The sequence below is a fragment of the Spinacia oleracea genome, chromosome 6 (assembly GCF_020520425.1).
Source record: "Spinacia oleracea cultivar Varoflay chromosome 6, BTI_SOV_V1, whole genome shotgun sequence".
In the NCBI taxonomy this organism is placed as follows: Eukaryota; Viridiplantae; Streptophyta; class Magnoliopsida; order Caryophyllales; family Amaranthaceae; genus Spinacia; species Spinacia oleracea.
The window spans coordinates 123,628,960-123,744,799 of record NC_079492.1 but is presented as its reverse complement, the minus strand read 5'-3'; the positions used below and the strand labels follow the sequence as shown (position 1 = coordinate 123,744,799).

General features: G+C 37.2%; 7 protein-coding genes, 2 long non-coding RNA genes and 1 other non-coding gene across 19 annotated transcripts; 5 read left to right on the top strand and 5 right to left on the bottom strand.

The window, feature by feature from the left end:
* The first annotated feature begins 6,196 nt into the window (after positions 1 to 6,196).
* Positions 6,197 to 8,987, top strand: LOC130463567 (uncharacterized). Its single transcript, XM_056832733.1, has 5 exons — positions 6,197 to 6,544; positions 6,638 to 6,781; positions 7,469 to 8,353; positions 8,438 to 8,494; positions 8,859 to 8,987. Exons 1-5 carry the CDS (start codon positions 6,197 to 6,199, stop codon positions 8,985 to 8,987), a joined length of 1,563 nt encoding a protein of 520 aa, XP_056688711.1.
* Positions 8,988 to 11,528: 2,541 nt separating this feature from the next.
* Positions 11,529 to 16,691, top strand: LOC130462843 (uncharacterized). Of its 2 annotated transcripts, XR_008923669.1 has the most exons (5): positions 11,529 to 12,939; positions 13,200 to 13,340; positions 13,928 to 13,987; positions 14,087 to 14,155; positions 14,963 to 16,691. It is a non-coding gene; the product is annotated as an uncharacterized lncRNA (long non-coding RNA). The 2 variants fall into 2 exon arrangements; XR_008923668.1 differs by lacking the exon at positions 14,963 to 16,691 and having other exon boundaries at positions 14,087 to 14,375.
* Positions 16,692 to 42,796: 26,105 nt separating this feature from the next.
* Positions 42,797 to 42,903, bottom strand: LOC130464484 (small nucleolar RNA R71). Its single transcript, XR_008924893.1, has one exon. It is a non-coding gene; the product is annotated as a small nucleolar RNA R71 (small nucleolar RNA).
* Positions 42,904 to 55,014: 12,111 nt separating this feature from the next.
* Positions 55,015 to 55,666, bottom strand: LOC130463999 (uncharacterized). The gene is made up of 2 exons (XR_008924279.1): positions 55,491 to 55,666; positions 55,015 to 55,384 (listed from the first exon to the last, which is right to left on the bottom strand). It is a non-coding gene; the product is annotated as an uncharacterized lncRNA (long non-coding RNA).
* Positions 55,667 to 57,393: 1,727 nt separating this feature from the next.
* Positions 57,394 to 59,695, bottom strand: LOC130462740 (putative F-box protein At1g65770). Its single transcript, XM_056831592.1, has 2 exons — positions 59,441 to 59,695; positions 57,394 to 58,776 (listed from the first exon to the last, which is right to left on the bottom strand). The coding sequence occupies exon 2, from the start codon at positions 58,745 to 58,747 to the stop codon at positions 57,662 to 57,664; it is 1,086 nt and encodes a 361-aa protein (XP_056687570.1). The 5' UTR covers positions 58,748 to 58,776; positions 59,441 to 59,695; the 3' UTR covers positions 57,394 to 57,661.
* Positions 59,696 to 65,974: 6,279 nt separating this feature from the next.
* LOC130462785 (uncharacterized) lies at positions 65,975 to 70,829 on the top strand. Of its 3 annotated transcripts, XM_056831698.1 has the most exons (6): positions 65,975 to 66,342; positions 66,496 to 66,570; positions 66,692 to 66,840; positions 69,364 to 69,434; positions 70,388 to 70,450; positions 70,570 to 70,829. In XM_056831698.1, exons 3-6 carry the CDS (start codon positions 66,724 to 66,726, stop codon positions 70,715 to 70,717), a joined length of 399 nt encoding a protein of 132 aa, XP_056687676.1. In that variant the 5' UTR covers positions 65,975 to 66,342; positions 66,496 to 66,570; positions 66,692 to 66,723; the 3' UTR covers positions 70,718 to 70,829. The 3 variants fall into 3 exon arrangements, 2 of the variants coding, with proteins under 2 accessions (XP_056687676.1, XP_056687675.1); XM_056831697.1 differs by having other exon boundaries at positions 65,975 to 66,570; XR_008923570.1 differs by lacking the exon at positions 70,388 to 70,450 and having other exon boundaries at positions 65,975 to 66,570.
* Positions 70,830 to 83,734: 12,905 nt separating this feature from the next.
* LOC110788591 (stress-related protein-like) lies at positions 83,735 to 85,917 on the bottom strand. The gene is made up of 3 exons (XM_021993209.2): positions 85,647 to 85,917; positions 85,236 to 85,463; positions 83,735 to 84,332 (listed from the first exon to the last, which is right to left on the bottom strand). Exons 1-3 carry the CDS (start codon positions 85,698 to 85,700, stop codon positions 83,874 to 83,876), a joined length of 741 nt encoding a protein of 246 aa, XP_021848901.1. The 5' UTR covers positions 85,701 to 85,917; the 3' UTR covers positions 83,735 to 83,873.
* Positions 85,918 to 87,281: 1,364 nt separating this feature from the next.
* Positions 87,282 to 107,389, top strand: LOC110788614 (uncharacterized). 7 transcript variants are annotated; one of them, XR_008923938.1, is made up of 6 exons: positions 87,282 to 87,688; positions 95,760 to 95,887; positions 96,220 to 97,063; positions 97,160 to 97,347; positions 105,344 to 105,375; positions 106,204 to 106,304. XR_008923938.1 is itself a non-coding variant. In XM_056833026.1 (4 exons), the coding sequence occupies exons 1-4, from the start codon at positions 87,421 to 87,423 to the stop codon at positions 107,098 to 107,100; spliced, it is 795 nt and encodes a 264-aa protein (XP_056689004.1). In that variant the 5' UTR covers positions 87,288 to 87,420; the 3' UTR covers positions 107,101 to 107,389. The 7 variants fall into 7 exon arrangements, 3 of the variants coding, with proteins under 3 accessions (XP_056689005.1, XP_021848933.1, XP_056689004.1); XR_008923937.1 differs by having other exon boundaries at positions 106,199 to 106,303; XR_008923936.1 differs by lacking the exons at positions 105,344 to 105,375; positions 106,204 to 106,304 and adding an exon at positions 97,427 to 101,638 and having other exon boundaries at positions 97,163 to 97,347.
* Positions 107,390 to 109,197: 1,808 nt separating this feature from the next.
* On the top strand, positions 109,198 to 111,138 carry LOC110788616 (xyloglucan 6-xylosyltransferase 2). The gene has a single exon (XM_021993247.2). It carries the CDS (start codon positions 109,509 to 109,511, stop codon positions 110,844 to 110,846), a length of 1,338 nt encoding a protein of 445 aa, XP_021848939.1. The 5' UTR covers positions 109,198 to 109,508; the 3' UTR covers positions 110,847 to 111,138.
* A 1,141-nt stretch (positions 111,139 to 112,279) lies between these two features.
* On the bottom strand, positions 112,280 to 113,239 carry LOC110788592 (translocator protein homolog). Its single transcript, XM_021993210.2, has one exon. The coding sequence runs from the start codon at positions 113,073 to 113,075 to the stop codon at positions 112,458 to 112,460; it is 618 nt and encodes a 205-aa protein (XP_021848902.1). The 5' UTR covers positions 113,076 to 113,239; the 3' UTR covers positions 112,280 to 112,457.
* Between the last annotated feature and the right edge of the window lie 2,601 nt (positions 113,240 to 115,840).

Genomic DNA, 115,840 nt, shown 5'->3' with positions numbered 1-115,840 from the left:
TTAACAGTTTTATAAAAGGGCGAGGAAAGCGATTAAATCATGCGAAGGGACACATTACGACGCACCCTTGAGAGGTGCGTCATGGTTCTCAGAAAACTAACCACTTTGGCTTTGCTATTTCTCCTTTTATTTAACGAATCTCAAGTTTCCGGGCTTAATTCTTCAGCTACAAGGGACAGGATACGTTATGTTCGATTTTTGGATCGATTGCGACAGAACGCGGGATCAATTTCGCAGCGTGAGGCTTAGGCTTAGGGGTTGGAGTCAATACTCAGAATATGAATTGTGTGTGTTGGTTTCACGTCGAATTTGGGGCTGTATTTATAGAAAAGAGTTCGTGGAAAGATAGAATTTTAGAGTACTAATCCAAGAAGAATTAGGAGAGAACACGTACCCAGGTAATTTCAGCGCCCAGGGCTGAGCGCCGAAGATTTCGGCGCCCAGAGCCAGGCGTTGAAAATAGGGTCTGGGCCGTATTTCCTTGTCAGATTTGGACTCGTGGAATACGTAGTCTTTGAGACTTATCCGAGTCTTTTAGTGCGTATTAACTTTAGGACGGAATGCGTCTGGGCCCGTTACGAACTCTAGGCTCGTTAGGATTTTAATTAATACGTAACTCTTATTTTCGAATTATACTAGGAATAGGATTCCTCTTGCAAATTCTATCTCCTTTAGGATTTATGTTGGAGTGCAACACCTAATTCCGACAGGTTTCTATCTTTTATGACTTGCCACTTTTAGCAACTACCCGTTACGACAGTTACTATTTTTAGCAGGTTTCTATAAATAGCAGTTTTGGTTGAAATGAAAAGGGTGATTGAGATTCGTTATTTTATAGGAGATGCGTTGCCAAGTGGAGATTTTATGTTCTCATCATCGAACCTTCCCTTTCGGGAATGGGGACAAAAGTAGGTGTCTACAATGGGTTTATGATTGACTATTATTTGTTATTATGTATTGTTAATAAGTAGAAGAAAATCAGATTTTTGGGATAATTGAAATTACTATATTGCCCTCAATAAGAAACTCATTTTTCTTTCTCATCCTCCCCTATGTGTCATTTGAAGAGGCATCCCACCTCTTTGATTTGCTGTCATCTCCTCCATTATCCATTTTAGTGAGGAAAATTCTTACTTTGTGAACCCAATTAGAAGACCCAAAAACCCATCTCATCTTCTTCCTCCTCTAGCTTCCATTTTTCAAAGGTCGGTTCTGTTTGATCAAATTATTCCATGATACGCTCATTTTTAGCCAATTTTTCCTTCATGAAAGTTTTAGCCCTTGAAAAATTAACCAGTTTCGGTTCAAGAATCACTCAATTTGGAGCATTATTCTAGGAGATAAGCCTTCTGAAACCGAGTGTTGCTCCTGTTGTTGTGATGTCAGCACCAGATTCTTCGTCTCTTATTTCAACAACCTTATGATCATTTTGAGGTTATGTTATCTGAAAAGGAATTGTATATCTCTTTGACCTAATGAATTTAGGCTCAAGAATTACTAAAATCGGAACTCTGAGATAGGAGATACGACCTTCTGAAGCTAACAGTTGCTGATGTCAATGTGTTGTTGTTGCTCTTCTTCCCTGGTACTTCTCACTTCCCCAACTTCTTAATTGCGTTGTTGGCTTCTAAAGGGAAAGTTCAAGATAAAATCGATGGTCAAGATTATGGGTTATCGTTGGAGATTAAAGCACGGGGACGTGTTTGGGAAGATTGAATTCAGATCAAAGCGATTGATGATGATTGTGAAATGAGATTCTTGGAGGTTAGGTGTGACAATTGTAGGTACACATTGTCCATCCACTTTTATAAAATTTATGACTTGTGTTTCCTAGATTTTAAGAATTATGTGAATTATATGATTTACATTTAAGAATAAGACTTTTGAATTAATTTCAAGTGTTATGTTATTATGATTTGAAAATTGTGATTTCGTAAAAATATGTGTGATTTTTATATTATTAGCATTTCAATGAACTCAATGATTTGTGTTTTGAATCGAAATATTTTTATTGATTTGAACATGAGACTTGTGACCATGCGGTTGTGAGATTTGTGAGTTTGATGCTGAGACTTGTGAAAGTTGGCCGTGTGTTTGGATATACGATTGATGTTAGATTTTGTTAAAAATAGTTATCCTTACTGGAAAAGGGATATGGGTTGTAGCAATTTCAGACTCTTGCAACTTGGGCAAGCTTATGCTAGTGTAATTATATTCGTTGGTATGTTTTGAGAAATAGTGTTACGGAATTTTCTAAGTATTCAAGCTATAGGTATGACAAATTTTGAAATAAGGTACGGAGTACATGATTAGAGAACTATGAGTGTGAATCATAAATATTAACCTATGTTGGGATTAATAAGGTTTAGCAGGGACTATCGGTTGAATCATAAGCGATAGATATATTCCTCTGTATTCTTTTATTTTCTTTAACTATTATTTGAGCGATATAATTTTATAATAAGATCTATAAATTATTTTTATGAGATAATTATTTTCTTTATGTTATAGTTAACGTTATCACTAAACGGTAGTTTTGCCAACGTATTAGTTATTGTATAATTCTAACTCGAATTTTTACAATAAGGATTGGTTACAACGTAAATGGCTTTTTGAAATAAGTTTTATGAATTGGGTAACCATAAAAATAAACTAATTAATCTTCTAAAAATCAAGTTTCGAGCAACTCAATATATAATGTATTTTGATTTTCCGAATTATGATTTATGGTCTATATTTACCAAGTTATCTTTTATCGAGTTGTGAAGCTCGTCGTTTATTAAATTATTTCATTTGAGATCTTTATATGGTTTTCTGTAAAGAGTATGTTTGAATTTGAAGGACCAAGATTATTCTTTGAATAAGATGAAATAATATATTTATATTTCAACACGATTAAGTTGTGGATTTATATATATCCGCTTTATACTTTAACCCTAATGAGAATTAGTGATAAGATCTATGTGATAGAGTTTGTACGTAACCATGTGCGATTGAGCATGAAGTTAATTTTGATTAGTATGGATTGAGCTATTAGCTTGTTTGGGTATAGTATTTTATTGAGAAGTCAGATTTATTTAGGATTACTTATACGTGACCAGACTTTATGAAAATTACGCATTAAAAGGGTATGAGATTATTATGCTATTGTGATTATAAGCTAATGGTTTGGAGGTGTGATCTTTGTGTTATAAGCCAAATTGAATGTGCAATCGTGTAATTGAGCTTAAGGATTTCGATGGATTAATAGTGAGTTGAAAATTTGAACTGGAGAGTATGATTTGTGATAAGTTTAAGAAATATGATTTACCTTAAAATATAATTTATATTCGAGGGTTGTTAAGAATATTGGACTTTATATATATACCAAGTTCAATTTTTTTTTTCAAGAATTACGTATAAGAAATTTGTGGAAAGTTTTGAGTAATTCATTATGATATTTAAGCGAATATTTTGGACAAATTTATCACTTTGTATAAGTATGGTTTGTGCCAAGATTTTCAATTGTGTTTAAGATTTCAGATGAGGTTTTGTTGTGATACCAGAATTTGAGTAAGTGTGAGAATATATATTTTCTCAATTTATTGGATAAGTTTTCAAATGTGTTTTTAGTGGGGGAGAAGCCGTTAACAACGGTCATGAACAACACTTGTGTATTTGTGTGTGATTTGTGTAAATGCACAACTGTGCATCTGTGTAAATGTACATATGTACATCTGTGTTGGGACATGTCCTAAAGTCTTGCAAGCATGTGTGAAAAGGTGGGTGACGACCCCTAAAAGTTTGGAGACTATGGTTATTCAACCCGTCTCTATTCGTGTTCTCTTCCCCCGATTAGTATATACATTTGAAAAAATATAAGGTGTCTAATTTTGCTAGAAGTAGCAATTGTGAAGCTTGTCAATGTGTGTGTGATTTGAAATGTAAATAATTTGCTAGAAAAATCAAATATCTCTTAAATCATTGATTTTGTGCAAGCTTTGAATTCTAAAGGATTTCTAAGAAATACATGTTGATATTGTTATTTGATAGGATTTTTTGTAAATAACCACCTAAAAAAAAATCCAAATTTTTGATTTACCACCTAAAAAAATCAAAGTTTTAAATAACCACCTAAAAGTTTTTTTTTTTTTTCACCACCTGTTAACAGAATAGTTAACAGGCGTGAAGTATGGCCCACCAAGGATTTATCGCTCCAAATTCTGCCCTAATGTACGTTCGTTTTTTTCAGTTCTCACTGCCATTCTTGTTTATCTTTATTGCTTCTCCTTTATTGCTCTTCAATTCCTCACCACCAATTATGTACTTCTTGAAGAATTTGTCAGTTTGCTTTCTCTTTCTCTCATCCCTAGTCAGAATTTAGAGGATGTGGCACCACACAAACGCAAAAGCTTCATCACCATAATTGAAGGACATAATTGAAGGACAAAAGTTTGGATTTTTCACAGATAAGGACGAAAAAAGGTACGTAATTGCGAACTTATTGTGAAGTGGTCCATACTTTTTGCGAATTATGCAATTTAATTGTTAATTGGGGATAATCTTGGATAATCTGACATTGGGGTTTCTTGGGGATAATCTTGGATAATCTAACATTGTATAATCTGCAATTTAATCTAACAGTGTATTGGGGTTTATTTATAATTGTCTGACATTTGGGGTTGGTTTATCCTAATTAAACAATTCATGATTGAATATGCTAATTTGACTGCTCATGGGTTTTAGTATTGTATTTGTTTTTCCAGAATGCAGAGTGATAATATTGTGGTTATTAAAATTAGGTTGGGAGGTTGTTTTGTGCCGAAAAGTATTGGTAAAAATCGACATATAATTTGCTGGAATGGTGGGGTTGTTTTCTCGAAGAAAAAGGCTAGTATTTCTAAGATGTCAGTGCATTTTATTCGGGAAGCTGTCGTGCACGGTTTTATGTTTTATAATATGAAAGTACCTAGGAACTTTCATGTATTTTATAAACAGAAAGGGAGAACTTTTACAACCGGTAAAAGGGAAATACTAAATGTTGAAGAAGTGAAGGGACTTTTGGAAACAGTGAATAAGGAAGGTGTTGTTGAAGTTTTTGTTCCTAGTAAACAGATTGTGAATCCCCTAAACGAACATACATCATTATCTACCCTTGAACCCACACCACGGTTAAATGAGGGAGTAAGTACACTAGAAATAACTCCTAAGTTTAAGACGGTTGCAAGGAAAGAGAGTGCCAAGGGTAAAGGAAATCTACAAGCATAGGGTCTAGGGGAAGGGATTGCAGAGGTTAAGGGGAAAAGTAGAGCTAAAAAGAAATTGTTTGATGATGAGGAGAATGGATGTGGGTCGTCTTCAAGCAGTGAATTCAGTGACCTTGGCATAGAGTGGGAGGCAGGGGAAGAGGAGGGGTATGAAGATGGTGAAGAATGGTTTAGGCAAACTACGGGGGAGATTCTGAGTGATATCAATGGTAGCTTTGGGGAGGATGAAGAATCAGACGAAGATGGGAGGGTAGTGAAAGATCCTAGGGTACAGATTAATGATAACATAGATTGCAATGAAGTGAGGATCCAAGAAGAGATTGAGGGTGATTCGGATGAGCTTAGGAGTCTTGCAGGAGATTCTGATGGGGATCTAGACAACAGTCCATGGTTTAATGGAGAAACCGACTTCACAAAACCTATTAAGCTAGTGGAAAAATTGAAGTTCAACAATGTGTATGTACTTAGAAAGGCTTTGAGGGTTCATGCTATTGAGCATAGGTATGAGTTCTATTTCCTACATAATGACGGGACAAGAATTACTACTCGTTGCAAAAAGAGATGTAGTTGTCTTTATAATGAAAAAAGAAGTAGGTTGCCTAAGTGTTCTTGTGAGGAGGGTGTGAAGTGTTTCTTTAAGATTCATGCTACAAAGTTGGTGAAGCAAGAAACATGGCAAATTAAAAGTTTGAAATTGAAGCACTTGTGTATGAGGAGTATGGTGAATAATAACGTAACTTCAGAGTACATAGCAGAAAGGTACTTGGAGGAATTCAGAAGCGGTGCCTTTTTTAGGGTGAAGCAGTTACTGGAGAGAGTTTCGCATGAGTTGGGGATTAAAGTGGGCTACACTAAGGCTTGGATAGCTAAGTGCATAGCTAAGCTCATTATTTATGGCTCGGCATCCGAGCAGTACGCAAGGGTGTGGGATTACGGTAATTAAGGCTGTTATGCAAAACAGTAAAGGAAGTGATGTTCATATTGTTGTTAATGGGATTGAGCAGCCAGAACCACCCCTCTTTCTTAGGATGTTCATTGGTCTTGCTCCGCTAAAAGATGGGTTTGTAAGAGGTTGTCGACCTATTATCGGGGTGGATGGATGTCACTTAAAAGGAGCATACCCCGGGCAAATCCTTGTGGTAGTTTCAAAGGATGGAAATAATAACATTTTTCCATTAGCATGGGCCACAGTGGAGATTGAGAACACGGAGACATGGGAGTGGTTCTTGGAATATGTAAAGAGCATGTTGAGAAGTGATCAAGGGGATGGCTTCACCTTCATGTCTGACAGACAGAAGGTAACTTTCTGTAGTTTTATATTTTTCTGCATTTTGTGTACTTTTTTTGTTTGAACAAAATAGGAAACTAACAAAGTGGTAATGATGTGACAGGGTTTGTTGGAAGCCCTACAAACTGTTGTACCTCTAGCTGAGACAAGGTACTGTGTCAGGCACATTTGGGCCAATTTTAAGCTCAATTTCACCGGAACAACATTCAAGGAATTGTTTTGGGATGCGGCTAGGGCAACTACTGAAGTGAGTCAAGTATATGTTGTTGTTGTTCTTGTTTTATTTATGCTAATATGTTGTTGTTGTTGTTGTTGTTGTTGTTGTTATCTGTTGTGTTGTTGCTATTCTTTTAATTAGCGGGAAATGTGTGCTCCTATTCTGTTGTTGTTGCTCTTACTGTGTTGTTGCTGCTCTTACTATGTTGTTGATACTGTTGTGATTACCATCATGTAAGATCTTCTAGCTGAACTCGTAAGGCTGGCAGCTTTCCCTAAAAAAGAAATGATGAAATTTGTTATCAAACTAAAAGCAGGCTGCCTGGGAGTGGCAATATACAACATCTTATGTACTGAAACTGATTTGTTAACAAACTGATTTTCATAGACATAAAAATATCTCTAAGACTCTAACTCTAAGCGTGATTGCTGCAGAATTATAAAGTTACTGCATCCAACTAATGCAACTGTTTCTCTGAGTCCATCACAAATAAGTCTGCAGTATCTTTGTATTCAGTTAAAACAATAAAAAGCCATTTTCTCAAACAGATCAGTAAATTAAGCAAAAAAAAGAGAACTTAAAACTCAAACACCCGTAAATTCAGTTGTATATTTGTATCAACTGAAACATACCTAGTGAAAATTCAGTTGATATTCAAGTACCTTGTGTCTGTTGTATATTCAAGCTGATGTTTTGTGTTTTGTTTGGTATTATCAGTTAGACTTTGAGGTGGAAATGGAATGCATTCATTTCCTATCCGAAGATGCGCATGAGTACCTAGCTAAAATTCCCCCCCGTCATTGGTCTAGACATGCATTCACGCCAAACTGCAAGTCCAACATGCTTTTGAACAACTTGTGTGAGACTTTCAATGCAGTGATCAAAGATGCTAGAGACAAACCTATTCTCACTCAAATGGAGTGGTTAAGACGATACATGATGAAAAGGAACAATGACAAGTGGGAGGCAGCAAAGAAAGTTGAAGGGAAGTTCATGCCTTATGTGCAAACTGTGTTTGATGGACTAGAGAAGTTATCTAGGTCATGCATAGTGCAACAATCAAGAGATGATAATTATGAAGTTCAGTTAAAGGGTGATCAATGTGTGGTTGACTTAGAACAAAGGACTTGCAGTTGTTATCAGTGGGAACTAACCGGGATACCTTGTGTGCATGCTTTTGCTTGTATGCTAGACAAAAGAGTGGATCCAGAGTTGTATGTTTACCCTTATTACTCTAAGGAGACATACCTGTTAGCATATGAGTCTCTTATTAAGCCTATGCCTGGACCTAAACATTGGGAAAAGGTGAACATGAGACAACCACTCCCACCGGCATTCAAGGTTCAACCCGGAAGACCCAAAGGAAAGAAGAGAAAGCTTGAAAAGGGAGAAGGAAAATCTCAAGTTGCTGATGAGGCTAAGAAACCAAAGAGGAAGAACCAATGCAAGAATTGTGGTGGTTTTGGGCATTATGCCAAGACTTGTAAAATCCCGTCTACAACGGAATCAAGAACGACAATGACAAATGTCGGTAGACCACCACTGCAAACTCCATGGGTCAAAGAACAAAGGAAGAAAAATGAGGAAAGGATTGCAAGGAAGGTTAGTGCAGATTTCTTGTGTGCTTTTTGTGCCTTTTCTTGTTTATGATCATACTCTAATCATATATCTTTCTCACTTCCACAGGCTTCTTCTCAAGGGGCGGGGCCAAACAGCATCGCTAACAAGACTTTCCCCCAAGAAGTATCTAGGCAAGCATCAACAAGCACATCATCTCCCCCAAGAAACCGAACTACTTCTAAGCTTTCAGTAGTTAGGAGCACTCAATGATTAGAGCTAGGTTTCTAGGGTTTTAGTTGCGTATTAATATGTATTTTATTGGGAAAACTTAAGAGAAAAACTTAGATATGGTAGTTAATGTATGTGCCTATTTATGTCTAAAGACAAGAAGATTTATTTATGTTAAAAACAAAGCATGTGTGTGGATTATACAGGTTTTTGGTTGTCGTAGTTGTTTTTTTATTGTTAAAGACTGATCAGTTGCTGATTGCACTATCTGCTGACTGATCAGAGACTATACTGCTGCTGCTCCACACTGATCTGACAGACTATATTGCTGCTAATGACTGTACTGATGCTGACTAGGCCAGGAGTTGTTGCTGACTGGTCTGGAGATGCTGCTGACTGGTCAGGAGTTGCTGCTGACTGGTCTGGAGTTGCTGCTCAAGCTGAATAATCTGCTGTTGAAGCTGACTGGTCTGCTAACTGATCTGCTGCTGCTGACTAAACTGCATCCACATGGAACAACTAAACATGCTGAAGTTGACTATCTACTGCTGCTGACTAAATTGCCTAGAGTCTTTTCCCCCTGGGTGTAATTTACCTCTATTTATCAATTGTACTAATCAACATCTTTCAATTTGAAAGTTTTTCATTCTAGTGTGCCCAAACTGTACATTGATTCTGTACATTAAAAACTGAAATGAAAGCCTTGCATTTTTTTTGTTATATCGATTTTCTAATCAATAAGTCACGGTATGCTCTACTCTCACGAGCTCGAAATAAATTCCTGTTTGGTATACGTCGAGCGTTGGTGCCTGGTCTGGAGCTCAATGAGAGATTATTGTGTCCAGATGCTACTTTTTTCTTTTCTAAATGAAAAATTCAAAGAAGGGCCTATATCTTTCTACTTTTGCCACTATTTTAGTCTTTGTTTCTGATAGAATCACGAGTCATGTTTAATAAGAAACTAAGTTTTATTTCATTCAAACACCAAAAGATTACATTCAAACACCAAAAGCTTACATTTTTCAAGCCATTTCAACAACCTAAATGCTCTGTTTCATTTGAGCATGACTTATCTTACCTTAACCAACTGTATTAGCCTAACTTATTTACTAAAAACATTCCCAAGATCATGAAAAAACAACAAATTGCAACAATAATAACATATGTATTCACTTCCATGTTCATCTTCTTTCCATCAGAACTTAAAGCCCTGTTTTTCACCTTCAAACCATCAATTTCATTCAGCAAACACCTCCTTTGCCCACGCAAATCATCAATATCCCTCTTCATCAGTTTCTTATCCAACAACAGATTGTTGATAACTTGTGTTTGCCAAGTTGTCTCATCCGGTTCATCCACCCATTCAAAAGCTTTGCATCCCCGTTTTTCTGTGATTGGATCGTAGAATTTGCATGACCTGAATTTTCTCCCCGGATTCTCCCTAGTCCAACCAGTTAACATGGCAAGTGGAACTCAACAGGCACATTTTTTCTCTTTTGAAGGTGAAAATTTCGATGTAGACATCAGCTCGATTCTACAATTGACATCAAATAAATATTTGTATTAGTTTCTAATAATACGAATCAACATTCCCTAACCTCAATTTTTAAATACATTACACATTCAACAAATCCCCAATTTTTTCTTCATATGAACCCTAACTTTTTTTTGGAAATTTTGGGGTTACTTTCATTGATTGAATCGATAATTCACAAACCAAAATATAAAATTCGCATACCCAAATCATTCACACACAAATATTGGCTCAATTTCTGTCAAGATTATCATCGATTTCAACATGAAAATACCTACGAAATTTCAACAAATGATCTAAATTCATACCTTATTGTACCTTGATTCTTCTTCTTTCGCCCAAAAGATTACTCGAAAATAAAAAACTAATGAAATCCCTCAATCAATTTCAAGTTTTTTTATGGAAATTTGTGAATTTCATGAAAAATTCGAAGAAGCAGTTGAAGGGGAAGGAAGAAGTTAATGTAAATCTGATGAATAAGAAAGGCACGAGGAAGCTAGCCGTTGGGGGTGGGCCTCACTTAACGCCTATTAACTGTTCTGTTAACAGGTGGTGAAAAAAAAAAATTAGGTGGTTATTTAAAACTTTGAGATTTGTAGGTGGTAAATCAAAATTTGGTTTTTTTTTAGGTGGTTATTCACAAAAAATCCTTATTATTTCCAAAATAAATTATCGAGAGCAATCCGTATTTGAGTTCATTGTTTTCAAAAGGAATATATAGGTGCAAGCCTCAACATGAGATTTTGTTCATGTTGTATTAGGGAATGGAGAATTAGTCTTAGTTGAGTTGTGTTAGTTTCTTAAGCTCGGGTAGACTCCGAGATACAAGTTTGAGAATATGTGATGCATTCATTCTCAAAACAGATGAGATTAGTTATGCTAAAAAAATGGATTTGAAGACTTCTGAAAATATAAACCGTGCGATCTTTGAAAAAAACACCTCGTGACTGAGTGCAAATCTTTTCTTGATTTATTTATCAATTATAAACACCAAAGTTATGTTCAATGTTTCATGTGCTTTAAATTATTGCAATTTGATTACTGAGCTTAATTTGAATATGATTTGATTCGTATTGAATCAGTTTTATCTTTGAAATAAATAACTCACGAAATTATGTTTTCAGCCACTAAAATGAGTTTCAGGTTGGGCAATGTGTACTCAGTTTTCCTGACTTTGTTCTTTGAACCTGTCCTGGTGGGGGCAGATTCCTATTCGTGATTTTGCAGGTTTAGTTAATGCTCGAAGTTGAATAAGAGATCGCGAATGCGAAAAGGAATATGCTAGCTGAATTACGTATATAAGGTTGTAATAGTTTTTGTATGATTATTCTTTAGTTAAATATGAAGAGTTATTGAAGATTATGGATTAATTCCTTGTGGGTTAAGAGCTAAGTTTGATCAATGCTAATAAGTAATTCTAGTTAACAGCTCGTTAAGAATGGGCTGTTATACTGACTCTGAGTGAACAACAAAATTCTTCAAACTTTTCAAGAACCAGGAACTTTTTCCAAAATTCCATAAATCAATGACTACCTCTACAATTTATACAATAGGAGTATCATTTTTTAATTCATCATTTTCACCCCACACACAAAAAATATCTTTTGTATATACTAAAACAACCGTGTATTTTCTTCCCCCCTTGTTCCTGCTCACCTTCTACAAATTCGTACCGCAAATTTCTCAAATTTCCACTTTCCTCACGATTTTCCCAATTGGATTCCTGCAAATTTAATCCTTGGAATGGTCTTTAACAAACGGGTATCTCAATTTCAGCAAATCCTCCAAAAATGGTAAATTTTCTCATCTAGGTGACTGAATTTGTGGTTTTTTGGATGTAAATTTGCCTGTTTTGATCTGAATCCGTTGAAATTCGAATTGGGTTCAAGTTGTAGGGAGAGCAGCAAAATGTAGAGGAAAGGTTATTTATGCTTCATGTTTCATCGTTTGGTATTGGAGCTCCGGAAGCTTTTGGTGGTTAAGGTTAATAATTGCGAAAATTGGGATAATCTGGAGAATGGATAACAAACCCAAAGTTTTTTAAAGTCATTTTCAAATAGCGATGATTGTTGCATTGGTTGAAAGGATGCTGGAGAATGGAGAAGGAGGCTGGAGTGAAGGAATGGTTGGAGTAAAGGCTGTCTTTGTTGAAAAAGGAAAAGAATGTCTTTGAAAATGGAGGAGGATACCAAATTACGTTAACTGGTTTCTTTAAGCTTTTTGTTCAAAAAGAAAATTAAAGAAAAAATTGAAGAGTTGAGCTCCGATGACTTAAACTTGGGTTAAGTGGCCATATTCTTAACCTTAGGTCCCAATTGGTGACAAAAAAAAGTTGAGTTCCTGATTGGTGATTTTTGGCAAAACTCAGACCCCGATTATGGGGTTAACTCAATTATATTTAGGACTAATAATTTAATGATAAGGGTTCTTTAGAGGAATAGCGTAGGATACGAAGTACATTGTTTTTGGGTTGCGGATTTTACATAATCAAAATTTAAGGCCCTTTATAGTTCACCTTATTTTAGGACCTTGTTATTTATTTTAGATTTAATCAGATCAGAAAAAAATAAGTTCAAATCAGATCATATCAGAAAAAATAAGTTTAGATCAAATTATTATTATTATTATTATTATTATTATTATTATTATTATTATTATTATTATATAAAGTCAGCTCCTGAGGGCTTTTAAGTAAATTAACTTTTCGTGTCCCCTTTTGAAAAGACTAAAACACCCTCTCCCCTTTAACTTTCAAACCCTTCGCGTAAAACCCCATTCACCTGTACGCCGCTTCACTCTCATCTTTCTCTCTCCTCCCTTCGCTCAATGATCTTCGGTTCTCTCTCATCTTCGATCTCATCCTCAGGTAATTCATTCAATCAATTCCTTTTTTATTTTTTTTTATTTTGCATTAATTTTGTTGTTTCTTCGGATTTGGTCTGTTTTTGCGACTCCGACCTTACAATCTAGGGATTCTAATTGCTATTTTGTTTTCGTTTTTGCATTTTCACTAATTGAAAGTGTTTTTATAACGAGGTTTTGCTTTTGATTAGGTCTTAGAAATTTGATTTGGATTTCGCAATCGATTTTTTTGACATTGTGTGATTGAATATTGATTTTTTTTAGGCTTAACATGAAGACGGCCCATGATTTGTTGGAGGTAATGAAGAAATACACTAACTTGAATTTGGATTTCGCAATCCCTCTTCGTCGAAGGTGGCGTCTTGGGTGGCTTGGATTCCCCGCATTCTTCTACTCCTCGCCAAGGTTTCTTTCTTTACCCTCTTTTAATTTTTTGGTTGTTCATAATAATTGGGTTAATTTTTTTTTTTGGGAAATTAATCAATGAACATCAAATCCTCAAATGCCTAAAGAACCCTAAATTCCTAGCTCCGACCCAATTCTGGGGCTAAATTAAAAACCCTCCCAAAATCCGCTATCTAACGATTTCAATGGCATCGTCGGAGATTGTGGTCCCAGGTTCTAATTCTATATCAAAATTTAAGACCTGTTTTCCCTTTGAAATTTTTAGTGGGAAATTTAGGGATTGGATTTAAAGATGGAAGTGGGTTTTATAGGGTTTCTAGGAATTTTTTACATTGGAGGATATAGATTCAAATTTGGGGGGAAATTGAAATTTCCGTAATAATAATCGAATTTAGGGGTTTAGGAAAGGGGATTCGATTATAGAATTAATAATCAGAACATATTGAAGGTCTATAATGGAGGAGAGAGATAACAATGGTGGGTGGAGTTCAACATTTTTGTTCAAATTTTCATTTTTTTCCAATTGATTCTGGAGATTTTTGTTGATTGATGTGTTTTTTCCGATTTTTGTTTGAATTTCTTAACAGGCTCAAAGCATAAGGATTACAGGCGTATCAAAAGCTCCTTGACAATGTGGGCAAAGCTCTGTGAGTTTAATTATTTTTTTTCAATATTTCTAGGTTTTTTTTAATTTATTTTTGCTTGATTTCTGTAATTTTAAATTGGATATTTTCTATGTTTTACAGTGAGCATCCAGTTGTAGATTTTAATCAAGTGGAAAATCATGCTCATCAGTTTAAGGGGAGTAGTTCTAGGTATTTCCTGACTCTCAATCTTGAATTTCGTATTTCTAGGTTCCATATCTTTTTTTTTGAGCTTTGAATATGTATTTTGAAGAAAATATTATGTGACTTTGTTTGTTGTTGAATTAAAACCGATACAATTTGAATATGTGTGTCAAATTCTCGATTCCTTGCTTTAGAATATGTGTGTCAAATTCGCGATTCCTTATAGCTTGCTCTATGTTTTCTCTGGGTCTGAAGAGATGAATCAAGGTGGTAGTGATGGTGGGTGGTTTGGTGGTGATGGGAAGAAGGAAGGGAGTAGTTCAAGTAGCGGTGGGAGCGAAGCGAATTTAATTTTGTCTCTCAAAATTATGGATGTTTGGCCATTTTTTTCCCTGCTAAACTGGTAGGATTTTATGTTATCATCTCAATCTTATTTCTATACCTGATTCCTTTCTAGGTCTAATTCTGCCAAAATTTCTTGAGACATTATTCAGCTTTAGGGTTTCTTTTGTCTATTTTAATGTTTTTGTTTTGTTTTGTGTCTCTTGATATCAGATAATAATTTATCTCAAATTTGATTTTAAGTATGTTTTTCCTTAAGTTTTTTAAGAGAGAAATGCATACTTGGAATGGGGTTGATATTGATGCTGCTTAACTCCCATTTCTAATTTGATCTGGTCTTTTGGTTCTTGAAATTCTCCAGTGTTATGCTTGAACTCACATGTCTTTTTGTATTGTCTTATGTGAATTTTTCTTTCTGAAACTTTAGGTAATATTATTTCTCTGATATGCTCTACTGCTATACTCAGTCGAGATTGTATTTATCTTTTTTAGATGACCACGAGGCTGGTGGAAGTGAATTGGGTACCTGGCATGCTAGATTGACTTCTAATTCATCTCAATTGCCGATTTTGGCTATTCAAATGACATGTTTGAAAATATATATTATGTGGTATCTCACTGTGCTTCATAATTATGAGTCAAGAGTTAAGACAGTAACGGGAGAAAACTGCTTAATCCTGTTCATTCATGAGATGCTAATCGGATAAATTAATGTACTTATCCCTTTACAATCGGATAAATTAAAATCTAAATAATACCGATAGATGTTTGCTAAATAAAGGTAGACGTTTGCTGACTCTGAAGGAAATAATGCCCTTGGTCCAAGTATGCATTCAATGTTAAGTCTAATAAATGCGGTTCAGTATTAATTAACAAGTTAATAATTCAGTGAGATCAAGTGAGCTGAATGCCTAGCTAGAGGCCGCTTCAGTTCAAGTAGAATTAATGATATTAATCCACAGCTTACTCTTGATTGAACCCGTAGGGTCACACAAATAGTACGTAAACGGATCAAGTATTTAATGGCATTAAATACTCCATCTATGGATATTCGGAATCGACGGATCTTGGTTTCAGTGGGAGCTGAGATCGTCACAGGCAAGAAATGAATACTCCGGAAACGATGATATTGCCGGAAACGGAAATATGGATCGTATCGGAAATATAAATATTATCCAAGTCGTAGTTGTTGCCGGAAACGGAAACATGGTACGTATCGGAAAATATTATCGGAAATGGAAATATTGCCGGAATCGGAAATATTGCCGGAAACGGAAATATTGTCAGAATCGGAAATATTATCGGAATCGGAAAATAGTTCCGGAAACGGAAATATTAAATATTTTATCGAAACGGAAATTAATTCCGGAATCGGAAATATTAAATATTGTTCGTATCGGAAATGAATTCCGGAATCGAGAATTTAATCGGAAGCGCATCGTACGAATTAGCATCGGACGAGGCCTGCCAGACGAAGGCCCAGCACGAAGCCGGGCCATCGCCCAGCAAGCCAAGCGCAACAACCACACGCCAAGCATGCGACCAGGCCCAGCGCAAAAGCCAGGCCCAGCCGAAGCTTGGGCGCGCGCGCGGGGCTGCGATGAGTGGGCTGGCGCTGTGCGTGGGCCGCAAGGCCTGCGTGCGGTGCTAGCGTATTACTCGAAGTGTGTTACTCGAATCCTAAGGCTACCGGGATTCGTCATATGATTAAATCTAATCCTAAAAGATTTAGTTTATTTAATTAGAGTCCTAGTAGGATTATAATTAAATAAATTAGTATCCTAATAGGATTCCAAATCCTTTTCCATAACTCTATAAATAGGTGCCTAGGGTCACATATTTACAACGAGTTTTTAAGTATTCAAAGTGAGTTTTTGAGAGAAAAATTCAGTCACCCATTTGCCTAAAAGTGCCGAAAATAATAGTACCTTAAGGGCGATTCTAGTTGGTCAATCTTAAGGCGGATCCGGACGTGCTGTGGACTATCTACGGAGGGACGACACTTGGAGTCCTAAAGACTTGTTCTTGTTCGGTTCGGGCGCAGCTAGGGAAGGCACGCAACAAAGACTATGCATCTAAACTATGCTAAATGATTATGTGTAAATAATATGTATTCCTGACTTAATGGTTGTTTCCGCATGATTTATGAATTGTCATATGTATCATAACCTAACAGTGGTATCACGAGCCTCTTATTATTTTCATAATCTAAATTGCATGAACATGGTTAAATATTACAAATTTGCAAGAATTAAAAGGGGTGATTAATTTTCGTAATTGTTAATTAATTGCAAATTGCGTTTATTTAATTATACGTACGCAGTTTTTCGGCAGTTTCTTCGTTACTCATCCAAATCGAGTGATTTTTGTGTCAATTCCGCATGTAAAAGGCATTCTAAAATTTTGACAAAAATAATCTTTTTCTGTAGAACCCAGAATTCTCAAATTCGAAGCCTAACTATGACTTTTCGAAGGTTTTAGTTTTTCGAATGCAAAATTACGTAAATTTAAGATGTTAAATTAAATATTTGCGATTCTTGTTGATAAATCTTGAATTTTTGATTGACCTACTGTATATGTTTAACAAGTTTGAATGCCTAGCCTTGTTAATTATGCAATCTAATTTGTAATTATGATTAATTTGTTGAAAATTAGAATAATTTAGAATTAATTTGATTTTCATAATTAATTATAATTTAATTAGATACCTATGATTAAAAACCACCATAAAAATTGTAAATTTATGATAAATTTTAAATTTTTATGACCTAGACTTGAATCCATGTTAATCGGAAATCAATTGAATAATAAATTTTCGATTTTTTCGCCCTAAAATTATGAAATTAATATTATTTATTAATTTGTCATTAATTTTAAATATAAATTTTTTAAATTTTATGCGATTCGTTCATATAACTTGCACGCACAAAGCAATGGACGCTACGTGTTACCCTTAAGGGGTGTTGTATAGTGCGGGCATGTGACGACGAGCAAGGGAGCTCGTCGCCCATGCGGCACGAAAGCAATGAGCAAGGCCATGGTGCACGAGCACAAGGCAGCAGCCCTGCCTTGTGTCGTGGGCTATGAGCAATGGACGAATGGGCGAGGGCGAATGCAAGGCACAGCAGTCGCGTGTGGGAAGCAAGCGAGCTGCGCCACAACGCGCACTGCCTCGCGCAAGCGCGCGCAACCTCGCGCGCAGCGAGCGCAAGCTCGCGTGCCACGAGTGCTGCGCCCAGCGTCGATGCCTCGCGCAGCGAGCGCTGGCTCGCACAAAGCAACCGCTGGCCAGCGAGCGCTGGCTCGCATCAAGCGAGCGCTGGCGAGCGCGCACAGCGAGCGCTGGCGAGCGTGCGCAGCGAGCGCTGGCTCGCATCAAGCGAGCGCTGGCGAGCGAACGCAGCTAGCGATGGCTCGTGTGCATCGAGCGCTGGCGCGCGCGCAGCGAGCACCAGCTCGCGTGATGCATTGCGAAGGACAGCAGCAGCAGCTATGCGGCGCAGCGCATGGGCTGCGCGCATATGGCCAGCAAAGGCTGTTTGCGTGCGGCCCATGGGCGTGCAATGCGTAGGGTGTTTGCGTTACGATTAGATCGTTTTGAATGTTTAATTTGAAAATTTCAGTTCACGTAATTTTAATTAATTTTAAAATTAATAATTTAAATTATTTTCTTGGATTTTAATTTTGAATATTGTAATTATAATAAATGTTATTTATTCTAATTATTTTACTAAAATTAAAATCATGAATTAATTTAAATAACGACTGAAATTAAATTAAACTTTTTGGATTCAATTATAAATTTATATGAGCTTTAAATTTTAATTAAAATTGTATGTTTCCGGTTAGACTAGAAATACATTTTTATGTTTAAAATTAGTAAAGCATATGAATTTATTGGTTTAAGTGGGAGCGCTTTTTAATCATAAACTCTTGATTAGGTCTACAAATCCTTAAGGTTAAAACAACTTGATTAGAATTAATAAGGACTGAATAATTGGTAGATTATTGGTGCCCTTGATTAATTGCTGCAAATGTTTACGTGATGCATAATGTGTTTTACTAACCAGCTATGTGGGCCATTCATGATAATGAATGGGTGAATGGTATATATTGTATATGTACTGTTTTGCAGGTTATGAAGTGACTAGTATGGCCCAAATAGGATAGAAAATATGGTCTGCGTACCATTAATTTGAATGTAATTGGTCTAAAGTACCAAAGTTGTTTTTCAATTCAAATATGGTATGCGTACCATCAAATAGTTGTAATTAGTTTTAATTATAGCTTATCCTATTTGAAGAAAATGGTGCCTCCCACGGCGATTTTCAAGACGGACTTTGAAGTTAAAGCTTCAAGATGAAGTCGGGCCATACTAGATCACATTTATCTTATGCATGCTTTAAGTTATTTATTGCTTTAAATATGTCTTAATTATGCATGAGATTGTGGCTTGATTATGTTGCATGATTAAGGATTTTAGTTCACTTAAAATCTAACCAACATAGTAAGAGCCTCAAGTTCCAAACTTAAAAATTGAGTTATAAGGTGCCATGCCAGAATATACACTTGCTTGGATATCCTTTACATCAATCTAGTAATAGTTTTCGCTCAGCGAGGTGTTACTTATTGGTCCTAAAGGGGCAAGGTACACAAATAATTGTGAGTACATGTTAATTTTGGTGAAACTCAACGATATAAGTAAGGAGTCCTTTTATGTCGTGGCAAAATCGATAGGTTTACCTAATAAGTTCTTAGACGTACCTATCAACCAAGAATAGTTTCTAGACTATTAGCAAAAGGCTTTTGCTTACCTAAAATGTTTTAGAATTGAGTCGACAAACTGTGCTTAATTCTTCAATGGTTTTAGGGTCTTGGAATCATTTTATTCAAACCTGCCGGAACACATAATTCGAATAAAATGCTAATGACTTGTTTAAATTGCATGATTGCTTTCATTTTCAAGTTATTATTCATGATAAATGTTTAGACTTTGCATGCTTCAATGTATGTTTTAATTATTGTTTATAATTAAATATCTTGCACTGCAATAAATCCTTTTAGAAAGGTAACAGTAAATTTCCTCGATTGGTAGTGAATCAAAGAACGATTCACGGAAATGAGAGAAAGTGAGCAATTTAAAATGTACGTTTCTTATAGCGACTTTTATGGTTGTTTTCGAACATCAAAATCGAATGGCAAACTAATTGGTGCTTGTGAATTCAAAATACAATGTAGTTTTGAGATCATAAAGCATTGAGCTTAAAACGCTCAGCTTTACCAATGGTTAACAACCTAATATCTTTGTCCATTTAATTCTCGAATGAGTCTAGTCCCTAGACATTCGAATAGATCGATGCTTAGAGAACTTTAGAAGCTTCTGGTAAGATCATCTAGTTGAAACAGAATGTTCAACATAAATTAAATGGAAAGAACCTTGTTGGTGACATTGGACATGTCTAACAAAGTATAAAAGTCAACACTAAAGAATTCAATTCTTAAGACTATAAGAAAGGGTACAAGAAATAGGAAAACAAAGGAACAAATGAAAGGAATTTACGATTCCGGTTCTACCTATAAGTTTATGTTTAAAGAAAAGTGACCTAGCAATCAAACTTCCTAGGTATCATATACCGCTTGAGGTTCTTACTTCGGTAATAACTCAAACAATGGAAGCTAGGCTACACTAATGACCTACAAGTGGGAAATGAAGCATGGCAATGCTACATTAGTTGTAGGGTCATCCAGTTTGTTTTAAGACCTTTCAAAGGCTGGAACTAAATGGCTATTTTGTTCCATTAATCAGCATACCTAAATTTCTGCTTCAAACACAGAAAGACTCACATTCAGAAGAACAAAAACAATGCTTGTTTGTTTGTTTATTTGAATGAAATGGTCATTTACGGGATGAGTCAATATGCTTGATTAAAACAAACAAATCTTTAACAATGAAACTTTACTAGGTTCAAATCAATCTCTTGATTTGAGTTCCACTAATCTTTGGCATTGTTGCTTAGACCATATCAACAAGTTAACATTCATAAGCTCTATTTTGATGGACTTTTGAAAGTTGATTGATTTCTAGATCATTTTAAGACAGGCTAGTCTTACTTGTTAAAAGTAACAAAAGATATGAACTATTGTTAGAACGCCTAGACAATAGAGTTCAAAGCTAAAGAAAGGTTTTATGACTTTATTATTTCACACATATTTGAGTGAATATAGGTTTTTTTACTCAATGTGATATAAGTTTGAATCTGTTTGGCTAGTTCAAAGATTCAGAAGTATAAAATCCACTTGGCAAGAAATCATAAAGATCTAGGTTAGATCATGTTGATGATTACTTGAGACCAAATATGATCATCAATGATTATGTGTTGTAATTTCACAATCTAGGTCCATAAGATATAGCATATCTTAGTTGGAATAATCAAAGTCAATTAGTACTTGATTCGATTAATGATGAATCATAAGGACTTTTCCTATAATTTCTAAAACAAAATGCTCAACTACCACCAAACTAAACCAAATTCGTCAAAGCTATTGAAAAGTAATTTCAGAATAACTTTTCATAAAATATATCTAGAGAGTTGCAAAACTCAGTGGGAGCTTAGTGTTTGTCATTCGACAAACTAAGGCCCAAGTATAGATATATGTTTCATTGTGATTTATTCAAATGAGACACAAGGGTATTGTTTCTACCACGAATTTTTGAGAACATAATGTTTGTTTGCTCGAAATAATGTCCTTTTGGAGATTCGTTTCCAAAATGACAAGTGGGAGAAAATAGACCTCGAAAGTCTTCGAGGCGAACAACAAACATAAACGGACATTCCGGAGGCTTTTCGAAGTGCTTCAGAAAATCCGAACTTATTCTTTAAAGACTTTAGAAGTGGCTTTAAAGAATAGACATCTCTTAGAAGACTTTACAAGTGCTTCAAGGAGAACAGAATATTCAAAGGACTTTCAAGTGGCTATTGATATTCTATTGTTTGATGTTCTATACCCAAGTAGGCATAGAGTTCAAATCACTGAAACTATGAGATTCTTCTATTAGATAGTAAAGAAACATAGAGTTCTGGTCAATGAAACTATGAGATTCTTCTATTAGATAGTGAAGAAACCTACAACTTGCAGTTAAACTATTATCATGTAGATTAATGAGTCTGTGACTTGTAAGAAAGCTATGACGAAACCTAGATTCCCTAAAATGGTTAGAGGCCATATATAGACTCAAATGTTTTAAATGGTTAGAGGCCATAAAATATACTCAATGTTTTGATGACAAAATTGAAATTTTGTTGATTTGCAAGAATAGTTTCACACCTATTGGTTGCAAGTTTGTTTTAAGTATAAAAACCATCAAACATGGAATTGTGTTCACACACAAAGCTAGATTAGTTGCTAAAGGTTACAAGCAAATTCATGGCATGGATTGTGTTGAAACCTCATGCATAATCGTAATACTCAAGTCTATAAATCAAGCAATGATTGCATATTGGTACATATGGCAATTGGATGACAAAACTTATTCCTCAATCAAATGTTGGAATAACTATGTACATGGTATGTCATGGGATTTGTGGATCCAAATAAATGCTTGAAAAAGGAAAGCTAGCTCATGAAATCTAAGTACAGATTTAAGCAAGCAATTGGGAATTGGAAGTGTATTTTAGTGAAGCTAATAAGTATTTTAGTTTCATAAAATGTACATAATTCTTATAGATGTATAAGAAGTTTAGTGGGAGTACGTGAAACTTAATTGGTCCTATGTGTATCACACACATATCTCTCTATTGTGAAATAACATTCAAATGCTATTAACTTAGGTTTGAAATTATTCATCAATGATGGTCCAAGGCGAAACTTAGTACATACTGGGTATTAAGATCTATTTACAAAGATCTTATATTAATGTTTTGGATTAAGTAATGGCATTTACTAAATCAAACACGAAAGACTCCATTGGAGATATTCGACCCATATGAATAAATCTAAGTAAAGGATGTTTGAACTATGTATAAGCATTTACTAAGTTAAACATCAAAGAACCTGAGTAAGATTCTTAACCTATATTATATGTCAAAGAATTTAGCTGGATTTAGTATCTACCGAAACTAGATGAGCTAAAGTTACATGAATAGAATTCAATTGGGAATTATTCTGCAAAAGAATTTATCATGTATGATATAATATGAGGATCTCCAAAGATGTATCGTATGGCTTTAGGCATAACGAACAACATACCAGTCTCTATTGGTCTAAGTAAAGATCAACTAGATTGAGATCAAGAAAAACTTATGGTACTTGAAAAGGTACATAGGATTAGTTCTTGATTCAAGGAAATAAAGATATGCTAAAAATTGATGCTACACGCATAAACACTGGCAAAGGATCAAGCAAGATCCCTTTGGAGTTAACCATTGGCAAGGACGAGCTACAGAGCATCGTGTTTTGAAATGGCAACATGGATTGGAAACCATGAGTTGTTGCGTGGGAAATTAATTATTAATTTCTATGTTCTAAGATATAGCTGGAAAGACTTCCACATATATGTGAACTGCTTGGATAAGCAAATCCAAACAAAGCATCACTAGCAACCTAAACAGTTGAAGTAGAAAGACTAGATCACATAATAAACAAACTCAAAAGATCTTATCATCATATCTCGAAAATCATTCGATGAAAAGATATTAAGATTGGCAAAGCATGATAACTAAACCTATGCAACAAGTGAGAAACAACACTCACATTGTGGCACTGGAAATCAAGCATAGCTTTGAATTCCATGAACTGTTTTAAAGATGGGTTTGAGGCCCATGGTTATAAAACATTGGGGTTGAACATTTATCATATATGAAATGTGTTTTCATATTCCATTTAATCTTGGTTTAGTATTAAATGATGAGTCCCTTCAATTTGACAATATATTCAAGATAGACTGTCAGGACCAGTCCTGTGACTAAGAAATGTCTATCAAGTGAACTTGAATGTCAAAAGTTGAAAATGGTCCCTAGTCGGAGTTTTCTATAAAATTGGACGCATAGAAAACGTTAGACGACTAGAATGCAAGATGACTAGTAGTTCTGTTCCTTGAACTATGTGGACATGGCAATGTCATAATCATTTGCATAGATACTTACTTTGGGAAGACTAGTATCGGACAAGACCTATGAAACTTTACTGTAAGAGATGAAAATCTGTCATAAGTAAATTTCATTAAAATTATTAGACACTAAATCCTCAATACCTGAGTGATTTGAGATTACTTGTTTGAGAACTGGTTACTTTGACGTTGACCAACCGTCGCACCGTAAAAGGAGGCTATAAAGGCAACGCTCAGGTAATCACCTATCAAACGAAGTCTAATCTCAAGATCGCAAGATTGGGATTGTCCTCCCATAAATCGGGATGAGATGCTTAAAAGTTGTACAAGGCCACTCGGAGAGCTAGAAACTGTGAAATGCATGGCCGTGCTCGGATGAATCATAGGCTATGATTATCTGTTTATTTGATCAGTTGAACTCTGAAACCGAGGAACACCTCTGGACATAATAAGGATGACAACTCTTACCTTATGTTCAAGAGCAAGCATCGAGCGACAAAGGAATTAGGAAATGCACACTTGTCCCTAAGGACAAGTGGGAGACTGAAGGAAATAATGCCCTTGGTCCAAGTATGCATTCAATGTTAAGTCTAATAAATGCGGTTCAGTATTAATTAACAAGTTAATAATTCAGTGAGATCAAGTGAGCTGAATGCCTAGCTAGAGGCCGCTTCAGTTCAAGTGGAATTAATGATATTAATCCACAGCTTACTCTTGACTGAACCCGTAGGGTCACTCAAATAGTACGTAAACGGATCAAGTATTTAATGGCATTAAATACTCCATCTATGGATATTCGGAATCGACGGATCTTGGTTTCAGTGGGAGCTGAGATCGTCACAGGCAAGAAATGAATACTCCGGAAACGATGATATTGCCGGAAACGGAAATATGGATCGTATCGGAAATATAAATATTATCCAAGTCGTAGTTGTTGCCGGAAACGGAAACATGGTACGTATCGGAAAATATTATCGGAAATGGAAATATTGCCGGAATCGGAAATATTGCCGGAAACGGAAATATTGTCAGAATCGGAAATATTATCGGAATCGGAAAATAGTTCCGGAAACGGAAATATTAAATATTTGTTCGAAACGGAAATTAATTCCGGAATCGGAAATATTAAATATTGTTCGTATCGGAAATGAATTCCGGAATCGAGAATTTAATCGGAAGCGCATCGTACGAATTAGCATCGGACGAGGCCTGCCAGACGAAGGCCCAGCACGAAGCCGGGCCATCGCCCAGCAAGCCAAGCGCAACAACCACACGCCAAGCATGCGACCAGGCCCAGCGCAAAAGCCAGGCCCAGCCGAAGCTTGGGCGCGCGCGCGGGGCTGCGACGAGTGGGCTGGCGCTGTGCGTGGGCCGCAAGGCCTGCGTGCGGTGCTAGCGTATTACTCGAAGTGTGTTACTCGAATCCTAAGGCTACCGGGATTCGCATATGATTAAATCTAATCCTAAAAGATTTAGTTTATTTAACGGAAATTTCATGAAATGCCCTCGAGTTTTGCCATAATTCACCAAACGCCCATCAAGTTTCAATAATTCATAAAATACCCCTCACAATTCGTACAAATACCCAACATACCCTTATTAATAACGGGCCGTTAGTCCGCCGTTAGCCAAGTTTCCAATTCACCCAAATGCCCCTATTCTGAAACTTATTTCACCAAATGCCCCTATTAGGAAACTTATTTCACCAAATTCTCCAAATTTAGATATAGCTATTCTGATGTTCAGACGGCTAGTTTTTGTGTTTCAAAAGTGGTTCTTGGTCATGGTTGGCTATAAAAACCCCTTTGCTGAATGGTTCTTGTATTTTAGATGTTATTTTACTTTACTTTGCTAATTTCATAAGATTTGTGTCATGAGTTTTCTTTCAAAATCATCTTCCACACCCAATCATTCCACATATATTAGGGTACCTAACAAATTTTGTTATTGTGGTAGGAATGGAGGTTGAAGTGGTGTTCCACAAGCTCTTCTGGATAGCTGCTAATGCTTTTTGGGGTAGTTTTTTGCACATCTGTTTTGATCTTGCACATATTCGTTGAGTAGAAAATAACATTAAATGTAGTTGGTGCAAAGATGTTTTGTAAGTGAAGCTAAAAACAGAAATGCTTCCCACTTTGGTATTTTGTGCAGATTATGCAACATCAATTATTTATGAAATGTGAATTTGTTTCTCATTACTTGTGTTTACTTCATGATTACAAACAGTAAAATTACAAACATCAATATCCCCATTTGTATTACAACTTTGACTACTTTTTGTTGTTGTTTTAGCTTCTTCTTCATTTGCTTCAATTCTTCTTGCATCTTACTGTTTCGCCTGTTTTCAATACTTTCTCATTCGTCTACGCTTCCCCCGCATTTTCCTTCGTGTTGTTGCCCCTTGTTTTTTTGCTCAACTACTCCCTTTCACCATCTCAGATTGTTTCAAGGATCACACTTGTAGTACAACCTTTGTGGATTGAGTGTTGTATTAGAGCTTCGAATGACAAATTTCCTACCACAATAACAAAATTTGGTAGGTACTCTAATATATATGTGGACTCATTGGGTGTGGATGATGATTTTGAAAGAAAACTCATGACAAAAATCTTATGAAATTAAGCAAAGCAAATCAAAATAACATCTAACTTACAAGAACCATTCAGCAAAGGGGCTTTTATAGTCGACCGTGACCAACAACTACCTTTCAAACACAAAAACTAGTCGCTGAAACATCAAAATAGCTATATTTAAGTTTGGGGCATTTGGTGAAAAAAGTTTCACAATAGGGGCATTTGGTGAAATAAGTTTCAGAATAGGGGCATTTGGGTGAATTGAAAACTTGGCTAACGGCAGACTAACGGTCCGTTATTAGTAAGGGTATGTTGGGTATTTGTACGAATTGTGAGGGGTATTTTATGAATTATTGAAACTTGATGGGCGTTTGGTGAATTATGGAAAAACTCGAGGGCATTTCATGAAATATCCGTTTATTTAATTAGAGTCCTAGTAGGATTATAATTAAATAAATTAGTATCCTAATAGGATTCCAAATCCTTTTCCATAACTCTATAAATAGGTGCCTAGGGTCACATATTTACAACGAGTTTTTAAGTATTCAAAGTGAGTTTTTGAGAGAAAAATTCAGTCACACATTTGCCTAAAAGTGCCGAAAATAATAGTACCTTAAGGGCGATTCTAGTTGGTCAATCTTAAGGCGGATCCGGACGTGCTGTGGACTATCTACGGAGGGACGACACTTGGAGTCCTAAAGACTTGTACTTGTTCGGTTCGGGCGCAGCTAGGGAAGGCACGCAACAAAGAGTATGCATCTAAACTATGCTAAATGATTATGTGTAAATAATATGTATTCCTGGCTTAATGGTTGTTTCCGCATGATTTATGAATTGTCATATGTATCATAACCTAACAGAGTCAATGTTATTTAAATCTGAATAATGAACTCCAATTATGATTAATGACTTTTCATGTTCATATTTTGCTGATATGAATCATATGATGTTTGTTCTCTTTACAAATGTGGCTTTAGTTGTTGTTCAGTTGAAAAATTTTGATTTTTTGTGTGTACATATTGCTAAAATCTGGTAAAAAGGTTGGATTTCTGTTGTGACTTCTGGTTTGGATTCCTTGGTTGAATTCCCACAGTAGATTTTGGTGTGTTTTTTTTCTTTTTTAACATATTTGTGGGGGTTGTGCTGCATAATCTGAATATTATATTATCACCATATATATTTTTGTAGATGTTTGGATTTGATTGTAGCATTTTGTGCGACTTTGCATCTTCATATTCTGCTGGTTTTTGCTGGATATGATTGTTTTTTAGTTGAAAAAAGGATTATTTTGATGTTCATGTCGCTAAAGTTTCTTAACATTTGGGCTTACAGGTGATATAGACCCTCAAAGTATCCGGCCAGACAAAGGGAAACAGATCATGATAATAGTGAGTTTATTTGAAATCTGATTAATGATTCAAAATGATGTAATTTGAAACCTGTTATTTTGAGAGGATTGCATGTAATTTTCTGTGAGAAGTATAACATTATCTCGATGGGGCACATCGTCTTTCAATTGTGTGATGTGTATTAGCGGTAGGAAATAAATTTGTCCAAGGAGTTTATAATATTCCCAAGAAGAAGTAATACATCCATAAATGGCAAGATGTGTAGAAACTTGGGACTAGCTTCTGGATGTTGTGGTCTGTCTTACCATGGTTTATTGTAAAGGTGTTGATCTGGACTCTGTGAAATAGGGCATGAGGATGGGATTCTTTGGTCATTGTTTAACTATTTGTCGGGTTTTAAACTTTCAGAATATAGCTGGTGCTTTTTGGAGATGGGCCTTATTTGCTGTCTCTTGAATGGTGTTACATACCTGTAAAATTGAACAAGTGCTTAAATACCTTCCATTAAGAAGGAAATCTTCTATTTGACCTACGCATTACATTATTTTATCTCATATATTATGTCCCCCTTTGAACAGATGCTTCCGGAATGTCAGCTGAAGATCTTGGTTGCGTTGGAGATGATGACAACCATGAAAAGGTCACTGAGGTTTAAAGCTGCCAATAATAAGTTTCTTTTGCAGTCAATCATGTTAAAAAGGAAAAAAAATTCTCCATTGTTGGAAAAATGAGATACAGGAATCCGGTTTCATATAATGCAGACTATTCTGTTATTTAAAAAAACACATACACCAGCCACTTGCTGACCGCATGGCCATGAAGCTAGGAGGAAGCAGGGCTCACAGTGGTATCAATGTGTTGTACCAGCCAGAGGAGTCTCATAAGGAGCTACATCTGTTTTAGATGTCAATTTATCTAATTTTCATGAACATGTACCTTGATTTGCTGCTGTACTATTTTAATTTTAAAAAAAACACATACACAACTTTAGCCGAAACAACGCTTATGTGATTGTGTGTTGTATACTTGGTTGATCTACTTAACTGCGAATGTAGTTGCAAGGCATGCTTAAGTTCGACACTTAAGAAGGTTTTCTAGCGTATGCACTTTTGTTGCGAATGAGAGATTAACAAAATACCAGTTGAACTTGAAGCTTGCTTATTATTTGTGGTGATTAAATGTAATAATCACAAGTTAAAGATTTATATATATTCCTGTACGCATCGCGTGACTAGGGACTTTGCGAATAATTTTTAGTGCCTAATATTTTTAAAATTCCGCACGCATCGCGTGCATAAAATACTAGTATATATATAGGAGAGGGATCCGGTGAGAAGCGTGAGAAGCGTGAGAAGCGATCTCAACCGATTAATGAACTAGATCTAACGGCGCGAATTACCTCCGTGTTACTCTTGGTAGTTTTAAAAAATAAATTCAATCTTAGTTTACTAGGTGGACGCGTTTTATCCACTGATCTTCTTGTTCCTTTCTCTCTCCCCTTCTGTCCAATACTCCAATCAAAGCATAATTCAAGGCTTTAAAGCTACCATGGAGCTGAAAGCTTGCAATTTCATTTTTATGTCCCTTCGAAAAAATTATCTTCATTTCTTTACTCTTTCTTCTGATTTCTTTCGTTTAATGTTGGTTTTTCAATATTGGGCTTTAACTACACTAGAGAAATAGAGATTCATCATAGTTAATCTAATGATACATCAGTGACAAACTACAGATACATCGAAGTTGAAGTATAGATACATCAATAGAGAACTACATATACATCAAAAAATCTTACTCCCTCCGTCCTTTAATACTCGCACCGGTTTGACCGGTGCGGAGTTTAAGACATTTGAATTGACTTATAAATTAATGGAGGTTAGTTGATAGTGGGGTATTTTTTTTAATATAGTTAGTGGAAAATGTGTAAGGGTGGAGAGTGGTGAGTGGGGAGTGTGGATTTTTAAATAATTTTTTGTAGGGAGTAGGGGTGTAGGTGGAGTAGTAGGTAAGTGTGAGAAATAATATAATATTGGTAAAGGTTTCCATTTATAGAAGCGGTGCAAGTATTAAGGGACGGCCGAAAAGGAAAGCGGTGCAAGTATTAAGGGACGGAGGGAGTACTCTGTATCAATGTTGTATACGCAATTTAGGGATGCGTTGAACAACTTTTTCAAACATCCGGGCGCCATTAAAAAGCTCAATAGAGGTTTAAGGTAACAGAGACAAGATGAGGGGGGGAGATAAGTGACGGCACATGGGTCCAGCTTTCCAAAACTTACGATACACTGCGTTTAATTGCTTGATTTCAACGGCGACGAGGACACAAGTCATTAATCAAATCAAAGTCCTTCTCTTTCCTCCTACTCTATATTTTCAGCCCATTTTATCTCTCCTCTTGAACCTTTTTTCATCCATGGGTGCCATTTATCTTCCTGCAAATAGTGTAATGTGTCCGACAACATTTCCACCAATGCCGATCAATTCAACCATACTCCCTCTTTCTCTCTCCTCCATCTCCATGTCTCCATTCTTCTGATCCATGAAAAACAAAAAATACCTTAAAAGTACCATAAAGATACATTTAAAATTCATCAGAGATACATCAAAAGGTTATTGAAGATACATCAGAAATACCTTCAAGATACATCATAAGTACATTATAGGTACATTGTATAACCTTCGAAAATTAAGATTATTTTTTAACAACGGGTCACCTTCAAGCTTGAAATAAAAAAAAATGGTCATGGAATAGGAAATCCACAAGAACAAAAATTCATCTTTTTATGAGCATATGTGTATGATATTGTGGGATGTAAGAGAATTAAGAAATATTGGGTTGGGCGCCATTGATGAGCAGCTCCAGCAGTAGGTTGATAGAGATGAGATAAAGGGGGATAAAACACAAAAAAGGGACTTGAAAGCTTGAAATCACGTGGGAATCTTAGAGCTAAGTCAGCCAAATGTTGAAAGTCACACGCGGTTGGGAAATTGCTAAACAATTTCACGGGATCAATAACGTCCGCTAGATTTGGTTGATCGACGGTTGTAAATGTTTCTCACGCTTCTCATCTAATATGTACTTCTCATATGATCCTTCCTCTCTCTCTCCTATATATATATATATATATATATAGAGGCTCTCGTGAGAAGTGCATATAAGGTGAGAAGCGTGAGAAATGCTTCCAACCCTTGGATTAACAAAATCCTACGGTTTAAACACACCCGCGTCATTAATGACCTTGTTTGTAAATTTTGGAAAATGAATTCCCAGCAGGCCAACACACATCAACAATGATTCTCACTATTATAAATAAAAATTAAAAAAATGATGCTCACTCCCACGTGGCTATGTATTGTCAATTACTTCTCTTTATCCTTCCTCTGTCTTCCCTCTGTGAACTTCTTGCTACTGTAATGGAAAATTGGCATTGTGGCGCACCAAATGACTCGCACCAAAATGAGGTCCATCACCTCATTCCTCTCACCATTGTTGTTAGTTATTTCTCTTTTTCTCTCCTCTACTATAAATACACATAGAAGAAGAGATACATTCAATTTCTTTTGGAGATACATCAAGTTTTCATTCGAGATACATTGAGTAGTAATTACAGATACATCAATACTCTACTGTAGATACTTCCTCTAAATGATAGATTGACAGCCATGGATGAGTTCTGGATGAGTTCTTGCGGAAGAGAGAGAATATAAAGAGAAAAATAGTGGAGCTCACAACAGTTTAGGCTCACGTGAGAAGCATCCTTATATCGTTGGATTAAACAGATTTAACGGCTGTGATTGCTGTCGGTTCATTAATTACAAATCAAGGCAGTCCTCCCACGTGATTAGCAATCAGCTTCCCATTTCTTTTCTATCTCTTACCTCAATCTCCCCTTCTCATAGTTTTTTTTATTTCCAGATTCTCACTCCTCTAGCCCTCATATAACAGTAGAACACCATTGATTTGACTAAACTGAAGATGATTTTTGTTTGACGTATGATGTATCTCTAATTCACCATTAATGTATCTCTAATTAACCATTAATGTATCTTTAGCTAGTATAATGTCGATGTATCTCTTTTGGACTGAAAATATAGAGTAGGAGGAAAGAGAAAAGACTTCTATTCGTTTAGTGACTTGTGTCGATCTCGTCGCCATTGAAATCAAGTAATTAAACGCATTGAGGTTGGGAGGAAGAAGATGAAGGCAAAAAGGAAAAAAAAAAGGGAACCATGGAGATCTGGGAAGCTACAGTTGAGATAATTAGGGGGATTTAATTGGGTTTGTCGGTTACAAAGAGAGAGGAGAGAGAATGAGTGGGTTGAGTGGGTTAATGAGTTTTCTGAAAGTAATTCCTGCTTAGTTTTTTTATCGCTCACCGTTGGAAATCCTAGTGAGAATACAAAAGAAAATGAGTGGGAAGTGGGAAAATGTGGGAATATGAAAAGTTCCACATGGAAAAAACACAAATCATATTCAATGTTTATATTTGGGGACTTGAGGGAATAATTTGTTTAAGAAAGCATGTGAGTGGGATGGGTGGACACACAACTCACACACGCGCGGGGGCCGGGCCGTGGGCCTTGGTACTTGGCGAATGCGGTTCGCGGACGTGGGGTGGGTTTTGTGGTCCGGGTCTTTCTTTTTGGTCAGTGGTGGGCTTAATTAATTCTAACGGGCATAAAGAATTAATCAAACCCACTAATCCCGTAACTGCCCCATTAACTCCACTTAATAGCCATTTTAACTGCCCATTAATTACCCAGTAAATGTGGTAACCTCCCACTACTAGCCGTTTATGGTTGTTGCAGCTTCCCTATAAATACATCACTTCTGTTTTCCATTAACACGCAGTTACAGAAAAAGCATTCTCTACAATTCTCTCTCAAATTCTAAACACTGTTCTCGTTTTTCTGGGCAAATGTTCTGATCTCCAACCGAGGCTTGTGAGTGCACACAAACCTTGGTGTCGTGTTAACCCTGGAGGGCAACCGCAAGTGTTCTACTGCATCGGAGGTAGCGCGGAATTGTCTTTTAGAGCAGTGGTTCGGCCACGGCGCGACAAAGTGCTCAGTTCGTTCATACAATATTGAGATAAGTTTATTCTAATTATATTCCAATTATATTATTGTTGCAACATTATTCTTTTATGGTATTAATTCGCAACAATCTAAAAGACAATTTGTAATGTTGTGTATAATTTGAATGATGTTGATAGCATCTTGATTTCTTGAATTAATATTGCATTGTGTAAGTATATTCTTGTTTCTGAGAACGGTTGATTAATACGGAGTATATGTTGTTTGACGTACAAAACATAGTCTTGTTGTTACTGGATGTTTGTATTAAAATAGGGAAATTGGTCCATCGGCGGAATAAATTAGACAAATCAAATTATGAAGGTCTTAATTTGATGGAGACATTTTCCATAACTGGCAGTTGGCACTTTGTTTTCTAGTAATCTGTTATGCAAGATGGGATAGATCAAGCTTAGTTCCAATTTATTTTAATGGACTCAATGTAACAGAGATTAGCTTATATATGGCACATGTCTGTGATGATGAAGAACCTTAATTGCTAGTTTGTTCGTTGTTCCGTAATACTTTGAAACAATAGATTATATTAAAGGTCGGTGAGTTTAATTGGTTTTGCGGCTATTTAGCTTTGAGTATACATATTAGAGTTACACAACCAATTTGTTCCCTCATTTGTTAATATTTTCTACCAATAGTTTCTAGTTATTGATTAATATTGGGGGTTATCAATTTGGCAATTTCAGCGGTTACGTGTTTTGATTTGTGTCGAGTGGCTATGTGCTTTTATTACTCAGTCATTCATATGTCTAATCAGTCATGTGATTTGTCAATTGGATAAATTAAATTGAGCTAAAGGATTGCAATACCATATGGAAATCAAAGGGGAAATGATAAATCCAAGGAAGAATTTCACTCCTTCCAAGGAAATCAACTTTAAAAAAATATGGATTTCCTTGGAAGAAGTAAAATTTTCCTTGGATTTATCACTTGTTGTGCCATTATACATGTGAGCAACTTGATTTCCAATCATGATAAATACATGAGATCGTTGTATTTCTTGTTTTAATTGTTTGCCTATTTTTGTGTCTCTTGTTATTTTGTCGATGAATCTTTCTCCTTATGGACTTTGTTATCAAGTTGTTTGGAACTTACGATATTGTTGTTTCTTTCCTTTTGTTCATAACTTTCTGATAAGTTGCTAGTTCAATCTTATTATTTTGTTCTTGACTCTTAATTATGAATGAGTTGGACTTGAAATTAAATTCGAGTTCGTTCTATAGGAAATTAGTTATAATTTGCGGCATGTGCGGATGTGTCCCATTAAGTTTTTACGGAAGTACAATTTCCTATTTGCTCGTTAGATGGAGAAACCTAGGTTGTGTTCTAGTGGCTTAGATAAATAAATTGTGTATTAATAAATTGTTATGATTAAAGGATAACAATTTTATTTATTTATTATTGATTGCTCTTGATAATTCTCATGTGACTATGGTATGGAAACTACAATATGAAGTTCATGTGAGTAGTTCAATACGAGTGACACCCTTAAATTTAGAAGCATGTGTAGTAAGACGGGATTCGGAGAGTTTGTTGTGATATTAAAATACTTCGTACAAGATATCCAGTTTCAATTTTTGGTACCGTGTAGTGGTTACTAGTATTTGGTTAAACCTCCCTTAAGGTTTTGAATTTGGTGACAATCTTGCGGATCTTACTAATATGGTATATCATAGCAGTTAATAAGTTAGCAATAATTGTAATTATACATCGCTTAATTGTAGGCTAGACTCACGCCTGTAAGTTTTGTATATATGGCTAATTGGTCATGTTAGTCAATCAAAGAATTACCTTCCAATATTAAGTATGCATCATGAAACTTAATTTTCATATACTTGATATTATGTACTGCAGTCAAAGTGCAATATTGGATTATACATTATTGGATTAGTGGGTATGTAAATATTTATTTTCTAATTATCTTCGATAGTTGACCTTACCGTGCTATTATTTTTGTTTAACATTAATTTTTTTTTTTTTTGGACGATGATTTTTTAAATGTTGTACTTATGGCTAGCAAGATTGTGCAGGTTTGTTAGGCTCACATACTCACAGTTGATACGATTGTTTTTCTATGATGCTAGCAATATTAATGAGGTCACCCTATATTACTTGGTGAACAAGTGCAGTGATGGTAATATATCCATCAGGCACAGTAGTAAGGAAGCCTTTGCTTACGTTATAATATATTTGTCAAATTATTATTCATATACGCTTTGCTTGTGCCCCTTTTATGCATAATATTTATTTTGATAAATGATTGTGTAATGTGGGGGTGAGCTAGTGACTAAGACTAACTAATAAGTTAGTTGAAAAATTGGTTATTGTGAGTACATATATATATATATATATATATATATGAATATATGTGTGAAGCTACTAATGGATCGTTGCAGGCACCTAAAGTACTTAGTAGTATGAGAATTTTCCTAATACTACTATTTTTCTTGGCTTATAATGATTTAATTTAATCCATGTACGTGCATAGTTTATTTGACCGACTTTAAATGGTGTTTATATGCGGTGATCATATTTTGTTGATTCACATATGCTTCAATACTTTTGACGAGACTAAGGTCTCTAATTTCTTAAGCCAAGGTGAAAGTTTAAGGTGAAAGTTTTATATGATACCTAATAGTCCGGTAAGGCTAATGAGTTGCAGGTACACTCAATCTTATACTCATTATTTTGAGAAATGTTTGGTAATGTTTTCATGTCATTGAAAGGGGACTCTTGGGTTTATTCTAAGCGTAATTCTCTTGATTGTGTGCTCGTTTGTCTTTATGTGGATGATATGATATGGTTGATACTAACTTGGATCGAATAAATGAGACAAATGTGATTTTGGTAGTAAAATTCATAAGGACTCCAAATAAAATTTGTCTTTGTTTGTCTCACTAAGCTGAAAATTTTGCTTAATACATTTTTTTTTCATTTACTGTCGATCAAGTTAGGACTCCTTTTGATCCAAACATCCACTTAAAGATAAAAGTAATCTAGTTTGTCAATCTGAATATGCTAATATTGTTGGTAGTGTTATGTTTCGTATGAACTACACTATGCTTGACATTTATCATTCTGTGAGTGGATTGATCAGGTACAACCATAGCCCAAATAATGAGTATTTGGATGCTATAAATTGATTGCTTCGGTACTATATGGATACCATGGATTGGAGTTTGCACTACTCCAAATTCTCATGAGTGTTAGAGGGATTATGTGATGCTCATTTGGTATCTGTGAATTATAAAGTTGACTCCAACAGTGGTTATGTCTACACCCTAGCGGGTGGAGCTGTATATTGAAAATCTTGCAAGCAATTTTGTACTAACTGCTATGAATAATATATAAATATGAATTTATTGTTATGAAGTTGGCAGGTTATGAGGCAAAATGGTTGAGGAATGTGCTTGCAAATATTCTAATGTGGGGGAAGCAGCTCCTTCAGTTGCAATCGTTGTTGCAAACAACCTTGCCTACAATGGGAAAAAAGACACATTCGTTTGAGGCATAAGGTCGTCAAAGGTATGTTGTCTATTGGAGTTATAACTTTCGACTGTGTAAAATCTAAAATGAATAGTGCGGATCCGTTAACAAAAGGCCTATTAAAAACTAGTTTTGGAAACATCGGAAGGGTTGGGCTTGAGGCCCATTGGATGAATTGTAAAGTAATGAACTCCTACTCTTAGAGTTCAAAGAGGGACATTATATAACAATTCGGAAGCACAAAAATTTATTTTTGTCCATCCCTAGATGTTTGTTATGTGCTTGCTACTATTGGAACGAGGTTGAGCACACTGCTCTTAATGAACCCATATCCATATTTTTGGTGGTGTGGTGTAGCTCACACTTGATGGGATTCACCTACTTAGGTGTGGAAGTGAGGCCGCTTCCTATGAGAATTGCATGGGCTATTCTCTAGAGCACCTATGAGCATCCAGGTTATGGACGTATGGCCAGTATAATGCGTCACTTTTATTGGCGGAGATTCAGAATATCATACATGTTCAATTGTGTGCTTTGAGTAATGAGTTTCTAACCTCCTATTAAGTTCAAAACGAAAGTCACTTGGTAGGAAAGATATTCTAGCTTGAATGTCACTAAGTGTTAATTCAAGTCGCAAGACATTGACACCTACTCAATTGTTTGTTTTGCCCAGAAATTCAATTCTTTATTTCTTTCTTTTTCTTCTCATCTTCGGACCTGTGGGGGATTGTTGGAAATCCTAGTGAGAATACAAAAGAAAATGAGTGGGAAGTGGGAAAATGTGGGAATATGAAAAGTCCCACATGGGAAAAACACAAACCATATTCAATGTTTATATTTGGGGACTTGAGGGAATCATTTGTTTAAGAAAGCATGTGAGTGGGATGGGTGGACACACAACTCACACACGCGCGGGGGCCGGGCCGTGGGCCTTGGTACTTGGCGAATGCGGTTCGCGGACGTGGGGTGGGTTTTGTGGTCCGGATCTTTCTTTTTGGTCAGTGGTGGGCTTAATTAATTCTAACGGGCATAAAGAATTAATCAAACCCACTAATCCCGTAACTGCCCCATTAACTCCACTTAATAGCCATTTTAACTGCCCATTAATTACCCAGTAAATGTGGTAACCTCCCACTACCCCACTACTAGCCGTTTATGGTTGTTGCAGCTTCCCTATAAATACATCACTTATGTTTTCCATTAACACGCAGTTACAGAAAAAGCATTCTCTACAATTCTCTCTCAAATTCTAAACATTGTTCTCGTTTTTCTGGGCAAATGTTCTGATCTCCAACCGAGGCTTGTGAGTGCACACAAACCTTGGTGTCGTGTTAACCCTGGAGGGCAACCGCAAGTGTTCTATTGCATCGTAGGTAGCGCGGAATTGTCTTTTAGAGCAGTGGTTCGGCCACGGCGCGACAAAGTGCTCAGTTCGTTCATACAATATTGAGATAAGTTTATTCTAATTATATTCCAATTATATTATTGTTGCAACATTATTCTTTTATGGTATTAATTCGCAACACTCACGAGAAATCCTACGGAAATATGCGTCGTTAGATTAATTCGCTTGTACGGTTGAGATTACTTCTCACCTTCTCACGATAAGTGTACTTCTCACCGGACCCCCCCTATATATATATATATATATATGTATATATATATATATATATATATATATATATATATATATATATATATATATATATATATATATATATATATATATATATATATATATATATATATATATATATATATATATATATATATATATATATATATATATAATATATATATATATATATATATATATATATATATATATATATATATATATATATATATATAGATTTACACTCAAATGAGAAGGGAGCTTAAAATGAGAAGAATGAGAAGCGATCTTGTACGTTCACTAAGATCAGATCTAATAACTCCTGCCGCGTTTCAATAATGGCATAATTGTAAATATTAAAAAAAAAACACTTGTTTTCTCTCTCCTGACTTTCGGTGCTTCCTTCTCTCTCTCCTCGCGAGTTTCCTCCCTGCCCTCTCAGGAACTTCGTATTCTCTCTCCTCCATTTTCGTTCGCTCTCCTCACCGCCACCGTCTCCTCAGGCGCCGCCATCATCCACCGCGCTGCCACCATCCACCGCGCCGCCTCCATCTCCACCCTTCCATCTCCGACTGCCGCCATATCTATGACTTTTCCTTTTGTGAGTGATTTTTATGGTTTTATTAAATTTTAGGGTTGAAGCTCCTGTTGAAAATTGCTGCAATTGAGTAGGTTGTTGATAGTTCTTTCCTGTGATTTGTGTTGATAATTACAGTGTTGTTCAATTAAATTGATTAATTTGAAAGTCCTCAAATGTTTGAAATATGTGATGTTGAATTTTGCCTGGTTATGTTCCTTTCCGCAATTCCGATTATAATTACTCATTTGTGCAAATGAGTAAATTTAAGTGTTTACATAGAACAGGACAAGCCACATATAATCTGTTACAAAGAATATAAACAAGCCATCTATGAATCAATCAGGCCAATTGCTGCAGCTGACAATGAACTTAGAAGGCTGTGCAATCCATTTAGCTCATTATTAAGTTAGTGAACTGAGTTGCTGCCAATTGCCATTGTTGGGAAGTTTTGAGTTTTCTTCTTTACTGGTGATGTTGGCACTTGGCACTTTCGATTTTGATGCCTTGAGGTGTGTTGCTGCATTCCTGCATTTGCTATAGAACCTCATCTTTTTCTATTCTCGTCGCTGACACCCATTTGCAAAAGAATGTTTTTTTTTTTCCCATTTTATGATCACTGTAGGCTCTAAGTTGGGCACTTGGGAGGACTCGTAGCTTCTCATTTGCAGGGTTAAAATTTTGAAACATTGACCTTGTAGTTTCTCCTAGACAAACTTTGTAGTGGCAATGGGCTGCCGTTTAACATTGGTTTGTTCTTACCAAAATAAGCTTCTCAAATATATGGATTATGTCTGATATTCCCTGGAACTCAGATTCTTATGTTGAAGGTTATTGCTAAGCATCAATATGGGGGATAGGGGCACTTAATAATTCATAGCAGTTAGGTATGTGACTAGTTCCACTGAATACTAGCTAGCTGCATCAGGCATGCTTGTTTGTCCTCTTTTGATTACTTGCATCATATGTTTGAACTTTTCACATGTCGTCTTCTTTGTTTTATCATGGAACAGGGATTCTTGGGCTCACATCACTTGTTTATTCATCCCTTTTCTCCTGTTTGTCTTTTTTTTGTGGAGGGGTTGGCAAGATAGACTATATTATTTTGCTCATTTGCACAAATGAGTAAATTTATTTTGCTCATTTGATTCTATTTAAAAACACTAGCCTACTAGCTCAATAGGTAGAGCATTGTGCAAATGCACAAAAGATGTGGGTTCGAATCCCACGTAGGTTAATCTTTACTTTTCGTATTGTTTTATTTACTTCTGGGTTAATGTTATTTACTTATTATCACTTCACGTTCTTTTTGAACTATTATGTTTCTTTCTTTTTTTTGGTAAATTAGAAAACTTGATTTCCAAAAGGTAGAAAATAGCAGAATCCAAGAAAACAAAAACAAACAGCAGAAAAGGGTGCACAGTTTGCAACCCTAACAAAACAACACAACTAGCAGATGCGAGAGAGCAGCCAGTAGCACAAACAAGAATCAATAGGAACAACTGCAGCAGAACACAACACAACAAGTCACTCCATAATAGCAGCCCTAACAACTAGCAACTGCTAGACAAACAGAAGCAATAGCTGCACTTTAAACAACCTGTAATCAGCAGAACAACCCAGCAACAGAAAGTAGCAGCTGCAACAAACAATCACACTCATACTGCACACTGTAGAATCACAGCAGAAGACAACGAACAAACCAGAAACCACAGCAGTAGACTGCAACAACAGAAATCAGTACAAACATCCTGCAAACACCACTTATAGAACAACCAGTCTGCACATACCAGAATGTAGATCCAAACAGCAGCAGAGGAACTCGGGCCAAATTAACCAAGGTAGGATTAAAACGGACCCCTTCTAGGCAGACTTGAACATAACAGTATACCGATCTCTGTTAGAACTAACTGAGCATGACTAAATGGTTGTATAGAAAACTAAACCGAACTTGCCTGACTGACTGCATCAGCAAAACTTTAAAACCCGAACTTTAATATTTACTCATTTAGACACAATGAGCAAAACTTTAAAGTTCAGATTTTAATATTTGTTCATTTAGACACAATGAGCAAAACTTTAAAACCCGAACTTTAATATTTACTCATTTAGACACAATGAGCAAAAAATTAAAATCGAAACTATAATATTCGCTCATTTAGACACAATGAGCAAAAGTTTAAAATCAAACTTTAATATTTGCTCATTTAGACACAATGAGCAAATGTTTAAAATCCGAACTTTAAAATTTGCTCATTTAGATACAACGAGCAAAATTTTAAAATCCAAAATTTAATATTTGCTCATTTAGACACAATGAGCAAAAGTTTAAAGTTCGGATTTTAATATTTTCTCATTTAGACACAATGAGCAAAACTTTAAAACCCGAACTTTTGCTCATTTAGACACAATGAGTGATATATGCGTTTTATATAGAGTTTTTACCCCCGTCCCTTAGTACTTTTATGTATCAAACGTGCTCTTAGGAGCCGTTTCTAGTACTAATGTGTGTTATTGAGTGTGCCTTGAGTTTCAGGTTTGATTATGAGAAATTGGTCGTTTTAGACCCGTTTCATTGTAGATCAAGGCCACTATATGAGTCTGAGAAGTTCGGGACTTCCATCGTCGACTTTCGGGAGCCTTAGATGCTTATGGTTGAGCCCCGGGAGTTAGACTTGGTGATACGGGCGAGATACATTGAAGATTGCAAATCGCCCTGGAAGCTGAGGGCGAAATGCAACCATCGGGCGGAATTATAAGCAAGCCAAGTTCATCAACGCGCGCCCGATCGGGCGCAGCTCGCCCGATCCGGATCGGGCGGTCAATCTGGAGGCTTTGTGGAGATTTCGCAATCCGCCCGATCGGGCGGATTTTGGCCCGATCGGGCCGACTATCGAGTGATTCGCCCGATCGGGCGAAGCGTCGCCCGATCGGGCGACGCCAACCTCCAGCAGTTTTTCGCGTTTTTAATCCCGTTTTTAGGCCTTATTTTGGCAAAACTATATAAGCAAACTTGTTTTATTTTTTAGGGACATCTTATTTTCCAGCACTAAACCCTTAGTTTATTTTTCTAAGTTTTATTTCCTCTCTACATTAATTCAAACACTTAGTTCGATTGATATAAAAACACAAGCTTTCAATTTCCATTGTTGGAGAATTAGGTATTGTTTCTTACTTTAATTTATTCTATTGCTTTGATCATGTTTTCCATTATGTTAATCGCTTTGTTATTAGTTATCATGAGTGAGTAGTTTAATTTCTAGGGTTTAGGGGATCCATGAATGCATGATTGGGATTATATGTGGACTTGATTATTTGATTGATTGATTATAATTTCTATAGCTTATTATCATTGCTCGTCAATTCTGTTCGGCCGGACTATTTTGATTTGAGTTTGATTAACCTTAGATTATGCGCCGAGAGGTATAAATCTGATGTTTTTGGTCTGTGGCTATTAGATAGGAATTATTTCTAGTACGTAGCGAGAGCCCGCTAGTTGTTCTATCCTAAGGGATTCATAAGATTTGAGAGATGCATGTTTTCCTAGTTATGATTGTTAATTAATTGTTATTGTCCGTTGTCCAATCCCGGTCTGCATTTGTGGTGAACCGCTGCCCTAGATTCCCTTAATATTGTTATATTCCAGTTTGATTATTTGCCTTAGCTTAATATACAAACCAATCCAATTCTTTGTTACCAGTAGTCTAGATTAGTTAATTAATAGTAGAAAGAACATTGTTTCCCTGTGGATACGATCCCTGCTTCCCTTGCTATATTTTTAGTTGGTGAACGTTAGGTTTATCTTTGATAGGAGTGCGATTTAGCCTATCAAATTTTGGCGCCGTTGCCGGGGAAACGGTTTTATTTTCTGTTGTTGATTGATTATCCTAGATTATTGTTTGTTACTACTCAAGGAACTCACGTTCCTTGAGACCGGATCTCACATTGTTTTGTAGTCTTTGTCTATGCCCAGGACCGTAGGTACTAGTAATCTTACTCCATTCGATCCTGAGCCCGAAAGAACCTTTCGTAGACGAAGAACTTTCATTGCACAGTGTGGGAATTACTCTGATTCTGATCATAATATTGGCGATCTTTTTCCTTCAGATACAGATTCAGTTTCAGAGATAGAGATGGGTGACGAAAATCTGATACCGCCACCTACCCCACGGCTTACGGACTATTCTAAGCCAAGTCTGTCCGTGCTGCCAAAGGCGATCATGCCTTCTATTGCAGCTGAGACCTTCAAGATTGAGCCCGCATTGATTAACATGATCGAGAGACGCCAGTACGGTGGGGAACCAGGTGAAGATCCGAATCTTCACATTCAGTCCTTTATCCAATATTGCTCCACCATCAAGCAAAAGGGATTGACTCCGGAGCAGACTATGGAGATACTTTTCCCGTTCTCTTTGAGTGGGAAAGCTAAACTGTGGATTAATGGGTTGAATCGGGCGGCTTTGAAAATCAATAATTGGGAATCCTTGGCTCTTGCTTTTTATGTTAAATATTTTCCACCTGAGAAAACGGCTCGTCTGAGGGGTCAGATATTAGGTATCTCACAACAAGCGGATGAGAGTTTGTTCGAGGTTTGGGAGAGATTCAAGGATTTGCAAAGAGAATGCCCGCACCATGGTTTGGAAGATTGGTTCTTGATTCAGCAGTTTTATAATGGTCTGGGCAATGAGTCTAGATGTTTGTTGGATTCAGCTGCCAGTGGGAGGTTCATGCAACTTGAGGTGCCTAGAGCTATGGAGGTGATTGAGGAGATAGCCATTCACAATGCCCAGTATGGAAATCCTAGAGGTCTATCTAACAGGGGTGGTAAGCATGATTTAAATTCTATTGAACAATTAACTGCCCAATTGACTGCTTTACATTATAAATTCGATAATATGCAAGCGGCCAATGCTCAATCTGCCCAACCTGTTAGTGTAGCTGCTATGAGTGCCCAACCTACTACTATTTGTGAAAGTTGTGGAATGTCTGGTCATTATGCACAGGAATGTAGAAGCTCTATTGAACAATGTAATGCTTTTCAATCCTACAAACAAAACAACCCATTCTCCAACTCTTACAATGAGGGCTACAAAAATAACCCTCTGCTTTCCTACAGGAGCAACAACATCCAAAACCCTCACCAAGTTCAACATCCACCACCACAACCATATCAACCCCCACACCAACAATCTTACCAACCCCGAAACAACTACAACCAACAGTCTAGTGGGCCACCTGGGTTCTCTAGACAACACACATCACCCCCACAACCACAACCTCAAGCCACACAGCCTGACCCTATGCTAGTAGAGATGAGAAACATGATGCTACAAATGCAAAAATCTCTAAGTGAAAAGGATGCAAAAATCGATGCTCTTACTGCTCATAACAAGATCATTGATACACAGTTGGCACAGATGGCTACTACTATTGCAGGGAGGCCACCAGGCCAACTTCCTTCACAGCCCGAAAATAGGGAGTCTGCTAATGCAATTACATTGAGGAGTGGTAGGGATTATGATGGTCCTTCTATGCCGGTTGAGGTTGATTCCGGGGTGTCTGCTAGTGATCTGGTCAGTGAGGAAATCCCGAAGATAGTTATGGGTGAAAAGAAACCAGCTGAAAAGATAGTCAATGAGAATGAGGCTACAACTGCGGTTAAGAAGGGAGCGGATATACAAGTACCACCTATTGCACTCCCCTTCCCAAACCGACAACTCAAAAATAAGCTAGACAAGCAGTTTGGCAGATTCTTGGAAGTGGTCAAAAATTTGCAGGTAACGGTTCCTTTTACTGAATTAATTTTACAAGTTCCTGGTTATGCTAAATTCATGAAGGATATTTTGACCAGAAAACGTGCTTTTTGTGAGGTAGAGACTGTAGCTTTCACTGAGGAATGTAGTGCTTATTTGCAAAACAAGTCTCTACCTAAACTTAAGGACCCCGGGAGTTTTTCCATCCCATGTAACATTGGCACCGTATTTATTGATAAAGCTTTATGTGATCTAGGTGCTAGTGTGTCTGTCATGCCTTTGTCTGTCTGTACTAAACTGAATATGGGTGAGCTTAAGGTTACCAATATCACTCTACAAATGGCCGACCGTTCTGTCAAATACCCCTTAGGTGTGTTAGAGGACGTCCCTGTTAGAGTAGGTAAATTCTATATACCTGTGGACTTTGTAGTATTAGACATGCAGGAGGATTCTCAAATTCCCATAATCTTAGGTAGACCCTTCCTTCATACGGCGGGGGCGGTAATTGATGTTAAAAGTGGGAAATTGACATTGTCTGTTGGGGATGATAAGGTGACTTTTAATCTGAATAGTGCCTTAAAAAGTCCCATGCTAGAGGAGGAACAATGCTATCGCATAGATGTAGTCGATTTTATTACTCGTGATAACGTCTCCCAAGTTCTCGAAAGAGACCCTTTGGAGGCAGTGCTTTGTTGTGAGTCTTCTGCAGGTGATAGCAGTTCTTGGAGTGCTGAAGTGGATGCTCTGGAGTTGGCTCTTAATGGTGGAGAATCTGAGCCGGAGGGCATCAAATTGAAGAGGTTAGTTCGGCCGGTTTGTTCTGTTAAAGAGGTAAAGAAACCCAAACTTAAACCTCTTCCTGCTAACCTTAAGAGTGCGTTTTTAGATAATGAACAACTTTGCCCTGTGATCGTCAGTACTGCACTTGATGCAGGCCAGTTATCCCAACTTCTTATTGTGTTGAAAAGGCACAAAAAGGCCATTGGGTACAGTATTGATGATTTAAAGGGTATTAGCCCTGACTTTTGTATGCATAGGATACATCTAGATGAAAATCATAAACCATGCATTCAACCCCAGCGTCGTTTGAACCCTGTCATGCAAGATGTTGTAAAAGCTGAAGTTATGAAATTGCTTGATGCGGGTATAGTGTATGCTGTGTCTGATTCTAAGTGGGTGAGTCCCGTTCAGGTAGTGCCTAAGAAAGGGGGGACAACTGTGGTGAGAAATGAAAAAAATGAGTTGATACCAACTAGGGTAGTCACAGGTTGGCGCATGTGCATTGATTATAGGCGTCTTAATGTTGCTACTAAAAAGGACCATTTTCCCCTTCCCTTCATTGATCAAATGTTAGAAAGGCTAGCCTGTCACAAGTTTTTCTGTTATCTGGACGGTTATTCTGGTTTCTTTCAAATTCCCATACATCCAGACGACCAGGAAAAGACCACCTTCACCTGCCCCTATGGTACCTTTGCATATCGTAGGATGCCTTTTGGTCTGTGTAATGCGCCTGCTACTTTCCAACGTTGCATGATGAGTATCTTTTCTGATTTTATTGAGTCTATCATGGAAGTGTTTATGGATGATTTTAGCGTCTATGGTACTTCTTTTGATTCTTGCTTGCTAAATCTGACTAAAGTTTTGAAAAGATGTGAAGAGTGCAATTTAGTCTTGAACTGGGAAAAGTGTCATTTCATGGTTAGTGAAGGGGTGGTTTTGGGACATTTGATATCTGATAAGGGCATTCAGGTGGATCGAGCTAAGGTCCAAGTGATTGAACAATTACCCCCTCCAGTTAATGTGAAGGGTGTTAGAAGTTTTCTTGGTCATGCGGGGTTTTATCGCCGCTTTATCAAGGATTTCTCTAAAATTGTTAAACCACTTACCCAGCTCCTTCTCAAGGATGCCCCGTTTGTATTTACTGATGCTTGTCTTGAAGCCTTTGACAGGATTAAACAGGCACTGATTTCGGCTCCCATCATCCGTTCTCCCGAATGGGATATTCCGTTTGAGATAATGTGTGATGCAAGTGATTATGCAGTTGGGGCAGTGCTGGGTCAGAGAAAGGAGAAGGTTTTACATGCCATCTATTATGCAAGTAAGACCTTAGATGAAGCTCAAGTTAATTATGCAACTACTGAGAAGGAGCTTCTAGCTATAGTCTATGCCTTGGATAAATTCCGCACCTATCTGATTGGATCCAAGATAATAGTCTATACTGACCATGCGGCCCTTAAGTATCTGCTCTCTAAGAAGGAAGCTAAGCCTAGGCTTATTCGATGGATACTACTGCTACAGGAGTTCGATCTAGAGATCCGCGATAAGAAAGGGGCTGAGAATGTGGTTGCAGATCACTTGTCTAGATTAAGGTATGACGATGGTAAGGGATCTACACCGATTGATGATTCATTTCCGGATGATCATTTACTTGCACTTGCCAGTCAGTCACCATGGTTCGCAGATTTTGCTAACTACATTGTAGGTAGAATTCTTCTGGCCGATCTTTCATATCAACAGAAGAAGAAATTCCTACATGATGTCCGGTTCTACTTTTGGGACGATCCTTATTTGTTTCGTGAGACTGCTGAAGGGTTATACAAGCGTTGTATTCCAGAATGGGAAGTTCAAGGTGTTATCAGTAGGTGTCATTCTTCACCTTATGGTGGCCACCATGGACCGTCGAAAACAAACGCTAAGCTGTCACAATGTGGTTTTTACTGGCCTACTATGTTCAAAGATGCACAGGCTTTTATTATGGCTTGTGATGCGTGCCAGAGGGCCGGCACTATTTCGAGGAGGTATGAGATGCCACAGAACGGGATCCTTGAGGTTGAGATTTTCGATGTGTGGGGAATTGATTATATGGGACCATTCCCATCGTCCAAGGGTAACTTGTATATCCTTGTTGCTGTAGATTATGTGTCAAAGTGGGTGGAAGCCGTTGCCTCACCTACTAACGATGCTAAGACAGTCATCTCCCTGTTCAAGAAGATCATTTTTCCTAGATTTGGGGTTCCGCGCGCTTTGATCAGTGATGGAGGGTCACACTTCCATGAGAAGCATCTGGATGCGCTCCTGCGCAAGTATGGAGTTTATCACCGCACTGGACTAGCCTACCACCCTCAGACGAGTGGTCAAGTTGAGGTCTCCAACCGAGAGATCAAATCTATCCTTGAGAAAGTGGTGGCAAAGTCTAGGAAGGATTGGAGAGATAAGCTAGATGATACTCTATGGGCATACAGAACCGCCTTTAAGACACCTATTGGTACCTCCCCGTATCGGTTGGTGTATGGCAAGGCGTGTCACTTACCAGTAGAAATGGAGTACAAGGCTTATTGGGCAATCAAACAGCTCAACATGGATGCAAAGCTAGCCGGTGAGAAGCGGTTACTTCAATTAGGTGAGCTCGATGAATTCCGACTACAAGCCTATGATAGTGCCCGGATTTACAAGGAAAAAACCAAGAAGTGGCACGACAATCACATTTTGCATAGAGAGTTCGCGGTGGGCGACAAGGTTCTACTTTTTAACTCTAGGCTTAAGTTATTTCCTGGAAAACTTAAATCTAGGTGGTCTGGGCCGTTCACTGTGACTATGGTAAGCAAGTTTGGGTCTGTTGAAGTAGAGAATGGGAATGGTGAACGATTCAAGGTCAACGGGCAACGTCTGAAGTTGTACCATGATGGGGCTACTGTAGGAGTGGTTGAGGTCCATCACCTCAATCCCTCCGCCTCATAAACTGCATATTCAAGGTAACAAGGTCGAGCGGGACCTAGAAATAAACCAGCGCTTTGCGGGAGGCAACCCGTATTTTATCGCTTTAAGTAGTATAAGTTTGATTTTTTTTGCATTTTTCATTCTATTTTTGTGTGTTTAGTTAGTATTTCCATACCTAAGCGTGTTTAAGTATTGTTTTTGGTGTTAGTGAGGCGAGAAGAGGGCATTACGCTGTTTGGGTGCTTAATAATGTGCAGGCCTAAAGCTCCAAGTTCGAGAAAGTGAAATTACGCACAAGGCCAAGCACGCTGCAAACCGCCCGATCCGAATCGGGCGAAGTGCGCCCGATCGGGCGCGCACGGATGAGTTTCTTGCAGTTTATTTCCGCCCGATCGGGCGCAGCATGCCCGATCGGGCGGTCCAGCGAGTGGAATGCTCGATCGGGCGAAATAATTTTGCCCGATCGGGCGCTTTGGCGAGTGGAACGCCCGAGTCGGGCGTTTGTTTGCCCGATCGAGCGCAAAAGACGAGTGGAAGGCCCGATCGGGCGAAATTATTTTGCCCGATCGGGCGGTTGATGAAATTTTCGAGGAAAAGTCAAGGATGATTCTGGGCAGGAAAAAGTCAAGAAAATGAGCTTTCGCAAATCGCCCGATTCGGATCGGGCGAGGTGCGCCCAATCGGGCGCGCACGCATGTAAAGAAAAGGATCGCATCCCGCCCGATCGGGCGGAAAGTCGCCCGATCGGGTGAGACGCGATTTCAGCGATAAACTCACGGTTTCCCCAATCTTTCTTCACTTCCTCTTCATCTTCAACGTAACTTTCTCTCACTCCTCCATTAAACCCCAACTTCCAAAAACTTCAAACCACCATATCTCCCTCAAATCTCCACCAAATTCAACAATTCTTTCATCAAAATCATCCTCTCATCATCCTCTACAACCTACACCTAACCGATTTAAGTTTTCTCTCATCCCCACAAAATCCCCAAATTCAGCCAAAAAGCTCAAAAAACTCAAAAATTCAGATTTTTCATCAATGGCAAATAGACCACAAAGAAAATGCACGAGGGTACCAAGAAATCAACATGAGGCTTTCACAAGCCGAGCTCGGGAACCGACACCACCACCTCCACCACCGCAATTCGAGCCCGACACGGATTTTCCGGATGTCATCTTTATTACGGAGGAGCAACGAGCACAATTCATGCACCTCAAATTGAGGGAGGTAATCCCTACTCGCTTTATATGTCAAAAATCATTGCATGATATGGGAATTGAGCGTGATGTAAAACGTGTTTTTGTTGGTGTTGGTATGAGTAGCATGTATGGTATGCTCCGTCTCACATTTAGGCGGTTGACTCTAGAATTCTTGAGTAGTTTTAATGTTCGTAGGGATGGTTATCGAACCGTGTCATCGGTTCAATTTCGTGTGATGAACCGGACCTACACCATGAGCTTATCTGATTTTGGTAGGATTTTTGGATTGTCTACCACATATAGTAGGAAACCCAAGGAGACTCACAATAACTGCACCATGTGGGGAAGGCTTACGGGCAATGCGAATCCCGGGAGTATGCAACATTTGCATGCTTCCAAGATTCAACACCCGGTACCCATTGTCTTCTACAGGTTTCTTGGTTTTACGATCTTTGGTAGGGATGAGACCCAGAATATTAGGAGTACGGAGCTAGAGATCTTAGGTGGCTACGTTTTCGAAGGAGAGGAGAGCTACAAAATGAACCTTGCACATCACATGGCCTCTCAATTTTACTCCATAGCCACATCCACACATACTACCAAGATTACCATTGGTGGGTTGATCACCCACATAGCCATGGCCACGGCCAATTTTACTGAGGCTAACCAGATTCCAGTTCTGGGTAGCAACTTGCTTGATTTGGCTTATTTTGCTGGACTCCGTAGGCTACAGGGGGAGCATGGGTTATTTAGGCCGGGAGCCATGTACTGGATGTTCGAGGGAAACAGGCTTTTCACCTTGCCCGACCCTCAGGGCCGCACTAGTTTCAGACCCGGTCAGGCTCATTATCTATTTGTTGGATTTGAGCAAGAGCCTCAGCCTGACCCCCAGCCTCAGCCTGACCCTCAGCCAGAGCCCCATCAGTACCAGCCAGAGCCTCGCACCTACTTCAGGAGGGGGCGTCGAGACACGGGGAGGCCCCAGAGTGGCCCGGTAGTTCATGAGGATCAGGGGTCCATTGATGAGAGGTTGAGCAGACTTGAGCTCGGGTTCCGGGAGTTCGCAGCTGATCACCAGAGGACCATGTTCCCATTTTATGATCAGTATGCCAGGCAGGGCTATATTGCCCCAGATTACGAGCACCCTACCTGGTTTACCTATCCCGCGGAGGGATATGGAGCTCCGGGTTCTATGGGCACCTTCACACCCACCCAGTACGGAGGGTGGGGAGCGGGTCCTAGTGGGCATGCTGGCCGAGATGATGGTGATGATGATGGTGATGATGGCCAAGGCCATCAGTGATGCCGAGATGATGTTGATGATGAGGTTCGATACCCTTGAGCCAATGAGGACATTGTCTGATTTGGTTTGGGGGGGGGTTTCACACTACTTGTACATTGTAGGTATGTCTTTCTTTTATTATTGCATTTCTTTATTTTGGTGTGTTTATTTTGGTGTGTTTAATGCTTTCTAGATTAGTTTATTGCTTTGAAAAAAAAAAAAAATACAAAAATACGTTCCGATGAATACAAAACCATGCTTCCCTGTGCCCCTTGATTGTAAACTGTTTTGATTCTTGGTTTTTGATGACGAGCATTGTTGATTTGTTAACCATGATTTGAGATCCGATTACTTTGATGCCTTGACATGAGTCAACTCTGACCAACTACTTGTGGACTTGGTGCTTGACTAGTTGACTTGGTTAGGATGTGTGATAGCTTCCTGGTGTGCCATTGATTTTGAGTATTGGTTTGCAACTATTAGTAATGTTTTATGACTCATATACATGCACATTGTGGAGGACGAAGGCATTTTTCTATTTAGGTAGCCTTCAGATGAAATTAGATACGTTTGTTCCCTCTTTTTCTACCCATGTTGTGCCTGTGCCATTTATTCGGTGACTAACCACATTACAAGCCCGTAAATTCCCCATTGGTTACTAGTCCCAAGCCTAGCTTGGGGGAGCTAATAGTAGTGAGGTGAGGGAGTTGCATTGTGGTACATTTTGAGCATATTGAGTATTGAAAAGGGAAATTCTTCTTATCATGATTGTTGTTGAAAAAAATGAAATGAAAGAATGAATGAGATGAGGAGAATAAAAGAAAAAAATCGTGTGAAGGTTCCAAAAACAAAAAAAAAAACAAAAAAAATTGAGCAAAAAAAAAAAAAAAAAAAAAAAAGAAGGAAAAATCGTTATTCTCAAGAAAATTCAAAGCATTGTTTCACTCAAGTATTGTAATTTCTTATCTTTATGAGTGATTGATTTTAATTGTGAAAAAAAAAGGCAAGAAAGTATAGTGTGGTTTGTTTGTTGTTTCATCATGTGTTGAGTGGGAAGTTGTGGTTGTGGTCATCATTTGTGGTTGACCATGGTTTTGCTAGGATTTATGCTCCCCAAAGCCAAGGCTTTAAGCTCACATCTTACCCAAATTTACCGCACCCTTACCTAAGCCTAACATTACAAGCTTGAAAGACCTTCCGACCTTTGTGCATAGAGTTGTATTAATGTGAAAGTAGTTGTTTATCAATGCAAGTTATGACATGACACATTTCGAGTCGACTATTAGGTTGAGTGTATGTTTTTCTAGACACACGAGTGTTGTGAGTTTGGGAGGGCATTGTTCACTTATATGTTGGGAGGAGAGCGAACGGGTACATCTTTTATCCGCCACATAAATGAGTGACGAGTATGTGAGCACTAGTCTTGAATTCCAATGTGCATTTTTGGTTCGCTTTGCGTGACGATTGTTAAGGCGGATTAGCGGTTGGATGGATTTGATTGGTTGACATTGATGCATGCTTGTTGGATTTTGCCTTGAATCGTATCCATTGTTTTAAGATGTGTTTGGGGTTAAGTTGATTTATGTATTCATCGATGATTTCTTTGCTTAGGGGCAAGCAAAGATCTAGCTTGGGGGAGTTTGATATATGCGTTTTATATAGAGTTTTTACCCCCGTCCCTTAGTACTTTTATGTATCAAACGTGCTCTTAGGAGCCGTTTCTAGTACTAATGTGTGTTATTGAGTGTGCCTTGAGTTTCAGGTTTGATTATGAGAAATTGGTCGTTTTAGACCCGTTTCATTGTTGATCAAGGCCACTATATGAGTCCGAGAAGTTCGGGACTTCCATCGTCGACTTTCGGGAGCCTTAGATGCTTATGGTTGAGCCCCGGGAGTTAGACTTGGTGATACGGGCGAGATACATTGAAGATTGCAAATCGCCCTGGAAGCTGAGGGCGAAATGCAACCATCGGGCGGAATTATAAGCAAGCCAAGTTCATCAACGCGCGCCCGATCGGGCGCAGCTCGCCCGATCCGGATCGGGCGGTCAATCTGGAGGCTTTGTGGAGATTTCGCAATCCGCCCGATCGGGCGGATTTTGGCCCGATCGGGCCGACTATCGAGTGATTCGCCCGATCGGGCGAAGCGTCGCCCGATCGGGCGACGCCAACCTCCAGCAGTTTTTCGCGTTTTTAATCCCGTTTTTAGGCCTTATTTTGGCAAAACTATATAAGCAAACTTGTTTTATTTTTTAGGGACATCTTATTTTCCAGCACTAAACCCTTAGTTTATTTTTCTAAGTTTTATTTCCTCTCTACATTAATTCAAACACTTAGTTCGATTGATATAAAAACACAAGCTTTCAATTTCCATTGTTGGAGAATTAGGTATTGTTTCTTACTTTAATTTATTCTATTGCTTTGATCATGTTTTCCATTATGTTAATCGCTTTGTTATTAGTTATCATGAGTGAGTAGTTTAATTTCTAGGGTTTAGGGGATCCATGAATGCATGATTGGGATTATATGTGGACTTGATTATTTGATTGATTGATTATAATTTCTATAGCTTATTATCATTGCTCGTCAATTCTGTTCGACCGGACTATTTTGATTTGAGTTTGATTAACCTTAGATTATGCGCCGAGAGGTATAAATCTGATGTTTTTGGTCTGTGGCTATTAGATAGGAATTATTTCTAGTACGTAGCGAGAGCCCGCTAGTTGTTCTATCCTAAGGGATTCATAAGATTCGAGAGATGCATGTTTTCCTAGTTATGATTGTTAATTAATTGTTATTGTCCGTTGTCCAATCCCGGTCTGCATTTGTGGTGAACCGCTGCCCTAGATTCCCTTAATATTGTTATATTCCAGTTTGATTATTTGCCTTAGCTTAATATACAAACCAATCCAATTCTTTGTTACCAATAGTCTAGATTAGTTAATTAATAGTAGAAAGAACATTGTTTCCCTGTGGATACGATCCCTGCTTCCCTTGCTATATTTTTAGTTGATGAACGTTAGGTTTATCTTTGATAGGAGTGCGATTTAGCCTGTCAATGAGCAAAAAATTAAAATCGAAACTATAATATATGCTCATTTAGACACAATGAGCAAAAGTTTAAAATCAAACTTTAATATTTGCTCATTTAGACACAATGAGCAAATGTTTAAAATCCGAACTTTAAAATTTGCTCATTTAGATACAACGAGCAAAATTTTAAAATCCAAACTTTAATATTTGCTCATTTAGACACAATGAGCAAAAGTTTAAAGTTCGGATTTTAGTATTTGCTCATTTAGACACAATGAGCAAATGTTTAAAATCCAAACTTTAATATTTACTCATTTAAAAACAATGAACAAAAATTAAAATTGAAACTATAATATTTGCTCATTTAGACACAATGAGCAAAGGTTTAAAGTTCGGATTTTAATATTTGCTCATTTAGACACAATGAGCAAAAACTTTAAAATCCGAACTTTAATATTTGCTCATTTAGACACAATGAGCAAAAATATATTTGCTCATTTTATATAGTTCAAACAAATGAGCAAATATTTTTGCTCATTTTTAAATTTTTAAAATCCAGATTTGTTAATATTCAAATTTTTTGCACATTGTCTCTATATGAGCAAATATTTTAAAATCTCCGATTACTTAACATTCAAAAAATTTGCAAATGTTTTTGCTCATTTTTAAAATTTTAAAGTTCGAATTTGTTAATATTCTAAACTATAATATTTGCTCATTTAGACACAATGAGCAAAATTTTAAAATCCGAACTTTAATATTTGCTCATTTAAAAACAATGAGCAAATGTTTAAAATCCGAAATTTAATATTTGCTCATTTAGACACAATGAGCAAAATTTTAAAATTCGAACTATAATATTTACTCATTTAGACACAATGAGCAAAAATATTTTTGCTCATTTTACATAGTTCACACAATTGAGCAAATATTTTTGCTCATTTTTCAAATTTTAAAATTTGGGTTTGTTAATATTCAAAACTTTTGCTCATTGTGTCTAAATGAGCAAATATTTTAAAATCTTCGATTACTTTAACATTCAAAAAATGTGCACATTATTTTTATAAATTAGCCAAATGAGCAAATGAGAAAATTTATTTAGCTCACTTTAACAAATGAGTAAATTTATTTTGCTCATTTACACAAATGAGTAAATTTATTTTGCTCATTTACACAAATGAGTACATTTATTTTGCTCATTTACACAAATGAGTAAATTTATTTTGCTCATTTCCACAAATGAGTAAATTTATTTTGCTCATTTTCACAAATGAGTAAATTTATTTTGCTCATTTACACAAATGAGTAAATTTATTTTGCTCATTTGCACAAATGAGTAAATTTATTTTGCTCATTTCCACAAATGAGTAAATTTATTTTTCTCATTTTCACAAATGAGTAAATTTATTTTTGAATTCATATTATTCATATTATAAATGAGTAAATTTATTTTTCTCATTTACACAGATGAGTAAATTTATTTTGCTCATTTAAAAAATGAGTAAATTTATTTTTGAAATTCATATTATTCATATTATAAATGAGTAAATTTATTTTTCTCCTTAGAACAAATGAGTAAATATTCTTTAGCCGAGATTGTAACACCCTAATCAACATCATCTCAACTTTATTAAACAGAGAAATGAAGAGGAGATAGAAAATGAAATGAGTAAATATTCTTTAGCCGAGATTGTAACACCCTAATCAACATCATCTCAACTTTATTAAACAGAGAAATGAAGAGGAGATAGAAAATGCAAAAAAACTGAGCAAAAGATCATCTATAACTAATTACAAGTAAAGAAACTACGTTCATAAAACCTTAGAGCCAGATACATCAATGTTCAACTTTGGGTACATTAAGCATCTACTCTATAGATAAATTGGTGTCAGCTTCACCGCTTTCTTCTCCTTTTAACTCTTCTCGTCCTCTTCTCCACCCCCACCTGCTGCAACCACCATCGTCCATCACAACAAAAAGTGATTTACGCCAAAAAATCTGCCTAAAAAGCCTTGAAAGCCCAATAGTAGCAGCAACCACAAATTTAAGGCGATAAGCTCGGAAGCTCCTACGTCTGTTGTACTAACTCGTACAAACCAACAAACAGGTCCCCGACATACATAAATTCTGAAAATCTGCTCATTTAGTACAAATGAGCGAAAAACAATCAAGAATTTTTAGATCCTTTCGTATATCATGTTGTCATGTATTTTGGAGTAGATTCCAGGTAAACAGTCTAACCTTAAATCCCCATTTAACAGAATATCAGACGAGGACACCTCTGCTCTAGCAACCATGGAATGGAATGGAAGAATGGAACATTTAGGAATCTACAGAAAGAACACACATCAAAAACTTCTCAGCCTCATAAATTTCGGCAACTTGTAGCTCGTTTATGTAAAGCTGCATTAGCAGTATATAATCAAAAAATCAGTTGATTTATTTTGCTCATTTACACAAATGAGCAAATAATTTCCAAAAAATCAGTTCTGTAATTTTGCTCATTCTAAAAAATTAGCATAAATGAGTAAAATTGATTCACACCCTAAATAGTTGTAACAACTTTGCTCATTTTCTCAATTGGGGATTCACACCCTAAACAGTTGAAACAATTTTGCTCATTTGCTCAATTGGTTCACATCCTAACAGTTGCAACAATTTTGCTCATTTGCTCAATTGGTTCACACCCTAAACAGTTGCAACAATTTTGCTCATTTGCTCAATTTATTATCAGTTGCAATCTCTTTTTTGTTTCTTCAAAAACCGAACAGCAGGGACTTTAAACCCCCCCCCCCTAAAACTCAACATGAATAATTAAAAATTTATGCAATTTACTTACTAATTTTCGCAATTTTCATTCGAAATTACTAATCAACTCTATTCACTATAAAGAATTATTGTTTCATTAATTTTAATATTTTCGCAATTAAAAACAGGGGTTTACTCTCCCTTTCGATCTCATGAACAACCAAAGACACAATCAAAATTTATGCAAAATTCATTCAAAATTAACGCAATTTTCAATCAAAAATATCAATCAATTCAATTTCTCAATCAATTTGTAATTTGTTCAATAATTAAAAAAAGTACCTTCCATTATGGACGAATTTCTTTTAGGAGAAGCAGAAATTGAATAGCTTAGCAAGAAGGATGATAAAATCGAGTTGGAAGAATTAATTCTTGGTTTCAGCCATGGACGAATTTCTCGTGATTTCTTTAATTCTTGTTTCTTGGATTTCGTAGGTTTTCGCCATTGAAGGATTTTAGAAAGAAGAAAGAGAATGTCGGGGTTTTGGGGGAAATAATGTGGCGTTGTTTTGGTTGTTGGGGATTTGTCGCGTTGTTTTCACGCGCGAGATCAACGGCTCAAGATTTCGCGAGATGGACGGCTACGGTGGCTTCCTATTCTTCCCATTTTAATGTCCTTCTCATTGGAGGGGGACCCTATATATATATATATATATATATATATATATATATATATATATATATATATATATATATATATATATATATATATATATATATATATATATATATATATATATCCGTTCCTAAATCAGTGTCACTCTTCCATTTTTGGCGTTTCCTTATAAGTGTCACATTTCTATTTTTGACCATACACTTTTTCCACTTTTCACACTTTTCCATACACTTTTCCCACTTTTCTATAAATCATAATTACTTTTACTTACACATTCTGCATTTTTCCACTTTTCAATCCCCACATACACTTTAATTTGTACTTTATTCAATTAAACAATTATCTACTTTATCCTTTCCAAAAAAAAAAAACATTCTCAATCATTAACTTACACACTTTACAATTTTCTTAAGCACCGTATCGAAACCCAAAAGTGACACTTATTTAGGAACGGAGGGAGTACCATAGAACTTTTTTTACTCTCCTGCATAAACTCGTGCATCATACCTAAATAAGCAAAGTCTAAATAATTAATGACATTTTATTTAGCATATGGAGTGTAAAAAAGTTTTTTTTAACTCTAACCAACATAGTTGCGTGTCTCCCTTCTTCAATAATATGAATATTTAGTTTAATTTTGTCTATTATTTACCAATTACATACGTAATTAAAATTAAATGCACGTATGTAATTAAAATCTATCTATACCTAGTATTTAAAAAGGAAAATCATATATAATTAGGTGACATGTGTCACCCCATCTTTTATCCATAAATTTGTCAAGTGAAAATTTCCCAAATTCTTCAGAAAAAAATGCAGCACAAAGATAACACATTTACACAATTATTACTACTAAACATTTATAAAATGAAAAGTAAATGTAACAAAAATAACTATAAGCCTGTCAATAAGGGCGTTCCACCCACAACGGAGGAGAGACAAAACAAAATTGGGATGGACCTTCATAATACCGCTCAATCATTTTCCGTTATGTGATGCTATATATACCCATGTCGCTTCCTCCTCCATTTCGATCATCCAATCCACGAAATAAATAGCCATTGTCATCGGTAAAGTAAATGCAATTAGATTTGCATCCATCTTTATGTGATGATGCCTTTACAGAGAAAGTAGAGTTATAGCCTAAGAAAATAGCTCGATCGCCTACATCATGGACTTGTTTGGCTTTCCCATTGTCAACATTCAGTTCAAATACCTCAAAATATTTAGTCCAATACACATCTTCATCCTTGTTTATCTCATCAACTACAAACACATACCGATGTATCACCAACAATTTGTTCTTCACTTCCACTAGGTATAAATTTATAGGTATCTTTGGTAAAACACCTTGACTTATTAAGTCTGCAACTATTCTTGGTTTTCGATTTGTCTTTTCACTTCCGAATGCCATGACTTTTCCAACAGAATCAATGGCATAAAATTCTCCTTGAAAAAAGCAAACATCACACACCCAATGAATATGGAAATCCACTGCAGGTTTAGCCCATGCGTGCTCCCCGGGTCTCCAAAATGCTAATAGTTGTGTTCTCTCAAACAAGATTGCAACAGTGTAATCGTCATCACACTCAGACGGGTTCGCCGATAAAATAAATTTGCACAAAAAATCTTGATAACTAGTGTCGTCCCATTGATCAAAAGAGAACTCCATTAACTCAAGTTGAACACTTGGTGGCTTTATCACTTTCCCTGAAAATGGATGGAAAAGGGTGATATTTAGATTTTTTCTACTCAAAGAAAGAAGCCACCCTTTTGACGAGAAATATGTTCGATGGTCATCGTTGTCCTCATCATCCAACTGGGGCAAATAGATTTTAGTGAATATGTGTCTAGAGAGGCTGTAAAACCTACGATATGAGCTATTAGGAGGATCAGTTAGCATCAACCAAGGTAGTTGGGTATTTTTTGATGGGCGGAAGTTCACACCCTTTATTGCAGATCTCCACCTAGAACAAACCTCCCCAAAAGTATCAAAATCTTCTAAATTTCCCATATGCTCAGCTGCAATTTTTCTAGCAAGTTCATCTGGAATCTCACTCCAATTTATTGTCATGGAAATTTATGGGTTACACCAAGTTGTGCCTTCAATAAATAAATAAATGATAAATAACATTAACAAGAGAACTTGTAAGGACCATAAAGAAAGGTACGGAGTACAAGTTTAGGGATGAAGATAACAAGACAGGAGAGACAGATTCAAAAGGGGTACGAATAGTTGAAACAAGATCACATACATGATACATTGATACATACATAGTAGTACCAATTACAAAGCACTACTAAATAGGACAAATATAATACGGAGTACTCCCTTCCCTTTGCTAGTTCCTCTTGAAATCTAAGATAATCCACTATAAAGACATTTGCATGTTTACATGAATTGTGTACTTAGGATAAATATGCAAAGCAACCAACTTTTAGACGGCAATATTTAAACAATTCAAAAGTCAAAACAGAATTCGCAAAACAACGATGTTAATAAGAAGCTCTTACGAATCAGATTATATAGATCCAACTTTTTAATTTAACTCCCATTGATTAAAAAAAAATCATTCGAATTTCAAGTGAATTATAAATCAAAAACAAACACAACAGAATCATATCAGAGATACCGAATCATATCAACACAAAGCTAAAAAAAACTAACAGAACATATTAAAAAATTTAGAAAATTAGTTTGTAGAATCAATCAAAATACAAATACAATCAACAGAAAAATGGATACAAAATACTTGCAGATAATTACCGAGAAGAGCAGCAACAACAGAGAAAGAGGCGACGCAGACTATGGTCTATGGACTATGGGTGGTTATAGAAGATGCTGCTGAAGGAAGGAGATTCAGATGGCTAAGTTTGGAGTTTAAGGAGACAGAAAATTGTACTTCGTATTATTTTGGATGAGAGAAATTCCCAAGAATTTATAATGAAAGTTTGGTAAGTACGTGAAACATGTACTAATTTTAACTTGAGTTGGAGTCTTGGACAACTGATACTGAACAGCTTTACAATTGGGAAAGGAATAGGAACAGGAATAATAAGAAGATCCAATTATTTTTAGGACTAATCTATAATAACTATATTAAAAGATAAGTCCCTAAAATCAAAATTGATTTATGATAGTAACTGTAAAGATCTTTTTGAAACGGAGGTAGTATTATTTATATTCTGAATATATGAAAATTTTACATTTTTCCAAAAGATTCTACTATTTTGTACAGTACTAAATATTGACATAAAAATTTAAAAACGTGTTGTTTATCATAGACACATTTTGGTCAGCTTTGGTAAGAGCATGTCATACAATTATTTTTTGTTAGCTTTTAAGAATTCTTTATTATATCAACTTTATTAGCGAATGGGAGTATAGAAAATATAAACAAAGAATATAATGCTATGCTGTAGAAAAATTATCTCCTAAAGGTTACTACACCTAAACTTGGTATAAAATTAAGTTTTCCTATCACTTCTTAATATATATCTCAATAAATTCTTATTTAGTCTTCTATGAATTATATTTTATGCTCTTTAGTGAAAAAAATTATTTTAAAGTGTTTAATTGCAATATACGGCTAATTAATAAGAATGCTAGCTAAGAGTATGAAATTAAGTTAATTATGGGTGAAAATTTTCCTTAATTTCCATTAAAAAGAAGGGTTTAGATAGGATAATATATCTATGGGATAAAGGTTTTGTGCATATTTTTAAATTCACAATCTTTTCTTTTGTTTGAATAAATTTCGTTCAAATATAATCTAAATTTTTTATTAAATTTAGTTCATTAGTTATGGTTGGGGTTATGATTAGTGGTAACCTGCTAAAGACAATTCAAAAAGAAAAATGGAATAATACATTGCGAAATACCGAATAGAAAATTTGCTCACTCAAAATGTATTGGTGAACAACAAGGTAGACCCCTTGAGAAAGTAAATAAAGCACATAGTACAATCTAGCTAATTTTATATAATATGGGGTAAGAAACATCCCTACTTTTCTAATGTTCCGCAATCTTTAAAATACCTTAAAATCTGAATATTTTGTGCCGAATATTCTATCCTTTATTACCAATACCTCATATCATAAGAAAAAACCAAGTACCATGTGAAAACCAAATAATCTAAGTTAATCGCCAATATTTTTATATTAATTTTTAAATGAAGATTTGAATCATATTGAAAATTTAAAAGTGCCAAATGTTGAAGGTAATTAGTAGTATCACATTAATACCAAAAATTAAAGAGATGTAACATTTGAAATTCATAATTTATAAATATAATAAACAAAGTACAAGCAGTCAAGCACCTAGGATCCTTCCTTCCGATCCATTTAGGATTATAATGGTAATGTTTTGATATAGTGTTATGCTATATATAAACTTAACTATTCTTTTAGACTTATTCCCTCCAATGAAAAAACGATTAAATTAGGAGAGATATGAAGGACGTGAAATTTTATTCAAACTCATTATCTAATTTTTTTTGTCGATGGAACAATTTAACAATACATTTATTGAGCACTCAAATTGTGTTAATCAATATAATATGAATAAGTGACTAATATACGGTTAGTGTGAGATTAGGGGACAAAACTTTTCCAAAATATGAATGAACTAGCTAGAAGCGTAACCAATAAAACATAATGAAAATAAATAGTGAACCAAACAAAAAAAACCGGAGGGAAAACTACAATTCTCATTATATTAAACTTATTTGATTTTGTACAAATTAAATGTTTGGATTTGTAAACAGTGTATGGGTACAAGTGCACATGTGAAACAACAGGCTTATGATTAGATATAAATGCTTGTGATACGTGCCTCAAATTTTAAATAAACGTGTTTGACAAATATTTAAAATACTATTTTAAAATAGTAAAATGTAATGTCAATGTAAATATTTAAGTTAGACATCGGTGTATTTAATTTTGGCGTCACTTATTATAAAAATAATGTGTAGCAATTAGGAAAATGATACTCAATGACTTATTTTATAGAGTTGCTATATTTTTTCTATATTTATTGTTATCAATTTTATTTTTTCACTCGTTTATATATTAAATTCTAATTATGTCATCATTTAAAAAATTTAAAAGTTGTCAAATATAACAATTAATATCAAGAAAGAGACGAATATGATGAATCATACGTGACAAGTAATATGAGTTCTTTTATTCAATTGCATCATGCATTTTGAGAGAATTCGATCTGGTAATTTATCAAATTGTAACAAACTTATGATTAACCTTCTAATGTAGTATCATAAAGTTTGATGTGAAACTTTGCATATTCAATGATTTGTAAATATAAAATGTAAATTTCTTAAAACTTGTGTTGAATGGGTTGTGACCATCGAATAAAACTATCGTAGTGCATCTTAGAACTATTTTTTTAGCACGGAATAATTGGTAAACTTTAGGAGGATATTTTCCACGTATATTAGGATAGCCACTACCGGGGATAAACTTTTAGCAGAGTGATCACATGAGAAACTAATTTAATATTTTTATATTTGAGTGCATCGATATTTTCAAACATTGTGATTATATTATTGTTTATTTCCAAAATAATTTCAATATATTAATCATCTACACCATCATAAAATACATAGTATTATTTTACCCATTTTGGGCCTTTTCATTAGTATAGTATTGGGCGACCTATTGGCTCTATATAATAATTAGGAACTCATTTGGAGGGGATTGTAATTGCATGTTTGTCTACTAATTATGAAAGAAAATTGTTTCCAATTCAGAGTTAAGGTTACCTTAGAAATCAAAATGAACATTGCGTATAATATAGATTGAACATGTGCACATTTTACTTTTATTTTTATAAAAATGAGTATGCAACCAAACAAAAATATCGTAGTTGATAAATTAAAAATAAAGGGTGCAACTATAAGTTTAGTGTTTTAAAGTATACACCAATAATAAAACCATCGCCAGTGTAAAAAAAATGATAAAACCATCAAAGATTAGTAAATAAAGATTGAATACTTAAGCAATAAGATTGAAGTACTAACATATACAAATCATAATATTTTTTAAACCGTGCAATTGCACGGGTATTATACTAGCAATTTAATGATAAGGGTTGTTTAGAGGAATAGCGTAGGATACGAAGTACATTATATTTGTGTTGCGGATTTTATATAATTAAAATTTAAGGTCCTGTTATTACCTTATCTCAGTACCTTATTACTTATTTTAGATTTAATCAAATCAGATCAGATCAGGCTAGATAAGACCAGATCAGACCAGATCAAATCATATCAGAAAAAATAAGTTCAGATAAGATCAAATCAAACCAGACCAGATTATTATTATTATTATTATTATTATTATTATTATTATTATTATTATTATTATTATTATTATTATTATTATTATTATTATTATTATTACTCCCTCTGTATTTATTTAAAGGATACACTTGCCTTTTCCGGTCGTATTTATTTAAGAGATACACTTGCCATTTTTAGTAACTTATCAACCCCAATATCTAATTAAATAATCTATCTACACCCCATCCCCACCCCAATCCCCTAAAATGACGTAGTCCCCATTTGTTTTACTTATTAAAATATCTACCCAACCCCACTTATTTTATTACACCATTTCATTCAATTGTTTTTCTTAAATAAATACGGAGGGAGTATTATTATTATTATTATTATTATTATTATTATTATTATTATTATTATTATTATTATTATTATTATTATTATTATTATTATTATTATGAATCAAATGCTAACAAAGTCAAATATTTTACAAATAATTGGTGGGAAGCCGAGATACAATCTGGGCCCCCACCCCTCTAGCTATAGCAAAACATATCCTGGTGAAAATATGAGCAGCAGCACGAGCTCCAATGTCCTGCGTCCTAGAATACTTCTGAATCCGCTTCAGCAACGCAACCGCATCCTTATCCAGCTCCCCCCAAAGAAGAGAAAGACAACGGAAGAAATCTGTAACCAATGGCCCTGCAACGTGCTTCGTACTTGACCCGCTTCCGAACAGCCGCATCTGTCACCACCCGGCCCGGAGCAAAGCCAGACAACCCAGATTGTGTCAAAGGGGATGATCCCGTCAAGTCAACACACACATCACAGCCCCGATCCTAAGAGTAGAGCAACACGTCTGCTGGTCGGAGAGCTCCATCGTTAACTCCAGATAGACCAATATCAACCTCTTTCCGCGCCGAGATCCCAGACCGATAACAAACATCAACAAGTGTATCCCGAACCACATTATGTCGATGTTTAATACCCACGGCGCCAGCACATGACACCGCATGATCACCAAAGTTGTCTCCCGCAAAGACCCTGGAGCAAGCAGAACATGGCGCTGTAACAGGGAACAAAGGAACCCCCAACCGGTAACACAAACACATCGGTAAGCCTTAGCATTCATCGTCTGTCCCAAACCTGATATGGGGACCGCACGAAGCCAAGCAGAGGTGTGATCTCCCTGCTGCGATTTCCACAACGCCGACTGTCGAAAATATAAAGAGAAGGTGGATTCTGCAGATGCAGTAACCTTTGTAAAATATATATCTGCCAATTTCTTCATGAGTTTAGGGGTAGCGATCTCACTAGGGTTACTCAGAATGTCATACTCCACCGTTCTACTAAATAGACTCAACGCATCCTCAAATACTCTATCATGACCAACAATACCAGCATGCCGTAGAAGCTTTGTCTGCAAACCAAAAGACTGCAATCGAGAAGCAAGAAAAGCATAATGACGAACATCACCTGCGGAATAAACACCAAGTCCGCCAAAAGAAAAAGGTAAGGTGGCAAGACGCCACTGCCAATCGCCAAATCCAGGCCCCGAAGCAGTAACAATACGCTCAAAGGAAGATCGAAGAGCCTCATCAAAAGTGCGTTGAGCCGCCTCAAAAATACCAGGAGGACAAGTACGAAAAGCAAAGTAGAGTTTAGAAACTCCGGTACATGCCCTAAGTAACAATAGCTCACACCGAGGATCATCAAGCCGAGCAACCTTATCCATAAGCCCAATGGTCTTGGTCACCCTCTGCATCACAAGCTCACCACTAAAAACTGAATTGGAACTAGCTGGACCACCTAGCAACTTAACACCATGCAAAGGACGAGCAATATCAGGTGGAAAGACCCCCAAAGGCCTGCTTCGAGGGTCCTCTATAGGCCAGAAAAGCTCTGTCTTCTCCACGTTAAGATGCAACCCGAGACAAGGCCCGTCCTCCATAATCAACTGCAGAACCTTCCCAACCACCAAGGTGTCACTAATAATCACGGCCCGTCCTATGTATTATTATTATTATTATTATTATTATTATTATTATTATTATTAATATATGTTTATATCATTGTTATTATTACTATTATTTATTACTATTATTGCTTTAATAAAAAAGAATGTTGTTGTCGGTGCAATTAAAATATATTATTTAATGCATAAAAAAACATTAACAAAACATTCAAATTCATCATGTCCAAATTAAAACCATTAAGTCCAGATCAGAAACGATATGATCAGATCATGTCCATATTAGAACTGGTTTTTACAGATCAACACCATTATATATCCAGACCAGAATCGGTATGATAAGATAATATCTATATTATAACTGATATGTACAGATCATGTCCATATCATGTTCATATCTGCAACGATCTTGTCTAGATCAGAACTGATCCTTACAAATCATGTCCGATCCTTACAGAACCAATATGTTCAGATCAAAACCGATATGTACTAATCATATCTAGATCAGAATCGATCTGTTCAGATCATATCTAGATCAGAACTAAATTTATACATATCATCCCCAAATCAGAACCGGTCTGTACAGATCATATCCACATTAGAACTGATATGTGCATATCATAACCGATCTATCTAATATAAGCTAGGAATAGTTAAATCATGAGCTAAGTCAAATAAATAATAACAATATTATAAATTTGTGTAACATTTATTTTACACGTAAGTCATTTAATATTAATAAATTTAGATTTTTGTTTAAACTTAATTCTGAAAAATTAGATCAGATCATATCCGATCAGATCAGATCAGAATAGAACAGAACAAATCAGATCAGGAAAAATAGGATCAGATTAGATCAGGAAAAATAAGTTCAGATCAGATTAGACCACATCAGATCATATTAGACCAGACCAGATCAGATCAGGAGAAATAAGGTGAACTAAATGGGGCCTAAGAGCATCACCTAGTTAAATAAATATATTTTTAATTTTACTTAATTTATATCCTAACACTTTAAAACATACAAACTTCAAGTTACTATTGCAGCAATAGTGTGTTGCCAATTTTACCCCCACCTATATCTCTTTATTACTCATTTGCCATTCTTGCTAAATTGTGCCATGTGCACCCTTCTCTACAGATCTTCCCACGCTCCCTCCTCCCTGATTCCCTTCTTCAGTTCTTCTTTCTTTCACCCCTGATTCTTGGATGATTTTTCGACAAACCCTACCTCTTACTCCAATCTCCCCCGCCACCATTTTCTCTCTCCTCTAATCTCTGTTCTTCTCCCTCTCTCCTTCATTATTCTGCCCTACTCCTCTCTGATGCGCTCTCTCTCTCTCTCTCTCTCTCTCTCTCTCTCTCTCTTCTAATCAAGGTTTCGTCACGGCAAGAATGGTGAGATCTCTTAAATATTGCAGTCTCCATCAACCATTTATGCCCATTTTTCTTAGTTTCATTATCGAAAGAATAGGTTTAGGTTTAATGGTCGGATTTAGGATTTATGTAGAGTTCTTGAAATTTATGGTTTTGATTTTCGGGGTTTAATAGAAGTACGAAAGGAATGGAACCTGAGAAGTAATTCCATGGCGAGCTCTTCACCCCCGTGCAAGGTATCAAAGATAGGTATCTCTCTTATTCGCCCTTTTCTATATGGTAGTTAATTTTTTCAATATTAATTTTTTCGATTGTTTTATTTGTTGATTTATTCTGCCTTTTGTTGTTAATTTGGGGAAAATATATCCAGAAAGATAAATGAGGCATCTGTTGTAGCATTAAATGCCGAGAATTTGCAGAAATCTCCAATTCATTATCACAACTTCCTTCTCGAATACAAGTTATGGAGATTTTGTGCGAATTGAAGACAGTTATGATTCAAAGAATGGTGACATTAAGGTATGTTTTTATTCTCATTGCGGATTGCATATTTGTAATTTCTAGGGATCTTTACTCAAAAATCAAATTAGGGATTTCTAAACTTCCTTAAATTTGTCAAAAATGAGCCAAAGATGATGAATAACACCAATTATCCCACTTTTCGTAAGTTTTTGATAAGCACCTGCCTCCATATTTCCAATTTAACATATACAATTTATTTGCTAATTATTATGGACCATGATCTAAGATTGAATTCAGACCCCACTATATGCCATGTATCCTGAAATAAGAAGTTGTTTACATGAGGAAATTGAATTGTATTAGGAATATACGACTAATCTTATGTCTTTTCTATTAATTAGACAGGGCCTTGTTTGCCACTCCTTGTTAGGCTGTATAAACATTATCCTTGTGTGATTAGTAATGCCAAGCTACTTCACATTTGTATATGGTGTCAGAGTCAAAAGGCTAGGGCACTAGCAAAAGTTTAAAGTAAACCCCCACTATGTTAAGAGAACCACTGAAAAAGACATAGTTGTTGGTTTCATAAGATAAACTTGGAATTTTTTGGTGACAATTATGAAGAGTTTGCTAGATCAATATCAATCTGTTTGGGTCTTTGATCTCAACTATCCAAAATGCATACCTATCCCGCTAACCTTATAATCACAAAATTCATGTTAGTTTTGGCTACTATATTCCATTACTTCTTGGGCAGCTGGTCATATGTGCACAGTCTATGATGCTGAGCTTGAAAATGATGCTTGGTCCAATCAAAATACATTTGTGCTCTAGCTATTTTGTGGTGTTTCCAATTTAATGAATAATCATAAATATTTTGTATGAGGCTTGTTGTCCTTTGAGTTGACCAACTCAGCATATGCAGTCCTGTCATATTTTGAAAAAGAGTATTATCAGATCTGACATCAAGTCGCAGTGATTAAAGGTTAAGCCATCATGAAAGGAAAATTTCAATCAGTTACTGAAGAAACGTAGAAAATCTTAGTAAAGGTTGGAGCCAGTGAATTCTTAGGAATGTGAGAAATTTCAGAAGCCAATCTCTAATACTTATTAAATTCGATGGCGATTAGTTAGAGCATGAGTGGGAAAAATGACGATTTATACACTGGATGCAAACACCTTTTGGGTCTCTTGTATGGTTGATAGTTCCTGCATTGGGATAACATTTTCCTATAGGTCAAAAAGTTAGGCTCTATGGTATAAAGGAGAATAATATTATGAGTGGTATGTGTCCTGTAATATTCTAGACAAACTATGGGTCTTAAGAGCACCCTGATTTTTACCATGTTTAGTAACCATGTTCTGGACCGTATTCCACGTTTTTGGTGTACCAATATTTTCATGAAACAGTAGAACCCGTAGAAATTATCCATGTATCATGAGGATGATTTATTTTATGTCCTTTTGCCTCCTGCATTTTAGATCTCCATGAAATTATGAACGGCAAAGTGGTACTTCCCGTCTTCTGATACTTTCACTACTTAGCTTGTTAGTCCCATCGAGAAGTGGAAAATAAGAATACCATGCTCCTGTTCACATGTCCCAGGACATGGGTTTCAAGAGGGAGTGGCAATCTGGGGCAGGGGTGAGAATGCAATAAGACTGGATCAATAACCAGGATCTTGGAACTAAGTGTATAAATGTTTACATGAGGAGGAATCAACCATGTTTCCGATTTAATTTTCTTATCCTGTGTGTGTTGGGGGGGGGGGGGGGGGGGGGGAGATTTAAGCAGTGGGTTCTTTTAAATACTTCGTAATATGTAAATCAACTTTGTTCTTAGCTGCATGTATATGATCGTTTTTAGTGGCGGAGTTCAATCTCTCGAATCGGATGAATATCAGAGATTTGGATGCCATCGATTATGGATTTTGTTAAATACCATTGCGTTTATTACTTTCAGTAATTCATTACCATAACTGGTTTTTAGAAAGATATTACATTTATTATCTGTTTGAGCATTTCAATATGGACCACTCTTTGATGCATTCGTGTATAGTTATTGACAATCAAGCCAGCTTTGGGATATAATAAGCAGATTTGATGTATTGCATTTACCTTAATGTCGACCTATACTAAGGCTTTTGGTTGGCTTTCATGATGAGATTTCTTTCATCAATGACATAGAGCCTGATACTGCCAACTCTTAATCGAGTATGAAATTTCCATATTGGGATATAGATGACTAGGCTCGAGTACTGAGATTGGATGTTGAATCTAGGATTACTCAATATCTACAATGCGAATGTTTCAAAGCCGATACTAAGTTCGATAGGGTTCTGTAGATATCAGACCTGAACCATCCAAAAAGGTACAACAGTCATAGTACTAGCGCATTGGATTAATTTGTACTTCTGAACATGTTGGGGAGGTTTTAAGTGGGACTATTTTTGTGAAGTGACAATATCTACAATGCGAATGAATTCCTGTATTTTTTTTTCTTATTGCATTTCAAGGCTTTTCTAGCTATAATTAGTTTGGCGGCGGCGTTCCTAACTTTTTTCCGATTACTTCTATTAGTCTAGTGGCGGTGTTCGTGATTTGTTTCCTGAAATCCCTGCTTCCCTGACACTCTTCCAGTTCGGGTTGAGGTGATTCCCTTGCTTATAATTCTTCGAATTGCATCAAATTATTTGTAGTCGTATCTTTCAATTACAAGTTTTTTTTTTAAATAATAATTAATGACTCTTTATAGATGCGATTATTTATGTAACTGAAGTGTGCTTGGATTGGAATTTTGTTGTTAGTATTCTGATTAAAGGGGTTACAAGTAACTCTTTGTTTTACTTTTATGATTATGCAAGATAATTTTTTAATGCATCTGTTTGAGTCTAGTGTAATTTCTGTTTTGTATTTCTGACTATTACTAATATGGTTTTAGTGCTAGGATGACGTTGCAGACTTGCAGTCACAATCCCGTTCCTAATTTTGAGCGATTTCAAACCTTGAATCTAAATCCATATCACTTTAGCTATTATCTTCATTTTCGTGATTATTTCATGTTTTATCGTCTTATAGGAGTGAGATGATTCAAGAGTGAGTTGCACTTTTGCATGCTCTCATAATTCTTGTGTTAGATCTTGTTCATGTGTTATTTTTTTGTTTTGTTAATAATGATATTATTATATATGCCCCTGCATATGAGTATAGAAGTGAATCTTTATTCTTGTAATTTTGGTGGCCTTGGTGTGTCTAATGTTAAGAAGGGAAGGGGATTAATTATAGTTAACATTCTTAACTGGAAAATGAGGACAAACCATTATAATGCACTCTAATAATCACTGAAGCATTACAGCATTTATTAAAAATAGTGAGTTTATGGTCTGAGAAATTCAGATTTACATTTATTAAAAATAGTGAGTTTAGAAATCAATCTAAACATTACAGCATTGACCATTGGTTATATTTAGATGCATATACTTGAATAATCACTGAAGCATCTTGCTGGACTTTCTATTATGTGCTGGACTTTCTCTGATATTACTATTATGTGTTGGACTTTCTTTCACTGCGTCGAAATTTTGATAGATCGATTATAATGTAGGTGTAAAGTTGGGGATGGGATATGGTTTACTACAGAGTTGATTATTATGGCCTTATATACCAGGTGATTGAGTACGACAGTTGTAACTCTGTATATAATCAATATAATCAATAACTGCAGGACATACATGTTTCTTGCTTCGTCATTGATCAACTAAGTAATCATCGATTTTTTTTTTGCAGAGTCGTATGTTGCCACAAAGTTGGGCGAGGAACTATCACAACTGTTCTTTCTCCTGTTAGGCCGGCCGTGTTTAATTTTCCTAAACTTAGCCATGTAAATTTTTATTGCTTAGCCATGAATTCTATATATGTAACCTACATCAAGTAATTAGTCGTGTTTCTTATCATCTACGGAGTACTGTATTCATACTTTCAACTATTTCTATGGAGTAATTAGGCTTGTGATTTGTATAGTGTTCCGGGAGATAGTGTTTTATATCTTGGGGGAACGTGCGCGCTAGCGCACGTTCCAACAACTAGTGATAAATAAAAATGTAAAAATGGAATGCTACTACAATTCATATTTAATACAAATATTGTTTATCGGATAATGGTAATATAATAATAATACTATAGAACTCTTTTTACTCTCCTGTATAACTAGAGGGCTTTCTGCTGGGCAATATGGAAAAATGACGATTTCAGCATTTCATGCGGAGGCCAAAGCTTGGCTCTGGCACTTGAGTGGGCTGCTTCGAAGCAAATTCGTCGTTTCCGAGTCAATACCGACTCTTCAGGTCTAGTCTTAGGCTTGCAAAGGAATATAATGGGAATCCTTAAGGAAATCAAAACTTTAGGGAAAACTATCAACCAATGCTCAATCCTAAAGGTGCCAAGGGAGAATGTTAGTCAAGCGCATAATATGGCTACAAACTGTAGAATCTTAGGTTGTAGTTTTAACTAACTTTTTTGTTATTTTTGTAGCTTTTGTCAAAAAAAATAAATTAAAAAAAATAAATAAACTCGTGCATCATACCTAAATAAACAAAGTCTAAATAATGACATTTTATTTAGCATATGGGGTGTAAAAATGTTTTTGTACTCTAACCAACATAGTTGCGCGTCTCCCTTTTTCAATAAGATGAATATTTAGTTTAAAATTGTCTATTATTTAGCAATTACGTATGTAATTAAAATTAAATGCACATTGTTCTTTGATCATCGATGAAACTGTCTAGTCGCATAAGAAAAATATTTTATTATATAAATTTTATGGTATTGTATGTTATAACTATACAATACGTGCATCGCACGAGAATGAAACTATTATCTATGTAATTGTTAAAGTTTACTTTTTGATGCTCGTCTTGTTAAATGCTTATACTACCTCCATTGTTGTCAAGATTATTTATTTATAAATAATATATATAAAATATAATATGGATGCACTTATACCTCTGTCAATATCTTCGGAATATAATAGGATTCTTAGTCTCCAAGCTAAACGCTAACTATTGATCTTACCCGTACTATATGTGGAATAATATATGGTAGGTGGTCGTCGCACCTATGCAAAGATAATCCAAATAAAACTTTTCTAACAAAGTAGATAGGGTAAGTATGTATGGGTCAAACTCTTGAGGAACAAGCATATGAATTAGTTCTGCATTTCGTTTTGTCAACTAGGCCCTGTTCGGCAAAAGTAGCAGTAGCGGGTAGCGGGTAGCGGTTCAGTAGCGGGTAACGGTTGGAGTAGCGGGTAGCGGTCAATAGTAGCGGGTAACGGTTAGCTGTCAAAGGTAGCGGGTAACTGATATGAGTGTTCGGTAAAAGTAGCGGTTGATATTATAAAATAAAATAAAAGGTGAAATATTATTTAAAACTTTATAATAAATTTGTCAAACGCTACCCGCTACCTTAAACGCTACTAATTTTAACGTTTGATAAAAGCTACTCAACCGCTACCTCTACCGCTAACCGCTACCTAAATCGCTACCTCGCCAAACACTCTAAGCTAGCATATGATGGATTGATTTGCAAGCTAGCAATTATACATTGAAGGAAATAATGCCCTTGGTCCAAGTATGCATTCTATGTTAAGTCTAATAAATGCGGTTCAGTATTAATTAACAAGTTAATAATTCAGTGAGATCAAGTGAGCTGAATGCCTAGCTAGAGGCCGCTTCAGTTCAAGTGGAATTAATGATATTAATCCACAGCTTACTCTTGACTGAACCCGTAGGGTCACACAAATAGTACGTAAACGGATCAAGTATTTAATGGCATTAAATACTCCATCTATGAATATTCGGAACCGACGGATCTTGGTTTCAGTGGGAGCTAAGATCGTCACAGGCAAGAAATGAATACTCCGGAAACGATGATATTGCCGGAAACGGAAATATGGATCGTATCGGAAATATAAATATTATCCAAGTCGTAGATGTTGCCGGAAACGGAAACATGGTACGTATCGGAAAATATTATCGGAAATGGAAATATTGCCAGAATCGGAAATATTGCCGGAAACGGAAATATTGTCAGAATCGGAAATATTACCGGAATCGGAAAATAATTTCGGAAACGGAAATATTAAATATTTGTTCGAAACGGAAATTAATTCCGGAATCGGAAATATTAAATATTGTTCGTATCGGAAATGAATTCCGGAATCGGAAAATTTAATCGGAAGCGCATCGTACGAATAAGCATCGGACGAGGCCTGCCGGACGAGGCCCAGCACGAAGCCAGGCCATCGCCCAGCAAGCCAAGCGCGCCGCACAAACAGCCACGCCAGGCCCAGCGCAAGGCCAGGCTGCGCAGCGCGCGCGGGCGCTGCGTGGGCTGCTGCTCGCGCGCACGCATGGGGCCCATCGTGGCTGCCGTGCGTGTGTGTGCAAGTGTTTGTGTTCGTGCACGTTTCCTAAAACATGCAGAGTTCGGTTAATGATTAAATTCCTAATTCTATTTGATAAATTAATTAAATTAGAGTTCTTGTAGGATTCTAGGTTTAATTAATTTGTATCTGAATAGGATTTCGATTCCCTTTCCATACCCCTATAAATATGAGGCTAGGGCTCACAATTTATAAGAAGTTTCAAAGTATTCAAAAGTGAGTTTTTTTGAGAGAAAATTAAAACACACATCTTGCTCATAAAAGTGCCGAAATTTTCTAGTACCTTAAGGGCGATTCTAGTTGGTCAATCTTAAGGCGGATCCGGACGTGCTGTGGACTATCTACGGAGGGACGACACTTGGAGTCCTAAAGACTTGTTCTTGTTCGGTTCGGGCGCAGCTAGGGAGGGCACGCAACAAAGAGTATGCATCTAAATTATGCTATATGATTATGTGTAAATAATATGCTGTCCTGGGTTCATGGTTGTTTCCGCATGATCTATGTAATGTCATATGTATCATAACCTAACAGTGGTATCACGAGCCCCTTATTATTTTCATAATCTAAATTGTATGAACATGGTTAAATATTACAAATTTGCAAGAATTAAAAGGGGTGATTAATTTTCGTAATTGTTAATTAATTGCAAATTGCGTTTATTTAATTATACGTACGCAGTTTTTCGGCAGTTTCTTCGTTACTCATCCGAATTGAGTGATTTTTGTGTCAATTCCGCATGTAAAAGGCATTCTAAAATTTTGACAAAAAGAGTATTTTTCTGCCGAACCCAGAATTCTAAAATTCGAAGCCTAACTATGACTTTTCGAAGGTTTTAGTTTTTCGAATGCAAAATTTTGTAAATTTTTAAGATGTTAAATTAAATATTTGCGATTCTTGTTGATAAATCTTGAATTTTTGATTGACCTACTGCATATGTTTAACAAGTTTGAATGCCTAGTCTTGTTAATTATGCAATCTAATTTGTAATTATGATTAATTTGTTGAAAATTAGAATAATTTAGAATTAATTTGATTTTCATAATTAATTGTAATTTAATTAGAAACCTATGATTAAAAACCACCATAAAAATTGTAAATTTATGATAAATTTTAAATTTTTATGATCTAGACTTGAATCCATAACAATCGGAAATCAATTGGATAATAAATTTTCGATTTTTCGCCCTAAAATTATGAAATTAATATTATTTATTAATTTGTCATTAATTTTAAATATAAATTTTAAATATAAATTTTAAATTTTTATGCGATTCGTTCATAAAACTTGCACGCACGAAGCAATGGACGCTTCGTGTTACCCTTAAGGGGTGTTGTATAATGCGGGCATGCGACGACGAGCAAGGGAGCTCGTCGCCCGTGCGGCACGAATGCAATGAGCAAGGGCGTAGTGCACGAGCACAAGGCAGCAGCCCTGCCTTGTGTCGTGTGCCACGAGCAATGGACGAATGGGCATGGGCGAAGGGCGAGCCAAGGCAGTCGCGTGTGGGCAGCAAGCGAGCTGCGCCACAACGCGCGCTGCCTCGCACAAGAGCGCGCAGCCTCGCGCGCAGCGAGCGCAAGCTCGCGTGCCACGAGCGCTGCGCCCAGCATGACTCGCGCGCACAGCCAGCATTGCTCGCGCGCACAGCGAGCGATGTCGCCCGCCCAGCGAGCGATGTCGCGCGCCCAGCGAGCGATGGCTCGCGCGCCCAGCGAGCGATGTCGCGCGCCCAGCGAGCGATGTCGCGCGCCCAGCGAGCGATGTCGCGCGCCCAGCGAGCGATGTCGCGCGCCCAGCGAGCGATGTCGCGCGCCCAGCGAGCGATGTCGCGCGCCCAGCGAGCGATGTCGCGCGCCCAGCGAGCGATGTCGCGCGCCCAGCGAGCGATGTCGCGCGCCCAGCGAGCGATGTCGCGCGCCCAGCGAGCGATGTCGCGCGCGCACTGCGAGCGATAGCTCGCGTGCGATGAGCGCTGGCGCGCGCAGCGAGCACCAATGCGTGCGGAGGCTTGCGATGGGGATGCAGCAGCTATGCGACGAGCGCATGGGCTGCGCGCACATGGCCAGCAATGGCTGTGTGCGTGCGGCCCATGGGCGTGCAACGCGTAGGGTGTTTGCGTTACGATTAAAGATCGTTTTGAATGTTTAATTTGAAAATTTCAGTTCACGTAATTTTAATTAATTTTAAAATTAATAATTTAAATTATTTTCTTGGATTTTAATTTTGAATATTGTAATTATAATAAATTTTATTTATTCTAATTATTTTACTAAAATTAAAATCATGAATTAATTTAAATACGACTGAAATTAAATTAAACTTTTGGATTCAATTATAAATTGATATGAGCTTTAAATTTTAATTAAATTTGTATGTTTCCGGTTGGACTAGAAATACATTTTTATGTTTAAAATTAGTAAAGCATATAAATTTATTGGTTTAAGTGGGAGCGCTTTTTAGTCATAAACTCTTGATTAGATCTACAAATCCTTAAGGTTAAAACAACTTGATTAGAATTAATAAGGACTGAATAATTGGTAGATTATTGGTGCCCTTGATTAATTGCTGCAAATGTTTACGTGATGCATAATGTGTTTTACTAACCAGCTATGTGGGCCATTCATGATAATGAATGGGTGAATGGTATATATTGTATATGTACTGTTTTGCAGGTTATGAAGTGACTAGTATGGCCCAAATAGGATAGAAAATATGGTCTGCGTACCATTAATTTGAATGTAATTGGTCTAAAGTACCAAAGTTATTTTTCAATTCAAATATGGTCTGCGTACCATCAAATAGTTGTAATTAGTTATAACTTATCCTATTTGAAGAAAATGGTGCCTCCCACGGAGATTTTCAAGACGGACTTTGAAGTCAAAGCTTCAAGATGAAGTCGGGCCATACTAGATCACATTTATCTTATGCATGTTTTAAGTTATTTATTGTTTTAAATATGTCTTAAAATGCATGAGATCAAAAGCTTGATTATGTTGCATGATTAAGGATTTTAGTTCACTTAAAATCTAACCAACATAGTAAGAGCCTTAAGTTCCAAACTTAAAAATTGAGTTAAAAGATGCCATGCCAAAATATACACTTGCTTGGATATCCTTTACATCAATCTAGTAATAGTTTTCGCTCAGCGAGGTGTTACTTATTGGTCCTAAAGGGGCAAGGTACACAAATAATTGTGAGTACATGTTAGTTTTGGTGAAACTCAACGATATAAGTAAGGAGTCCTTTTATGTCGTGGCAAATTCGATAGGTTTACCTAATAAGTTCTTAGACGTACCTATCAACCAAGAATAGTTTCTAGACTATTAGCAAAAGGCTTTTGCTTACCTAAGATGTTCTAGGATTAAGTCGACAAACTGTGCTTAGTTCTTCAATGATTTTAGGATCTTGGAATCATTTTATTCACACCTGCCGGAACACATAATTTGAATAAAATGCTTAATAAACATTGAATTATGCATGTATGCTAGAATTTAAGTTTATTAAGAGAAACTGTGAATGGTTATTTATTTGTTTATTCTTTTCAATTGTAGTTTTAATATGGCAAACAACAATCAAAACATCATCATGGGTTCTGAGCTTATGGTCAAGCTGAACCTGACAAATTTTCTTGAATGGGAAGCTAAGCTAGTTGAAATAGTCAAACTCAATGGACTTGAGTATGTACTGTCACATCCCATGCCAAGCTACTATGCCAGAGACATGACCCCTGAGAGATTTTACGCCTGGGATGCGGATCTCAAAAAGGTTATGAGTCTCATGCTGAACAATATCCCTGATGATTGGGCAAAAAGGTTTGTAGCCTATGAACCTTTTACGCTCATCAAGAATCTGAGGGATATCTGTCGTGGAAGTACGGAGGACAGGGACCTGAACGTCCATGAGTTGATTGAATCAATGTCTGGTCTAAAGGTTAGTTCTCCCAACAGGTGTTATAGGATGGAGGTCCAAGAAATACATGTTCAGCTCCTTCGCACTAAACAGAGGGTAGGCGTCCCACTGAGGTTCCATGTGGATCTTATGTGTTCATATTTTGATCGCCTAAGTCTACTAGGAACACCAATAAGCGAAAGGATGGCAGTCTCTGTCTTGCTCAATTCACTACACAGTGGGTTTGGTCGCTTCAAGCAACTATACCTAAGTGAACCAAGAGAAGAAACAGTTGCAGAATTTATTCACCTTGTCAGAAAGGCTGAAATAGTACTGGACTGTGAAGCCAAAGATTTACTCAAGGCTAGAAAGAGACCATTCAAGAAAGGTGGAAAGTCCAAGGGCAATGCTAAATCAAAGCAGGACAAGTCCACATCAAGCTGTCTTTATTGTGATGGAATAGACCATTACAAAAGAGAATGTCCAAAGCTAAAGGAAGATCAGAAGAACGGAACAGTCGTTCCATCTTCAGGTATTTTCGTTATAGACTGTATACTTGCTAATTCAACTTCTTGGGTATTAGATACAGGTTGTGGCTCACACTTATGTTCCAATCCACAGGGACTAAGAAGAAGTAGACAGTTAAGCAAGGGTGAAGTCGACCTACGAGTGGGAAATGGAGCACGGATTGCTGCATTAGCTGTAGGAACTTACTATTTGTCGTTGCCCTCCGGGCTAGTTTTGGAACTGGAAGAATGTTTCCATGTTCCAAGTCTTACTAAAAACATCATTTCAGTTTCTTGCTTAGATGCTAAGGGATTTTCCTTTTTAATAAAAGACAATAATTGTTCGTTTTATTTTAAAGAGATGTTTTATGGATCTGCTAGATTAGTCAATGGACTTTATTTATTAGATCACGACAAACAAGTATATAACATAAATACCAAAAAGGCCAAAAGGATGATTCAGATCTCACCTATCTGTGGCATTGTCGATTAGGTCATATAAACTTGAAACACTTAGAAAGACTTCAAAGGGAAGGAATTCTAGAACCATTTGACTTAGAGGATTATGGTAAATGCGAATCATGTTTACTTGGCAAAATGACAAAGCAACCTTTCTCTAAAGTTGGAGAAAGAGCAAATGAACTATTGGGTTTAATCCATACAGATGTATGTGGACCAATGAGTACAAATGCTAGAGGTGGTTTCAGCTACTTTATCACTTTCACTGATGACTTCAGTAGGTATGGTTATGTCTACCTAATGAAGCATAAGTCTGAATCCTTTGACAAATTCAAGGAATTTCAGAGTGAAGTAGAGAATCAATTAGGCAAGAAGATTAAGGCACTGCGGTCTGATAGAGGCGGTGAATATCTGATCTATGAATTTGATGACCATCTGACAGAATGTGGAATTCTATCAGAATTGACTCCTCCTGGAACACCACAATGGAACGGTGTGTCAGAACGGAGGAACAGAACCTTGCTAGACATGGTCAGGTCAATGATGGGTCAGGCCGAACTTCCATTAGAATTTTGGGGACATGCACTAAATACAGCTGCACTCACTATAAATAGTGCTCCGTCTAAAGCTGTCGAAAAGACTCCATACGAATTATGGTTTGGAAAGCCTCCAAATGTGTCTTTTCTTAAGATTTGAGGATGTGAAGTATACGTCAAACGATTAATTTCAGACAAACTTCATCCAAAATCTGACAAATGTATCCTTGTGGGCTATCCAAAGGAAACAAAGGGGTATTACTTCTACAATACATCTGAGAACAAAGTGTTTGTTGCTCGAGATGGTGTCTTTTTGGAGAAGGATCACATTTCCAAAATGACAAGTGGGAGAAAAGTAGACCTCGAAGAAATTCGAGTCGAACAACAAACTCTAGAGAATGCTCAAGATGACATTCAGGATGAAACTCAGAGATCTTTAGAAGAATCTGGTGAGAATCATGGTCAATCTAGAAATGTTACCCCGGGTAGATCGCAAAGATATAGATCTCAACCGGAAAGGTACTTAGGTATTTTGACGAACGAGAGCTATGACGTTCTATTACTTGAAAGTGATGAACCTGCGACTTACAAGCAAGCTATGACGAGCCCTAGCTCCAAGCAGTGGCAAGAAGCCATGCAATCTGAATTAGACTCCATGTCTGAAAACCAAGTATGGGATTTGGTCGATTTGCCAGATGGCTACCAAGCCATTGGAAGCAAATGGGTTTTCAAACTGAAAAAGGACAAGGATGGGAAACTTGAAGTTTTCAAAGCTAGATTGGTCGCAAAAGGTTACAGGCAAGTCCACGGTGTGGATTACGATGAAACCTTTTCACCAGTTGCAATGCTAAAGTCTATTCGAATAATGTTAGCAATCGCTGCATATTACGATTACGAAATATGGCAGATGGATGTCAAAACTGCTTTCTTAAACGGCGTTTTAACAGAAACTGTATTTATGACACAGCTTGAAGGTTTTGAGGATCCAAAGAATGCTAAAAAGGTATGCAAGCTAAAGAAGTCAATCTACGGATTGAAGCAGGCATCCAGGAGCTGGAATATACGTTTTGATGAAGCAGTCAGTGACTTTGGTTTCATCAAGAACGCAGACGAATCTTGTGTATACAAGAAGGTCAGTGGGAGCAAAATTGCTTTCCTAGTATTATATGTCGACGACATATTGCTTATCGGAAATGACATTCCTATGTTGAACTCTGTCAAGATTTGGCTTGGGAAATGTTTTTCGATGAAGGATCTAGGAGAAGCACAGTACATATTGGGCATCAAGATTTACAGAGATAGATCTAAAAAGATGATTGGACTTAGTCAAAGCACTTATCTTAATAAGGTGCTTGATAGGTTCAAGATGGCGGACTCCAAGCGAGGCTACCTACCCATGTCTCATGGAATGACTCTAAGCAAGACTCAGTGCCCAAAAACACTTGATGAGCGTAGACGAATGAATGGGATTCCATATGCATCATTAATTGGTTCAATAATGTATGCTATGATATGTACACGCCCGGATGTTGCGTACGCACTCAGTGCTACGAGCAGATACCAGTCAGACCCAGGAGAGGCGCATTGGACTGCTGCCAAGAATATTCTGAAGTACCTGAAAAGGCACAAAGATGACTTCCTGGTCTATGGTGGAGATGATGAATTAATTGTTAAAGGCTATACGGACGCAAGTTTCCAAACCGACAAAGATGATTTTAGATCACAGTCTGGGTTTGTCTTCTGCCTCAACGGAGGAGCAGTAAGCTGGAAAAGTGCTAAGCAAAGCACCATTGCGGATTCTACAACTGAAGCGGAGTACATTGCTGCACATGAAGCAGCAAAGGAAGCTATATGGCTAAGGAAGTTCATAGGAGAACTTGGTGTAGTCCCCTCCATTAAAGGACCAATAGCCCTGTATTGTGATAATAACGGAGCTATTGCACAGGCAAAAGAGCCTAGACACCACCAGAGAGTCAAGCATGTACTTCGTAGATTTCACCTTCTATGAGAGTTCGTTGAAAGAAAAGAAGTCGAGATAAGCAAAATTGGAACTGATGACAACATATCAGATCCATTAACTAAACCTCTGCCGCAGGCGAAGCACAACTCGCACACTGCAGCTATGGGAATCAAGCATATTGGAGAATGGCTTTGATGTCTCTGTTTAATGTTTTAAAGTTTTAGAGTTTAAATCTTTGTAAAACATTATTGGTTAATCATTCACAATAAATGAAATGAATTCATTTTTCCATTTAATTTGTGGTTTATTAAATGATGAGTCCCTTCAATTTGACGATATATTCAAGATAGACTGTCAGGACCAGTCCTGTGACTAAGAAATGTCTATCAAGTGAACTTGAATGTCAAAGGTTGAAAATGGTCCCTAGTCGGAGTTTTCTATAAAATTGGACGCATAGAAAACGTTAGACGATTAGAATGCAAGATGACTAGTAGTTCTGTTTCTTGAACTATGTGGACATGGCAATGTCATAATCATTTGCATAGATACTTACTTTGGGAAGACTAGTATCGGACAAGACCTATGAAACTTTACTATAAGAGATGAAAGTCTGTCATAAGTAAATTTCATTAAATTATTAGACACTAAATCCTCAATACCTGAGTGATTTGAGATTACTTGTTTGAGAACTGGTTGCTTTGACGTTGACCAACCGTCGCACCGTAAAAGGAGGCTATAAAGGCAACGCTCAGGTAATCACCTATCAAACGAAGTCTAATCTCAAGATCGCAAGATTGGGATTGTCCTCCCATAAATCGGGATGAGATGCTTAAAAGTTGTACAAGGCCACTCGGAGAGCTAGAAACTGTGAAATGCATGGCCGTGCTCGGATGAATCATAGGCTATGATTATCTGTTTATTTGATCAGTTGAACTCTGAAACCGAGGAACACCTCTGGACGTAATAAGGATGACAACTCTTACCTTATGTTCAAGAGCAAGCATCGAGCGACAAAGGAATTAGGAAATGCACACTTGTCCCTAAGGACAAGTGGGAGACTGAAGGAAATAATGCCCTTGGTCCAAGTATGCATTCTATGTTAAGTCTAATAAATGCGGTTCAGTATTAATTAACAAGTTCAAGTGGAGATCAAGTGAGATCAAGTGAGCTGAATGCCTAGCTAGAGGCCGTTTCAGTTCAAGTGGAATTAATGATATTAATCCACAGCTTACTCTTGACTGAACCCGTAGGGTCACACAAATAGTACGTAAACAGATCAAGTATTTAATGGCATTAAATACTCCATCTATGAATATTCGGAACCGACGGATCTTGGTTTCAGTGGGAGCTAAGATCGTCACAGGCAAGAAATGAATACTCCGGAAACGATGATATTGCCGGAAACGGAAATATGGATCGTATCGGAAATATAAATATTATCCAAGTCGTAGATTTTGCCGGAAACGGAAACATGGTACGTATCGGAAAATATTATCGGAAATGGAAATATTGCCAGAATCGGAAATATTGCCGGAAACGGAAATATTGTCAGAATCGGAAATATTACCGGAATCGGAAAATAATTCCGGAAACGGAAATATTAAATATTTGTTCGAAACGGAAATTAATTCCGGAATCGGAAATATTAAATATTGTTCGTATCGGAAATGAATTCCGGAATTGGAAAATTTAATCGGAAGCGCATCGTACGAATAAGCATCGGACGAGGCCTGCCGGACGAGGCCCAGCACGAAGCCAGGCCATCGCCCAGCAAGCCAAGCGCGCCGCACAAACAGCCACGCCAGGCCCAGCGCAAGGCCAGGCCCAGCAGGCTGCGCAGCGCGCACAGCGCGCACAGCACGCGCAGCGCGCAGCGCGCGCGGGCGCTGCGTGGGCTGCTGCTCGCGCGCACGCATGGGGCCCATCGTGGCTGCCGTGCGTGTGTGTGCAAGTGTTTGTGTTCGTGCACGTTTCCTAAAACATGCAGAGTTCGGTTAATGATTAAATTCCTAATTCTATTTGATAAATTAATTAAATTAGAGTTCTTGTAGGATTCTAGGTTTAATTAATTTGTATCTGAATAGGATTTCGATTCCCTTTCCATACCCCTATAAATATGAGGCTAGGGCTCACAATTTATAAGAAGTTTCAAAGTATTCAAAAGTGAGTTTTTTTGAGAGAAAATTAAAACACACATCTTGCTCATAAAAGTGCCGAAATTTTCTAGTACCTTAAGGGCGATTCTAGTTGGTCAATCTTAAGGCGGATCCGGACGTGCTGTGGACTATCTACGGAGGGACGACACTTGGAGTCCTAAAGACTTGTTCTTGTTCGGTTCGGGCGCAGCTAGGGAGGGCACGCAACAAAGAGTATGCATCTAAATTATGCTATATGATTATGTGTAAATAATATGTTGTCCTGGGTTAATGGTTGTTTCCGCATGATCTATGTAATGTCATATGTATCATAACCTAACATACATTACAAAAGAAAGGTCTAGAATTAAGATTAACCACCGATTATGATTGAGAACTTATAAACCCACACTATCCTACTTCAATACATGAGCACCAAAATGAAAAAGTAAACATTTAAGATAATAGGTGCGCCCTAAATAATATATGAGCCCTCTTCCAAGCAAAATATGTTGGGCATAGTTGTATTACTACGTACAAAATACTGATAATATTGAACTTTTAAGATCTCACTAATGACAATAAATCTATACCTAGTATTTAAAAAGGAAAATCATAGATATTTAGATGACATGTGGTATCCTTTTTTTATTCATCCTTTGACATGTGACATCCCTTTTTTCATCCATCATTTATTTTTTCAATTGTTTCTCATGTTTATATTTTACAACTCTAGCACCTCTTTCACTTCATCTTCTCCATTCAATTTTAATTCATATAATATTATTCAATCTTTTCCACTTCATCTCTTTCTTTAACACTATTATTAATTCATCTATAATTTAATTTTATATATTCTTTTAACCTTCAAATTTCTCACCTCTATTAAATCATGTATTTCTACTCAAACACAAGCCCTCCAAAAATTAGAATTTTAAAAGACACGTCAATAACCAAAAATTGCCCGTTCTTAGAACGGGCTCAAGAGCTAGTTTTGTATGAAAAGCGAAAACGAATAATCCGATCAAGCTACAAACCTAGAAAGAAGAGACTACCACGAATTCATGGCTTAATTTCACACATTGTCAAGTAATAATTTCCCAAATTCTTGAGCAAAAACTGCAGTACAAAGATAACACACATTCACACAAACTAGTAAACATTTAAATGCCACTTCCCTCTATAAACCCATTTTGATTAGCTTCCTCAGAAAACACATGAGCAATCCTCTCAAGGGGGATCAAAGGCAAGTATTGAGCTATCGGTAACCCACCCTCTGATGTTAATTCCACCACTCGGTTGTACCTATCAGCCCAAAATGCAGCGGTTGGAACCATTATCTGGCTCATTTGTGAGAGGATTGGGACTTGTTTACACAGCTGCCAAGCCCTAACTGCATACTCCTCAGCCACTGGCTCATATTTGATGACCATGTCCTTGGCCACTGGCTTGTAAGTCAAATAAGCCTCCTTTGCAGCGTTTGCTGTTGCATCCAGCAGCCCGGTTGCTTGGATCTCTATGGCTAGCTCACGTGCCACTTGTGCGGATTTCTTTGTCACGTATTTCAGTAGCTCTGGCAATGGCTCTTGTTTCCAGTCTATCTCGTACATAAACTCGTCTACCTGTCATCTCATCAGCCATTCATTAACAGAAAAAAAACATAGCAAATCTATTTTTCATCTTTTATTGTGTGAGATATAATCAAGGTGATGAAGTCTGAGAGAGAAAGTTAAATAAAAGAGATGGGATTCAGGAAGATGTATTATGCATTTATGTATCATCATTAGTTCATAACTGTTGATAACTGTAATGAAGAAATAACATGTGAAAGAGTAAGAATATTGTAATGCACATGATCTCTGATGAAATAGTAATCCACTAATCCACAAATGTGTCATTTTTTTTCTTAAAATATAAACATTATTCTCTACGATTACGAAATGTGGTAATCTAACCAAGTTGGTCTTGGTATAGTGGTTGCTCACTTTTTCTCTTAAGTCTTAACCAATAGGTTAGGGGTTGGGGGTTCGAATCTCAACCTTTGTGAATGAAAATAAATCATTGGTCATCCCTTTACCCTTAACTGGAGCACGCAGGGCAAAAGGGTAAGTCACTGTTGTCGTCAGCATACGGAGTATAACTTCCAGTTTTTCATTGCTTGATAGTTGTGATTGTGAGTCTTGTGATTTAAGACTCTGTTCTCTTCGTGTAATCTGGTTTGATGTTACTACTGCTTTTGGTCTTGTATGGTCTGCTCCTTATGTTTCCTGCTTTAGATTTTTCCCTGGTCTTGTATGGTCTGCTCCTAATATTTTCTATGAGTCCTTTATGTTTTTTTCCTGATCTAGTCTGATTTTTTCTGATCCTATAATGGTTTAATTTTTTTTTTACATGTCTGATTTTAAAGGAAGACGACACAAACAGATAATGAAGGTAGACGATATCCAATCTACACTTGTAGTTTATAAACTAGTTTTTGACATATCCATAAAACACTGAAAACTATAATTGAAGGCATGACTAACCTTGCGGTCGAGGAATTGAAGAAGGTGGGAGGGGACATGATGGAAGTTGTCAAAAATAGGTCCAAAGATTGCCTTGAAAAATCCTTCAACGGCTTCAACTCGAGGTCCAAGGAAACCACTGTGTTCCTTAGTAAGCTCGTAAACTCTAGTGACGAAAACAACCATGTTTTCCACCGTTGCTTCCACAAAATCCAAGTGCTTCAGCTTCTTCTCTTCATTTTCATATACCTAAGAACAAATTAATCATCAATACATACTAACATATTTCGTATTGTATTACTTCCGTCTAGAATTAGTTGCCACGTTGGTTGGTTTTAGTGTAATTTGAATTAGCAGTGTGACAATAAAATTGAGACGAAAATAGTATATATTGGAGTTGTAAGAAAATGAAAAATAAATTGGACTACTTACGACGACAGTAGTGTTATAGCTTTGTTCAATGGGTTCGTCGTGATGTTGCTCCATGGTGAACTGAGCTGAGCCAAAGCTGTGATAACCTTTTCTTTCTTTCTTTCTTTCTTTCTTTTTAAGGTTATCTCTCACATTGCTGCCGCTTGCCGCTTCGTACTTTTGTAGTTATCTTGTGACTTTTGTCTTCGTGTAGTATGATGTATACGAAGTACTCAATAATGGCAAGATTCCCATCAAAACAATAAATTAATGCTAAGATTAACTCATTAAGAGGGCTTCAATCCATATGATACAAGTCCATGGATTATGGTCGACAATTCAAAACATCATCACCCCATACTAATTTCTTCTTCAGCACTTTGAAAACTAGGACACCGAACATGTTTATATATTGAGAAGTCAATAAACACAACACAATGGATAGCAAATATTGGTCAATTAGTTAGTTCTAATATGTATATTAATAGTAATTTGGGAGCAAATATGGAAATCTAAATTTAGTTAGTGGTGTGCATTTATTAAGTGAAAACGTTTAATCAATAAGGTTTTGGTCTATTGGTTAACTCAAAGAGCATTTGTATGAGTTGGATTAGATCATAATCGAAAACTCAATATATCGTCGAACCTAAATTCAAACCTAATGAAATTAGTTTAATTGAGCTGAGCCTTGTAGATGTTCGGCTCGGCTCATGTCCACTCATGATGTGTTAATTTGTTTATAGGGAAATGTGGTTGAAAAAGTTAATTCATTTGTTAACTTGGTCTATTTTCCAGGTTTGTTAAGCGGAAATGGAAAATAAGCATGTGTTCGAAAATGAGAAATATTAAGCTCAATTCTCACGATTTTATTTCCAAGGATGGGTGAAAATTGAAGAAGGAAATTATGAAAAGAGCAAAATATCCAAAATATCATTAATGAAAGTAAGTAAGATGCTCCATTATAAGGATTTTTAGATAATTTTTATTCCAATCCATTTTTTTAAGATTACCAAACTATATAAGCCAATGAAAAATTTCAAGAAATTAACTTGTGTGAGTCCTCGTGTGACTGTGTACATAGTGAACTGTCAAAGTGAGAATAGGGATGTTAATGGGGCGGGGTGGATGTAGGTCCCTCGTCCCTATCCCTAACTAAAATTTTTATCTCCATCTCTGTCACATTACCTACGACTGGTATAAAATTTATCTCCATCCCCGCCCTAACAGGTACAAACTGAAATTCATCTTTGCCTCACCACCCACCTGGGTATCCATGTCTCATACCCGCCCTATATCCGCACCGACCCCCACCTAGTTTTTCTTATTTAACAAACATTATGGAAAAAAAAGTAACTTCCATAATAAATAAAAAAATCGAACAAACAAAATTAAAAGTCTCGCCTTAATTCATATTATGACATACTACAAAAACATACCAAATGCATAAAAAAATTGTTCAAATTTTTATCTTTTTCAAATGTTTCAATTCACGTAAAAATTGACACTTGGATAAGGTTAACAAGGATCAAGCGAGTCGGGCCCAACCCAAAATCTACACCCACCCTTCACCCATAACGAGTATAATTTTTATACTCATCCCCGCTCCATCACCCTCTAAACTCCCCTCTGTCCCAGTGTCCCACACTTACTTTGAAAGTCGGAACGGATACGGTGCGAGCCTCCCATAAAAAACGCCTCACTGACATCGAAGGAAAAGGGGTGTAAAATAAAACAAGACATCATTTTGCTTAACAATATCTTGCGCACGGGTGCAAGACTAGTTCACGGCATTGCCATGGAAGGAGACAATCAGAGGAAGCTGCTTGAGGACGTGTTTGGAGGATCATCATCAGATACTGACATTGAAGAATTCATGGAATCCTCTTCTTCATCTCACCATTTCCCTTCAACTGATAACAAACGCGGTCTTATTAATCTCTCACATTCAACAACGAACCCTAACCCTAGCTGGAAACACATTGCAGATATCAAAGGGTTGTGGTTATGCAGGGACTTCCTCTCTCTTCAACAGCAATCTTCTCTTCTTTCTTCCGTTCAAACAGGTAATTCTTCAGAAAAATCTTTGATTTTGAGCTTATTTTAGTTATATCTATTGTATTCTTTTGTTGGATTATTGATTTCGGACTGCTAAAATTGAATAATAGTTGGATTGCTTGAGATTATATCTAAATTTGATGTTGTAGAGTTAAAGTAAATTTCCTTTATTGGTTATGAGAATTATATAGATGATTGTTGGGTTTGTGAGAGACCGAGGTTTGGAATTGAATTTGAATATTATGGGTATCAGTTTCGGTAGCCTCTTAGGTTCAAGGAAGATATCTACCTTTAGAATTGGAATTGTAGATTTTGGTTTCCATATCACTCGGTAACAAAGAATTGGATTTGGGTAGTTTGAGATTAATCCTAAATTATATGCTGCTCAGCTAAAAAAGTTCTACTTTGACGATGGAAATTCTATTGAGTATTGTCAGGTTTGTATTCTTATGGGTGTTATTTTTTAATAACCGTTCGACATTGTTTTGTTCGAAAATATCTACCTTGTGATTTAATTCATCATATGTTGAAAAGAGTAAATGTTATCTTTACTAGGCAATGAATTGTTGTTAGGCCTTGCTGGTTCATTTTGCTTGTTTGACGAGTTGGTATTGTTAGTTTGTATTGATTGGTTTGAGTCTGCTGTTTGTATTGGTTCTTTTACAAATATGTTGGTGAATTAGTTGATGGCTATCTGCAAAATAACCAACTTTTAGGCAAAACGACCAAAATCCAGTGAGATCAAGTTGCACCACTCTGCCTTTTCATTTTAGTTGAAAATATGGCATTCAAATTTTTAATTGAGGAGCCATAACTTATCTTTTAGTTATTTCACCATATGAAAGAGCCAAAACACAATAATAACGCTAACAAAAAGTTGATCAACAAACAAGCTACAAGCAATTGTCTAGTGATGCTTGTGGTTCTCTCATTCCTTTTGTTTCCACTCCAACTTCTACATTATCTTGAAGTCTCGCCGTAGCATCCTTGTCTATGCTGGTCTATCTCCAAGTCCATAAGGAGAATAATCAATAGTGAAGAGGAACGGGGTACTCCAAACTAGAAAGAAAAGTTTATTGCTTTCTTTTTTGATAAAAGGTAAACTTTTATTGGTAATAAGCCCCAAAACACGAACAAAATTATCAAGTCAGAAGCCCAAATAGCCAGGTTCACACCAGTTTTTAACTTACTCACATTGAGAAAACCTCAACTATACAAAACAGGCTAAAGAAATTACAATGCCTCAAACTAGGCCAAGTCATTACTAGGAACTTTCTTAGGCATACAAGGTCTAACTCTACCCTTTAGATATTCCTGAATTAGCTTCACACTTCACAGGATAAGGGACAGCAGACACTTTTTGCTCCAGTAGCTCTCATTATTGAGTTCCAAACTTGGTAAATACAGGCACAAACTGCTGCATGACTCACAACTTTCCTGAATTTAGAAAATCTGCTTCTTGTAATCCAGTGTAAACAATACTAGTGTAAACTTCCCAAAAAATAGCTTTAGATAGAACATCCCTCTGTAAACAATACTAAACTCGGTTTCGCTAGTTGTGCTCTGATCACTTCAGTAAAAGTCACCCTCACCCTTATGCACCTTATAGAGAAAAGCAAGGTATTCTTCTTCTCCAATAACTAAATCTTCTAATTATTATTAAAAAAAAATACATATATAAATGATATCTTTAGTAGAGATACTAACACGAGTGCATAAAGACTCTCTGTCTCCATATCTTTATGGAGTTGAGGTTTTATTGGATAGGGATATTTCAATTCTTTCAAAGAATTGTTCTATTCTCAGTGAAGCTTCACACGAAGTGAGGAACAAAGCATGATCTGAATCCTGATTTAGAATGCAGTAGGCTGAATAGCGACATGTTCCAATAATCTAAGTCAGTACAGAACGCCTATTGTCCTATAAAACAACAAGGTTGAGAGGACACTATGTTTTAGAACGTGACAGAGGGTCAAAAACCATCTTTATGTACAATATTTTGAGTGGTTAGAATAGACTTAGATTAGAAAAAAATAGAAAAAAAACAACCATGAAAAAACTATCTCAAAAAAAGAAGTTTCCAACTTGATCCATGACTAAGTATATGAAATCATTACTAAGTTACTTGGATTTAGCGAATAATTTGGTGAATATTGGAAGGAAACTGAGTGATGCCCAAATACTTGACATCAAGAATGAGATTTCTCTTGGAAAATATGAATTTAGCCCTCTCTTTCTACCTAGGATTACTCCTAGGATATGGAGGTTAGAACCGGATGATCCTTGTATCAAGCCTTCCCATTTCAAGGATAGTGAACAATCAGTTGAAGATTATTTAGTTAGTAGAGCACTGGATATGTTCTTGAAAGATCTATTGTCCAATACTTGCTACTTCCATACTTCGAATTATGATACATATTGGAAAGAGGATTCATCTGCTATGGACGGCTTATATTTTACAGTTGAACAATGGGAGTATTTAGAATGTGTAATTCTAATAGATTGTAGCAATTGTGTGGAGTGGAGATGATGAAACCCTTGATCAATAAAGACCCTAAGATCTTTTCTCTTATGAGATCATTTATAGAAGTGCCTATTCATACAACAAGTGTTGGGGTATAACACCTGGTAAAGGCCTTCCTCCTCCACCATTCATATGTAATATACTTTTGAATATCAATCTAGATAAAATAGATCGTATTATTGACGAAGGGTTAACTTATCCTTTGTTTCACTACGTCCGGTTTCGTCACTATATGATAGTCGGTTTTATAGATATTGATGAAGCTAAGCTTTTTTTATATAGTAATGAGAAGAACTTTAATAATAGTTTTCTATCAGCACCCATTACTGAAGTAGTTATTCCTTCAACAGAACCAGTTCTGTTTTTAGGAAGAAAAATATGGATCAACAGAGATCACTAGTGTTCTGTCAAATATCCTCCCAAAATTACTTTTGGTAACTCAGAGCCCATATCGTTGTATTCTAATTAGCTTATTACTAGTATTCCTTTGCTATTACGCTATGACTCAATCCGAAAGCAAGTAATAACCTACTTCGTTCTGAAAGCATAACTATGGGATTTTTTTCGACTACTTTTCACAGTTGATAGTTCTTTCTTGGTATTTCGTCAATCAAGGGATGGTAACCTTCATAATCAATCCTTGCATGCCTTCTTCAAGCAGAAAAAGAGTTTGGCTAGGCAGTTAAGCAAGTAGCTCGAGACGTAAGCTTGGCATGCATGTCCAAGCGTCAGTAGCAAGTAGTCAGGAGCAAGCAGTTGTTGCTAGTGGACAATCTCTCAAGCTTAGGAAGAGATGGTAATAGCCAAAGTTTGTGTTTACGAGTTTATGCTTAAGGAAGTTGACTCCCTAAAGATGGATGAGGTTTTGGACATAACTATAGTATAGCGCAACTCGTGAAAGCCCTTGCTTGTTTTCAAGTCAAAAGTTTAAGTGTTAAGCAATACTCTAGCTAAGCATTCTAAGACTAGCGACTCTCAATCCTCCCTTTCACCTTGAGCTTCTGGGAGGGAAAAAGTTCTATTTACCTATAGATCTCTCGGCTTGAGTTGACGTTGCTTAACATGAGATGCTTTGGAAGCTGCTCGTGTGAAGTTCACTTTCGGTGAAAGGAATCCTTTTGTGTCCAGGGTACAACACTCAGTATACCCAGCTAATTTAGCCTTTTCTTTAATGCAAGCACTATGTGAATCAACAACCTTGCCTTTGTCCATTCCGGAGATGGGACTTGTTGCTAGCGTGATAGGCTCCCTCACATTTCACTATAAGCGAGTTCAAACTATCTTTCCTGAACATAACTTCTTGAGTCTTGAGTCATACTTTCTGTCAATACTGAAGCTGAAGCAGTAAGCAAATCTGATATTAGAGCTGTTCCTCTACACCTAAATTATAATGATACATATCGACTTGCTTCGTTGGTTTGTTTCGGTAGACTGTTAATAAGCGAGGAGACGTAAGCTTGACGTGCATGTTAAGCGTCAGTCGAGCAAACAGTTACAGCTATTGGATATCAATATACCTTTCCTAGCCTTTCAGCGAGTTACTTTTCCTTGCCTTTGGAGCTTACTTAGCCATAAGCTAAGCTTTCATTCAATCCTATTCCTACGTTAATAGTACTTCTACTTTCATAGAGCTTCTATAGCTTTATATGCCTAATACCATTTTCTTTAGCGAAATACCTACATATAGTTCTTTACATAACCCAATCTAAGAATAGAACTTGATGTTCTTAGACTATGAATTGAAAAGAAATATAGAAATAACATTGGAAAGAAGAAACTTCCCAAAGGATAGCTTTAGATAGAACACCCCTCTGTAAACAATACTAAACTCGGTTTGGCTAGTTATACAGTCACCCACACCCTTATGCTTTGTAAACAATACTAAACTCGGTTACTGAATGCACAGAAGGGCACAAAATATACAACCAATTTTTTATTGAAGTGATCAGAGCATAGCTATAAGTACAACAAAGAAAAAGATGGGAGTAAGTCTCAGGTTGAGGTGTGCACAAATGGTGCAACTAGACACATCGCTGACTTCTATTGCAAACAATCTTGCTGCAGTGTGTAATCTACCAAGCACAGCTAACCAACAAATGAAGTTGTGCTTTGGAAGATGCAACCTGTTCCAAACCCACCCGTGTCACAGGGAACACTGTCCTAGGGACCCTTAAGCCATTTATTACCACTTTTCTCTGAGTAGAGCCGACTTGGGCGATTAGACCTAGTGTTAATATTCATCCTTGATTGAACAAATGGATCTCCAATACCAACTTGCTGAAAGTGGAGCTGAGTAGTTACTAGTCATGCCCTCTCATATAAAGATGATCAATCCATTAAATCCACACGCAGTCATTCTTGGCAGTAACTTTCCTAAAATACTTCATATTACCAAATTCCAAACAATGAATCATGCATCCCTAGACCACCAGAAGTTTTAGGTTTGCAAAATAAGTTATTTTCTATTTTGAGAGATCTCTAGTGAAACCTTGGTGTTTAGCCCTGGAAAAATCAAGTTGTATCTGAGAACCTGATCTTAGATAAAGTAGAACTGTACCTGAACAACATGACACGGATTGGACAATATTAAAATTGACTTGATGCAAAATGAATTGATCCTATAATGAATATGACTTATATTGATTGGTTAATTTTTTTCGATTTTTATTTTGTATTTAACTAATTATGACCCAATCCAAAACCAAACCCTACTGAATAAAGTGTAGCTCAAACTGATAGTGTTGTGGGTTTTTTTCCTTATGCTAATGATGTGGAGGTCTCCGATACACCTTTCTCGGACTTGTCCTTTATGCTCGCCGAAATCCTGCAAAACAAGGGATTTCCTCTCGGAAAACCCCCTCCGATGCTTAAGTAATTTGTATTTAGAGAGAGAAAGTAGAGAGAGAAAGAGAGAGAGAGTAATTGTGATTAATGAAAAGATTTTTTTGACCCCCACAATGAGGTACGAGGGTTTGTATTTATAGCTTTTTGGGAAAAGTGATTTGTCAGCTTTTACTCTAAAACCAAGGCATATAATTGGCTCATTCATGTCATGAGGACAAATGTCCTTATATCTTTGTGTTCCTTTGCTAGATCATGCTCTTTTAGTGGGCCTTTGGCCTATAAGAGAGTTTGTACTCATGAAAATAGGGGAAATATTCTGTTTGCTTTCCATAGTGACACATGTCAACTAGCGACAAGTTGCTTTGCCATGTCATAGATTAACAAGAAATAAGACACGTGTCCCTTGATCTTGACACGTGTAACTCAGTTATTGGTCCATGATGGACATGCTTTTTTTTTTCCCACATCATTTGCCCCTCAAGGGGAGTGTTGTTAAAGGGTATTTTTTGAATCTTTGGAGTTTTCTTGACAGTAGAAATTGGCGACTATTTTCTTTTATCACACATGCCCCATTCGGCTTTTTCTTTATAAATATCCCAAAGAGATAAGTTTTCTTCATTCACTTTTCAAAATTTCAGAAATCTAGAGAGAGGGAGAGAATTTTAGAGCTCCTAAGTGCTCACTTCAATCTACCTCGCGTCACCCCCTTATTCTTGAACAAGCCCTCGTCGGCCGAGCCGACTGAATCAGCCTAAGCCTCAACTCGTCAGCCCTGGTCCAAGACCGTTCTAGGTTTTCGTCGGCCGGATCGGTTTGACTCCGCGCTACACCAGAACTCGGCTCGTAGGCCGATCCGATTTTTGCTCCAGCCCCAAGCTCGGGTCACTGGTTTGTCGACCGATTACCGGGCTAGATTTTCAAGACAGCTCGTCGACTTAATCGACCAGGCTAAATTTCCTAGCCTCGGTTCGTCGGCCGAATCTAGTGGGCTAGGCTTTCAAGCTTCAGTTCGTCGGCCGAAACAAGTGGGCTAGGTTTTCATGCCGCAGTTCTTCGGTTCGTCGGCCGAATCAAGTGGGCTAGGTTTTCAAGTCTCAGTTCGTCAGTACTTCCAGATTGGCGGCCGAACCACCATAAGGCTTCCAACTCGTCGGCCTTCTCAGAACGGGTTCCAAACCGCTTCCCCACGGCTCTAGCTTGTCGGCATTCCCGGATCGGCGGTCGAACCTCTATCTCGCCTGCCTTTTCAGTTCGGTGGCTCGACCGATTTTTCAAATCGTGAGTCACCGTTTGGATTTTGGTGTGTCGGCCGAATTGACTGTGGGTTAGTCCCCAAGCTTTGGTTACGTCGGCCGAACCGATTTCTTGCGTGCCTAGCCTCAGCTTGGCAGTCGTGCTTCAGGTATTAATTTATTATTAATTAAATTTTTATTTTTTTTATTTTTTATTTTTATATATATGTCTATGCCGCTTACACCGCTAGGGCGGTCTAACCCTAGCTCACCTGCCGTCAAGCTTTTTGAGGGCGGCACATCTTTAGATACCCAAGAGTCTAGAATTTCCCCTTATACCTTTGATTGGGTAGCCAAATTCCTTGCCAATTTTCTTTTTCTCTACACCCGTCATCCTGTTCCCTTATGCAGGAGTTTATGGCGAGAACCAAACAAACGACACATTCAACCTCTTTGCAGTTAAGGGACGGTATGGACCCTTCAAATAACGAGGGGAGATCCATACTGGTGCCTAGAAAACGAAGTTTTTGACGAGCCTGACGGACGGTATAGGCGAGTGTCAGCCCGATGTCGAAGGGGGAGATAAGGAGGAGGAAAATGGGGAGTCTGAGGGCTCCTCGTCGGACCTGAGTGATGATGATTCTGATGGTAGATCAGAGAAAGCAGGTAGGCCACCTTGGGACCTTAAGGTTAGTCCTGGGTGGAGAGGCTATCTCCATCGTGAGGGGTATGAGTATATGAGTCCATCCATGTTGGCGAGGGGTATGACTTTAGGATGCCAAGAAAGAACAAGTCCACAATGTAATGGAGAGTTTGCGGTCTATGCCGCGACCGTAGACTTAGGGCTTAGATTCCCTCCCCATCTGTTTGTTTGTGAGATCTTAGATGGCTTTAACTTAGGGGTGGCTCAATTAACCCCTAACTTGTGGGCCACTATCCTTGGTTATATTGCAAAATGCGAATTGAAACACTTGCCCATGACTTTCAGTTCTTTTCTCCGAATGGTTACTCTTTCTCGTGCACCCAAGAGTGCCGAAGGTTGGTTTTCTCTAGGTTGTCGTCCTGGCTATATGATGGTGGTAAAGAAACCATCCAAGCATCATAACTGGAGGAGAAGATGGGTCGTATTTCATACTAACAACATGGAGATGTATCATAGAATGGGTAGGTGGGAGGCTTCCCCTAATTTCTTGAAGAAAGACGATTCCCTTCCCTTGATTCTCATAAAGAGTTAGATGTGATTTCTGACAATTTTGGGTCAAACCCAATGTTGACGTCGGACAAGAAGAAGAAGTTCTTTGTCCCCAAGAGTTGGCTACCGAGCGCAAAACAATTCGTATATGACGTCTTTCTCTCAGCAGTAGGATTTGAGTCAGGCTATGCCTAGAGGTAGTTTGACACCAGATTTTATGAAGTATAACATGGTGTATTTTGTGTTTGTAGTTTCATTTGAATAAACCTTGTTTCTCTTTTTTGCAGATAAAGCCATGAGTCAGCTGACCAATCAGGAGAAAGGAGATGTTGATGCCGATACTTGGTTAAACGAGCTGTATCAACAAAGAGTGAAGTTACACCAAATTCAAGATGAGACAAAAGCCTCCTCTAAGGTATTATTTAAATTCCTCAAACTTGTTTTATGGTGACTTGGGCATGTGACAGATAAAGCTTTATTTTGCCTCAAGAATATTAAATGAGTTTGAACCAAGTTGGTCAAAAAGTGGATCGTCACCCCCGGTGACGAGGCGAGTGGAAATATCACCACATCTTGTCACTAGGGTGACGAGCCCAACTTGCTGCACGGGAATCATCCGACCGTGTCCGGCTGTCATCCTTTGTGACGAGCCGTGTGGACACTCACCACAGTTCATCACTATTGGTGACGAGCCCTATGTTGATCATACAATTCTTACTCGTTTGCTTTTAACTTGTGCCCTTTCAGGCGGTCAAGCCTTCGTTCGTAAGTCGATCCGCTTTGGCATCAAAAAGGAAGAAGGAAGACGAGGCTAAGGCTCCTTCGAAGAAACCAAAGCTCAAAATCACCAAGAAGGTGAAGAAAGAGAAAGAGACAGTTGAGAAGTTCCATGATAAGTTCCATGATGGGCCTGCAAAAGAGCTCACATTAGCCGTGGCTGGGAGTAAGGGAGCTATAAATGTTCTCTCTGCGTTTGACGAGGACAAAGTCACTCCTGCTGGCAAAGAGAGGGAGATAGAAGTTTCCACTAACGGAGGGGGTACAAGTGAGACTCCAGCCAAGCAATTGGTAAAAGGTACACCCGGTTGTACGTAGTTCTACATGCAACCGGGTAGTTTTGGTTTTTAACCCCTCAAAAAGCACGATTTTATAGTTTAAAGCACATTTTTACAGGTTAAAGTATATTTTTATAGCTTAAAAGCAGATACATTTCAAAAGAACACATTGTTAGTACAAAAGAACATACGAGCGCGAAGAATTTGAGAGGATATGTAAACTGATATTGGTTGCTCACCTTTTAAGTTTAGGTTTTTTCCCAATTGGAAGAAGATATTCAATATCATAATATTTGAAAACATATGTGCATTAAAATTGTAAAAATGTGCTTTTAAACTGAAAATGTGCTTTTAAACTAAAAAATGTGCTTTTTTTTGAGGGATTAAAAAATACAAAACGATCCGGTTGCACGTAGAGCTACGTACAACCGGGTGTACCTAATAATTTGTGTCAGCCAAGCCATTGGGTGACTTACCCGAGGTAGTGGGTGACAAAGTTCCGAGCTTTGTTTTTGACCGCGTTCGGCAGACAGGTGGTAAGTACTATATGAATGTTGTGAGGACATATCGATTTTCATTAGATAGTTCGGTCATGTCTCCTCGTGACTCTAAGGCCATTGTTTTCCTTGTAGAAGCAAGTTTGGAACAAAAGTGGGATGACGAGGAGGTGGGTGAGTTTCCTTCAACAAAACGCTTTGACAACAAATCCCAGGCCAAAATTGTTGAGGGAATAATGAATGTTGTGCCGAAGGAGTACAGAGAATTCGTCCAAGGGCCCGACGACGCCCAGTTGGGAGCTATCCAGGCGACCTTGGTTGATGTGAGTTTGTCTTTCATTCGTCTCTATTTTTGTATTTATAAAGTTTTGCCGAATTCCAAAATTTAACTTGCTTGTCCAGCTACTCATCAAGATGGATGGAGCAAAGAAATGGCACCGAGAAGTTCAGAGAGACCTTAAAAAGCAGGTGACGAAAGCCGCTTTTGTTCAGATCGAGGAGGTGCGCATTGAAAAAGATGCTACCATTGCCGCACAGGCTAGAGACTTAGCCGCCTATGAAGTCAGAGAGGAAGGTCAACCTTCAGAAGATTAACGAGCAGATCCTGGCCATAGACACCATAACTGGTGAACTTGACAAGGCTTTAGCTGCGAAGGCCGAGCTCAAGGCCAAGCTGGAGGCTCAATCATCCATGGAAGCTCGAGTTGTCGAGCTGGAAAAGGACTTGGCGGCCGCTAGGGCTGATGTTGCTTTTCTTTCTGCAGATGCTAAATCAGCTTATATCAAAGGAGAGGAGGACACCAAGAAGGCTACCCACATGGCATGGGACTTTGTTACAGGATACTTGATCCTGTTGCCAGCTTTGTGACAGAATACAGAATTAAGAAGAAGAAGAAGATAGATTGCACCAGAAGAAAGAAGAAGAAGATTCAGAAATAGGAGAAGAGAAGAAGAGAATTAAGGAAGGAGAATTTAGAGAGAGAAGTTGTAATATATTTCATGATTCAATCGTAACTTACATCATTTGTCTATATACTACAATTCTTGTTAGTTAGCTTGAAAAACAAGTAACTCAAGCATAACAGAATTCAGTTAGAATTCAGTTGCAAACAATAACAGAAAGTCAATGCTAAATCACAAAGTCAACATATTGACTTCTAAACCTTGACTTTGTATATAATTCCCTGAACATTCCATCCCCCTTAAGCAACTTGTCCTCAAGTTTGCACAATAGTAAAGTGAGGAAATTTGGACTGAAAAGTGTCCCCAAGTAGCATCATGTGGAAGAGTATCTTCCCATTGAACCAACAACTGGACCTTAGTTTGATTTTGAGACTGCACAGATCGTTGATCCAAAATCACTGCAGGAACTGGATCCAAAGAAGAATCTTTGCCCTGTAGCCAAGCAGGTATGTGTGTGGCAATTGGCAAAGACCCATGAAACACCTTCAATTGAGAAACATGAAACACATTGTGAATTTTAGCTGATTCTGGTAATTGAAGCTTGTAAGCTACCTTGCCAACACAATCAATCACTTGGAAAGGTCCATAATATTTTGGAGACAGCTTCTGATTCCCCCTATTCTGCACTGTGAATTGTCTATAGGGTTGCAGCCTTAACCAGACCCAATCTCCCACTGAAAAAGACCTATCAGATCTCTTTTTATCAGCTTGGTGTTTCATTCTGTTTTGAGCCCTCAGGAGATGAAATTTTACCAAATCAATCATTTGCTCCCTTCTTTGAAAGCTTCTATCCACTTCATCCACAACAGATTCTCCTGGAAGATAAGGAAGGTGCAATGGTGGAGGTTGGCCATAAACCACCTCATAAGGAGTAAGTTGAATACTGGAGTGAAAGTGAGTGTTGAACCACCACTCAGCTACTGGTAACCAAGCAGACCAATCTTTAGGTTGGTCACTACACATGCACCTTAAGTATGTTTCTAAGCATCTGTTAACTACTTCAGTTTGTCCATCAGTCTCAGGGTGATAAGAGGAAGACAACATGAATTCAGTACCATGAAGACTGAACAAACCCTTCCAAAACTGGCTCAAAAATATAGCATCTCTATCACTGACAATGCTCCTTGGCCACCCATGAAGTTTAAAGACATTATCAAGGTATGATTGAGCTACTTGAATAGCAGTATAAGGATGGGACAAAGCCATAAAGTGACTGTATTTGCTCAATCTGTCCACTACAACAAAAATGACATCTTTTCCCCCTGATTTAGGCAAACCAGTAATGAAGTCCATTGAAACATCAAACCATACAGCTTCAGGAATTGGCAATGGTTGTAATAAACCAGGACTAGCTGCAGTATCATATTTGGAAGATTGACATGTCTTACATTGCTTCACAAAGAGCCTCACATCTGTTGCCAAACCCTTCCAGTAAAAGAGACTTTGCACCCTTTTAATAGTTAAATCCCTTCCCGAGTGACCACTTTCAGGAGAAGAATGCAACCAATTTATCACCTTATTCTTTAAAACCAAATCAGACCCTAAAACCAGTTTTCCTCTCCTCCTAGCCAAACCATCTTGTAAGGAGTAATTGTCAACAGATTCACCATTCTGCAGCTTAGTAACAATGGCCAACAAGGAGTTATCCAACATATAACTGGCTTTGATTAAAGCAGTAAGATCAGAGTTGACAACAGAAATAGCCATACACAAAATAGTGGCTCTAGGCACTCTAGAAAGGGCATCAGCAACTACATTTTCTTTTCCAGACTTATACTGAATGTCATAGTCAAATCCCATGAGTTTAGAAAGCCAAAATTGTTGAAATGGTGTGGATACCTTCTGTTGAAGAAGCCACTTCAAGCTTTTCTGATCAGTTCTAATAGTGAAATGTGAACTCCTCAAGTATTGTTCCCATTTCTGAACAGCAAACACAATGGCAAGCAATTCTTTCTCATACATAGATAATTTCTGCCACTTTGGTCCTAAAGCTCTACTGATGAATGCCAAAGGGTGATTATCCTGCATCAAAACTGCACCAATACCTGTATTTGAGGCATCTGTCTCCACCACAAATGTTTTAGAGAAGTCAGAAACTGCTAGCACTGGAGCAGAAACCAAAGCTTGCTTAAGAGTAGTGAAAGCATTTTGAGCTGTATCAGACCAAACAAAAGCCCCCTTTTTTAGTAAATCAGTTAGAGGTTTACTGACGAGAGAATAATGCATAACAAACTTCCTGTATATCCAGCCAACCCTAAAAAACTTCTCAATTCCTTCACTGATGTTGGAACAGGCCAACTCTCCACAGCAGCTATCTTATTGGGATCAGTTTCTACCCCTACTGCAGAAATGTAGTGACCAAGGTATTCAACCTTGTCAATAGCAAAACAACACTTACTAGCTTTGGCAAACATCTTATTACACCTCATTAACTCAAACACTTGAGCCAAATGAGACCAATGCTGCTCTTTGGATCTACTGTAAACCAATATATCATCAAAAAAGACTAACACACATTTTCTGAGTAAAGGCTTAAAAACACCATACATCCAACTCTGAAATGAGGCAGGTGCATTGGTTAGACCAAATGGCATAACCAAGAACTCAAAGTGACCTGAATGTAGAGCTGTCAAAAATCGACCCGACCCGAAAACCGACCTGAACCCGACCCGAAAATACTGGGTCCTGAACAAGATTTTGTGACCCGTAACCCGATTTTATCCGAACCCGAGCAACCCGAAAATGAATGGGTCAAAACCCGACCGAACCCGTTTTGGACCCGACCGATTGAAAATCATTGTATTTATAGTAATAAATGAGATTATGAGAAAATGTAAGCATAATAGACACGTTGTTTTTACTATTTGTGTGTAATATGATTTTAATTTGAATTATACGCCATTTTATGGTTGAATTTGACTAAATATAAACTTTCGTAGGAAAATTTGTTAATTTGTCCCAATATTTTGTATATTTATAACCTAAATTAATGAAAATATAATGCGCGTTTTAAAATCTCTCAACCCGTTGGGTCAACCCGAACGCGAAAGTTCTGGGTCTTGAACAAGCATTTGCAAACCCGAACCCGAAAGTGACCGACCCGATTCAACCCGAACCCGAAAGTAATTCTTTACAACCCGACCCGACCGACCCGTTTGACAGGTCTACCTGAATGTGTTTTAAAAGCAGTTTTATAAACATCACTCTCTTGAACCCTTATCTGACCAGCCCTCAAGTCAAGTTTAGTAAACACTGAAGCACCTGCTAATTCATCAATCAACTCATCTATAACAGGTATAGGGAACTTATTCTTAATGGTTCTGTTGTTTAATTCTCTATAATCTACACATAATCTCCAGGTACCATCTTTCTTTCCCACCAAAACTATAGGAGATGCAAATGGGCTTGAACTGTTCTGTATGACCCCCCTTTCCAGCATATCTTGAACTAATTGTTCAATCACATCTCTCTGTTTTAATGGATATCTGTAAGGCCTTATGTTTACTGGCCTTGCATTAGGCTCTAATGGGATTGTGTGATCAAATACCCCCCTGTGAGGTGGCAAATCCTCAGGGTCAGCAAAAATGTCTTTGTACTGTTCTTTCAAAGCTTTCAGTTCACTGTCCTCATGTTGTTGATTGGCTGATTGTTGTACAGGTTGAAAGGACATATCCCTTACTTGTAACAAACAAAGCTGGACTGCATTACTGAACAACTTTGCTGAAGGTGCACCCTCCACTACTTTCACTTTCTGTGGGTGTATACCCTGTAAGACAAACTGACATCCATCCAAGTGAAACTCCATAAGCAAAGCTTTGAAATCCCAACAAATAGGGCCCAATGTTGCTAGCCATTGAACTCCAAGAACCATATCACAACCCCCCAAGGATATCAACATCATATCAGCTGTAAAAGTTCTCCCTTGCATGGTCCAAGTAAACCCTTTGGAGACATGTTGACATGCTAGGTGATTTCCATCAGCTACTGTTACATGCTGAGAAGGTATGGATTCAATAGTACAACCCAATTTCTTAGCTAACTCCAAATCCAAGAAGTTGTGAGTACTACCAGAATCAACCAAAACATGGAACAATTTATTATTCCTAGTTCCTGTCACCCTCATTGTTTGGAAATTCTGGTTGCCAGACAATGCATTAAGAGATAAAATTGGTTCAGCTACTCCAGTACTATCCAACTCATCATCCCCATCATCCTCACTAACATCTGACCCTTTCTCCTCATTACTACTTGATATTTCCACAGTGAACAACTGTGGTTCTTTGAATTGGCATTTGTGTGTTCTGTCATATGGTGCATCACAGTAATAACACAACCCCTTAGCAATTTTGTCAGCCCTTACATCTGCTGGAATGTGCCTAAAGTTCTTGGCATATCTTGGGTTGAATTTGGTCATTTGAGTAGGTTTTGTATTTGGTGTAGGTAGTAATGCAGGCAGGCTAGCATTTGTGGGTTTGCTGAAGTTCAAAGGTATGGCTTGAATGGCTTTTTGTGAATAAGAAAGGTTTCTGTGAAAAAGCAATAGTCTGTTCTTCTTGAAGCCTAGCAAATTCAACAGCTTCAGCAATAGTAGTAGGTCTAAAAGCCCTAACAAAAGGTTTCACAGTTGGGTTTAAGCCTCCAATAAAACTTTCCAACACAAACTCTTCAGGCAATTCATGGTGAGTGTTCAAGACATCAGACTTTAAATCTTCAAAATTGTCTAAATATGACTCTATGGAATCAGTTTGCTGCAACTTATTAAATTGTTCTACTGTGTTAGTTCCCCTTACATCTTTAAATCTTGCAGACAAATCCAGACAAAATTCACCCCAATCAACATTCCTTTTAACTGACAAATAACTTGTCACCCATTTTTCTGCCTTGTCAATCATGTTCAATGATGCCAAATCCACCTTATGTTCATTACTCACATTACACAGGCTAAAATATCTACTGCACTTTTTAATCCAAACTCTACTGTTTGTACGATCGAATTTTGGAAAAGAAATTTTAGGATTATACCCAAAAGTTTTAGGAGAATTACCATCCTTGGTAGCACCAGTATTCTTGCTGTTTTCAGAAGTGGAATCTCTCATTTGATTCTTCATCTCCAGCAGCAGATTCATCAAACCATCAAGTTTCTTGGACTGATCTTCAATCTGAGCAGATTGACTTTCCACTCTTCTTGATTGCTCGAGCATTTTCTCCTCCAATTGTTTCAGATGATCATCCATTGCACGTCGAGTTGCAGGAGCCAGATTGCTTTGATCAATCAATTCCAGAAGTTTCTGTTCCCTAATGTGAACCCAGATTCTGCGATTGATTTCTTAATAGACTACACTAGATTAGCAATCATCAAGTGTAATCAGAGTAGCTCTGATACCAATGTTACAGGATACTTGATCCTGTTGCCAGCTTTGTGACAGAATACAGAATTAAGAAGAAAAAGAAGAAGATAGATTGCACCAGAAGAAAGAAGAAGAAGATTCAGAAATAGGAGAAGAGAAGAAGAGAATTAAGGAAGGAGAATTTAGAGAGAGAAGTTGTAATATATTTCATGATTCAATCGTAGCTTACATCATTTGTCTATATACTACAATTCTTGTTAGTTAGCTTGAAAAACAAGTAACTCAAGCATAACAGAATTCAGTTAGAATTCAGTTGCAAACAATAACAGAAAGTCAATGCTAAATCACAAAGTCAACATATTGACTTCTAAACCTTGACTTTGTATATAATTCCCTTAACAGACTTGGTCATGGATGACCAACCCTTTTCTTGGTTTGAGAGGCGCATTGACCATGAAGGGGTTATTCTCTTGGCCCAGAAGTTAGGTCATCCTGTTCCAGAGTTCGTTGATTCTGATTCTGAGGAGGAATGATGAGGAAATGTTAGGAGGAGACCATCAACAAGGACGCCGACGAGCAAGGATAGACCGGTTGCTCCCACTTCAGCATCTTCGCCACACTCAGCTACTAGCTTTTCTCTTTTACGCTTTTGGTGTGTTTGTCACGTTTTGTATGAAAGACTTGAAACAACTTTTCTGTGTTTTATCAACATATTTGTGACACTTGTGTCGTTTTGCTATTTTCTGCATTGGCATATCTGTTGCAACAATGTTTCAAGTTTACTTGACTAATTTGATAGAGTAAAATCTCCAAAAGTAGGTCGGGATGCCGCTAAAGTTGAATCAGTTGATATATGATATGTCTGCCCACTCAATTGGGGATAACTTTAGAGATTATTTCATATAGTATTGGTTGACGTCAATCAATCAGCTTGATTTCCCTTAATCTCTGAAGTTATTCCAGGCTTGGCCATTTAAACCAATCAGCTTGCCTTTGTCATCTGGACGGTTGTGCAGTCTTAAGATCATTTAGATTGTATTGAATGACGAACGTCAATATATCAGCTTGATTGCCCTTATCTTGAGATTGTATGCCCTGATTGTTGTCGATTGATGCCCTTGATATGTATGGATACACGTACTCATGTATTAAGCGTTGCCTTGTCGGCAGAAGAGATGCCAAGGCACTTGTTTATGCCTCGTGCCCTTGTTGGATCTTTTAAGCTTAAATGAGTTCAAGCTTAGAGAGAGAGAGTAATTGTGATCAATGAAGAGATTTTTTCGACCCCCACAATGAGGTATGAGGGTTTGTATTTATAGCTTTTTGGGAAAAGTGTTTTGTCAGTTTTTACCCTAAAACCAAGGCATATGATTGGCTCATTCATGTCATGAGGACAAGTGTCCTTATATTTTTGTGGTCCTTTGCTAGATCAGGCTCTTTTAGTGGGCCTTGGGCCTATAAGAGAGTTTGTACTCATGCAATAGGGGAAATATTCTGATTGCTTTCCATAGGGACACATGTCAACTAGATACAGGTTACTTTGCCACGTCTTAGATTAACAAGAAATAAGACATGTGTCCCTTGATCTTGACACGTGTAACTCAGTTATTGGTCCATGATGGACATACTCTTTTTCTCCATATCAGATATAGTGTGTAACTCTGTACCAATCTCATTCTAAATTAGTGTCTGACTTAGTTGAGACCGTTGATCACTTATTTTTTCCATGTGTTTCATTATCTCTGTTGGCTCAAGTTATTTATGAAGTTTTATTCAAGAAGCAATTATTCAATTGTTTATTTTCAGTGCTATGTGGCTTTGGGTAGTTTTGACTAAATAAGTACTTGTTTGATTAAGACTAGGTATGGGTTATTGCGCTTGAACTTGCCTTTTCTTCTTTCAAATATACTGCATGTTGGTTAGGGGAGGTAGTTTATAGTTTTCTTGTTATTTGTTTCATATAGTTTCAGTTAATTTAATCATTGCTAAAGAACAAATGTGTTTGCAGAAGGATGGTTCACTGAAGATGCTCACAACCAGGTACCATTCTAAAACTTTTGATGTATACTGTAGAAATATTTGTATTTGTTCAATTTTCTCCATCCATCCTTCTATTTGAGATCATAATCATACATCTTCCATGAAGTTTACTCTTGTCTTGACCCTTCGGCCTGACAGCCTATCTGCCCCAGTTTTTTTTTTTCTCTCCGTTTTGCTTCCAGTTTTTTTGGCGTTTATTAACTTCAAGTATTTTCATGAATCTCTTTATTGTTTGGGGGTATGTGCTGGGTAGAGCATTGTAGTTTCTTGAGCGCTTGTTTTTCTTCTTCGTTTAGTAGTTTTAAGTTTTTTTTTTTTTTTTTTTTTTGAAGGGGTTTGTCAGTTCTCTACTTACTTTCTGGTGTGACTCAAATTTTTGAGATTCCAGACAAGAAAAGGGATGAAATAAATCTGGAAACATATTTTGGTACTCCACTTTGCTGATTTTGGCACGCCTCTATGTGAGTAGAGCACAGACAACTGTGTTCTTACAATGGGTGTGCCAAAATCAATGTTTGGTGTGTCAAAATCACTTCCATAAATCTTTGTTGTGCAGTTCCCCAATTTGTTTTGTCAAAATTTGCGGAACACGCTGAAATTAAGAAATACACTGCAGTACTTTGGTGTATTGTGTACTCCGTATAAGGTACTATAAGCTGAGAAATCAACTGTATCTATAGCATAAAATATCACCTTAGTTCTGGAATGTCTATGTTTCAGAAAGAGGAGAACAGTAATAAGGTGGGAAGGAGAGGGAGAGGCAGAATATTTGATGTGTTTAGGTTCTTTTGTTGCTCGTTAAAAAATTGCTTAATTTTCTCAGTGCAGGCTATGAGATTTGGGGACCTCCCTTTTTGGGCAGTTGAGCTTTCTGATCAAATACATGAAGTGGTCTGTTTTGGTGACAAGGAAGGAAATATTGGAAAGCTAAATCTTGATAATGAGACCTATGTATTGCCTCCACAATTGCTGTCCAGAGACCCATTTTTTGATCAACTTATTGTAAATGTATACCAGCCAGGTGAGGTGCGATTTGGTTGTTTAGTTTCTTACTGCTTATGATTGTGCTTTTAGCTATATTACTTTGACATTTATCCATACGAAAAAGGAACTTTGTGAACTTACATGTTCATATAGCTGGATAGAGTTTAAAATTCATGCTATCATCATTAGTTTAATCTATTACTAGAACATGGACATCTCGAATAAATTTCACTTATTGCCATGATCATGATCTGTCCCTATTCTGCCACCTTATGAGCTATGAGGGAACTTTTAAATAACTTTTACAGATCTGCGTCCTTTGAAGGAAATTGAAGTTTATAGGTACTGATGCATTGATGATTATTAAACTGGTATTATCAAATCCTTTTGTTTCATTCTCTTGATGTATGTATTAACCTCTAATATGTTGTAATAATGACACAGGGTATCTGTGCTCATGTTGATCTGATGCGATTTGAAGATGGTATTGCTATAGTCTCCTTGGAGTCATCCTGTATCATGCACTTTTCACCTGTTGAAGGGGATGGAGAAATTCCACCAGCAATAACAATACCTGTATATCTGCCCCCGGGATCCCTAGTTATCATGTGGGGAGATGCTCGCTACCATTGGAAGCATGAGATAAATCGGAAACCAGGGTTTCAGATTTGGCAAGGCCAGGAAATAGACCAGAAAAGAAGGACTTCCATAACACTCAGGAAGCTTTGTATCTCTGAGTAATTCTGCTATGTTTGCCATCAGCTCAGAGACTGCAGAAAGAAAGAAAGATTATCAGCTCAAATTAAGCATGCGGAATTCCATGTCCATGTGGAAAAGCTTCCCAAAATTCATTGTGATTAATTTGTTTTTAATGATGATGAGCATATTAATCATAGATGATTATGTGGAACTTCAATGTTGATGGGATAGATTGTAGTGGTAGTACTTTACTAAGCTGTATTTTTGTTTAACAAAGACCGAAACATCATATCATTATAAAGAACGTCAAGTTACAAACACTTTTCTCATACATGTGCCTGCTAATTAGTTATTGAAAACTGGAAACGAAAAACGATGATGTTGCATCATACACTTCGTATAAAGGGTCTTTTTTCAAAAAAGAAAGATCACGATGATGAAGTTTAGGAGAGAGAGCTAAATAAAAGAGATGGGATCCAGGAAGATGTATTATGCATTTATGTATCATCATTAGTTATCAGAGCAAGAATATTGTGAAAGGGTAATGCACATGTGAAAGAGTAAGAATATTGTAATGCACATGATCTCTGATGAAATGGTAATCCATCTTCAAAGTTCAAATGTGTAATTTTTTTCTTAAAATATAATTATTCTCTACAATTATGAAATGCGGTGATCTAATCAAGTTGGTCTTGGCATAGTAGTTGCTCACTTTTTCTCTTAAGTCTTAACCAATAGGTTGGGGGTTCGGGGTTCGGGGTTCGAATCTCAACCTTTGGGAATGAAAACAAATCATTGGTCATCGCTTTACCCTTTATTGGAGCATGCGGGGTAAGAGGGTTAGTCACTGTTGTCGGCGGTGGACAACTTGATTATACACCCAAAAATAACGAAATGTGGTTCTAATGATCTTGGCTCAATTAAGAATAGACTTGGTTATTGAACTAACATAAGAAAATACTCCATCAAATCTGGTCATGTTGAGATAAAGTAGGTTCGCAATAAGTCTGAAAGTAACGCCCGTAATGTATAAACATGGGAAAGAAGGAAAGTGATTATGAGACACTCGGACACTCCTATACTTTATACTCATATAAAGGTGCGCCAAAATCAGTTTTCCAAAATTCGCTTGTGATATCATATGAAGAATAAATTGAGATTTCCACGACAAAATTCGAAGGGATAACTTTTGTCAACCATTTGAATGTTATTCCAACGCAACAAGATATTCTTCTAAGATTGTATCGTCTGACCATACACAATGCTAGGCCAAGAAAACTAAAGTAAAGTTAGAGCACAAAAAAGAGCTCTTTCATTATAGACATAAGAGGTGAAAAACTAAACGTTACAATTGACCGATTTCAATTCGGGTCTTATCCAAGTGATGAATCATTCGTCTAAATTAAACTAGTTAAAAGTCAAACTATATTTCCATCATTTGCTATAACAAACATAAATAAACAATACATTAAATCAATATTAAATATAAGTTACGTGAAGTCTAAATCACCTCCTAAATTCTGAAATCTCCTCGAATGTGAATCAACTATTTGTGATGCCGTAAGGGTGTTTAAATTCCGATCCGGACCGAAAATAGACTGAAACCGGACCAGTTGATTCCGGTCTTCGGTCCTTTAAATTTTAATGTTTGTGTTTCGGTCCGGTCCGGACCGGTTGACCCGTTTTAAATTAAATAGATCATTAGTATTCTTCCTTAATGCTCTAAAATCATGTGTTATTCTCTGTTGTTTTCCTACTCTTTAATTTTCTGAGTATATCCATATCTTCTCCCTTGAAAATTGAGAATTAAACTTTTAAAAGATTTTGTGATTATATCTTTTTTGGAAATAAATAAATTTGAAAATTGTATGGAGGCGTATTCAATAATTTCAGTCCAACTCGGTCTAAACCCGAACCGGAAAAAAAACCGGTCTGATGTGGTCCATATCGGATTATTCCCATCCGATTCCGGTCCACAAAAGTAATTCTAATTCCGTTCCAAATGAGTGCCGATCCGATTTTTGACGGATGTACAAATCTTCTAATATGTATCGGTTCGAACCAAGTCAAGTCAAACCGGGTCAACTTTGTATAAGAATATAAGATCCATGAGAAACCCCTCATTATCTACATGATTACATCAAATTCAGCTTTTCTTCCTTCTCCATTGTTTGATCACCATGTGTAGACGTGTAGTGTACCACCACTAAACAACTCATTAATGCCATAAAAAAAAGATCCAACAAACTATTCCTTTTTTTTTAAGGTAATGATCTTACAGATTGGAACAGCACAATTTCCCCCAACTCAAAAACACCGACACTCTCCCCCCTTTTCCCAACTAACTCGTCTAGGGTTCCTCATTTCACCTTCAACAATCCCTAATTGTCTCAAATTTTCGCCATTAATGGCGTCGATCATTCCTTGAATTCCTCAATTTATTATCGAAAATGTTGGAGAAGTTTTTAGGAGTTCGTAAAGCTAGGCAGCTAAACAGGTTCTTCCGCCATTGCAATGTCACGTTCCTTTGTCTTCTGCTTACAGTCCTCGTCCTTCGAGGCACCATTGGCGCCGGAAAATTCGGTACTCCGGAGCAGGATTTCCTCGAGATTCGCAACCATTTCTCGTCTCGGAAGCTCGCTGAGCCGCACCGCCGTCTCGAAGAGGTAAAATCATCTTCCTCGTATTCGGATACGTTCAATTACGCTGCTTTTGATTACAAGAAGTTTTATCATGATGAAAGTAGTGATGATAAAGATGTTGAACTATCAATGCCGTATAGTTTGGGTACTAAGGTTATGGATTGGGATGGGAAGAGAGAGAAATGGTTGAATGAACATCCGGAAATGCCGAATTTTATTGGGGAGAAGAGGAAACCTAGGGTTTTGTTAGTCACTGGTTCGTCTCCGAAACCGTGTGAGAGTCCTGTGGGGGATCATTATTTGTTGAAGTCAATTAAGAACAAGATTGATTATTGTAGGTTACATGGGATTGAGGTTTACTATAATATGGCATTGCTGGATGCTGAAATGTCCGGGTTTTGGGCGAAATTGCCATTAATTAGGACACTCTTGTTAAGTCGCCCGGAGGTTGAATTTCTATGGTGGATGGATAGTGATGCCATGTTTACTGACATGGAATTTGAGTTGCCATGGGAGAAGTATGAGGGTTATAATTTAATTATGCATGGATGGAAGGAAATGGTGTTTGAACAGAAGAATTGGATTGGTTTGAATACTGGGAGTTTCTTAATTAGGAATTGTCAGTGGTCGTTGGACCTTCTTGATGCGTGGGCTCCAATGGGGCCGAAGGGGAAGACTAGGGTTGAGGCAGGGAAGGTTCTTACTCAGGAGTTGAAGGGTCGACCTTCCTTTGAAGCAGATGATCAATCCGCAATGGTGTATTTGTTGGCAAAGGAAAAGGAGAAGTGGGGGGAGAAGGTTTATTTTGAGAATTCATATTACTTGCACGGATATTGGGGGATTTTGGTTGATAAATATGAGGAGATGATTGAGAATTTTCATCCAGGTTTGGGTGATCATAGGTGGCCATTGGTCACTCATTTTGTGGGTTGTAAGCCTTGCGGCAAGATTAGTGATTACCCTGTGGAAAGATGTTTGAAACAGATGGAGAGAGCGTTTAATTTTGGGGATAACCAGGTTTTGAAAATGTATGGGTTTGGTCATACATCGCTTGCTAGCAGGAGAGTGAAGAGAATACAGGATGAGACAATGAAACAGGATGAGGTTAAAGATGAGCTGGGGATTCAGGCAACCAAGGTATCGTGATCTTGACCTGGTTGATCTCTATTCTCTTTTGTTGCTGATTTCTTAGCTCGTATTCCATGTTAGTGTACGATTTCTTAGAAGGGTTATGTGTATGTGTTCATTAGGTTTGTACATAATATTCTTTTGTTCCTTTCTAGGAAACTACACTTGTACACTCGGAGGAGATGAGTACCATATATTTTTGGTTCTCTTCTCATCTGCTGCTGTTAGATGATTATCTAGTGTATTTGATGTGTTAACATCCATCTTTTTGGTGCTTGTTACTGGTAATCAGAGTATATATTCCAGTTTAGCTTCTTTCTTATGGGATTGAAGTCTTCAAATGAGGTTAAAAATAATGGTCATTGTGTTTTTTAGTTTCACATTCAACAGTCATGAATCTTAAATTTAGTTGGATACTTCAATTTTCTATCAGAATTTCATAATTATGTAGGTTTGTGTTACAATGCTTTCGTACTATCTACTCCAACTTCCGACATGAATTTCTGAGCAACAGTATGGTGTATAGATTGATCTGAGTTTAACACATGAATCTTTTATTATGATTGAATAGGTTTTCTTTACATTGCTTTTTATTCATATTGTGGATTTGGAATGGTATTTTCTGATTTACTACATACTATTTACTACTGAGTGGAATTGTTGATGAACTACATACACTCGGTTTTTCACCTTCTTGACTGAACCTTAAACATACGTTGGGATCCTGTGCACCACACGCCGCAAGTGTGATGAACACCAGTCATGCTGATCTGGGCACTTGCGCAACAGTCGTGCTCCACTGGACCACTGTTTCCCCTGCGTGTGGTACTGTGGTGCTTACATTGGTGGTCTTGTGGATGCAATAAATTTTGCTCCTGCGGTTGCAGCATTTGACTGTAACAAAATATTGCACCCACCAGTTGTGTTGCACCCACCAGTTTGTGCACCACACAACGCCGCACGTGTGATGAACCCGAGTCATGTTGACCTAGGCACGTGCACATCAGTCATGCTCCACTTCTCCAACTGCGTATGGTCTGGTGGTTGCAGTAATATTTTCCCCTGAGGTTACAGCATTTGACTGTAACAAAGTTGGGGTTTTTCTGTCAGTTAGCGCGATTATTCCTGGGTTACTACTTACTACTGGTGATCCATAAAATCGATGTTTTTGGGCTTCTGGAGCTTTTTGGTGTATGTGTTGTGTTTTGTACTATTTGTTATATCAACAACAAAGGGCTTCTCCTGCTTTCTTTGTTGTGGCGCAGTTTGGCTTATTTTTCCGTCATCTTAATAGTAATAGGAATGAAAAACTTGTATCTTGCTCATTTTCTGCTTAGCTTTTCTTGGGTACTTTTCAGATTTCCGCTCTGCTCGTATTTTTCCACTTATTTTTCCCCCCACAGAGCATTTGGTAACTGCGAAGTATTGCCTTTTCTGTAACAGTATCAGGATTTGTATCAAACTTGAAAATCATATTAATACAAACAAACATGCTAGACATTAGCACATAACACTTGGTTGATTATTACAAAGGGGAAAAGAAAGTAAAAACAGAGACCCTTATTTACAGGCCTAGGAGTATTCAACATCATGTTCTTATAGTCATATGATCATATCCCATCGACAAATTTATGTCAGCAAAAGCTTGAGACTAACAAAAGCAAGAAGGGCAGCCCAACCCAAACAAGGCAAAACTAAGTCGGCGGCGATGTCGTTCACCCGTTTGAACACCCTGTAACACCGAAACAGAGCATAACACATTCCGAGTGCAACCAACAGACCAGCCCAATTCGCACCCATCTTGAACATCAGCGGGTCCCAAAGGAGGCTCAACCCGAATTGGCCCAGATATAAGCCCACAGTATTCGGGTTCTTATGGAACTCACCCTCAGCCCAAACAATCCATCCGCAGAGACCCAATAGGGAGGCTGAGCCCAAACAAGCCATATGCAAAGCCCATATTGGAGGTACCCAATTGGGTCTGTTGGACAACTTGTAGGTGTCATTTGAACCAAACATGTAGATGTTGGTAAGGGTGATGATCACAGGAATTGATAGTGCTACACTCAAGGATTTAAGGCCGCGTTTTGCCATAATCCTCCTCTTCTGCCTTGTCTGCCCAGCCCCTTTATCGCTTTCGTCGTTGGCGGTATCTCTTTCGGGGGTGTCGTACGCGGCGGCGGCGGCGGTGGCGTTGGCGTTGGGTTCATCTCTAGTACTCCTTTGCTTAAGGTTTTGGGTTTCCATTTTGTTTGTTTGTTTGTTGGTGGTTTTTGGGGGAAATAGTGATAGTGTGAAGATATATATGAAGAGATATAAAGAAGAAAGGGTTAAATAGGAAGGGAAGTAACATAAGAATGACAACAAAGCCAAAAGAGAAGAGACACGTAGGGGGTGAGAAGTGAGAGCAAGTGCCACAATTCACTACTCATTTTACAACTTAATAAATAAATAATAATGGAGATGATGTCTAAGTTGTGTAATTTGTATAATTGATGGAGTGGGTGGATTTCAACTTCGGCTAAGCTCAAATATTCGTTAGAAGTTGTCATGCGCATGCACGTGGCTCTTCATCACGATTCACGAAAGGTCATTTACCGACATGATCGCTATATAATAGTTAATCTCGAGGTCTTGCCCAAAGGTCCTAATTGCACAAGGCCCATTAACGAAGTTTTGGCCTATTTTATACAAACCCATTTCGTCAACCACGCCATCTACATGCAAATTGCACTTATTATGTGTTGTTAGGCCTAGTTTGGATGACATTCTGTTGCATGAGAAGTTTCATTTCCTAAGGAGTAAAGGGCAAAGAGATTATTTGGTAGACAGGATAGGAAGTGACAGTTTGAGAAGTTGTTTACCTAATGCTTATAGGTAAGTAGATTTTTCCATGAGAATTATAACTTACTATACTCAACCAAACAACAATAGTTAAAATACATGAAAACTGTAAATACAAGGAAAGTATAACTAATAACCTTCAAAATACAACCAAACATCATGTTTTGTACGGAGTTCACTCCACTTAGTTTCCTTATATGCTTGGTGATTGTGTACCCTTTTGTTGAGGTTGTTGATCATAGGTTTAGCACTTTAGCCTCGCTTTCGAAGGCTGGTTTACAAATAAACTTGTTCATTCGTCTAAGGAAGATTTCGGGGAAATGTAATATTTTCTTTTAGGCCCGACCGGTTTTGGATGCGACTGTGTTAAGGGTTTTTAATTGACAGAAACGTTAACTCTCGGTTTTTTTTTCCTCCTTTTAAAAGGATAATAACACATAAGTTATGATATTCTTCTCTCAAAATTATATTCTAACTTATCTAAAGAAATAAAATAGAAAACAATATTGTCTATAAAAGGATTTATATCTTGGTGGCTTGTATTGTGTTGACCAATGGATGCGACGTAATCATCACTGCGGTTAGCTTCTCGGTATATATGTAGCGAAATATGACTGACGAAATTAAGAAGCAGTTGTTTGATGTCGTCCATAAGAAACTGTATTTTTCACGCACATTGAGCAGGTTGCTGCAAAATCTGAATTATAAGTAAGTTATCTCCCTCAATGAAATAAAAGTTGAATATTGTTATACATTGCCAATAATAAACAATTGCGGAGTTCAATAGCTTCTGCAAGAAAAGGGAGGGTAGGCGGCCAGATTGTAGGAGCGACTAGATATAATGGTTCGCATATGGTTTCTAATAAAAACCCTTGATGCACCCGATTTATGACGAACAAAGGCATCAAATTTAAGTTTTAGGGTGCCATGCAGGTGGCGCCCAAGCAACATGGATAAATAAGATAGGAATTTCCTTTGTTGAATGTGATTCCAAATAGTCCAAACAAGTACGAGTTCCATTCACTGAATATTTTTAAAGTTTTAGTGTAGAGGCCAATAGCAGAAAATGAGACGTGTTTAAAAATAACTGCATTTCTCATTTTCCATGTGCTCCATAAGAAAGTTATTATTTTCTTAATTAAGTTTCCATTACTAGAAAAAATCCAACATAGTTGATCTAATATATCCGTGACAGTGACATGTAAGGGAATACCTTTGATAACTTGAACTACTAAGGGAGAAACTACCGAAGCTAGAGCAAGTTCCTCTATTGATGCCTATGAGAAGTTTGTTTGTTCCATCAAGGTGTAGGGTAGTATGAGTCATGAGTTAAGGAAGAAATCATACTTCAAGAAGATCATATGGATTGGGAGGAAGAGTTAATTGGCCGAAGTTACTCTTCGATTGGGACCATTGGAGTATTGGACAAAAGGGGGAGAAAAGCAAGGCTTAGTTCTCATTTCAGCTTAGAAATGCAACTTTGTAGACACCTACTTTTGTCCCCATTCCCGAAAGGGAAGGTTCGATGATGAAAACGTAAATCTCTACTTGACAACGCATCTCCTATAAAATAACGAATCTCAATTCCCCTTTTCATTTCACCCGAAACCTGCTATTTATAGAAACATGCTATTTATGGAAACCTGCTAAAATAGTAACTGCCGTAAATGGGTAGTTGTTAAAAGTGGCAAGTAATAAAAGATAGAAACCTGTCAGAATTAGGTGTTGCACTCCAACATAAATCCTAAATGAGATAGAAATTGCGAGAGAATCCTATTCCTAATATGATTCGAAAATAAGAGTCACGTATTAATTAAAATCCTAACGAGCCTAGAGTTCGTAACGGGCCCAGACGCATCCCGTCACAAGGTTAATACGCACTAAAAGACTCAATTAGATCTCAAATACTCCGGATTCTAGGGATCCGAATCTGACTAAGAAAAACAGCCCATATCCTATTTTCAACGCCTGGCTCTGGGCGCCAAAATCTTCGGCGCCCAGGCCTGGGCGCTGAAAATACCTGGTACGTGTTTTTCCTAATTCCTCGTGGATTAGAGTTCTGCAATTCTATCTTTCCACGAACTCTTTTCTATAAATAGGGCCTTAAGTTCGACGAGAAAAGAACACAACACACAATTATTATTCTGAGTATTGACTCTAAACCCCTA

Excerpts from the sequence above, each read along its gene's own strand:
- LOC130463567 (XM_056832733.1), top strand. The coding sequence starts at position 6,197 with ATGCAAAACAGTAAAGGAAGTGATGTTCATATTGTTGTTAATGGGATT. Across the intron at positions 6,545-6,637 it reads TCATGTCTGACAGACAGAAG|GGTTTGTTGGAAGCCCTACA; the intron begins GTAACTTTCTGT and ends ATGATGTGACAG. Across the intron at positions 6,782-7,468 it reads CGGCTAGGGCAACTACTGAA|TTAGACTTTGAGGTGGAAAT; the intron begins GTGAGTCAAGTA and ends TGGTATTATCAG.
- LOC110788614 (XM_056833026.1), top strand. The coding sequence starts at position 87,421 with ATGGAAGGAGACAATCAGAGGAAGCTGCTTGAGGACGTGTTTGGAGGA. Across the intron at positions 87,689-105,343 it reads TCTTTCTTCCGTTCAAACAG|AAGGATGGTTCACTGAAGAT; the intron begins GTAATTCTTCAG and ends ATGTGTTTGCAG. Across the intron at positions 106,402-106,803 it reads ATGTATACCAGCCAGGTGAG|GGTATCTGTGCTCATGTTGA; the intron begins GTGCGATTTGGT and ends ATAATGACACAG.
- LOC110788616 (XM_021993247.2), top strand. The coding sequence starts at position 109,509 with ATGTTGGAGAAGTTTTTAGGAGTTCGTAAAGCTAGGCAGCTAAACAGG.
- LOC130462785 (XM_056831698.1), top strand. The coding sequence starts at position 66,724 with ATGCCGAGAATTTGCAGAAATCTCCAATTCATTATCACAACTTCCTTC. Across the intron at positions 66,841-69,363 it reads CAAAGAATGGTGACATTAAG|TCTAGTGGCGGTGTTCGTGA; the intron begins GTATGTTTTTAT and ends TACTTCTATTAG. Across the intron at positions 69,435-70,387 it reads CTCTTCCAGTTCGGGTTGAG|GTGTAAAGTTGGGGATGGGA; the intron begins GTGATTCCCTTG and ends ATTATAATGTAG.
- LOC110788591 (XM_021993209.2), bottom strand. The coding sequence starts at position 85,700 with ATGGAGCAACATCACGACGAACCCATTGAACAAAGCTATAACACTACT. Across the intron at positions 85,464-85,646 it reads GCTATAACACTACTGTCGTC|GTATATGAAAATGAAGAGAA; the intron begins GTAAGTAGTCCA and ends ATTTGTTCTTAG. Across the intron at positions 84,333-85,235 it reads TTCAATTCCTCGACCGCAAG|GTAGACGAGTTTATGTACGA; the intron begins GTTAGTCATGCC and ends ATGAGATGACAG.
- LOC130462740 (XM_056831592.1), bottom strand. The coding sequence starts at position 58,747 with ATGACAATAAATTGGAGTGAGATTCCAGATGAACTTGCTAGAAAAATT.
- LOC110788592 (XM_021993210.2), bottom strand. The coding sequence starts at position 113,075 with ATGGAAACCCAAAACCTTAAGCAAAGGAGTACTAGAGATGAACCCAAC.